The 121,599-nt window shown below is 36.8% G+C and overlaps 5 protein-coding genes and 1 long non-coding RNA gene across 7 annotated transcripts; 3 read left to right on the top strand and 3 right to left on the bottom strand.

The window, feature by feature from the left end:
• Positions 1-2,211: 2,211 nt before the first annotated feature.
• On the bottom strand, positions 2,212-29,946 carry LOC117327691 (telomerase protein component 1-like). 2 transcript variants are annotated; one of them, XM_033884800.1, is made up of 19 exons: positions 29,653-29,946; positions 28,660-28,807; positions 28,095-28,328; positions 27,446-27,630; positions 26,998-27,108; positions 21,950-22,067; positions 21,118-21,213; positions 19,983-20,100; positions 19,534-19,656; positions 18,846-18,869; positions 18,210-18,325; positions 17,901-18,006; positions 15,047-15,168; positions 14,620-14,826; positions 14,002-14,214; positions 8,650-8,841; positions 8,053-8,201; positions 6,580-6,652; positions 2,212-5,770 (listed from the first exon to the last, which is right to left on the bottom strand). In XM_033884800.1, exons 2-19 carry the CDS (start codon positions 28,723-28,725, stop codon positions 5,525-5,527), a joined length of 2,499 nt encoding a protein of 832 aa, XP_033740691.1. In that variant the 5' UTR covers positions 28,726-28,807; positions 29,653-29,946; the 3' UTR covers positions 2,212-5,524. The 2 variants fall into 2 exon arrangements, with proteins under 2 accessions (XP_033740691.1, XP_033740692.1); XM_033884801.1 differs by lacking the exon at positions 8,053-8,201 and having other exon boundaries at positions 5,576-5,770.
• Positions 29,776-35,020, top strand: LOC117328377 (proline-rich extensin-like protein EPR1). The gene is made up of 2 exons (XM_033885905.1): positions 29,776-29,784; positions 32,030-35,020. The coding sequence occupies exons 1-2, from the start codon at positions 29,776-29,778 to the stop codon at positions 35,018-35,020; spliced, it is 3,000 nt and encodes a 999-aa protein (XP_033741796.1).
• Positions 35,021-35,867: 847 nt separating this feature from the next.
• On the top strand, positions 35,868-60,845 carry LOC117327689 (proteoglycan 4-like). Its single transcript, XM_033884798.1, is given in 10 exon segments — positions 35,868-36,292; positions 40,003-40,217; positions 41,594-43,060; positions 43,428-43,564; positions 43,566-43,835; positions 43,837-43,961; positions 43,963-44,416; positions 44,419-44,593; positions 44,596-45,921; positions 59,410-60,845. Coding segments are annotated over 9 exon segments (4,341 nt in total). The 5' UTR covers positions 35,868-36,292; positions 40,003-40,024; the 3' UTR covers positions 59,604-60,845.
• A 369-nt stretch (positions 60,846-61,214) lies between these two features.
• On the bottom strand, positions 61,215-74,189 carry LOC117327690. The gene is made up of 12 exons (XM_033884799.1): positions 74,036-74,189; positions 73,502-73,620; positions 72,244-72,299; positions 71,411-71,492; positions 70,905-71,027; positions 70,403-70,461; positions 69,944-70,094; positions 69,496-69,590; positions 67,623-67,709; positions 67,125-67,190; positions 66,148-66,321; positions 61,215-65,297 (listed from the first exon to the last, which is right to left on the bottom strand). The coding sequence occupies exons 2-12, from the start codon at positions 73,550-73,552 to the stop codon at positions 64,274-64,276; spliced, it is 1,968 nt and encodes a 655-aa protein (XP_033740690.1). The 5' UTR covers positions 73,553-73,620; positions 74,036-74,189; the 3' UTR covers positions 61,215-64,273.
• A 7,526-nt stretch (positions 74,190-81,715) lies between these two features.
• LOC117328376 lies at positions 81,716-89,800 on the top strand. Its single transcript, XM_033885904.1, has 3 exons — positions 81,716-81,811; positions 85,242-85,506; positions 88,320-89,800. Exons 1-3 carry the CDS (start codon positions 81,716-81,718, stop codon positions 89,300-89,302), a joined length of 1,344 nt encoding a protein of 447 aa, XP_033741795.1. The 3' UTR covers positions 89,303-89,800.
• A 10,017-nt stretch (positions 89,801-99,817) lies between these two features.
• Positions 99,818-106,434, bottom strand: LOC117327688. Its single transcript, XR_004532709.1, has 4 exons — positions 106,310-106,434; positions 105,424-105,667; positions 101,641-105,304; positions 99,818-100,208 (listed from the first exon to the last, which is right to left on the bottom strand). It is a non-coding gene; the product is annotated as an uncharacterized LOC117327688 (long non-coding RNA).
• Between the last annotated feature and the right edge of the window lie 15,165 nt (positions 106,435-121,599).

Below are 121,599 nucleotides of genomic sequence, written 5' to 3'. Positions count from 1 at the left end.
ATCTCTACAGACGGATAAGACAGGTGGTAGTTATATCTCTACAGATGGATAAGACAGGTGGTAGTTATATCTCTACAGACGGATAAGACAGGTGGTAGTTATATCTCTACAGTCAGATAAGACAGGTGGTAGTCATATCTCTACAGTCAGATAAGACAGGTGGTAGTCATATCTCTACAGACAGATAAGACAGATGGTAGTTATATCTCTACAGACGGATAAGACAGGTGGTAGTTATATCTCCACAGATGGATAAGACAGATGGTAATTATATCTCGACAGACGGATAAGACAGGTGGTAGTTATATCTCTACAGACAGATAAGACAGGTGGTAGTTATATCTCTACAGACGGATAAGACAGGTGGTAGTTATATCTCTACAGACAGATAAGACATGGTAGTTATATCTCTACAGATGGATAAGACAGGTGGTAGTTATATCTCTACAGATGGATAAGACAGGTGGTAGTTATATCTCTACAGATGGATAAGACAGGTGGTAGTGATATCTCTACAGACAGATAAGACAGGTGGTAGTTATATCTCTACAGATGGATAAGACAGGTGGTAGTTATATCTCTACAGACGGATAAGACAGGTGGTAGTTATATCTCTACAGTCAGATAAGACAGGTGGTAGTTATATCTCTACAGTCAGATAAGACAGGTGGTAGTCATATCTCTACAGACAGATAAGACAGGTGGTAGTTATATCTCTACAGAAGGATAAGACAGATGGTAGTTATATCTCTACAGACAGATAAGACAGGTGGTAGTTATATCTCTACAGACAGATAAGACAGGTGGTAGTCATATCTCTACAGACAGATAAGACAGGTGGTAGTTATATCTCTACAGACAGATAAGACAGGTGGTAGTTATACCTCTACAGATGGATAAGACAGGTGATAGTTATATCTCTACAGACAGATAAGACATGTGGTAGTTATATCTCTACAGAAGACAGGTGGTAGTTATATCTCTACAGACAGATAAGACAGGTGGTAGTTATATCTCTACAGACAGATAAGACAGGTGGTAGTTATATCTCTACAGATGGATAAGACAGGTGGTAGTTATATCTCTACAGACAGATAAGACAGGTGGTAGTTATATCTCTACAGATGGATAAGACAGGTGGTAGTTATATCTCTACAGATGGATAAGACAGGTGGTAGTTATATCTCTACAGACAGATAAGACAGGTGGTAGTTATATCTCTACAGATGGATAAGACAGATGGTAGTTATATCTCTACAGATGGATAAGACAGATGGTAGTTATATCTCCACAGACGGATAAGACAGATGGTAGTTATATCTCAATAGACGGATAAGACATGTGGTAGTTATATCTCTACAGACGGATAAGACAGATGGTAGTTATATCTCTACAGACGGATAAGACGTGGTAATTATATCTCTACAGACAGATAAGACATGTGGTAGTTATATCTCTACAGAAGACAGGTGGTAGTTATATCTCTACAGACAGATAAGACAGGTGGTAGTTATATCTCTACAGACATATAAGACAGGTGGTAGTTATATCTCTACAGACAGATAAGACATGTGGTAGTTATATCTCAATAGACGGATAAGACATGTGGTAGTTATATCTCTACAGACAGATAAGACAGGTGGTAGTCATATCTCAACAGTGGGATAAGACAGATGGTAGTTATATCACTACAGACGGATAAGACAGGTGGTAGTTATATCTCTACAGACAGATAAGACATGGTAGTTATATCTCTACAGACAGATAAGACATGTGGTAATTATATCTCGACAGACAGATAAGACAGGTGGTAGTTATACCTCTACAGATGGATAAGACAGGTGGTAGTTATATCTCTACAGACAGATAAGACAGGTGGTAGTCATATCTCTACAGACAGATAAGACAGGTGGTAGTTATATCTCTACAGACAGATAAGACAGGTGGTAGTTATATCTCCACAGATGGATAAGACATGTGGTAATTATATCTCGACAGACGGATAAGACATGCGGTACATTGTAGTTATATTATACAGGTTGTAGTTATAGAAAGTGGTATTACAATGAAACCTGACTTTACCAACACACTGTGGGACTATGTCAAGGTGTCTGATAAGATAAATATCTGGTCATAAAAAAGCAACGTCTCTGGACATTAAATGATTTGGACCTTTTTTTGTAACTAGCAATAATAACATCACTACTCATATAAAAATCACAACTTTATTTTGATTATAAATATACATCACTGTATCACAGGCTAGAAGGTTTATTGGGCCTGTATAGCCCACTCGTTATTCAAAGCTATTGGTAAAATGTACAAACCATGTTTAAAATGCAAGATCTACCTGCTATATATTAGTCGTCTTCAAAATCTAAATTATCTTAGATTACTAGACGATATCCTGAGAACAAAATCATAAGGAACTCCTCTCAAACCCTTTGATAGACCTGCAAAATCCTTTTTAAGGCTCTCTATGTTTTTGTTTATAGATATAAAACATTATCAATTTCAACTTCATAATCCCCTATGGGTTAATCTTTATTTAATTTCTCCTCAGTTTGGTCCAATAGAACGTGAACCAACTATGCGTACACCATGTTACATCCCTAGGTGATAAACAGAAAAGCATGGGGTTGTTTATCAAATGCTGAGAAGTTTCACTGCCAATTCATGGTGGCTTTTCAGGTTTAACCTATTTTTAATTTTTGTCTTGACAGGCTCACATTGACTCTGAGAAGATAATGTTTTGACTTTACCCTATTCTTCTATTTGCCTTCACGCCAGTAACCAGTACGTCTGATTAACTTCGGTCTTCTGATGCATGGCTTTGATCGCCAGTCTACCATTCTTCAAAACAGGCCAGTTTGCTTATGCTTATAACCATATTTTCTGTGGATAATTAGAGATTCCCCGTCATCCATGGGTAGTTTCCATTTACAATTCTGAAAAACTACAGTATTAATTCTCGTGTTATATCTTCATTAGTGTATATTTTCTATCATTTAATATATTATAGTAATTTTGTCATAATTTAAATATGTTACACAAACATAGAGAGTCCAGTAATATCTCACATCATATGACCAAAACACATTACTTATCTGAGTGACCTAATGTAAAACAATTTCACTAGATGTATTTTTACATATTTTAGGCAAAAGATAACATACGCATCACTAAAGGTACTAAAATCTCGTCAGAAATAACAAATAATATTTAAACATAAATGGAAATAGCCATTGAACGGAAATAGCAAATAATATTTAAACATCAATGGAAATAGCCAGTGAACAGAAATAGCAAACAACATGTTTATCACCCATAGCAACAAGAACATTAACTGAAATAGCACGTAACATATATTTATATCACCACAGCAACTGAGAATTGAACAGAAATAGCAAATAACAGGTTATCACCATATCAACTAGGAATTTAACAGAAATAGCAAATAACATCTCACTATAGCAACTAGGAATTCATTGAACAGAAATAACAAATAACATCTCACTATAGCAACTAGGAATTCATTGAACAGAAATAGCAAATAACATATCGCTATAGCAACTAGGAATTCATTGAACAGAAATAACAAATAACATCTCACTATAGCAACTAGGAATTCATTGAACAGAAATAGCAAATAACATGTATATCATCATATCAACTAGGAATTGAACAGAAATAGCAAATAACATATCACTATAGCAACTGAATTCATTGAACAGAAATAGCAAATAACATATCACCATAGCAACTAGGAATTCATTGAACAGAAATAGCAAATACATGTACCTGGTAATGTATAATCACCAGAGGAACTTCAAATTGAACAGAAACAGCAAATAACATGTTTACCCGGTATCACCATAGGAATTTGGAAATGAAGAGAAACAGCAATTATCACCATGGCAACTAGGAATTAGAAAAAAAAATAGGAAATAACATACACTTATATCATCATCGGAACAACAATTAGAACAGAAATAGCTCTGAACATCATGGAAACTAAACCTGAACAGAAATAGCATAAAAAATGTTTGTCACAGAAATGAACCATCTAACATGAATATCGTCATGGTAACAATAAACTAGAACAGAAACAGCATAGAATACTATTAATAAGGCAGCTAAAAATTTAATACCAGATAATATATTACAGTAAACAGATAAAATATTACAGTAAACAAACATAAAATCCAGAAACGATACATAAACAACAAATCTGTTTTTTAGAAATAAAAAAAATGTTTCTGGAAAAAAAGTGTTTCTGAAACATGTATCACTTTGTTGAAATAGGGCAAAACATTTTTTAAAGATAATTAATGCAAGTTAAAAACACTTGACAAAAGTGTTGGATAACAAATTATTTTTCCAATTAAACTCTACAGTAACGATCTTAATTACTACAATCTTATTAGTAAAGGCATATGTCTTTCATCACAATACATCTCCAATATGGCAGCTTATTGATTGTTATGTTTATAACACTGATATAATTATCACAATCTAAGAATATCAATTTTTTTTTAAATTATTATCAAAATTTCTAAAAAATTGTATTTGTTACCAACCTACCAAACTATACAGCATATTGAGTATCACATGTCCCCTACCAGCCCCCTCTAGATATTATGGTCCTTTACATGTGGTTGAAGACTCAAGAGAGGTGACAATGATTTTCTAAAAATAGAAACACTGACCTTGACCTTGACCCAACCTGAAGCTTGAATCTATCCAAGATATCATTTCAGTATATTCCACCCCTAACTCCCAGGCCAACTCCGCAACAAAAAGAGGAGGTGTTGTGAACTTAAATGTCCACTTGAACTGTAGGTTTTGTTGATTGGGATAAGTTTTTGCTATATATAAATGAGGCAAGAGGTTTTCCAATGGACAACTGATTATGTACCTACTGGAGGACGGAATGGTGTAAGATTCATTCAACAACAGATGGAATCGTTACATAATCATCTAAACAAATATATATAAAAAAGAAATAAAAATGGACAATTGATTATGTACTCACTCGGAGGACGGAATGGTGTAAGATTCATTCGACAACAGATGGAATCATTACATAATCATCTTAACAAATATAAATAAAAAGATATTATATTAAAATAGATACAAAAAAAACCTGATGTATAAACAAGTATATTATAAAAAATTCTAGTATATAAATATAAGTAAAACCATCTCAAAATAACACTACTTTCTGCAATCAGAACTATGAAGTGCGTAAACATTACAATGACATAGAAAAGCAGTATAAATAATTAATTTACCAACCAACTAATCAGGCAAGATCAACTACTTTCTGCAATCAGAACTATGAAGTGCGTAAACATTACAATGACATAGAAAAGCAGTATAAATAATTAATTTACCAACCAACTAATCAGGCAAGATCATACAACACTTTTTGGCATCATTTCCAAAGCTACATCTATTACATAACTGTCCATACACCATACCAAATTTCTGTTTTCCATCTGGATCTTTTGTGACAACGTTGTTACAGACATGGCACTTTCCCCATCCTCGAGCTGTGTCCTACGGAATGGAAGCTACAATAATGGGCCCGGACAGGGTTTTTATGGAGCTGACTGCCTATCATCTGTGAACCACATACAACACAGGATGTCTTATTGTCGTAGAAACGGGGAGCAAAGGATGATTTCTTCATGGAACAGGCCATACAGATGACAGCGTCCATGGTACTCGGTAATACAGGATCAGCTAAATTCTTGCATCGCAGGTTCTGAAATAAAAGGAAAATAAATCATCCAAATAGGAAGATAGACAGGAAAGGTTCAGTCTGTCAATCTTACATCCATGTGTATAAGAAGTTAAAACTTGACAGACAGACAGAAGTAAAAAGTGGACAGACAGACAACTAACATCTATGCATTCACCATATTACATTAAACAGTAAGCCACACTTTATGCCATGTGAGCTAAAAAAAGGTATCACATTTTCAATGACTCATACTAGATAACCATATTCCACACAGTCTTTCCTAGCATGGGATACAATGTCATAATTTTGTAAGGTATGAGTGTGTCAGGTTCTAATTACTGAGGTGTGACTATCAGAGTTCTAATTACTGAGGTGTGACTGTATTCACCACAACTCAAGTTAACTGTTTTTTCCTTCAAAAAAAGAATTACGAACAATTACTTCACCTCTAATGTGAGAGAAGATTTCATTCTGACACAGACTTTGTTTACCCGTGGATATGGAATAGTAAGGGAGAATATTCTATTCCATGAGGTAGAGGTCAAATAATTGTTGGGCAGACACAAAATCATTTACCTGTGGACATTGAATATTTAGTCCATTAATTGTCACGCGGACACAACATTATATACCTGTGAATATGGAATATTTAGTCCATTAATTGTCATGCGGACACAACATTATTTACCTGTGAACATGGAATATTTAGTCCATTAATTGTCACGCAGACACAACAGTATTTACCTGGGAATATTGAATATTAAAGGAGAATGTTCTATTTCATGAGGTAGAAGTCTATTAATTGTCAAAGGGACACAAACTATAGTTACCTGTAGATACCTGGCTCTTGCAAAGTCTGGCATACTATTAGAATCAGGAGATTTGCGTAGAAAGTTGATCAGCCTGCAAGAAACATAAAACAGTCTTCTCTGATGAATTATGCTCTAATAACTCATTGCACCTGGAATGTGCAGGCATGGAAAATCACACGAAGGAGTCAAGTGAATAAGAAATACGGATTTACTTAAGTAAAATGATTGTTGAAATATCAAACCAATTGATCAGCATGAGGTCCCAAAGACATGTGGTCACTTTACACAGGCTAGGAGACACACTGGAACCAGATGTGGTACACAACACACCATATTTCTATCTTACATATATAACAAAGGAATTTCTCTGACCTAGCTTCAGTGAATCAGAAGTTCTAACCCAGATAAAGAATTTCGACCTCTATGTGATACTTAGACATATAGACCTAAAAATTAAATACAACCCACTGCCATGTCATCCTCAACACATCCATATAATCTTACTGACTATCAATGAGTAAAGTGTTAGGCTAAGACAAGAATTGGAACTAAAATGTTACCTTGTCATTGGGCATATGAACTCATGGATGGTACACAGCATACTATACTATCCTACACACATTCATTGAATTACGCAGTACGTGAGTCAGTTTTCCCAGACATGAGTCTTAGATAAGGGATGACCTTAAGACATCATTGTGACCTTGACTTTAAGCATACAAACCCAGGAGCTGTATTAAATATGACACACTATCTAACCATCCTACCTTTATATAATTTTACGGGCCTAATCTCAGTGAAAAAGAAGTTATGGCTTATAGAAAAGAATACCAGACAAACTAATGACCTTTAACCTCAATGTGACCTTGACTTTAGGTTTACAAATGCAAAAAATTATGTGACACACCGGCTTGTCATCCTACATACATTCTGTACATATATATTACAAAGTAATGATTAACATTCTATGAACCAAATGTGCCAAGTCTTACAGGCCCAATCTTACAGGCCAAGTCTTACAGGCCAAGTCTTACAGGCCCAGTCTTACAGGCCCAATCTTACAGGCCCAGTCTTACAGGCCAAGTCTTACAGGCCCAGTCTTACAGGCCAAGTCTTACAGGCCCAGTCTTACAGGCCCAGTCTTAGAGGCCCAGTCTTACAGGCCAAGTCTTACAGGCCCAGTCTTAGAGGCCCAGTCTTACAGGCCAAGTCTTACAGGCCAAGTTTTACAGGCCCAGTCTTACAGGCCCAGTCTTACAGGCAAACAGGCCCAGTCTTACAGGCCAAGTCTTACAGGCCAAGTCTTACAGGCCCAGTCTTACAGGCACAGTCTTACAGGCCAAGTCTTACAGGCCAAGTCTTACAGGCCCGGTCTTACAGGCCCAGTCTTACAGGCCCGGTCTTACAGGCCCAGTCTTACAGGCCCAGTCTTACAGGCCAAGTCTTACAGGCCCATTTTTATGACACTGACATCATCTATTGTTTTCCTACCTGTTCCTGAGGCCAGCCTGAGTACAGTGGTAGGGAACCATCTCTACATTCACATATTTGTCTGTGCTCCACGTGAGATAATATTCTGCCAATGTGCCATGATATGTCTTAATCTCTTCTCTAGAAGTCAACAGTGTGTCCTCTACAGCCTAAATATAGATAAAAAGGTCAGGGGTCAGAATGGTATCCTCTACAGCCTAAATATAGATAAAAAGGTCAGGGGTCAGAATGGTATCCCCTACAGCCTAAATATAGATAAAAAGGTCAGGGGTCAGAATGGTATCCTCTACAGCCTAAATATAGATAAAAAGGTCAGGGGTCAGAATGGTGTCTTCTACTGCCTAGGTTCATGTACATGAAGGCCAGAGGTCAGAATTACATCATCTATAGCATGAATACAGACAGCAGGTCAGAAAGAGAACTCAAGCTAAGTTCACAGTAAAAATCATGTAATACTTGTATTCAAGAAGTCATTAACAGATTACAAAAACAACAAAAAATAAAGTATACAAGTGATCTGGTATTGAAATGTACTCTAAAAACTTAGAAACAAGTAAACTGAAATGCAGTTTCCTTCGCACATAAAACAGACATTACCTTGTGTATGGCAGAGTGGCTGAATGTAAGGTATTCACGTGTACCGACTGTCCTCATGTAAGGCTTTATGTGGCGCCGTATCTTAGCCCAGTACAAAGCAGGGAGAGCCTCCTTCTGGTTTACATCCCCAAGGAGATTTGTGAGGTCATGTACAGGTACTCCGCCCCGCGAACACGCAATCACACAAAGAGCCTATCAGATATAACATTATTACATCATCTCTGAGGTCAATCAACCTAGACATAATCTATTTACATATAACTAGATAATTAACACAAAATGAATATATTTCAGAGTTAACCAGTTGTCTTCAAACCACTCTTTTACCCAGTTATAAGTTAATATTTACATTTTGGTGGCAAAGCCACAATATAAACTAAGTAAAAAGATTTGCAGTCTATGTGAGCATAATTGACACCCAAAACGTTATATCAATCCATGCAGCGCATGAATATATTCACCCACCGGAACTACTTGTAACTAACGTAAACAATCATGGCTCTATGAAAAAAAAAACCTAGGACTACGTCGGGTTTTTTTTTATGTTAATTAAAAAGTATCAAAAAAGAAATTGTATACAATATTGTTACACAAATAATAAAAAGAATTGAACAGACTGTGTTTTTTTCGTATTATTTCAATGCACTTTTTTGTTTGCCAATCTGTACGTGACAAATGAATTTTGAAAAAATAGGCTGTTCCATTTGTCGAACTCCATTGACGAAGTCGCTGAATATTGGTATTTTTTATGCTAACTCAATCTTAATTTTCAAAAATAACAAAAAAATATGTCGACAATGTAAATATAAGCATTAAACTGTCTTTTTTTGGTGTCTATGGTCGATATAGATGCTAGAGCTTTGCAAACAAACGTCATATTGTGCTAGCGCACAATATGACGTTTGTTTGCAAAGCTCTGGCATCTATATTGATCATAGAGACCAAAAAAAGACAGCTTAATCCTTAAATGTCTGATAATAAGCCCACCATATATATTAAGTTTAATGTCCTACAACAAGCCATCCTCTACGTGAGTTGACCATTATGTGTTGACCCCCTGGACTATAACAGGATCAACAGGCCATCCTCTACGTGAGTTGACCATTATGTGTTGACCCCCTGGACTATAACAGGATCAACAGGCCATCCTCTATGTGAGTTGACCATTATGTGTTGACCCCCCTGGGCTATAACAGGATCAACAAGCCATCCTCTATGTGAGTTGACCATTATGTGTTGACCCCCTGGGCTACAATAACAGGATCAACAAGCCATCCTCTATGTGAGTTGACCATTATGTGTTGACCCCCTGGGCTATAACAGGATCAACAAGCCATCCTCTATGTGAGTTTACCATTATGTGTTGACCCCCTGGGCTATTACAGGATCAACAAGCCATCCTCTATGTGAGTTGACCATTATTTGTTGACCCCCCTGGACTATAACAGGATCAACAAGCCATCCTCTATGTGAGTTGACCATTATGTGTCGACCCCCTGGACTATAACAGGATCAACAAGCCATCCTCTATGTGAGTTGACCATTATGTGCCGACCCCCTGGGCTAAAACAGGATCAACAAGCCATCCTCTATGTGAGTTGACCATTATGTGTCGACCCCCTGGGCTAAAACAGGATCAACAAGCCATCCTCTATGTGAGTTGACCATTATGTGTTGACCCCCTGGGCTATAACAGGATCAACAAGCCATCCTCTATGTGAGTTGACCATTATGTGTTGACTCCCTGGACTATAACAGGATCAACAGGCCATCCTCTATGTGAGTTGACCATTATGTGTCGACCCCCTGGACTATAACAGGATCAACAAGCCATCCTCTATGTGAGTTGACCATTATGTGTCGACCCCCTGGACTATAACAGGATCAACAAGCCATCCTCTATGTGAGTTGACCATTATGTGCCGACCCCCTGGGCTAAAACAGGATCAACAAGCCATCCTCTATGTGAGTTGACCATTATGTTTTGACCCCCTGGGCTATAACAGGATCAACAAGCCATCCTCTATGTGAGTTGACCATTATGTGTTGACCCCCTGGACTATAACAGGATCAACAGGCCATCCTCTATGTGAGTTGACCATTATGTGTCGACCCCCTGGGCTATAATAACAGGATCAACAAGCCATCCTCTATGTGAGTTGACCATTATGTGTTGACCCCCTGGGCTATAACAGAATCATAAATCCATCCCCATGTGAGTTGAGTGTTGACCCCCTGGGCTATAACAGGATCAACAAGCCATCCTCTATGTGAGTTGACCATTATGTGTTGACCCCCTGGGCTATAACAGGATCAACAAGCAATCCTTTATGTGAGTTGACTATTATGTGTTGACCCCCTGAACTATAACAGGATCAACAAGCCATCATCTATGTCAGTTGAGTGTTGACCCCCTGGGCTATAACAGGATCAACAAGCCATCCAGTATGTGAGTTGACCATTATGTGTTGACCCCCTGGGCTATAACAGGATCAACAAGCAATCCTTTATGTGAGTTGACCATTATGTGTTGACCCCCTGAACTATAACAGGATCAACAAGCCATCATCTATGTCAGTTGAGTGTTGACCCCCTGGGCTATAACAGGATCAACAAGCCATCCAGTATGTGAGTTGACCATTATGTGTTGACCCCCTGGGCTATAACAGGATCAACAATCCATCCTCTATGTGAGTTGACCATTATGTGTTGACCCCTTGGCTATAACAGAATCATAAATCCATCCTCTATGTGAGTTGAGTGTTGACCCCCTGGACTATAACAGGATCAACAAGCCATCCTCTATGTGAGTTGACCATTATGTGTTGACCCCCTGGGCTATAATAACAGGATCAACAATCCATCCTCTATGTGAGTTGACCATTATGTGTTGACCCCCTGGGCTATAACAGGATCAACAAGCCATCCTCTATGTGAGTTGACCATTATGTGTTGACTCCCTGGGCTATAACAGGATCAACAAGCCATCATCTATGTGAGTTGACTATTGAGTTGACCATTATGTGTTGACCCCCTGGACTATAACAATCCATCCTCTATGTGAGTTGAACATTATGTGTTGACCCCCTGGATTAGAACAGGATCAACAGGCCATCCTCTATGTGAGTTGACCATTATGTGTCGACCCCCTGGGCTATAATAACAGGATCAACAAGCCATCCTCTATGTGAGTTGACCATTATGTGTTGACCCCCTGGGCTATAACAGAATCATAAATCCATCCCCATGTGAGTTGAGTGTTGACCCCCTGGGCTATAACAGGATCAACAAGCCATCCTCTATGTGAGTTGACCATTATGTGTTGACCCCCTGGGCTATAACAGGATCAACAAGCAATCCTTTATGTGAGTTGACTATTATGTGTTGACCCCCTGAACTATAACAGGATCAACAAGCCATCATCTATGTCAGTTGAGTGTTGACCCCCTGGGCTATAACAGGATCAACAAGCCATCCAGTATGTGAGTTGACCATTATGTGTTGACCCCCTGGGCTATAACAGGATCAACAAGCAATCCTTTATGTGAGTTCACCATTATGTGTTGACCCCCTGAACTATAACAGGATCAACAAGCCATCATCTATGTCAGTTGAGTGTTGACCCCCTGGGCTATAACAGGATCAACAAGCCATCCAGTATGTGAGTTGACCATTATGTGTTGACCCCCTGGGCTATAACAGGATCAACAATCCATCCTCTATGTGAGTTGACCATTATGTGTTGACCCCTTGGCTATAACAGAATCATAAATCCATCCTCTATGTGAGTTGAGTGTTGACCCCCTGGACTATAACAGGATCAACAAGCCATCCTCTATGTGAGTTGACCATTATGTGTTGACCCCCTGGGCTATAATAACAGGATCAACAATCCATCCTCTATGTGAGTTGACCATTATGTGTTGACCCCTGGGCTATAACAGGATCAACAAGCCATCCTCTATGTGAGTTGACCATTATGTGTTGACTCCCTGGGCTATAACAGGATCAACAAGCCATCATCTATGTGAGTTGACCATTATGTGTTGACCTCCTGGGCTATAACAGGATCAACAGGCCATCCTCTATGTGAGTTGATCATTATGTGTTGACCTCCTGGGCTATAACAGGATCAACAAGCCATCATCTATGTGAGTTGACTATTGAGTTGACCATTATGTGTTGACCCCCTGGACTATAACAATCCATCCTCTATGTGAGTTGAACATTATGTGTTGACCCCCTGGATTAGAACAGGATCAACAGGCCATCCTCTATGTGAGTTGACCATTATGTGTTGACCTCCTGGGCTATAACAGGATCAACAAGCCATCCTCTATGTGAGTTGACCATTATGTGTTGACCTCCTGGGCTATAACAGGATCAACATTATGTGTCGATATTGGTTATCTAAGTTCTGGTCTCAGTTGATGTTGGTAATCTGAGCTCTGGCATCAGTTGATGTTGGTAATCTGAGCTCTATAAATCATCAAAACGATACAAACAAAAAGTCATAACTGTTTTATTACAATTCAGTATCAAAACTAGAGCACAGAATGCTAAATGTATGACCCTAAACTATCTAAACTGTATCTTATTTCATAATATTTACCACAACGTCAGAAATACTGCATGTTTGATAGAACGTTGTATTGCACTCTAGTGCCTGATTAACTGACATCACAGAACACTCACACAAGTATGAGATACAATGTTTCCTCAGTGTGCCAATTCAATGTTTAATGGAATAACACATCATTGGCTATGAACTAATTAGCATCTGGTACAAAACTGAAAATATATCAACAACAATAATTTTTTTGTGAGGTAGGTATCGGTATTTATTAACCTGATAACATCTCTGTTTGAAATTGTGCTAGTTTAACTATACTCAGTCTGCGAAAAGGGCACCATTATTTTCCGCTTAATATTAGAAATAAGTAGTTAAATTTACCAATTATCATATATTTCAACTCCACAAGTTCTCCTTCCAAGATCAACTTTTCTTGATAATGTCACAACAAAATATATTTTGGGTAGGAGATAAAACATTTGACCTTGACTATTGAACCAATAAAATGAAGATTATTGGATCTACACTAAATGACTGTATTTCACATCTAAATATCACAGCCTACTGTCATTTAATATATATGAAATATTAATGTACAGTGCTCTGAGCTCTCGAAAATAAAGTTTTGACAAGCAGACAAATAGAAGGATGAACATTATATAATTACATTAGAGAATCCCAATATGGGGCCCTAATCTAGGTAGTTTATATGATAAAACAGTACTTTTGAGAATGATAGTATTTTGTTTCTGTGTTCCTGTATTAGTAAATAACAATACCTTTTTCAAATATCCAGTTTCATCATCGGACATGAGCCGTGTGATGATAGATGACAGCAGACTGCTAACGGAGACCGAGACGCTCTTGATCTTCGCAGACAATGTCCGGAAATCCCCAAACATGCGTAGCTCTTCTGTAATGAGCCACACCCACAGGGGATTGTCCACACACTCCTGTGACAGGACCAGGTCTAGCTCATCTTCAGCAAGTGTCTGTCAGGAAGGACATATTTCTCTCATTATCATTCCATCCAGTAAAAAGCACAGAAAATGTTCTAACCTAGAAGTTGGATTCCAGACAGGTTCAAGATTATACAATATGTGTAATGGAAATGCATATCAATATTAATTTCAAAACTTAGGATCTGTTTTAAACAGGTTGTTCCTTTTCACAGAAATAAGTAAACTGGAGTTCTTATAAAGGATCTAGCTTATAAGGGTTAACAGATTATACATGGTCTGGTTTATACAGGTTTACAGATTACACAGGGTGTGGTTTATACAGGTTTACAGATTAAACAGGGTGTGGTTTATACAGGTTTACAAATTATACAGGGTCTGGTTTATACAGGTTTACAGATTTTACAAGGTCTGGCTTAAATCTGTTATGAAACATACCTTATTAAATCTGGCCAGTCTATGGGTAATGATGAGTCGAGCGTCAGCGGTTGTCAAGGCGGCCATGCTTGTATGGTAAAATGGATGTTCCTGGAGTCTGTGTAGGGTGGGGAAATGTGTGTCTGCTGTACTGACTATACACCGAACCTTCCCAGGCAGCATTGGGGGCAGCCATGACAGGTGATTGTAAGCATTATTGTCTACTAACTGTTGAAAAGAACCATCACAGAATATTACATATACATGTAATAGTATCATTAGATTGTGAATGGATCAATTATTAATTCAGACAATATACTGTACATACAGTAAATAAAAACTGAATTTACTAAAGATATTGAAGACTTTATAATATTTCTATAGACACAAAATGACAGGTGTTTAAACACAATAGCTTCAACTAGTAAAAGTTGTGAAGCTGGCTTACCTCATTTATTGCGTCAATGATCACTAGAATGGCCTTGCCTTCTTCTCTCAGTCTAGGAAGACAGTCACGGAACTTGTCCTTATAAAACTTCATACAATCCTGTTCCTCAGGGGGCATGTCATCTGTTACCATGGAAACCACAGTTAATGGAATGGTAAATGTGATGTATGGAAATATTCAAAATTTATATATGAAATCAAACTATTTCAAGTTTTCCATCTCAAGCCAATTGTCAGGATCAAAGAAAAGGTACAGCCATACATCTGTTGGGTACCTGTCATCAGTGTAATATGTCACGTACTGTTTTATACAGAATTGTCAAGGACGGTGAATAAGATAGGTCTGGACAAAACCATACACTGTTACACTGTAAAGAAATGGGCCATAACTCTACTTACAGTAGGGCACTCATGGCTTCAGTTCAGTATGTACCACTATGCCATCCCAAGAGGTAAGAATAAGAGAACAAGTACTGCATGGCTCATACTGGTCAATCAAATATTCTTCAATCACTTTTATTATTTCTAAGCATTTTTGAAGGTTTACCACAGAGTTTGGGTCTAGTAAGACTCACTAGATGAGATGATATACTTTACCACAGAGTTTTGGGTCTAGTAAGACTCACTAGTTAAGAGGATATACAGTCAAACTTCGATGTTTCGAAGTTCAAGGGACTAACAGAAAAACTTCGAAACAGCGGGACTTCGAATTATTCATGGTTGACAATAGATCGATGTTTTCTTGATAATGACCATATCTGTTAACGTTACATGTCCTCAGTGTCTTCGTGTTGATCGTCGCCTGTCAGGCTCACATCGAAAAGTTTAGTTAATTTATACCTCAAACACAACAAAATAAAAATTCTTTTCATTAATTATACCTAAGCATTTTATTAATTAAACAAAATATGTATCGGTTACAAAACACTTATATCGCGTTTAACAGATAAAGCAAAAGAAGTACAATGCACACTTACGTAAGTCGTTAGGCTTTTCTGCTAAAGACATGTGCGTTTACGTTGTGCATATAAAATACGGAATGCCGATCGGTTGGAGAAAGCATGATTGAATGACAAATAATCGATTTACTTGGATATTTATGTATAAGTTTGAAACGTGACACTTTGAATATGAGTGAAGCTATCGCTAATTGTTTGTGTTTAAAATTGGTCCGGTTGTTTTACAGTTCCGTAAAATTTACTCACCGGCCGCTGATTTCAATGGCGGCGGAGATTATCAGAGACGACTACCGAAATGTTTTACCGGAGTGATTAAATGTCATGGCTTCTAAATACACCTTTTATCTATCAATTTGGTCTGATTATTAATTAACCCCATGACCGGGAGTGAAAACACACGCTATCGTTATCCCTATTGTCAGTCAGGGCATTTGGGGGAGAGGTGTGAAATCTTGCCGCAGGGGTCACGACAAACACCTGTCCAGTGGTCAGTACAGGTAAATTTTTTGTTCGAATCATGAGATGTCAATTACCTATAATATCATAGCTAACGGGTCATGAAAAAAGTTCGATACATCGAAAACTTCGATTTATAAAAATTTGAATCATACATAGTTTCGTTAGTAGTGTTATATAGTGAAAAAATTCGGGACCAAGCAAAAAGTTCGATACAGCGAGAAATTCGAATCAACGAAGTTCGAATCATCGAGGTTTGACTGTACTTTACCACAGAGTTTTGGGTCTAGTAAGGCTCACTAGTTAAGAGGATATACTTTACCACAGAGTTTTGGGTCTAGTAAGACTCACTAGTTAAGAGGATATACTTTACCACAGAGTTTTAGGTCTAGTAAGACTCACTAGTTAAGAGGATATACTTTACCACAGAGTTTTAGGTCTAGTAAGACTCACTAGTTAAGAGGATATACTTTACCACATAGTTTTAGGTCTAGTAAGGCTCACTAGTTAAGAGGATATACTTTACCACAGAGTTTTAGGTCTAGTAAGACTCACTAGTTAAGAGGATATACTTTACCACACAGTTTTGGGTCTAGTAAGGCTCACTAGTTAAGATGATATACTTTACCACAGAGTTTTAGGTCTAGTAAGACTCACTAGTTAAGAGGATATACTTTACCACACAGTTTGGGTCTAGTAAGGCTCACTAGTTAAGATGATATACTTTACCACAGAGTTTTAGGTCTAGTAAGGCTCACTAGTTAAGAGGATATACTTTACCACAGAGTCTTGGGTCTAGTAAGACTCACTAGTTAAGATGATATACTTTACCACAGAGTTTTGGGTCTAGTAAGACTCACTAGTTAAGATGATATACTTTACCACAGAGTTTTGGGTCTAGTAAGGCTCACTAGTTAAGATGATATACTTTACCACAGAGTTTTAGGTCTAGTAAGGCTCACTAGTTAAGAGGATATACTTTACCACAGAGTCTTGGGTCTAGTAAGACTCACTAGTTAAGATGATATACTTTACCACAGAGTTTTGGGTCTAGTAAGACTCACTAGTTAAGAGGATATACTTTACCACAGAGTTTTGGGTCTAGTAAGACTCACTAGTTAAGAGGATATACTTTACCACAGAGTTTTGGGTCTAGTAAGGCTCACTAGTTAAGAGGATATACTTTACCACAGAGTTTTGGGTCTAGTAAGACTCACTAGTTAAGAGGATATACTTTACCACAGAGTTTTGGGTCTAGTAAGGCTCACTAGTTAAGATGATATACTTTACCACAGAGTTTTAGGTCTAGTAAGGCTCACTATTTAAGAGGATATACTTTACCACAGAGTTTTGGGTCTAGTAAGACTCACTAGTTAAGAGGATATACTTTACCACAGAGTTTTTGGTCTAGTAAGACTCACTAGTAAAGAGGACATTTACCCAGTTTCTCCCCAGTAATGGCTTTGAGGATTCGTCGGTACATCTTCTCTGTCTGCCGGCTGTCCACAGAACATCCAACAAAATGGTAGACCACAGGTATGCCAGCCTGTAGTCAAAAGTGTATATACAATATTTAACATGTGAAGTATTTCGGTTTTCCATACGCAATTCCTTTCATTATGTTCACTGTACCTACATGTATATTGTATTGTTATGTTACATACATCTATACTCTTTACTACTTAAATTGTCAAAAAACAGTGAATTTGGAGCTATTGTTATTAGTTTGAGATACTTTTTTTCTCTGACCTTCACAGCATTCCATACAAGTTTTGCCATTACTGTAGATTTGCCATATCCCACAGGTCCACTCAGACACAGGACAGGATTGTCTCCCTTCTCTAGTCCCCAGTAACCGGGATCTCCTGGTGATTACAAATCATGAGGAATTTCTTTCAATATTTCTATATATGGAACTGAAACTAGTGCCTGTAATTATATCCTTCTTTTATCCACAATATAAAGGGGTAGTTTTTAAAAACATTGTATTTTATGGAATTTCTATGATTTTAGTTACAGATAAATGGTCTCTATTGAAAAATGGTCTAAATGGTCTTAATAGACAGGTCATACTAAATATTATTAAACATATAAATGCACTGTGCACTTAAAGAAAAACACAAAAGGGATGGGCTTAACAAAACCTTGTACAGAGAAGAAAGTTGTTTTCATTTACATATCGTTAGTGATTAAAAGACTTAAGATTATATTTGCAGATTAGTGCGTCAGGAACTTTTTATATACATGTATATCAATAATTATATATTAGTGCACCCATTCTCTTTTCCCTGTAAAAAGGGTGGCGTGTGCTTACAGGAGCAGGTGCTCTTATTTGGTCAGATATGGTAAATACCTCACTGTATTACCTCCATCCCTAATACTTACTGACAAACGACTTGTCATTTCCACCTGAAACAAAAAATACCATTAATAATTTTAAATTAGAACAACTATCCTGAGAAAGTATGATATTCTCTTTTCTAATCATCAAATCATTATCAGCAAACTTTCTCATAGAAACGCCAAATCAGTTTTCAGATGACCAGAATATCTAATCCTTGTATGTTGGAGATTGATCAAGCGTTTCATGTTGTTACATACAGATAGTCCCTCTATCACCATTCGCTGACAAACTGTTGTCACTTGTGTCATTGCCAGGTGTTAAAATCCAGTCAGGTGAAGTACAGACATCAATGCCTATACCTGAACCTCTAGGCTAGCTTTGGTATCAAAGGGCCATAACTCTTTTCACTTATATTTTGAGTCATTTTAGATCAGAGTTCGCAAATTAATGTATTTGTGAATGTGTCTGAAAAGGTAAGTTGAGGAAATAAAGTATTCTTTAGAATCTTTTTACCACACTTTTGTTAATAAACCATCCACAAATGTCTTAAGACATTTGACAAAACTACATCGATAATGTTCTGAAATTATTGTCAAATAAAATATAGTTTTGATGTGTGTGATATTCTAAAGCACGTTTTACTTCTTTGCTTGAACAATTAAACAAACGTGGCTGCCAACAGCTTTCATTTTGGAAGACAATGTTTAAGAGATTGGAGGAATCATATACCTGATAGCTGTAATCCATCCATGGAGTCACCCTTTGCATAACTCAGCATTAACTTCAGTAGATCTTCTCGACCCGCAACAAATTCAGACTTTTTCTCCATGTACAGACATTGATTCTCCATTTCTACAAAACAGAGAAAAAAATGAATATATACAAAAAAATGACATCATGTAGTTCATAACAAAAGAAATTTGCCAACAAGCTTAATATAACTAACTCATCATTAACAAAGTATGATTTTATGTACATGATGTTCATTTCAATTTTCAAACATAGATATGAATACTAATGCTTTATTCAAGTATTATTTCTATTTCCTTCTCACAAATCTATAATCTCCTTTATCAACTGACTAAACAATTTGTCTCCATTTAACACAATATTTTCCCCCTAGAAAGATGATATTATTTTAATTGGGATTTATTGTGTAGATCAACGGAGCTAACTACCTTGTAGCTCTGGGTCTGGATTCTTTACAGCCTTCTGATCTGGGTAGGTTCGCATTATAGCTTTCCGTAGAAAATCTTGTACCTTTTCTGAAAAGTCCTCCAATCCTTTAAGTTTTATCTACATAATGGGAGACAAATCAGGATACAAGTAAAACACTAAAATTAACAAGTCCCTAAACTCAGTCAAAGGAGTACCTATCAGTCAATTAACAAGCCCCTAAACTCAGTCATAAGTGTAACTATCAAACCAATTAACAAGCCCCTAAACTTAGTCATAAGAGTACCTATCAGTCAATTAACAAGCCCCTAAACTCAGTCATAAGTGTAACTATCAAACCAATTAACAAGCCCCTAAACTCAGTCATAAGTGTAACTATCAGACAATTAACAAGCCCCTAAACTCAGTCATAAGTGTAACTATCTGACAATTAACAAGCCCTAAACTCAGTCATAAGTGTAACTATCTGACAATTAACAAGCCCCTAAACTCAGTCATTAGTGTAACTATCAGTCAATTAACAAGCCCCTAAGCATTGTCATAAGTGTCAATTAACAAACCCCTAGACTCAGTCATAAGAGTAAGTATGAGTCATTACAGTAATTTTGATTTAATTGTCTTTTGAAAATAGCAATATCATCATATTTTCATTTTTTTTAAACAGCTTATCTTTTAATTTTCTGAAATATGTACTGAACCTTTTTAATTTTCTGAAATTTTGTTACTACTTCATTTCTTTAAACACCTTTTTCTTCTTTTTCTTTCTGAATATTACTGTACCTTTGAATTTTCTAAAATACTGGGGGTTTTTTTCAAAACACCTCACCTTTTTGTTTTCAGAAAAAAAAACCTGTTGGTAAAATCTTTGCATATAGAAAATAACCTCATTGTAAGTGTGAAAGATTGGGTGTACTTAATTAAGATACAGGTATTCAGCCAATGTGATATCTAATCAAGCAAAGCACCTACTTAACCACTCTGCCTTCATTCTGTATATTATCTTAAATTAGCTATTCATGCAGTGGGAAAAAAGACTACTCTACACTTCAAACTAATAGATGATGGTTTGATAGCTGGCAGAGAATGATATCATGTCAATATCAGAATAGATCTATGAATTTTTGGTTTACCACATACCCTTTCCCTTCCAGATTCTGCAGTGACACCTTCCACTTCACAGGAGTAGGGAAACACCTGATCTGGAAACCTGGCTCTTAGCTTCTCTCTTAGGACCTGGTGTAATGAACAAGTGATTAAACATATTCCATCAGCACCAATATATCTTGTTTACAAACTGAAGGTGATATAAGAAATCTATAAGTTCTCTGCAAACATTTCCTCCCTGGTTTATGTTATATTGAAACAAATCTCTTCAAAATAAATCCATGTTATAAAATGAACAAATAGTCTCTCAATGTCTACACTCTTCTGAAAGTTGTCCCCCCTGTCTAGGTTTATGATAAAGACATATATTTTCTCCCTTTGTCTATATTATACTGAAGACATGCACTGTCTTTCCTTGTCTTTGTTATAATAATTAAACAGAAAGTTGTTTTCCCTTGTCTATTTGACACAAAAGATGATTTGTATCCCCTTGTCTATGTTATAATGAGACCACAAGTTGTCTCCCCTTGTCAATGTTATAATGAGGCCACAAGTTGTCTTCCCTTGTATATGTTATAATGAGACCACAAGTTGTCTTCCCGTGTCTATGTTATAATGAGGCCACAAGCTGTCTCTTTGTTGATGTTTTTTAACTTATTCATGCATTTTTCACCATTTTACAAAGGTAATTTATAAAACTAAACAATTCATGGACTTAGTTCTATGATTTTCCTGAGAGACTTTAACAAAATTTCAATTTCCTCTGAAAAAACTGAAAAAGTAAAAAAAAAAAACAACAGCTTGAACAATACAAGTCAGCTAAGAAACATTGTGACGGGTGATTTGATGAACACCTCTAACTTACCCTCAGATGTTCTTTTTTTACTGGCTCAGTGTCTATGAATCTTCTGTGGTATTCATGTGGAAGGTCCTTACAGAAATCCCCATTCCGAAGGAAAAATGCAGCATTTGGATTTTGTTTCCTAAAATTGAAATACTCAAAAAATATGAAACAATGTTCTGCATACCATAGGACAGAAACACTGCAGAATAAACCTATGTTTTTGACAGGTATTAAAGATTTGTTGCCTAACCTAAAATGTATACAATATACAGTACTAGTTATACAGTGGGATTATGGCCAGATGCTGAATCCATTAGCATGTGTAAAACAGAAATAATTGACAGTTAACTCCCAGGTTTGAATGTGTTCATTCTCAAACTATGTCTATGTAACATAATATTTCTTCTTGACAAATCTTATCATAACTACGATGAGTTCACTATAATTAAGCTCAGTGTTTGGCCTCCATGTTAAAGTTTACATGTGTGACCTGTACATGACCTCTGTGTAGGGGTTACTTGTAAGCTATGTACATGACCTCTGTGTAATGTTTACCTGTAAGCTCTGTACATGACCCCTGTGTAAGGTCTACCTGTAAGCTCTGTACATGACCCCTGTGTAAGGTTTACCTGTAAGCTCTGTACATGACCTCTGTGTAATGTGTACCTGTAAGCTCTGTACATGACCTCTGTGTAATGTTTACCTGTAAGCTCTGTGTACAGCCTCTGTATTAAGATTTACCTGTAAGCTATTTGGATGACATTTGTTTAAGGTTTTGTTTAAGTCGATGTGGAGGGCACTTCGGATCATCGGTATCACAGGGCCAGAGAGGAGACAACTTATAGGACACCTGGGCAGGGAAGCAGAGCTGGCATCTATGTGGCTGTGGAGGAAGAGAAACGACAAGTGGACAGGAAAGACTGATCAGTAAGACCAAGATAGTAAGATATATAAAGTGCATAAAGACAGTGAGGAAAGACTGTGAATGAAGACCAAGACAGCGAAGTGATTCCGGGCTGGGACTTGATCACCCCAGTCGGCGCACCTCTGGAGGTTGTAGTGGACAGCGCCGAAACGACCTAGGAAGGAGGATCCACCTGAAGACGGAATCATGAAGCATCTAATCCAGCAAGATGTGTACAGGTAATTTCCATTCCGGGCAACCGGTGACCGCCAGGAAAGTCTGGATGACGACTGTGAATAGAGCAGTGACAACCTGGATAGGCAGGAGGCAGTTTGGAGAGACAGACAACAAGGGTGTGAAGGCTTAGCAGGCTAACACACATCTTCTGTGAGGAGGAACCTTTTACACCAGCTATAGATCGATACATAGAGAGACACCCCCGGGGTCGTGCGAGAGCAGGGGAGGATGAGCGACCCAATCTGGAGGACATTATGGAAACGACACCGGACCGAACAAGGACTGAGATTTTGAACATCGGAAGCACATGCAGTTGTGGAAAGACCTTGAAGAACGAAAGGGGGCTAAAGATACACAGAGGGAAGATGGGGTGTGCACCAATTCTGCGGATGACACAACGCACAGGGCAACCTGGTGAGACGGAGGAGGAGGTGGTCCAGGACTCAAACCACAGTGACCACAGCGTCCATGTGTCAGACAACGAGGAGGGCAGCCAGAGAGAAGAAGTAACATCAGGAGAGACAGATAGTCAGCAAACAGTTGAACCCAGGGTACAGAATGCTGAAAGCACTCAGAGAAAGGCAAGGATCAAGTGGCCACCAAGTAGTAAAAAGGTAGAATGGGAGAAGTTTGACCAGGATGTAGACACAATCTTAAACACATCACTAGCAGGAGGCGTAGATAGAAAGATACAGGGCATGGCGACAATTATGTACAATGTAGGATTGGACAGGTTTGGTGCAGAGGAGGTGAAGAAGCAAGGAGAGGTGACAGCAAATAAGAACAGAAGGCAGAGAGAGATAGCCAACCTGAGGAGAGACCTTAGACAGCTGGCAAAACGATTCCGAGCAGCTGAGGAAGAAGAGAAGGCAAAGTTGTCAGAACTGAGAAACATGGCCAGGGAGAAGTTAAAGACTTTGAGAAGAGCAGAGAGAAGTAGGCGAAGGAGAAAAGATCGAGCAAGGGCACGAGCCAGATTCACCGCCAATCCATTCCAATTTACCTCACGGCTGTTAGGTAAAAGAGGCTCAGGAGTGTTAAGAGCAGGAAAGGAGGAAGTAGAACAACATCTGAGAGACATGCATAGTGATCCAAGGAGGAATGAAGATCTAGGCGTGAACGAGAAGCTGATACAACCAGAAGAACCTGAACACCTGTTTGATGATGCAGAGCCCAGGCTGAGTGAGGTCAACAATGTCATCAGGAAGGCCAGAGCATCATCATCACCTGGACCCAACGGCATCCCATACAAGGTTTATAAAAACTGCCCAAGGTTGACTATGAGGTTATGGAAACATCTACGAGTGGTGTGGAGAAGAGGAAAGTTGGCTGACAGCTGGCACCAGGCAGAGGGATGCTTTATACCAAAAGAAGAGAACTCGGAGACACTCAAGCAGTTCCGAACTATTTCCCTGTTGAACGTGGAAGGGAAGATATTTCTAGCAGTTCTAGCAAAGAGAATGACCACCTACATGCTAGACAACCAATACATCGACATAGCAGTGCAGAAAGGAGGGGTACCAGATGTCTCAGGGTGCATTGAACATACTAGCATACTTTCACAGATCATCAGAGAGGCTAAGGAATTGAAAGGAGAATTAGCAGTAGTTTGGTTAGACCTAGCAAACGCTTATGGATCTATGCCTCATAAGTTGGTTCAGATGACGTTGGAGCGGTATCATGTACCAGAGAAAATACGATTGTTACTGCAGAGGTACTTCGACAGATCAAGCTAAGGTTCACTGTCCAAGATTTTACAACATCGTGGCAACGTCTGGAAGTAGGGATTGTGACAGGATGTACCGTGTCAGTGATTCTATTCTCGGCGGCTATGAACTTGATGGTGAAGTCTGTTGAGAAGATGAGCAGATGACCTTGGATGAGGGCAGGCGTACGACAACCCCCTGTCAGGGCATTCATGGACGACATGACCATTAGCACAAAGACCATCATTGAAGCTAAATGGACCCTCAAAGAGATCGAGGAGATGGTTAACTGGGCTCGGATGAAGATCAAACCAACAAAGTCAAGGAGTCTCGTACTAAAGAATGGAAAGATGCGGGAGCATAAATTCCAGGTAGGCGAGGAGGTTATTCCAACAGTGTCCGAAAAGCCAGTGAAGTGTCTTGGGAAGTTCTTTGATGACACCTTGGGTGACACCAGGAATGTAAGAGAGACAAGCAAACAACTCGAAGGATGGATGCTCGCTGTAGACAGAAGTGCTCTACCAGGGAAATACAAGGCTTGGATTTACCAGCATGGAATACGTCCAAGAGCACTTTGGCCTCTACTTGTGTATGATGTGCCATTGACTACAGTCGAGGCGATGGAACGATCTGTGAGCAGTTACCTTAGAAGATGGCTCGCAGTCCCCAGGAGTTTCAGCAGTGTGGGATTGTATAGCTCAGGTACCAAGTTACAGTTGCCCATCACATCAGTAGTGGAGAGTACAAGGTCACGAAGGTCTGACAACTCCTATTGCTACGAGACAGCAAGGATGTCAAGGTACGGGACGCCAAAGTGAAGATCAAGTCAGGTCGGAAGTGGACGGCGAAGAAGACAGTGCAAGAGGCAGAGTCACGTCTGAGGCACGGAGACATCGTTGGCAGTGTGGCAGTGGGAAGGCAGGGACTCGGGTGTGACATCGAGGACGAGATGGGGAACATCGTCTGATAAGGAGCGGAGGCAGTTGATTCAGAAGGAGGTACGCTCAATGGAAGAGGATACAAGAATGGTCAGAGCAGTGGGAATGAAGAAGCAGGGAAGTTGGCTGAACTGGGAAGGAGTGCGCCAGAAGAAACTGTCCTGGAAGGAGATATGGAGTATGGAACCCCAAAGACTGCAATTCCAGCTGAAGTCTGTATACGATGTGTTGCCGACACCAACCAATCTTGCGACATGGGGTATAACAGACGATCCCAAACTGTAAGCTTTGCGGGAGGCCAGCAAACCTGGACCATACCTTATCTTCTTGTTCAGTTGCCTTGGCAGATGGGAGGTACACGTGGCGACACGATAAGGTCTTGTCTGTCCTTGCAGATACACTGGAGAGGAGCAGGAAGAAACCAAGGAAAAAGAAAAGGGGCCTGCGATTTGTAAACTTTGTCAAGGCCGGGGAGCAGACTACGAGAAGCACAGTGGAAGGGAGCGGATTGTTAGGAACAGCAGGAGATTGGCAGATGAGAGCAGACCTCAAGGGACGCATGCAGTTTCCACAAGAAATAGCAGTTACCAATCAGAGGCCAGACATCGTCCTGTGGTCTACATCCATCAAACAGGCTGTTCTTGTGGAGCTGACCGTGCCATGGGAGGAGAGAATCGAGGAAGCCCACGAGCGGAAGCGGAACAAATACCAAGATCTAGTAGCAGACTGTCAACAGCAAGGGTGGAAAATGTGGTGTCTTCCAGTGGAGGTGGGATGCCGAGGTTTCGTTGGGCAGTCGATGTGGAGGGCACTTCGGATCATCGGTATCACAGGGCCAGAGAGGAGACAACTTATAGGACACCTGGGCAGGGAAGCAGAGCTGGCATCTATGTGGCTGTGGAGGAAGAGAAACGACAAGTGGACAGGAAAGACTGATCATTTAGACCAAGATAGTGAGATATATATAGTGCATAAAGACAGTGAGGAAAGACTGTGAATGAAGACCAAGACAGCGAAGTGATTCCGGGCTGGGACTTGATCACCCCAGTCGGCGCACCTCTGGAGGTTGTAGTGGACAGCGCCGAAACGACCTAGGAAGGAGGATCCACCTGAAGACGGAATCATGAAGCATCTAATCCAGCAAGATGTGTACAGGTAATCTGTCAGCTCTGTACATGACCTCTGTGTAAGTTTTACCTGTAAGCTCTGTACACGACCTCTGTGTAATGTGTACCAGTAAGCTCTGTGTAAAGCCTCTGTACGTGACCTCTGTGTAAGTTTTACCTGTAAGCTCCATGCATGACCTCCATGAAGGTGATTGATGTGCCATTGATCCAGTCATACTGACTGCAGATGTCTGAAGGAACTTCTTTCACGGATGGGACCCAGCCATACCTTGTATATCATACAACAAAAACAGTCCACATCATTATTTACTTTGAAAAGATCACAATTAATTCAATTCCATTAATATTATTTTTTATAAATATTCTTATAAATTCAATGGAATAAAAAAGATAAAAATGTGTTGAAGAAAAAATATCCAGTGAGTAACTATATCTGTCTATGATGTTCAGGTTGTTTTAAAGACATCCAAAATGAAACCTACTAATAAAATTGGAAGAACATTTAAGTTTCATAGCTGACTTCAATATTTTGAAGACTTTGCATGTACATAATACAGACTTTGTGAAAACAATCAATGAAAGTATTGCCTCACTGAATACATCACCTTTCTCCTGTGAGGTTTATAAAGAAAGGTGTGCCCTCATTTTCTGAATGACATCGATCTATCTCCTCCATACAGGTGTAAATCGTGTCTGATGTGGTGGAATCCTTGGGTACACCCCAGCGAAGGTCACACTCCACCAAATATAGAGATCGCTCCTCGCACCATTCACGCAGCTCAGGAAACACCTGTGAATCAAGATTTAAGAAAAAATATGCAAAAGTTTCAGCATTCAGAAATCATTTCTGAGATACCCTTCTCATGATGACAAGATATTCCAGTCATTATATCTAAGGAAGTACCCACATTTTAGTTTGTACTTTGCTTCTATGTCCATGTCCATATTATACAATTGGCATATCATAAAAAAAAAACATAGGTGCCAGGGGATAGGAGAGGGATTTAGAATGTATATTGTGTGAGATGTGTCTCTTTGCAAATATATTGAAAGAGTGATACTGGTTTGACAATTCTTGGTGCTCTAGTCCTTTATATAGGGTCAGATCTACATATTCATCTCCAAGCAGAGCACTAAGATGGGAGCTCATCATAATGTCAGTGATATGTAAATATTTTTGTTTTTATTCTAAATATCAGTTTTGAACTGTTGATAGTAATTTCCAAAATCTACGCATCATTTGTATATATATACCTTTTTGACAAGAATTTCTCTTTCATTGAAGAAATCAGTAAATGTTGAAGAGACGAAGACACGGACTGTTTTCCATGAAGAAAGGTTTCTTGTATCTCTAGGACTCTCAGTGATAGAAACATTTCTTTCCCCAATACTCTCACAAGATTGCTCTGCTTTTTGCCAGCATTTTGTGACAGTGTGTGTCACACTATTTTCATCAGACTGTGCTACTGTCTCCTGCTTTGTATGTTGCTTTGTCATTTTGAAGAAAAAAAAACAATGATTTAACTTAATTCAATAAGGATGTATCCAGCTGAATACAGCTTTTATAATGCAGGTGGTCTCTTAATTACAGATTTTATCTTAACACAGGAACAAGACAAAAGAATCTTTATTTAACGACACATATTTGCAACAGTTGACATCAGCTCTCAGGAGCTTGTATTTCAACACATATAAACAAATAGTGAAACATGAACAAAGTAAAAACAACAAAATTTGTCACAAGAGTTAAGTCTCTTAGAGTTGAAATACTAAAGTCTGTCAAGCATGTACGTGTATGACAGTGTCTATATATACCAACCGGTTTCGATTCAGCAGGTACCTGGCTAGGGTTAGGACCATCTCCAAACAGATACCTCTTATACATACTGTCTGTGGGCACTGGCCTCAAATCTAGGTAATTCAGGTCTGCTCATGATCATCATTTATTCACCAGCAGCAGAGCAGACCTTAAAGAGACACAATGTACACGTACATACATGGTTATTTGTTATAAAGATTTTTTTTTCTGTGTATTTTCAGAAATTGCCAGAATTTCCTGATGGCAAGAAACAACATAGCTTGCTGAGATACATGTATGTGTCTTCTTTTTCCCCCCACTTTCTAATTCACATTTTTCTTTAGAGCTCAAGGTAAAAGTAAACTCCTTACGTTTTTTCATTGCACCTTTTTGATAGTCAATCAAAAAGACAAAAGGCATTTTTGTGAGAAAATATTGTAGATTCTACATATTCAAATCATTGATCATCAAACCAAATTTGCGAACTGGACTTGGCTAAATGCCTTGGTCCAGCAGCTGGTTAGTGCGTCTGTCAAGTTCAGTATCAACTGAATAAATTTCAAAGATCCTTCACAGGTTTATGTCCTCAGCCAATATTTATATAACTGTTCAGTTCTAAAGCTCAAACTCAAGGTTTTGTGCTCAAAAGTAATGTCTGCTCTTTACATTTTCCTGTCCTAGCTGTTATATTTGGTGTGTATGTGTGTCAAGGAAGAAGAAATGTAATGGGACTTTACTAGGCTGAATGCCGGTGGCCAGCTTAAGCAGGCAGCTGGAATGGTTAGAAAATAATTCTCAGATTGCGTCCCTCTCAGACTGTAACGTTAACTCATGATCAAACATTGGCCTACTGCACCGTCCAGCTAACCCTTACTGATCATCACGAGTAGAGTTCCGAGTCCACGCGTTGATTTCACAGATAGCTGCATTTCCCCTCTCCTGTTGCAAATACATGTTTTATTGTGGTTATATATCAATAAGTACTAGTTGCGTTATCGCTAAACATATACTTACAACATATATGAAAAACCGCAGGCCTTTTGCAAAGATCAGAAGATGGTCGCATGCTGAATGGAGCAGTCGTCAGCTACTACATTGTAATTAGCTAGTACTAGTAGTAGTCGTTGCTACGCCCCCATGCTCAGGGTGCACCGGTGTTAATATGAGCCAGCAAATGTATCATTCACAACGTAAAAATACTTATATGTCACTGCTCATTGAAAATTATCATAAAAACCTACAGACTGACATAGGTTTTCCAGCAAGGAAACACTTCTCAATTCATATTTTTGTTTACAACTTTTGGCAGAAACTTCCGGTTAAAATATAAAAACTAAAAAGGGCACCGAGGCGTTACAAAATTTCCGGATTTAATCACATCAAGAAAAACAATACTTATTTTTCTATCACCGAGACATCAACCGATTTTCTAGAAACAAAAAAACAAATGGTCCAGAGCCAGATTTATTGCATACTATCTTTATGGATTTTTTTCGCGGGGGTCTTTTTATTCTTGAAAACAAATCATAAATCATAACATATACTTAAACGTTAAGCATCGCATCAGAAAGTCCCCATCCCACCATAACTAAACCCCTCCTTCCGCATTCCACCATAACTAAACCGACCTTATCAAACCACACCCTCCTACTCCACACATCAAACCACATCCTCCCACTCCACACCTTAACCGGCCTTATCGAACCACATCCTCCCAATCCAAACCCCGACCGGCCTTATCAAACCACATCCTCCCACTCCACACCTCAAACGGCCTTATCAAACCACACCCTCCCACTCCACACCTCAAACGGCCTTATCAAACCACACCCTCCCACTCCACACCCTCAACCGGCCTTATCTAACCACACCCTCCCACTCCACACCTCCACCGGCCTTATCAAACCACACCCTCCCACTCCACACCTCAACCGGCCTTATCAAACCACACCATACCACTCCACACCTCAACCGGCCTTATCAAACCACACCCTCCCACTCCACACCTCAACCGGCCTTATCAAACCACACTCTCCCACTCCACACCTCAACCGGCCTTATCAAACCACACCCTCCCACTCCACACCCCCACCGGCCTTATATAACCACACCCTCCCACTCCACACCTAGACCGGCCTTATCAAACCACACCCTCCCAATCCATACCTCCACCGGCCTTATCATACCACACCCTCCCACTCCACAACTCAACCGGCCTTATCAAACCACACCCTCCCACTCCACACCCCACCGGCCCTTATCACTACCACAACCCTCGCCACTCTCCATCACCTCAACGGCCTTATCAAAATCACACCCTCCCACTCACACCTTCGACCGGCCTTATCAACAACACACGACCCCGCCACTCTCCACACCTCGACCGGCCTTAATCAAACCACAAACCTCCCACTCCACAACCTCGAACCGGCCTTATCAAACCACACCCTCCCAATCCACACCTCGACCGGCCTTATCAAACCACACCCTCCCACTCCACACCTCAACCGGCCTTATCAAACCACACCCTCCCAATCCATACCTCGACCGGCCTTATTAATCCACACCCTCCCACTCCACACCTCAATCGGCCATATCAAACCACACCCTCCCACTCCACACCTCAATCGGCCATATCAAACCACACCCTCCCACTCCACACCTCAGCCGGCCTTATCGAACCACACCCTCCCACTCCACACCTCAACCGGCCTTATCAAACCACACCCTCCCACTCCACACCTCAACCGGCCTTATCAAACCACACACCCTCCCACTCCCACACCTCAACCGGCCTTATCAAACCACACCCTCCCACTCCACACCTAGACCGACCTTATCAAACCACACCCTCCCACTCCACACCTAGACCGACCTTATCAAACCACACCGTCCCACTCCACACCTCAGCCGGCCTTATCAAACCACACCCTCCCACTCCACACCTCCACCGGCCTTATCAAACCACACCCTCCCATTCCACACCTCAACCGGCCTTATCAAACCACACCATCCCACTCCACACCTCAACCGGCCTTATCAAACCACACCCTCCCCACCCCACCCTCCACACCTCCACCTCCGGCCTTATCAAACCACACCCTCCCCTCCAACCTCCACCCTTCATCAACCACACCCTCCACTCCACACCTCAAACCGCCTATCAACCACACCTCCCACTCCACACCTCCCACCGGCCTTATCAAACTACACCCTCCAACTCCACACCTAGACCGGCCTTATCAACCACACCCTCCCAATCCTACCCCCCACCGGCCTTATCATACCACACCCTCCCACTCCACACCTCAACCGGCCTTATCAAACCACACCCTCCCACTCCATACCTCGACCGGCCTTATCAAACCACACCCTCCCACTCCACACCTAGACCGACCTTATCAAACCACACCCTCCAACTCCACACCTCGACCGGCCTTATCAAACCACACCCTCTCCCACTCCACAACTCAACCGGCCTTATCAAACCACACCCTCCCACTCCACACCCCCACCGGCCTTATCAAACCACACCCTCCCACTCCACACCTCAAACGGCCTTATCAAACCACACCCTCCCAGTCCATACCTCCGCCGGCCTTTTCAAACCACATCCTCCCACTCCACACCTCAACCGGCCTTATCAAATCACACCCTCCCACTCCACACCTCGACCGGCCTTATCAAACCACACCCTCCCACTCCACACCTCAACCGGCCCTTATCAAACCACACCCTCCCACTCCACACCTCAACCGGCCTTATCAAACCACACCCTCCCACTCCACACCTAGACCGACCTTATCAAACCACACCGTCCCACTCCACACCTCAGCCGGCCTTATCAAACCACACCCTCCCACTCCACACCTCGACCGGCCTTATCAAACCACACCCTCTCACTCCACACCTCAACCGGCCTTATCAAACCACACCATACCACTCCACACCTCAACCGGCCTTATCAAACCACACCATACCATTCCACACCTCAACCGGCCTTATCAAACCACACCCTCCCACTCCACACCTCGACCGGCCTTATCAAACCACACCCTCCCACTCCACACCTCAACCGGCCTTATCAAACCACACCCCCCAATCCATACCTCGACCGGCCTTATTAATCCACACCCTCCCACTCCACACCTCAATCGGCCATATCAAACCACAACCCCCCCACTCCACACCTCAACGGCCATATCAAACCAAAAAACCCTCCACTCCACACCTCAGCCGGCCTATCGAACCACACCCTCCACTCCACACCTCACCCGCCTTAATCAAAACCACAACCCTCCCACTCCAAACACCTCAACCGGCCTTATCAAACCACACACAACCCTCCCACTCCACACACCTAACCGGCCTTATCAAACCACAACCATCCCACTCCACCCTCAACCTGCCTTATCAAACCGCACACCCTCCCCACTCCACACCTAGACCGACCTTATCAAACCACACCGTCCCACTCCACACCTCAACCGGCCTTATCCAAACCACACCCTCCCACTCCACCACCTCAACGGCCTTATCAAACCACACACCACCACTCCACACCTCAACCGGCCTTATTAACCAACCCCTACCCCCCCCCACCCCCCCACTCCACACCTCAACCGCCTTATCAAACCACACCCTCCCATCTCCACACCTCAACCGGCCTTATCAACCACACACTCCCACTCCACACATCAACCGGCCTTATCAAAACCACACCCTCCCACTCCACACCCTTAACCGGCCTTATCAAACCACACCCTCCCACTCCACACCCCAGACCGGCCTTATCAACCACACCCTCCCATTCCACACCTCAACCGGCCTTATCAAACCACACCCTCCCACTCCACACCTCCACCGGCCTTATCAAACCACACCCTCCCACTCCACACCTCAACCGGCCTTATCAAACCACACCCTCCCACTCCACACCTCGACCGGCCTTATCAAACCACACCCTCCCACTCCACACCTCAACCGGCCTTATCAAACCACACCCTCCCACTCCACACCTCAACCGGCCTTATCAAACCACACACACCCACTCCACAACTCAACCGGCCTTATCAAACCACACCCTCCCACTCCACACCTCAACCGGCCTTATCAAACCACACCCTCCCACTCCACACCTCGACCGGCCTTATCAAACCACACCCTCCCACTCCACACCTCGACCGGCCTTATCAAACCACACCCTCCCACTCCACACCTCAACCGGCCTTATCAAACCACATCCTCCCACTCCACACCTAGACCGGCCTTATCAAACCACACACCCCCACTCCACACCTCAACCGGCCTTATCAAACCACACACCCCCACTCCACACCTCAACCGGCCTTATCAAACCACACGCTTCCACTCCACACCCTCAACCGGCCTTATCAAACCACACCCTCCCACTCCACACCTCAACCGGCCTTATCAAACCAAACCCTCTCACTCAACACCTCAATCGGCCTTATCAAACCACACCCTCCCACTCCACACATCAAACCACGCCCTCCCACTCCACACCTCCACCGGCCTTATCAAACCACACCCTCCCACTCCACACCTCAACCGGCCTTATCAAACCACACCCTCCCACTCCACACCTCAACCGGCCTTATCAAACCACACCCTCATACTCCACACCTCAACCGGCCTTATCAAACCACACCCTCCCACTCCACACCTCAACCGGCCTTATCAAACCACACCCTCCCACTCCACACCTCAACCGGCCTTATCAAACCACACCCTCCCACTCCACACCTCAACCGGCCTTATCAAACCACACCCCCCCGCTCCACACCTCAACCGGCCTTATCAAACCACGCCCTCCCACTCCACACCTCAACCGGCCTTATCAAACCACGCCCTCCCACTCCACACCTCAAACGGCCTTATCAAACCACACCCTCCCACTCCACACCTCAACCGGCTGTATCAAACCACACCCTCCCACTCCACACCTCAACCGGCCTTATCAAACCACACCCTCCCACTCCACACCTCAACCGGCCTTATCAAACCACACCCTCCCACTCCACACCTCCACCGGCCTTATCAAACCACACCCTCCCACTCCACACCTCAACCGGCCTTATCAAAACACACCCTCCCACTCCACACCTCAACCGGCCTTATCAAACCACACCCTCCCACTCCACACCTCAACCGGCCTTATCAAACCACACCCTCCCACTCCACACCTCGACCGGCCTTATCAAACCACACCCTCCCACTCCACACCTCGACCGGCCTTATCAAACCACACCCTCTCACTCCACACCTCAACCGGCCTTATCAAACCACACCATACCACTCCACACCTCAACCGGCCTTATCAAACCACACCATACCATTCCACTTCACCCCCGAACTTTAAAAAAAAAAAAATCTTAACTTGCGTTTTGATTGGAAGTATGATGTTATCCCATAACCGGGATAGGTTAGCAAGTAGGTTAAGGGTAGGTAAATGGGGTATAGTTCCGTGATAATAGTTCCCTTTTTCATATTTACATATATCTGAAAATCTCGGTGAAAGTTATAATTATGTTATGACATTGATATAGTTTAAATAATACTGGAGTGCCATTACTTTATATTTACATTTACACTGCAGCCCCACTTTATAACTTTACCAAGCTCACTTCATTAAATTTGCCTTTGTCCAGCTGGCATTCATCAGCCCATAACTTCCAACTGAAAGCAGTTCAATGCTTAAATGAATGACTTACAACTTGGTTTGCCATGTTATATATATATATATATGGAAAAATTAAAAAAATGACTCAGACAACATCTAACGTTTTCGTCCCGTCTAGGGGACTCTTCAGACTCACTGAAGAGTCCCCTAGACGGGACGAAAACGTTAGATGTTGTCTGAGTCATTTTTTTAATTTTTCCATATATTTTCTTCCACAAGGACTACTATTATTTTTTCTATATATATATATATTAGGACTTTGATAAAAGGCAAAACATTTCTTTATAATTGTTTTGAAATACATTAAGATTACATCCAGTTCTGCGCCATTGTCAATTTGTCATAAACGACACCAATATAGTATATACGTGTACAATATGACGGACATTTCTCCTGATGTAAGATTTCACGATAATGCCCAGAGCCAACTTTCATTAACAAGAAAATTATCCGCCACGTCCAGTTGTACTCTGCAGTAAGGTACATTAGTAAGACAGACATATACTGATCTCACGAGCTGATAGACTTTGTATACGTCATAAACCAGGACTACGCGGTATATATTGTCCACGTCACATTGCACGAGACATCACCATGATTTTATAGTTGTTTATACAAACTTTGATCTACTTTACATTAAAAATATTCAATATTCATTGATTTGGAAACATCAGCTTTACTTCGAAATCGATATAACATCATTTGCTAGTGACTGTGACTACAAAATCGGAGACACAAGCGTAAGAGGACAGGGCCAGCTGTTGCACCGACAAAACCTAAGGAAGTTGGTTGATTTATTGGCAGACGACTCGGGAACGGATGGCGCGAGAGAGGCACACGACTTCTGCACGCTCTTAATATGAATGACTAGGAGTTAAACATGATTGAAGATGTCTTCACAGAAGTTCTAAAACAGATCAGAAGTAACTCAAACTTACAGAAGACGTGAAGGTATGTAAGATAGACATAAATGTAAAACATAGACGTAAAACGAGACTTGTCATGCCGATCAATATATCATCAAAATATGCATTTTTACGTTTTTATATACGGTGTGTCATGTTACGTTAAAATTCTGAATTAAGATATAGATATATAACAATTTCACTTCTTCTCAGACAAAATATTGTCTGTGAAATCGTAGTAGGTTCAAAGATGCGAATACAGAAAGATTAGTGTTAGAGAATTACCTGCCCCTTCCCCCCTCCCCCAAACCCTCATATATTCCACAACAATATTGTAATTATAATGCCGATATGTACTACATTGTATGTACTATGTAATCATACAATCAATAAGTGACGTGTTGTTGAAGTATGATAAAAGAGTCTCTCTGTATGTTATTAATGTATACAGTGACACACCGTTCATTGTACGGGATGAATAAATCTATAAGCATATACTTATTATACATTTGATTTTCTTAGTCTGTATCTAAAATATGCTTGTTGAATGACTTATACGAAACTGACTTTTACACCGCACATAAATGTATTAAATCGCAAGTAAAAGATAATTGAACATATATATTTATTTGTCGATAATTAGATATAGGATTTCAGATTAAACTGAACTTTTATATGTGCAGTTTTCCCTTTTTCATCTCCTGTGACCGTTTTCTTGCCCCTTCTCATTGCCGCTCCCACTAACCTCATGTCTGTACATACCTGAACAAGAACGAACCAAAAGGCTTACAAGTATTAAACATTGGCCATTTAGAATCGAGGTCAGTCTCGATTCGGGGACGTGGTTGGGAGGGTAAGAGGCCTAGTTTGGTGTTGGGTGTTGTGGGGTAGAAGACATTGAAATATACTTACATGTATTTAATAAACATGGTTGAGATTACTAATCATATGAAGAGGTGTGTTTTATTTTTGAATTCATTAACGATCAAAACCACAACATTTTCGTAAAACGAGGACCGATTTCCATTTTATATTGTCCCCAAAATACAAAATACAAGATTTTTTTTAATTTAGAGTTATGATTGTAACAATATAACTTTAGCTCAGTCGAGCTATTCTTACGGCTTTACATATATATTCCCCAGAATAATTCTATTGACTGCAGAGCTAAACAGTGGTGTTATGAAATATCAATTTGATGTACTGTCACGTGAATAATTCGTTAAGTTGTCATGTGTCATTGTAAAATGAGCTGTTACGTAACAAGACCTTGAGGCATTTTAGATTGAAGTTATAATTAATAAAAGGAAAATTAACTTAGGATTGGCTAATATTGGTACCTAGGATATAATTGTATTCAGTCAAAAGGTTTAAAGGTCAATTACATCAATATACACGTAATGCAATATTTATGATTACTTATAGTTTATGTGTATAAGTTCTCCTTAGGACTATGGTTAAGTATTTATTTTATCATACCTATGCTAAAATCCGGATTGGATATGCTTTGTGATCTAGTATGAACGTTTTCTAGTCTCTCCTCGAAAACCTCTCGTATCATCCTGACAAAGTACAAACAAAGCTGTTTATTGTTGAATTTTTTTATCTATTTTTTCCCTTTTGTGATTAACTTGAACAATTAAACATTGATATAGCATTTCAAGATTAATTTGGTCACGTGACGTGTAAACTTTCGCAAACTTGGAATGAACTTAGCCGTCGGCATATTTTTATTCATTATATCGTAATCAATTATGGGCGGCACTTAGCAACAGCGCCATGCACTTTTGTGAAATAGAAATTGAAATCAATTTATATATAAGAATGTCGGAAATAGCGTTGATGACATGTCCGTCTGTAAGTACAGGTATCTGATAGATACACCCGCGGTGATTTTATTTTACACAAGATAAGATTCATAAACACAAATCTACACTGACATATTCTTGTATCACTTTGTCCAGACTATAAATAGGTATTTGATAACATTGTGCTAAACATGCATGTTATCGAACGATATTTACCGAACATCTGCGTCACATTAAATATCTATCTTTTATACTAAAATGCACGTTTATATAATAATATCTGTATATATATATATACGGATTACTTTGGAGATGGATTTGAAAATAACTTAGATTATTCTCTTGTAATAAACGAAATCTCATCTTGTGAACATGTTAATTTGTACATTGATTGTATGTAATATTACTGATGGAGATATTGAGATATCTCTACTAATAAATAAGACATTTTGTAAATATGAAATCTCATTTGAATCTGATTATATGTATATCAAAGATATGTTGCATTTGAACTGTATTATGTAATATGTGTACGTTATATCTATGTAGTATTACTAAGAAGATATTGAGATACTCAATTTTGATTAAAACATTTTTTGTCAACTGTACACATCAGAAAGTCAGAGTTGTCTGATAACATATTTTACTGACACGGTGTAAATGTGATGTGTAAATGTGATATAGAACATGATTCTATGGCTCAGTTGGTAGAGCCATGGAATATCAAACTGGATAACTAGATTCGATTCCTTTCGGGGCGCTCGGCAAGGATGTGTTTTTGTAAAATAAAAAAAAATGATAATATTAATAATACAGAACGACGCCAAGATCTACCACAGAATATTACGGACCGCCTGGCTCTTTTGTATTAGATTTCTTAATTCTACCATGTTTGCTATGCAACGCCAGTTTTGATTGGTTTAAAACCATGTATTATTTTCCAATAATACACGCTCGTGCCAATAATACACGCTCGTGAGTCACAGCTGTTACAATTTTATATGTCTAAAATTCACCCGTTTCATAAAAGGTTACTATAGCCGAGTGGGCTAATGGGTTAGTCTTTCCATATATTTTTATGACGACGCGAGTTCGAATCCTACGGAGGCCCGCCTCTTTTTTTATTTTTATTTTTTTTTTAATTTTCAAAATCAATGCCATATGATAGATGTTTTTGATCGTAGTATTGTATTGCCTGTATATTTCATCAACAAATAATGCAATACTCAAGAAATAAATTACAAGGTTTACTCGGGGTTTCTTTGCTTTTTTTCTATTAGAAAGAGGTCGATCTCAGAACTAAACAGTACATGGTAGAATAGAAATAATCAACTTTGACTCGTGTATTGTTGCAGGATATACAACTCTGACTCGGATATTTTGCAATTTTAATTAATAACTCAGGCCTGCGGCCTTCGTTATTAATTTAATTGCAAAATATCCTCGTCCTCGTTGTATATCCTGCAACAATACACGAATCATCGTTAATTATTTCTTAAATAAAAGGTCAAATGCATGTATGTATCATTATGCACAATCATCACTGAAATATATAATGCACCAAGGTCACTTAATGCTGTCTTATATACACGTACATATATATTTATAACTGATGCGTAAAAAGGTTTTATATACTTTAATTGTATGTGTCATAATTATTTTGATTTAGTATCAAACTACGGTCGTCTTCTAGCTTCATAATAGAGGTGCATTCCCTTCAGCTTGAGGACTGGCGAACTGGGGGCCTTGGGTGCGATCCCCTTTGGAGACACTTCACTTTCTTGTCATATTTGGTGTATTTGATTGTTAGATCCAAGTACAAGCTATATGACATTGAGAGTTTTCGTTAGACGTATACTCTGGGTTGATACATAGGTGATAAGAAGTTGAATACATCTTTTTACATGCTGAAGTAGAAGCATCTAAAGTTTAATATTTACATTTCCAGACGGTATTTCCAAAACAGCACAATGATAATTTTCACATTACTTGGGATTCTGTGCCTGACCAGAATGACTACCGGTAACCATTGTACAGTCACTGGGACAAAGAAAAACAGAATGGTGGACTTAGATAACGCTGGAGACGGCGTCGTGGTGGCGTCATTAGGAAGTCGGACATCGATGACGTCATCAGATTGTGTTAACACGTGTTGCCATACAGGTAAACAAATCAGGGTCGTTATACTTCCACCGTCTGTTTAGCCAAATATTGGCGTTATAAACTGGCGAGGTCTCAATATATCATTACATAAGTAGATATTCTTTGTAACAGGTTCAGAAGGTAACTTCAGGATTGATATAACACAACAAACCGAAGTGTAGTCTAAATAAACCGCGAAATTTCTTGTGTAATAGCTCTATAATATAAACATATAATCAAATGAATACTTATAATATAATTTACCATACACAATCCCTGTGGAAATCAACTTTTATTGACGAGCTCTTTTCTCTGATTAATTATCAATTATTAAATTATTACGCCCCTGTATCGGCCAATGTAAAGCGACGTTACAAAAGGCGACGTCATTTTGCTACGCTAAGAACTGATAACATTAATCTAAAAGCCAATGGAAATGTTACTAACAAGATTAAAATATACATACTTAACGTTCTCGTAAACGGATCTTTTGCACCTCCCCGTCCAGATTATGAAATTGATTTTGACATATTACGATTTTGTTTTGTCGTGTCCCAGGCCCTAAGTATCACTAACGAGTCTTAAAAAAGACGTAACATCTGTATGATGTCCCTTACATCAATGACAAGTCTTAGAAGGACGACATATCTGTATAATGTCCCTGACATCACTAACAAGTCCTAGAAGGACGAAATATCTGTATGATGTCCTTAATATCGATCACTAACAAGTCCTAGAAGGACGAAATATCTGTATGATGTCCTTAATATCACTAACTAGTCTTAGAAAGGAAGAATCATCTGTATAGTGTCCCTTACATCACTAACAAGTCCTAGAAGAACGAAACATCTCTATGATGTCCTTAATATCACCGACAAGTCCTAGAAGGACGAAACAGTTGTATGATGTCTATAACATCACTGACAAGTCCTAGAAGGATAAAACAGCTGTATGATGTCCTTAACATCACTGACGAGTCCTAGAAGGACAAAACAGCTGTATGATATCCCTAATATCACTGACGAGTCCTAGAAGGACAAAACAGCTGTATGATATCCCTAACATCACTGACGAGTACTAGAAGGACAAACAGCTGTATGATATCCCTAACATCACTGACGAGTCCTAGAAGGACAAAACAGCTGTATGATATCCCTAACATCACTGACGAGTACTAGAAGGACAAACAGTTGTATGATGCAGTTTAATTCATTTTGGTTCTAATGTATCTTACTCCCAATTTGTTTTGAATTTGGCTAATATCCTGTGTGTTTTATTCAATCCTGTATCGACAACAGCAATGCAATGCGTGCTTCAGGACACTATAACTAATTTAACCATACGTGAGGCCAACGTGACGGCGAATACCTTATACCTATGTCTGTGTTCTGTTTCAGCTGAGTGCGATGTTGCTGTGTTCGACAGCAGAAATGACAGTAATACAGATACGAACTGCCATATGTATACGTGTGAAGGGTGCGAGCTAAAGAAGAAAAGTAGTTTCACCTCATATTTCATCAGCAACGAGAATGACGTCAAAACCACCACAAAAGGATCTATAAATAGTGATGCTTCTAGCACGCGGACATCATCCACATCATCACCAATGACGACCTCTGAAAAAAATAATTCGCCAGAATTTGAAAAGATTGTGCTAAATAAACCCACGGATACAATAAATGTGACAGACACCGTTCCAGAGGCGGAAAACTCCGTGAAAGGAAATTTACAGGAATCGGAAATAGATATTCCATTGGTGATTCCCGATTTTGCATCTAAATTAGACGATTCCGAGATAATACAGCCGGGTTCGGCCGGAACTGACAGGCCGACGAAAACTGCTTCACCAAACGTTAATTCGGATAGCAATATTTCTCCGGTAGTACCTGGGTCGAAAACGGGCGGTGTTACATCCGACACATCTGGGGCACAGACTAGCGATAGTGAGTCAAACCCTTCAACGAAAACAAGTGACGATTCCCCGTCTGGTCAAACAAACACGGATACCAGTCCCACTTCAGATAACACACCATCAGAAAAAACACCAACAGGATCAAATGGTGATACTTCAGGTTCTCCTATTGACAAAAGTTCATCAGATACATCTCCATCTTCAGACTCAACTCAGATAGACTCTTCTAGTGGAAAGCCATCAACAGTTCCTAACGGGGATTCCCCAATATCAAATATTGATTCAAGTACAGATACAGCAGCAACCTCGGATACAGTGCAGACAGAATCATCTAATGATAAGTCAACAACGGACACAGATACTGCGGTATCAAGCACTGCATCAAAAGTACCGCTACCTTCGGATGCAACACAGATTGATTCATCACAAGACAACCCGACGACAGACACATCAGCCGATTCCGCAGTGTCAGACACTGCTCCGAGCTCAGATACATCGCCACCTGCTGATGCTACACAGTTAGACATACCTCCCGGAAATCCAACAGACGGAATATCATCCGATTCAAATCCGCCAAGTTCCGACTCCGGTAGTCGGACGCCATCACCGAAGTCTACATCCGAAAATGTACCTAATAAAGAAGACATTCCTACCACTCAAACAAAAGTTACTTCATCATCAGATAACTCAAAAGCAGCACCAGTCGACTCCGTGACATCAGGCAATGATGCTGGGAGTATCAATCCACCAACATCGCAAACAGATAATTCCGAGACACCGAAAGCTACGTCAAATTCTGCAACCACTGCAGATCAACCATCCGTTGCTGACGTGCCTGAAGGACTGCCCACTGATGACGTGACAGGGAGTACAGCAAAACAAACAGGTCTGACAGACAATCAGGCGTCGACAGACAGTGGTTCAAAGGCAGAAGAGGCAGACACACAACAAGGTAAACAGTTATTTCACAATCAATTATCCCAGATATGTTTAAAAAGAGAAAAAACTTGTAGCTAATGAATTTGGGATCGGGTGGATAGAGAATACAGTAAAAATGAACCTTACGAATATAACATTCAGCATCATCCAAATCTTAAGAGAGCTACTCCAACTATTCTTCTGTTTTTTATGTGAATTTCTTTTTATGATATTTGATATGTGTTGTGATTTATATTGGATACACCCATAAACTCAACCTAGATTCTGCTTTTTTTGTTTACTTATTTATTTATTTCATTTACTTATTTTTTGTTTTTTTGTTTGTTTTTATTTTTTTATTTACATATACGTTTTATTTTATTATTTTCATATGAATGTAGCCATCAAAACAACACCAAAACCTACAACACTGAAACCGACAACTCCAAAACCAACAACACAGAAACCGACCACTCTCAAACCAACAACACAGAAACCAACTACTCCAAAACAAACAACACAGAAACAAACCACTCCCAAAACCAACCACTCCCAAACCAACAACACAGAAACCAACCACTCCAAAACAAACAACACAGAAACCAACAACTCCCAAACCAACCACTCCAAAACCAACAACTAAGAAACCAACCACTCCCAATCAAACAACACAGAAACCAACCATTCCCAAACCAACAACAAAGAAACCAACCACTCCAAAACCAACAACACGGAAACCAACAACTCCCAAACCAACAACACTGAAACCAACAACTCCCAAACCAGCCACTCCAAAACCAACAACTAAGAAAACCAACCACTCCCAATCAAACAACACAGAAACCAACCATTCCCAAACCAACAACAAAGAAACCAACAACTCCCAAACCAACAACACTGAAACCAACCACTCCCAAACCAACAACTCAGAAAACCAACCACTCCCAAACCAACAACACAGGAACCAACCACTCCCAAACCAACAACTCAGAAACCAACAACTCCCCATCAGACAACACAGAAACCGACCACTCCAAAACCAACAACTCCAAAACCAACAACTCCCAATCAGACAACACAGAAACCAACCACTCCAAAACCAACAACACACAAACCAACAACACACAAACCAAAAACTACCAAACCAACAACTCAGAAACCAACCACTCCCAAACCAACAACACAGAAACCAACAACACAGGAACCAACCACTCCCAAACCAACAACAGAGAAACCAACCACTCCTAAACAAACAACACACAAACCATCCACTCCCAAACCAACAACAGAGAAACCAACCACTCCCAAACCAACAACATTCAAACCAACAACTCCAAAACCTACAACAATGAAACCGACAACACAGAAACCTACAACACCAAAACCAACAACAAAGGCACCAACAACACCAAACCAACAACACAGAAACCTACAACACAGAAACCAACAACACAGAAACCAACAACACCAAAACCAACAACACAGAAACCTACAACACAGAAACCTACAACACAGAAACCAACAACACAGAAACCAACAACACCAAAACCAACAACACAGAAACCTACAACTCCAAACCAACAACACCCAAACCAACAACACAGAAACCTACAACACAGAAACCAACAACACAGAAACCAACAACACCCAAACCGACAATACAAAAAACTACAACAACCAAACCAACAACACCCAAACCTACAACACAGAAACCAATAACTCTAAAATCAACAACACCCAAACCAACAACACCTAAACCAACAACACCCAAACCAACAACACCTAAACCAACAACACCCAAACCTACAACACAGAAACCAACAACTCTAAAACCAACAACACTGAAACCGACAACACAGAAGCCTGCAACGCCCAAACCAACAACACCGAAACCAACCACTCCCAAACTAACAACACAGAAACCAACCACTCCCAAACCAACAACACAGAAACAAACTACTCCCAAAACAACAACACAGAAACCGACAACCCCAAAGCCAACAACTCCGAAGCCTACATCTCCCAAACCTACATCACCAAAACAAACAACACCCAAATCAACAACCGCAAAACCGGCAACACATAAACCAACAACGCAGACACCAACAACTCCCATACCTACAACACAAAAACCAACGTCAGATAAACCAACAACTCCAAAACTAACATCACTTAAACATAAAGTTACCACAGCACAACCAACGACACAACAATCAGCATCAACAGAAACAACACAAAAGCCGCCTAAGCAAAAACCACAAACAACAACAAAACCAAAGCAAACAACATCAAAGCGAATTACAGCTAAACCAAGCACAGCTAAGCCAGCTACAGGAGAGCCAACTGAAAAGCCAATCATAACAAGACCAAATGCTGTAACACCAACAGGAAAGTCAACAACACCAATTGAAATCACCAGTACACAGAAATCTAAAACTCCAAAACCAGAGACACCAATGCCAACAACTGCACCAAAAACTACACCAAAACATACCACTCCAACACAAGCAACAGCAAAGTCAACACCAATAATTGAAATCACCAGTACACAGAAATCTAAAACTCCAAGACCAGAGACACCGAAACCATCAACTGCACAACAAACTACATCACAATATACCATACCAACACATACGATGGCAAAGTCAGCTGCACAAAAGCTGACAACACCGAAGCCAACAGCACCAAAACCAACAGCAAAAACACCAACAACATCAAAGCCAATCAGTCCAAAGACAGTGACAACCGAGCGAACAACAAAAATACATACACTTTTCCCCGAAACAACTCCTAGAATTACAAACGAGCCAACCACAGAATTACATATACATTTCTCCGAAACATCAACAATCCATATTAATCCAACCACAATACAACAGATCGACATGGAACAAGGTAACGTGTTATACATATTATTTCAAATTATCTACATTAGTGATTCATTCATACATATGATATTGGATTTGTACTTTTATTGAATCATTTTGGATGCAATATTTGAATTCTGATGCACAAATATTTCTTTCTATGAATGTTCTTTCTGATTTAGTATATTCAAATAATATGGGACTATTGATATGTTTATCACATACATGGGAAATGTTATAGGGTTCCTTGTTGAATAATTTTGGTTCCGTTAGCATGGGGCCATATTAATTATATATATATATATATATATAGTCCAATAATCCAATATGTATTTAGAAATAGCCACATTAACGTATAGTAATACATCATTGCGTCAATGACTATCTGGCAATTTTGTCTCAAAAAAGTAATTTAATGACATATATCAAATGGTTTGGCTTCACGTGCTTTGGATATAAGATACTTAAGCACATGGTGTTCGGTATCATTTTTACGGGATGGATTTGGTTATAATAAACTATGAATTAAAATATTGCATACATCCTAAATGATTTATATATAATACAATTTGCATTCCAATATGTAATAACGTGCACACACATATCTAAAATGCATGCCACACATACTGTACGTACTAACACATTCCAAACTAGGTAGGGTCATCCGGCTCTGAACTAATAATGTCCAACCCATAATCTAATAATTTATTTTTATTAAGTTTCAAATATTTTACAGACATGCAATCAGACAAACATAGACATGAAAATATACTTGTACCTTATACTTATACAACTTAACATGATTGTTGTTATATAATGTCGACAGAAATATTTACTATAACGTATACCTTGTAGGTATATTGAGAACCTAATCCACGTATGAATTATGCATATTTTGTACACTGATATGCGTATCAACACTAATGAAAAAAAATCAAGATAAATATTAAAGCATATTTCATGAACAAAAAAAACAAACAAAAGAAAACACAGAAACATAACACAAAAACATAAAGCAAGACAAAAACAAACAAACCTACTCGGTTGAAAACATGGACCATGTAGCCGTAGGTCAGTAAGATTTTGATTTAATGTATTGAGTTGTTGGAGAAATTAAATTTTTCAACGTGGAAGCGAAAAAACAATCATATATGAAAGAAGAATAAAAAAAAGTAATGTACGAAGGGGAGTAGATAAATTTAAAGTACTTGCGTGTAGATAATGTTTGAATTATTACCATTCTAGTATCTGAGTGTTTAGCTATTCTTTATCTTTATCTTCACTTTTCAAAATAAGGATTTTATGCACTTTTAATCCTAATTTGATATGCATTTTCATACTTTTTAGTGTTAGTTCCAATCCTTTTGTATATATGTATTGTTAATATCAAACCATCTCAGTTAAATTTTGAGTACTTATTGATATATTTACCATGAAAAAAAAATCTTCTTTACCAAATCTTAATCTGAGGTTTTTAGCTGTAATATCCATTCTTAGGTTTTCTAACAGATCAGATACATTATCACATTTTTTAATTTCTCACTAGATAGGGAAAAACAGAATACATGCACATGCTTTTTTTCATATCATCATGCATTAAATATTCAAGTCATACCCATGGAAGTATCTGTTTACAGATTCACAATGATGTCGTCCACAAGTAGTATTTCCTCTATGATAATGATAGCATTATGGTGAACGTAATGTTTGTTCTGTTTGGTTACCTAAATCACTGACTGAGATATAAGCGAACGAAGACGTGTATCATTTTCTTTGCATTAATTCTGTTCATAGATCTAGATAAGACTTCTCTTTGAATCATTAATAACACAATTAATATATTGTGATTGTCAGAGAGCAAAGACACGCACCTGTACAAAAATGCACCCATATATATGTTACAACTCACAACGTTTGTTAGCCAGCCAAGTTAAGATTCATTAAGGAATTATATACACAAAACATCTTACCACGAGGTAAAATGAATTGATGAAAACATAACCTATTACCTAGAATGATTACCATGTGTGGGTTACGAAATAACCGAAAGGCAGAAATAGGGTGAAACCTCCCACAATTAAATGTAATATCAAAACAAAAAATGTATATATAACATATTATCATGAGGAACTTTGAATTTACTTTTGACTGTAGAAGTCCATAATTTTATATTTTTCTCGGATTAAATTATATAAGTTTAGCTCTGATGGATTAACTCTAGCTCTGATACAGAATGATAAATGTTTATATAAAAAACCCATACAGAATGATAAATGTTTATATAAAAAACCCATACAGAATGATAAATGTTTATATAAAAAACCCAGACAGAATAATAAATGTTTATTTAAAAAACACCATACAGAATAATAAATGTTTATATAAAAAACACCAGACAGAATAATAAATGTTAATATAAAACCATACAGAATAATAAATGTTTGTATAAAAACACCATACAGAATAATAAATGTTTGTATAAAAACACCATACAGAATAATAAATGTTTGTATAAAAACACCATACAGAATAATAAATGTTAATATAAAAACGCCACACAGAATAATAAATGTTAATATAAAAAAGCCATACAGAATAATAAATGTTTGTATAAAAACACCATACAGAATAATAAATGTTAATATAAAAACTCAATACAGAATAATATATGTTTGTATAAAAACACCATACAGAATAATATATGTTAATATAAAACCATACAGAATATTAAATGTTTGTATAAAAACATCATACAGAATAATAAATGTTTGTATAAAAACACCATACAGAATAATAAATGTTTATTTAAAAAACACCAGACAGAATAATAAATGTTTGTATAAAAATATCATACAGAATAATAAATGTTTATATAAAAAACACCATACCGAATATTAAATGTTTGTATAAAAACACCATACAGAATAATAAATGTTTGTATAAAAACACCATACAGAATAATAAATGTTTGTATAAAAACACCATACAGAATAATAAATGTTTGTATAAAAACACCATACAGAATAATAAATGTTTGTATAAAAACGCCACACAGAATAATAAATGTTTATATAAAACCATACAGAATAATAAATGTTTGTATAAAAACATCATACAGAATAATAAATGTTTGTATAAAAACACCATACAGAATAATAAATGTTTGTATAAAAACACCATACAGAATAATAAATGTTTGTATAAAAACACCATACAGAATAATAAATGTTTGTATAAAAACACCATACAGAATAATAAATGTTTATATAAAAACGCCATACAGAATAATAAATGTTGGTATAAAAACGCCACACAGAATAATAAATGTTTGTATAAAAACACCATACAGAATAATAAATGTTTGTATAAAAACACCATACATAATAATAAATGTTTGTATAAAAACACCATACAGAATAATAAATGTTTGTATCAAAACACCATACAGAATAATAAATGTTTATATAAAACCATACAGAATAATAAATGTTGGTATAAAAACGCCACACAGAATAATAAATGTTTGTATAAAAACACCATACAGAATAATAAATGTTTGTATAAAAACACCATACAGAATAATAATTGTTTGTATAAAAACACCATACAGAATAATAAATGTTTATTTAAAAAACACCAGACAGAATAATAAATGTTTGTATAAAAATATCATACAGAATAATAAATGTTTATATAAAAAACACCATACCGAATATTAAATGTTTGTATAAAAACACCATACAGAATAATAAATGTTTGTATAAAAACACCATACAGAATAATAAATGTTTGTATAAAAACACCATACAGAATAATACATGTTTGTATAAAAGTACCATACAGAATAATAAATGTTTATATAAAAACGCCACACAGAATAATAAATGTTAATATAAAACCATACAGAATAATAAATGTTTGTATAAAAACATCATAAAGAATAATAAATGTTTGTATAAAAACACCATACAGAATAATAAATGTTTGTATAAAAACACCATACAGAATAATAAATGTTTGTATCAAAACACCATACAGAATAATAAATGTTTATATAAAAACGCCATACAGAATAATAAATGTTGGTATAAAAACGCCACACAGAATAATAAATGTTTGTATAAAAACACCATACAGAATAATAAATGTTTGTATAAAAACACCATACATAATAATAAATGTTTGTATAAAAACACCATACAGAATAATAAATGTTTGTATCAAAACACCATACAGAATAATAAATGTTTATATAAAACCATACAGAATAATAAATGTTGGTATAAAAACGCCACACAGAATAATAAATGTTTGTATAAAAACACCATACAGAATAATAAATGTTTGTATAAAAACACCATACAGAATAATAAATGTTTGTATAAAAACACCATACATAATAATAAATGTTTGTATAAAAACACCATACAGAATAATAAATGTTGGTATAAAAACGCCACACAGAATAATAAATGTTTGTATAAAAAAAGACCATACAGAATAATAAATGTTTGTATAAAAACACCATACAGAATAATAAATGTTTGTATAAAAACACCATACATAATAATAAATGTTTGTATAAAAACACAATACAGAATAATAAATGTTTATATAAAACCATACAGAATAATAAATATTGGTATAAAAACGGCACACAGAATAATAAATGTTAATACAAAACCATACAGAATAATAAATGTTAATACAAAACCATACAGAATAATAAATGTTAATATAAAACCATACAGAATAATAAATGTTTATATAAAAACGCCACACAGAATAATAAATGTTAATATAAAACCATACAGAATAATAAATGTTTGTATAAAAACACCATACAGAATAATAAATGTTTGTATAAAAACATCATACAGAATAATAAATGTTTGTATAAAAACACCATACAGAATAATAAATGTTGATATAAAAAAGCCATACAGAATAATAAATGTTAATATAAAAACACCATACAGAATAATAAATGTTAAAATAAAAACACCATACATAATAATTAATGTTTTTGTTTTTTGAATTCAATGTGGAAAAGGTGTTAAGTTATGCACAAAGACCATTTCCCTAAATTTATCAGAAAGGTTCTAAATATAGAACGGTTATGAATATAGAAGTATATACCATTTACAAAGGGTTTTCAAGTTTTCTAAATATAGTTCCGATATGTAACATTCAAAACTCATTGCATGAATAGACAACGTGTTATTATCTAATCATAAAACTACATAATTTACTACATAATTCAATTATGAATATGTGTACAAATCAACAGACACATTTCCATTGATTTAAAATAACGGACATGCGTTATTTGTAAAATAAATAAGAAAACATAACGCTATTTAATTAATGTAGCATTGCCAAGTGATATATTGTTATATATTTTCGGTACTAGGCTATCATACAATAATTCTCTCTTACATTGGGAACATAATTTTAAGTAAAATAATTACTTTAACTTCACAAATTATTTTAATCATCAATTGCATAATTATTTTGATACTGTCATTATGTTTTTATAATGTTTGTCAACTGAAAGCATAATGTATTTTGAGATTTGTTTTATTGTATTCACTATTCATTTCATTTTATTATATTTGAGTAAGTACTCAACTACGTAAAAAGATCCGAAAATGAGTATCAATAACTAAAATAACAAGTATGTTCATCCATGACACCGTTTCAACCTTCGTCTTCATACTACATATTGGTATGTTGGTATGAATGCATTTCTTCTTCATTTTATCCGATACCTGAGATGTATGGAAGCATGTTATAGTTGTTGGAGAAAAACACTTGAATTGCCATCAGTTTTAAAATAGAAAGAAGTTCACATCTCAAAATACATTATACGAATCAGGAAATGTGGAAAATGGAATATATCAGGTGGCTGTTTCAATATTCCAGAAACAAAAGCTGTGGCAAGTGATTCCTCTGATGAACTTCCAACACATAAACCAACTACGCTAAAACTCGCAATAGTAAATACAACAGATGGCAAACCTTCAAAACTCAAATCTGAACCGCACGAACATACAGCAACTAGACCCAAGGTGTCTATATCATCAAACAATACAAATGTCAGACCTACAACAGCCAAACCTACTACGCCTAAACCTACAATAGTCAGACCTACTACACCTAAAGCTACAACAGTCAAACCTACTACGCATAAACCTTCAACAGTCAAACCTACTACACCAAAACCTACAACAGTCAAACCTACTACACCTAAAGCTACAACAGTCAAACCTACTACGCCTAAAGCTACAACAGTCAAACCTACTACACCAAAACCTACAACAGTCATACCTATTACACATAAACCTTCAACAGTCAAACCACCTACTACACCTAAAGCTACAACAGTCAATCCTACTACACCTAAAGCTACAACAGTCAAACATACTTCGGCTAAACCTACAACAGTCAAACCTACTACACCTAAAGCTACAACAGTCAAACCTACTACACCAAAACCTACAACAGTCAAACCTACTACACCTAAACCTACAACAGTCAAACCTACTACACCTAAACCTACAACAGTCAAACCTACTACACCTAAAGCTACCACAGTCAATCCTACTACACCAAAATCTACAACAGTCAAACCTACTACGCCTAAACCTACAATAGTCAGACCTACTACACCTAAAGCTACAACAGTCAATCCTACTACACCTAAAGCTACAACAGTCAAACGTACTTCGGCTAAACCTACAACCGTCAAACCTACTACACCTAAAACTACAACAGTCAAACATACTACTCCTAAACCTTCAACAGTCAAACCTATTACACATAAACCTTCAACAGTCAAACCACCTACTACACCTAAAGCTACAACAGTCAATCCTACTACACCTAAAGCTACAACAGTCAAACCTACTACACCTAAACCTACAACAGTCAAACCTGCTACACCTAAACCTACAACAGTCAAACATACTACACCTAAAGCTACATCAGTCAAACCTACTACGCCTAAACCTACAACAGTCAAACCTATTACGCCTAACCATACAAAGGTTAAACCTGCTACGCCCAAAGAAACATCAACTCATACAACGCCTAAACCTGAAACATTTGAAGATAAAGGGACAAACTATACAAAAGTTCAACCTACCTCTCATCAACCTGCAGCAAGCAATCCTCCAACAGCTCAGCATACAAACTCTAAAACATTAAAACCTTCCCTGTCTCCACCTAGAAATCCTGAACTTATAGATGGCAAAACTGCACCTCAACATACAACGGCCAAACTTACAACAGTAAAACCTATAACAAAACCTAGAAAAAATATGCCTTCACCAGTCAATCAGACGACTTACCCTACAACAGATAAACATGCAATTTCAGCAGCCAGGACAGCTATGCCAAAGACTGAATCATTACAACCTGCAACAAGAATTATCACCACGTCTCCGCCTCATCGTACAACACCTACGCCTATAAAAGCCAACATCACAACACCCAAACTCATATCGCATAAATCAACAATACATAAAGTAACAAAAGTAAACCCCACGACACATAAAATTATATCACATAATTCTACAATACCAAAAGTGACAGCAATAGACCTCATGACACAAAAACGTATATCAAATAACGCTATAATATCTAAAGTCGCAACAGTAAACCCCACGACACAAAAACCTATATCAGACAACTCTACATTACCAAAAGTGACAACAATAAACCTCACGACACAAAAACCTTTATCAAATAACGCTATAATATCTAAAGTCACAACAGTAAACCCCACGACACAAAAACCTATATCAGACAACTCTACAATACCAAAAGTGACAACAATAAACCTCCCGACACAAAAACCTTTATCAAATAACGCTACAATATCTAAAGTCACAACAGTAAACCAAGAAACAAATAAAGCTATATCACAAAACGCTACAACACCCAAACTCACTACAAGAAACCCCACGACATATAAACCCATATCAGATAATTCTGCAATACCTAAAGGCCAAACAATAAACACCACGACACATCAACCTATATTAGATAATTCTGCAATACCTAAAGGCCAAACAATAAACACCACGACATATAAACCCATATCAGATAATTCTGCAATACCTAAAGGCCGAACAATAAACACCACGACACATAAACCTATATTAGATCATTCTACGATACCAAAAGTCACAACAATAAACCCAACGACACATAAACCTATATCAAATAATTCTACAATACCTAAAGTCACGACAGCAAAACCCATGACACATAAACCTATATCAGATGATGCTACAATACCTAAAGCCACGACAGCAAAACCCCCGACACATAAACCTATATCAGATAATTCTACTAAAACTAAAATAACAACAGTTAACCTCTCTCCACAAAAACCTATATCAGATAATTCTACAATACCCAAACATACAACAATGAACCCCACGACACATAAACCTATATTAGATCATTCTACAATACCAAAAGTCACAACAATAAGCCCAACGACACATGAACCTATATCAAATAATTCTACAGTACCTAAAGCAAAAACAATAAACCCCACGACACATAAACCTATATCAGATAGTTTTACAATATCTAAACCCACAACAATAAACCCAACGACACATAAACCTCTGTCAGATAATTTTACAATACTTAAATTCACGACAGCAAAACCCACCACACATAAACCTATATCAGATAATGCTACTATATCTAAAGTCAAAACAGTAAACCCCACGACACATGAACCTATATCAAATAACGCTACAACACCCAAACTCACAACAATAAACCCAACGACACATAAACCTCTGTCAGATAATTCTACAATACTTAAATTCACGACAGCAAAACCCACCACACATAAACCTATATCAGATAATGCTACAATATCTAAAGTCACAACAGTAAACCTAGAAACAAATAAAGCTATATCACAAAACGCTACAACACCCAAACTCACTACAAGAAATCCCACGACACATAAACCTATATCAGATAATGCTACAATACATAAAGTCACGACAGCAAAACCCACGACACATAAACCTATATCAAATAATTCTACTGTACCTAAAGTCACAACTATAAACTCTACGACACATAAACCTCTGTCAGGTAATTCTACAATACCAAAAGTCACAACAATACACCCCACGACACAAAAACCTTCATCAAATATTTCTACAGTACCTATAGTCACAACAGTAAACCCTAGGACACAAAAACCTTTATCAAATATTTCTAAAATACCTAAAGTCACAACAATAAACCCTACGACACAAACACCTATGTCAGATAAGTCTACAATACCAAAAGTAACAGCAGTAAACCCCACGACACATAAACCTATATCAGATAATTCTACAATACGCAAACTTACAACAATGAACTCTACGACACATAAACCTATATCAGATAGTTCTACAATACCTAAAGTCATAACAGTAAACCCCACGACACATACCCCTCTGTCAGGTAATTCTACAATACCAAAAGTAACAGCAGTAAACCCCACGACACATAAACCTATATCAGATAATTCTACAATACGCAAACTTACAACAATGAACTCTACGACACATAAACCTATATCAGATAGTTCTACAATACCTAAAGTCATAACAGTAAACCCCTCGACACATACCCCTCTGTCAGGTAATTCTACAATACCTGAAGTAACCACAATACACCCCACGACACAAAAACCTTTATCAAATATTTCTACAGTACCTATAGTCACAACAGTAAACCCTAGGACACAAAAGCCTATGTCAGATAATTCTACAATACCTAAAGTCACAACAATAAACCCTACGACACAAACACCTATGTCAGATAATTCTACAATACCAAAAGTAACAGCAGTTATCCCCACGACACATAAACCTATATCAGATAATTCTACAATATTTAAAGTCACAACAGCAAAACCCACGACACATAAACCTATATTAGATAATTCTACAATATTTAAAGTCACAACAGTAAAATCCACGACACATAAACCTATATTAGACAATTCTACTATAACTAAAATAACAACACTTAACCCCACGACACATAAAGCTATATCAGATAATTCTACTATAACTAAAGTCACAACAGTAAAACCAACGACACATAAACCTATATCGGATAATTCTACTATAACGACAATAACAACACTTAACCCCACGACACATAAAACTATATCAGATAATTCTACAATACCAAAAGTAACAACAGTAAAACCAACGACACATAAACCTATATCAGATAATTCTACTATAACTAAAATAACAACACTTAACCCCACGACACATAAACCTATATCAGATAATTCTACAATACCAAAAGTAACAACAATATACCCAACGACACATAAACCTATATCAGTGAACTTAACTATGTCTGGAAGCACAGCAGTAAACCCCTCAACCCATAACCCTTCACCGGTAAACGACACGACACTTACAGTAAAACTTGTTAATCCAACCTCTCGGCCTACACCAGGAAACAAGACAATAAGTGGATCCCCCAAAATCAATCAATCTACTTTTGCACCAACAACGCCTAAGCACACCGCAGTCGAATCATCGTCCATTATATCACAACATTCTACTCCTAAGCATTACACATCTAGCCAGACGACACCTGCATCAGGTTTGCATAAGAACAGTACACTTTCATTAGCGATACCGAGAAACACGACATCTGCGTCTGATACATTTAATACGACACATGGATCAGCAATACATAGAGACACTACAATTGAATCTGCAACAGCTGAATACACGACAATTGGATTAGCCGTACCTAGAAACACATCAGAATCTGAAACACTTAAACTCACTACATTTCGGATCAAAAATACCCATGAACACGAGTTCTAAATCTGAAACACTTAAACAGACAACAATTGAATCAACTATAACTATAAACACGACTTCTGAATCTGCAACAACTAAACACACAAGTGATTCAATAAAATCGATGAACACGACATTTAAATCTACAAGACCTAAAGCTACGACACATGGATCAGTTACACGTAAGCACATGACCTTTGCAACTTCTCTGCCGACAGAGAATTCGACAACTTTACCATTCACACTTCAGACAGATCAGACGACGACTAAGGTCACTAAAGCTCCAGTGGTTAAAACATCGACTCCTGCAGAGAAGTCAACAACGGTACAATTCACACTTGAAACAGATCAAACCGAAGAACCTTCAACGAAAATTCCGGAGTCCACAACATCGCCTCCGGGCGAGAAATCGACAACAGTACAGTTCACATTAGAAACAGATCGAACCGAAGCACCTTCAACGAAAGTTTCGGCGTCTAAAACATCGCCCCCGGCCGAGAAGGCGACAACGGTTCAGTTCACATTAGAAACAGATCGAACCGAAGCACCTTCAACGAAAATTCCGGTGTCCACAACATTGGCACCAGCCGAGAAGGAGACAACGGTAAAGTTCACATTGGAAACAGATCGAACCGAAGCACCTTCAACAAAAGTGTCGGCGTCCACAACATTGGCTCCAACCGAGAAGGCGACAACGGTACAGTTCACATTGGAAACAGATCGAACCGAAGCACCTCACACGAAAGTTCCGACGTCCACAACATCGCCTCCAGGCGAGAAATCGACAACGGTACAGTTCACATTAGAAACAGATCGAACAGAAGAACCTTCAACGAAAATTCCGGTGCCCACAACATTGGCTCCAGCCGAGAAGGCGACAACGGTACAGTTCACATTGGAAACAGATCTAACCGAAACAACACACACGAAAGTTCCGACGTCGACAACATCGCCTCCGGCCGAGAAGTCGACAACGGTACAGTTCACATTGGAAACAGATCGAACCGAACCACCTTCAACGAAAATTCCGATGTCCACAACGTTGGCTCCAAGCGAGAAGGCGACAACGGTACAGTTCATATTGGAAACAGATAGAACAGAGAAGCCTGTGACGAAACGACCAATGATTCCAACCTCCCAATCAGCAGGGAAGCCATCAACGGTACATTTCACACTTCCTACAGATCAAACAGAACCGCATACCTCTAAAACAATGACGATTTCGACTAAACCAATGCTTCCACAATCTAAACCGACAGAAAGCGATTCAAAAGAGAAGTTGACAACGCCACACTTCACATTTCAAACAGACCGAATAGGACCACTTTCAACTAAAGCAGACACTTCCATAGACCGGGCAAGTACCCCGATATCTTCCACACCACTAAACCTTATAACGAACGCACTTATCCGTACAACGGCTGCGCAAGTGACTACAACAAGGCTGAAAGCAACGAGCAAGGATATTAGTACACCACAGCCTACTACTACTGGAAAGCACCATACACTGTCACACCAACATACTACTTCACCACAACCACAAACAACTACAGAACACCACCCCACAACTCCACCGCACCAGCATACAACTACACAACACCAACACACATCTCCACCTACACCAACAACTTCAACGCAACGTCACACAACAAAAAAACACTCATCAACAGCAACTAACCCAAAAGATAATGACCGCACAACTAAACCACAATCTACGTCACTAACCAGCACGATATTGCATGATCACACTACTAAACCTACAAGAGAAACATTAGCGCAACTGATACCTTCTACTACTATTCCGTATGACGAAATTGATCTTAAAGAAGGTAATCTAAGTCAATGTATGGTACTCCTTTTTAGATAATCCAAAATACATATGCTTTCATTTGCACTCAAACAATCGTGCGGATACTAACAATATATTTCGTATCGTTAATCGAAATCATGAATGATTTAGTCATTTTAGATCATTCTTATCATTTAATGCAGGATCAATTAAATTACTTTTTACGTTACATTTATATGCTTTATATAACGTTTTTACTCTATTGAACAAAATACAGTAAAGCCGAATGTTCGAGTTAGTTATATAGCCCCTAACGTAAAAATGATATCCATTAATTTGACTTTTTGCTGCTTTTTCTTGCATTTAACTTTTTTTTCCTGAAAAATTACTACGCGGTTCTTCTAGCCAATCAAGCCGACACCTCGAACAGCGACGTCAGATAACGAAAAAAAAATTAAAAATAAAAAAAAAATAAAAATGCCTGTTGCACACAAAACATTTTAACTATCAGATACAAAGGCAATTGTCATAGTATAGAAGCATATGAATAGAAATGTATTCTATGGACTGATTTTAAAAAACAAAATTCTAATTATTAGATTGATTACAAACAAAATTAATATACAATAGGCATGTCATTAAAACATAAGTACACTGAAGCAACTGGTATCATTAACATCTAAATTACTTTAACTCGAATATCCGTATGTTGCTCCTATTGGTGCTTATAATCAGTAGCTAAGTGACATTTAAACACGAACTGTCATCTAACAACAGTTCTGATTGGTCAGTTATGTGGTATCAGACCCAACGATAGATCACTGTTACATGATTTTTAAATAATTCATACAACTTTTCCTTTCAGATCTACCCGACAACTACAACGCTCCATTTGTCAATCATCCTACCATGGTGGCCACAGCATTAATAGCCGCACTGTCCTTCGGAGTCATCTTCTTCTTTGCTGTTACAGCGATAGTGGGGAAGAGGTGTTACGATGGATGGCAGAGGCGCCATTACTCTAGAGTTGACTATCTAATCAATGGAATATATAATTAGGACGCCTTAGTCTGTGTATTGATAATATTATTCATTTGAAAGTATTATTTAGACCGTCTCAGTATGTGTGTATCCAGTAATAGGTTCGTCCAATTATTCTGATGCCAGTTTCGACCTTCTCAGATGACAGATACTGATAGTTCATGTATACTTCGTATCATGAAGCGAAATGAACACCGACGAAAAGGAATAGTGTATGTCAAGGTTGAAAAGAACTACGGACCAATGTTAACATCAACGTAAACTCAATGTTTCGCTTGAACATTTATCATATGGTGTTTGGTAAATATTTGACTCTGTAGAGATATCACATGTTTGTATAGAAATCTGATTCACTTATGTTAAAACATAAGACAAGCTATACTGTATGAACGTAAAAGTTACGCATACTTATTTGTTGTATTTATTCGGCATTCACGGTTTTGCTTTATTCTTAATCGAAATCCCTTAACATGGTTCAAAGAGATTAGATAACAAGTTCAGTGTTCATATACGAACAAAAAAGGAGGTTAACTAAGTTCGCGACTAGAACTCGTTTTAAATATTTGTACCTTCTTTGATTTGTATAAATTTGTGTAAATCAATCGCTGTGTTACTGTAGATGAAGCTATATTGGGGAGTAACGCATATGCTAGAACATTTTTCAGAATATAAAGTATATATCCATTTCAAGGAAATATCCTATCGTCTCCGCCCATTTGCGTCACATATTGCAGTAGGAAGAATTGAGCTATTCCTTAATGACGTTCACATTTATTTATATACCCTATTTATGTGTGTGATGATAATGCATTTAGTTATAATTCAGACCTAATTTACGTCTACGGTATAGTTCCATTCTGAGAGATGTTCTCGTCTGATTCATGTTCACTTATTTTGTTAAAGTCTCACTCATTTAGTTTATTTTATCCCATTACATTAAATGTAGTTTATGTCTAATTTAATTTAACATATATTGGTCCATGTCTGTCTCAAATCTAATTTATCTTTCTCATATTCGCCTTCGAAAATTTAATTTTAATATAATTGTGTGTTATGTGATATTCGCACATACAGAGGTGTAATGGTCATATATGTAGTTCAGAAATTTGTCATTTCCTCGTTTGAAGATATCATGACTGTTATTTGGTGATTTCAATGTATTTTCGACAATCAAATAAATGAAGTCACTATCAACATACTGTTTTTAAATTTCATTCCATTGTATTAATATAAACATTAAATGGTTTATGTAAAATTAAACTTGTCTATTTTTATTTTAGATATATTTATAACTAGACTATCAACGACCGATTTTTCTTAGTATTTTAAAGTAATTGAAATTGATGAATTTGCTTAACCTTAAAATTTTAGCATAGTAAAAATGTCTTTTACCCCATTCAGAAACAAAACAAAGAGAGAAACAGACAGACAGACAGATCTGGTTATTCCCTTCGTTTTAAGAGTTTTATTATATGGAGATGTTATCCGTTATAGAGAAGTTTAACCAATATGATTTTAACTAATATAAATTATTTGCAGTATGTCAAGTCACCATTCAAAGACGAGAATAAAACATTTGTGTATATAATTGCATGTTACGAAATACGAAGTGATAAGAAATAACAGCGGTTCAAAAATTCAGGATAATTTTTATTCGTTTCAATTTCTATAGTTTGGCACATGTAGAACAATTTTCTTGATTTATTCACAAGTATAATTCTTATACCACTTGCGAGAAAGTGATTCTGATTACAAATGACAAATAAATTGTCAGTAAACATCGCTTATATACAGGTATATAAAATGATAATATAAACAGGCTAGCAACAAAAACACCATTGAATACTCTATTTAGCCAAACAATCTGCCAGATTTTGGATACTTTAAACTTACTTTATCTTCTAAATCATTTGACCCCAGTTGAAATAACAGCAATACTTAATTTTATCTCGCTTGAAAAATAACAATGTGTATCTATCTGTTATATCTGAAATGACGATATATCAGACAAGTGCTAATTAACACGTTATTTAATTAAAATCGATGAGTGCTTAAAACATATTCAAATTGATTTATTTTTAGTAGTGTAGTCCTAAGTAAGCGTCATATGTATACATGGCGTCACTAAGACATGTATATGTATGCTGCTTGTATGGATAGCAACGAAGAAATAAATATCCACATAATACTACACGATTCCGTAGCAGCATGATGTGTTGGAAATCTGGTCCTAATATTGCTGAAGCTTTATGTCATTTCCAACTTCCTCAGACATATCTCCTATTTTTATATAGTTATTACTATGATCAAATGGAGGATATACCATAATAAGCTACTACATGTTTCACGAAATTCAGTCCAAATGGCGTCAAATAATGGACGTAGTTACCTAAGGTATCCCGTTTATACCGATGACAATGATCGTTTTACCGTCTTACACTCAAACTTCATCCCAGTTCTTTGAATTTATTTTAGATTATATTTCAGCAAACTGCAAAAATAACATATATTAAACCCACTATAAAACACACAAAAACATCCCGAGAACAGTTAAGGTCATTAATAAAAACTTATTTTTATAGAAATTAAGTCAGCTGTAAAATAGGTACTATCGTATATCTGGATAGAATTTACACATATAGCATTGTTATGCACACAATCATATTGTAAAATAAACACATTATTTAAAAATAAATCAAATAATTCAAACTGTTAAAACAAACCATTTATCAAAACACATAAAGTAACACCTAAATATACCTACACTTGAATTAGACTGATTGGAAATATATTAATCTAAGAACCTTTGAATATTGTGTGAGTACTACTTAGGTAGGGGTATAATAAGCTCGTTCATCCCTCCTTAACCAGCCTATTCGTCCGTAGACAGGGTTATATCCCGGCAAGGAATTTCACTGTTTTACACTTTGGGGATAGTACCCCAATATAACGAAGTGATGCTCATAAACAGGAAGGAATTATATGGAATAGGATTTATGCATTACCAAGTGGCATTTATTTATTATTTTTTCGGCAATCTTTTGAAAATTATAAAGTATACTGGATTTTGTATGGTTAATACTTACTTAATATAATGCTACGGCGGAGGAGTAGATATGAGGTGGTAGTGACACTGCCATTTAACATAAGATAACACCTGTATACATCTATATTCATTCACGACAAGCTGTTAGTGTGACTATAATAACATAACCAGCCTGACAACATCTACATTTACACTTAGGTAACTCATTTGGTGATATGGCTAACCTTATCCATAACTACTTTATCGACCATCCACTGTCTCCTAAATTGTTAAGGAGCAATGATAAAAAATCCCGCTTTCTATTAAGACATATTTATATCTAATGTCTGAAACACTTGCCATGAAAACATTTGGGCGAATAATACACTTTGGCTTTCAGTCATCTTCGCTTCCAGAGACTGTATAGTTGTTGTTTTTTTATATAAAACTGGACAAAACGTGTCCACAAAATACTAATAAGAAAATTTGTAGTTATATGTTAGCTTATCAGATTTTATTAGGCGTAAAACCATTTAAGTCATGGTCCTTTATGTTAAACAACGTCATAAACACTTCAATCCGAACATAACGCTATGTCTATATTCGAAGAAATTATTATCTTAAACGATTTATGTTTATATTTTAAATACTAACAAGATATCCTAGCTATAAACTGCATATATTCTAGTCCAGTTTCTATATTTCTGCCAATTCTCTTATTATCTTTATGGTAAAAGGGAGATGGACATTTATTTTTGTACGGGAAAACCAATCATAGTTTTAATGGAATTTTAGGCAAATTTAAAGAAAAAAGTTGCAACAGAAGCGTCCAAACTTTATATGAAATTTATTTGAACTTGATCTTAATTAGATAAATGATGTCTGTGTCATACAGCATCACATGTGCAATATGACGGTTAATGAAGTTTACGATTTGCTGGAAAAGTACAAAGGTTCAGTTATAACAGAAAGAAGAAACTTGCTATTATTTAATGTCTACGCAGAATGATATATGAATAAAAAATAATTAAAAACATAGTTCAATACTAGTTCATCATTTCGGAAATCTTGAAAAAAGTAGTCTGACGTCACAAGTCTATGATGAGATTCCGTCACATTTATCTTTAAAGATTAGTTCATTAATATGACAACAACGTCGTCAAATCTTTTACAATTGTATATATATTCCATAGCGCCATTGAAGTTTAAGATATACATGTAGATTATATTTCGAAGTAAAGTTCATATTTCTTAGATATGTTAATAGAAGGTATATACATGTGTTCATTGATTCAGGAAAACATTCTTTGCATATGAAATTCAAAGGGAGGAATATTTATAAGGGTACAGTCCTTGTATACACACACGTTTAAACACATACACATGTAAAGCATATATTTTAACACACACACATTCCTTCTTGGTTAAAAATATTTCAAATTTATATTGATATTTTAAGTGGTAATCTGACAGCATGTTGTCTTATAAATTTCAAAAAGAATATTTCTTTATTCGTTTAAACCATTTCTTGATGTTTTTAACACATTTGTAAACCAACGGATTTTCGTTTAAAGTCAAGTAACCCAATATTTCACATAAATACAAGTCTAAATCACATGTTTGTCAATAAAAGTGTAAACATGTAACTTTGAAAGCATGTAATTTACAAAGATGTGATTTCTTCTTCACCAAATACGAAAGTTCCTGTATCCTCCGCCGTCTCCGCATTGCTATCGTCGCTCTTGAGAAAGTCTACGGGCGAGTTTATTTCCTCGTCCATTCGGATCGACGTGTCGGCGTTATCAACCGAAAAGTCAGCCTCGTTATCATATTCGTTGTTGGAGTCTGCGTTAATCAGAAACGCTTTGTCGTCATCAGTATCGTCATTGTCAACGTCATCATCTTTAGAAGGGATTTTTTTGTCTGTTTCTTTCACTATTTCAGACTGATCTGGTTTGAGTTCCTCTGCCACATTTGTGTCAGCATTAACGACCCTGTTGGCGAATCGCACCTGTTTCAGATGATAGTCAACATCCGGTTCATCCTCGGGAATAGAGTCATTTTCTTGGGCCATGTTTGCACTACCTGTGTCGTCGTCATTTCCTATGAAAATATCCTCTTCGTGTCCCTCCCCAGTACTCGTGATCATTTTGCCGTCAATTTTTAATCCGGCAAAACCACTCGTACTCGGGAAGTCGTCATCAAAATCAATATTTTCATATGGATTAGTGTTGGTGTTTTTAACAGTTTCCACAGAGTCATATGCATTTAAATCGTCATTAACAAGTTTATCGGACAAATCACTGGCTTCATTTTGATCCAAACTGGATACATCCTGTGGTTCACTCTGTCCAGTTATCTCGTACTCCGGTTTGGGCGCCAAAGGGTCTTCTTCTTCAAGCCGGTTTGACAGATCTTTTAGACTCAACAGGGCTTCATTGATAGCTTGGGCCTTCACTTTGGTCTCGTCTGTATCATCTCCATTGTAAACGGGATTCTGAAAAGCAATCAGGTCCCCCACAGGGCGATGTCCATTTTCGTATGTCTCCAGGTCCTGCGTATTTAGCGATCCGTTATAATCTGACGTCTCGTCATCCATTCGCACTTTGATTTCTTGTGATTCATACAAAGAACTGCGACGAGTCAAAGTTTCATTCAGTCTATGAACCTTCTCGTGAGCCTTGAATCTGTAAAAATAAACAAATCTTTATTTAGTCAGACACATCTAAGGTAGATTGTCCCTTCAACAAAAAATCAAACAATTTACGCACCATGGTTACATTTTTAATTCTAAAGTTCCATTTTATTTCAGTAAATATTTTTTGTAATGCATATTGTAATATATGTTATTTATTGCAATTTTTCTTATTGCGAAGAAATTGTTTTCTTTGTTGTGTAAGAAAATAGCTTTGGAAACATATACAAAACGAGTTTGTTATTAAACAGTTAATGTTGATTATTATTTTGCCCTAGTTTTGACTTCTATTTAATATTGTCTTGTCATAACAAATATAAAAACAGGTAATCAGAAATAGCAAATATTATACTTCAAAAGCTTTGACAAACGGGATTGGACAACAGACTTAGCCTATATTATTTCTTTCCTAGCTTCAAGGATTTTGAGCTCGAATTTCGGATTTGTTTGCGCTTCAGGAATTGTTTGATGTCTATTCTTCAAACATTTTGTCTTTTTCGTTGTGAAAATATTTAAAGGAAAGTATGAAATAACTATTCTGTTTAAAATCCCTCGTGATTCTGGTGCAGTCAGCTATATTCATCAAGTAAATGTGTTGGATGGAAGTTTGTTCGCGTTGTTTGTAGCAATATACTGGTATTGAGAATATGTGTGGCTTCTTGGTGTTGAAGCTATACTGTAGTTTTGGGACATGCAAGACATTCGAAAATATTGCAGCTTTTCTGTTTCAACGTGACGGGTACGGAGATGACGCTGTGGAAATGTTTGATATTTACAGTGTAATTGGATGCGTGACTGACTATGAGGTGCTTGTGGTGTGGAGAGAAGAAGAGTTGACATACTGTCTCCATTTGATGGATAGAACAATCACAGCTATTAAGGTTCCAAGTAGCATCACACCAGCAACGACGATCAGTGCTATCTGGCTCACGTTGGAGTCATCAGTACTGGGATTCTTCAAGTTTGTGTCCTGTGTCCAGAGTGCCTCTATCTCGGACAGGTGAATCAGCACCTCTCTGATAAAAAATAAAGAAGTCAAGAAGGTGTATATACTCTCAGTAAAACTCGACTATAGCATGAATCTAAATAGTTCAAGCAAAACCCGTTGTTTAATGAATGAATTACAAATACCGGTATATTCGAAAACATGCATACATGTATTTTGAACATAAAATAATGATTTGTAGAATAGAAGATATTGTCTAAACAACAACCAAAAAATTTAAAGACGGAGACAAGTCTATATGATTGTACGATCTCAATGTAAACAGGCATACTGTCTGGTATCATAGATTTAAAAAAAATGTATAAAAAAGTATTCAAGCATTGACACTTCTGATGAATTTTGCATATATCTATGTTAGTTGTTTTGGCTTACAATATCATCCTCGAACAGAAGTCTGCAATTAAAGCTTTAACCTATCTAAACATATTCATATTAGTGAATTATTAATATATAAATTTTGCGAAAGATATTTGAAAAAGAAAAACGGTATGTGGGTTTATTCCGCTAGGTTAATACGTCCAATTTATACAATTCTACATCGTTTTATTTTCACTCTTATTATCGTTATTAAAGGAATATTGGCGACTTTCCCCTAATTCATTGTTATAGCCTAAATAAATACCAAACGAATTTCCACATACAAAAATTGCGTTTCCCCCAGAATATTTAAAGTTAGAAAATATTTCAAACGTTTTTTTATCACTAAACATTACATAGTTATATTAATTAAAATGGACGATGATTTTGTGAGAACATATCTTAAATCCAATGAGTTTCAATTCATTATGAGGAATACTATCGTATGCCACATACCTTTGAAGATCTTTGGCTGGTACTCTTGTCCCATTCCTGTACGTAGCCGATATCTCTAATACCGCTCTTAAATAGAAAAAGTGAATGATGATGTTTATGATAGCCTGGTAGAAACATTACAGAAAACCTGTATTAAAAGGTCACCTGTATACATGTATATCATGAAGCATGTATTAAAAGGTCATAGGTAACATGGGTAGGTCGCTTTGTTTTTGTTTTTAATTTCGCACAATTTATAGTGAATTATTAATCTATATCAGGGTTACCTGCCAATAACGGCCATTGTTATCCGCTCCCTTGAATGGAATTTTTGACAGTTCTGACAGAAATTATTTTGTTTATGTACCATAACTTGAAATCTACACAGAAAATGTTTCAAATCATTTTCAATTGTCTACAAGTTGTAGTGTCGCTTTAAATAAAATATCGTGTTAACATATTTGATATAAAACATGTAAAACAGAAAATAGATAGTATTGCTGTTTATTTTAAACCTACCTTGGTTCCTGCGTGGTTGTTGCCCTTTTGTTGATAGCTGTTTGCACCTGCGCATTTACTGTTAGATTAAGAATATTACTTATTTCTCTGAAAAACAAATATTTTGTGTGTATTACATCTGTCATGAGATAAATTGTATATTTCTGTTCAAATCTACATATTACAATAACATGTGCCAGGGAAATAGGTCGGGGTTTAACAACATTTACAACTGTGCAAATTATTAAATGTTTTCGTGGATAAACAATATCTTATAACTATGAACAAATTGATATAATGCATAATACTATCGATCAGCTGAACAACAACTCCGATGTTGGAACCAGAAAAATCTTCTTTTTAAGTTCTTTACGATTAAATTCTTGGCTTCTAACTAGGGAAGCTGCGTTTTACATAGAATAATTTCGTCTGACGTATAATTATTCTTCAACTTTTCGGATTGAGGACGGGTTGATATTCCCCATGTTTTTGATAATTGATTGAGGACAGGTTGATTTTCCCATGATTTTTGATAATTGATTGAGGACAGGTTGATATTCCCATGATTTTTGTTAATTGATTGAGGACAGGTTGACGTTCCCATGGTTTTTGATAATTGATTGAGGACAAGTTGACGTTCCCCTGGTTTTTGATAATTGATTGAGGACAGGTTGACGTTCCCATGGTTTTTGATAATTGATTGAGGACAGGTTGACGTTCCCATGGTTTTTGATAATTGATTGAGGATAGGTTGATGTTCCCATGGTTTTTGATAATTGATTGAGGACAAGTTGACGTTCCCATGGTTTTTGATAATTGATTGAGGACAGGTTGATATTCCCATGATTTTTGATAATTGATTGAGGGCAAGTTGACGTTCCCATGATTTTTGATAATTGATTGAGGACAGGTTGACGTTCCCATGGTTTTTGATAAATGATTGAGGACAGGTTGACGTTCCCCTGGTTTTTGATAATTGATTGAGGACAGGTTGACGTTCCCATGGTTTTTGATAAATGATTGAGGACAGGTTGACGTTCCCCTGGTTTTTGATAATTGATTGAGGACAGGTTGACGTTCCCATGGTTTTTGATAATTGATTGAGGATAGGTTGATGTTCCCATGGTTTTTGATAATTGATTGAGGACAGGTTGACGTTCCCATGGTTTTTGATAATTGATTGAGGACAGGTTGACGTTCCCATGGTTTTTGATAATAGATTGAGGACAGGTTGATGTTCCCCTGGTTTTTGATAATTGATTGAGGACAGGTTGACGTTCCCATGGTTTTTGATAATTGATTGAGGACAGGTTGACGTTCCCCTGGTTTTTGATAATTGATTGAGGATAGGTTGACGTTCCCATGGTTTTTGATAATTGATTGAGGACAGGTTGACGTTCCCATGGTTTTTGATAATTGATTGAGGACAGGTTGACGTTCCCATGGTTTTTGATAATTGATTGAGGACAGGTTGATGTTCCCATGGTTTTTGATAATTGATTGAGGACAGGTTGAGGTTTTTGATAATTGTCTGAGGACAAGTTGACGTTCCCATGGTTTTTGATAATTGATTGAGGACAGGTTGACGTTCCCATGGTTTTTGATAATTGATTGAGGACAAGTTGACGTTCCCCTGGTTTTTGATAATTGATTGAGGACAGGTTGACGTTCCCACGGTTTTTGATAATTGATTGAGGACAGGTTGACGTTCCCATGGTTTTTGATAATTGATTGAGGACAGGTTGATGTTCCCATGGTTTTTTTTTTATAATTGATTGAGGTCAGGTTCAGTTGCTTTTGTGTTCCCATTTACTGTTCTTTTTGTATCGTAATTGAGTTTTGGGTTCCCCCTATTTCTTGATTTGTTTAGTTTAATATTTGATTTAAAAGTTACCTTTCCAAATCTTTTAACATATTTCTTAGTTTTTCTTCTTTTAATGGAGTTTCAATGGTAACAGTGTAATTTCCCTTCAAAGTAATCCGTGAAATCTGTCAAATAAAACATAAAATTAACATTGTTTGTAACGTGGCTCTTTACTGGCTACAATAACTACATATTAATTTGCAGAGGAAAGCGTCCATCAAGGATGATAAAAATCATGAGGTATATACATATATATTAAGTAATAATACTTATTTGTTAATATTTCAAATATATAGTAGAGCAATTTATTGTACCATTAAAATTACAAATTCAGATATATAGTTTCTACAATGGAGAAACTAGCAATTTGTTTTGTAATGTATATAATTTTTATCTGAGCTGATTTACCGGTCGTAACAATCAATGTTCAATAGATAAAGATGATGTGCAATGGATATTATGTTTTAAACTGTCTTACGTAAAGTGAACAAAACGACTTCATTTGAGGAACACCGTTGTCAGATGCCAGAACGCCCAGTTGGAACGAAGATTGATATGATGGAATTTCGACGCCAGAACGAGTGATTTCCCCTGATCGGGAGTCGATGGTGAAGTATTTGTTTGCGGTACTATAAAGCAAATAAAACTATCGTCATTACTATATTATTTTGCTGATTTTTACATATTTAATCAGTGTTATTGAGCTAATCAGGTAGATTAAGCAATCAAACCGTGACCAGCGAAGGTTAGGGCCTGGGTATCCTGATATAGAAATACATAAACTGTATGACAGAAAAAATAGTAATCTTATAATATTACAAAACAAACTAGGCCAGCCTGACAATTGTATGTTGAAGTTATTTCTAATACAAAGTAACGCTTCCAACTAGTATACTGATGTATACATTATAACAATGGACATACGTTGTATACTTACAATGAAGGCTGGAAGCTGTATGACACGTTTCCGTTCTCGTCTAAGTCTGCGTCTGTCGCCTGTAAAAAAGATTTAAAAAAAAGAAATTTTGTAACTAACTCTTAACAGAACATTCATAGGGTAATACACGACTGAATTCCGAATGAAGATACTTTTTTTATACAAATCAAAATGTAGATAAAATATTCCTGACATACTAACTGGTTTTGAATTTGATAACGACCATTGCCTTCATTTTGAAAGCTTAAACCTAATTGCACAATGACGTACATATAGTTATGATGATATATGTGGAAACAAATAAGTAGTAAATGTCGTACAAATTTGATATGATGATTTTCCATTTCTTTACATGTGATTTTGAATTTAAAAAATAAGCTAGAGATGATTCTAACTGAAAACAATAAAATAAAATTGTCTAACTTTTCAAAACCTAACCTTGACAGCAGTGGTTGTAACGATGTAACGCCGATTTCATGTATAATTAATTTTCAGGACTTACCTGTATATTTCCCAGTGGAGAGCTCCCTGACGGTAAACCAAATACGTAGTCAGCTTGGATAAAAACTGGCGGGTTGTCGTTCACATCCAAAACGGCTACATTGACTGTTATGTTACTGATGATCTGGACATGAGAGGTGGTATACATCTTAATTATATTGCAATGTTTAGTGTCAATTTCTACAAATATCAAGTTTAATAATGCGCGGGGACAACTTAATATATTTCTCTGATTTTTAGTAATAAAAATTCCTCTATCTTATAACTTTTGATTTTCATCATGATTGAGTAACGTTTAAGTGATAAACCAACTATAAATGACAAGAAACTTTCATATCATACATTTAATTGTAATAGGTATGTATACTCAAATTGGCATTCAATACTCTGTTATATAGTTTACGTTATATATTAGCTGCACCATCAGACGAAACACAACCCAACAAACAACAATAACTAAAGATGGGAAGACGATCTATGAACTTGTAGCTTTGTAATAATATCTACCTTTCCTGTGACCGTCACTGTGAATGTGTACGTGGACGTGTTTTCTCTGTCTAATATTCCAGTCGTTCTGACCAGATAGTCACTGGAAAAAACAAACATTTCGATAATTTATTTACATTAAAAACTTCAACAAATACATAATTCAAAGCTATTTATACTACGCCTAACATCAGATAATAACCTCTTATTCCGACTCATATTTCGTGAGAGAAAACAGTTGTGTCCTTGTACGCTGTTATTCTGTATAAATGTCGGAACAGATATGACATATACTCAGTTCTCTGCTTTACTTTCTTTGATATTGTTTTTACATCCATTTTAGTTTTTCTATCCCTCATCCTAAAAAATGTAAACTTTATTTATTTCAGAACAATTGCGAAACAAGTTAGATAAACTTATATAAATCACGCTTGTTGGCCCAGAGGGAAGCGCGCGAGGGGTCTTACTGTGGGAGGAAACCGGAGTACCCGAGGAAACCCCTCGTGGTCGGGCAGGTGACCCATTACCTTTTCACTTCCGCTCGGGGAATCAAACCCCGGCCGCTCAGGTGAAAGGCAAGTGCGTTACCACTGTGCTACCTGACCACTTTCATCCTAGATTGATGTTGTCCGCTAAAATCCCTAATGAGTCAAAGGGCAAAATAGCTGTATGAAGTTTGATATTCACCGCTCGGCTACCTTAAATTTGTGTTCTTCTATATAGTTCCACTGGTAACAACTGTAAATTTTAGTGACTAAACTGTTACATTAATTGATATATCTGACAGAGATATCCAAATATTGTATCTGTACCCTTACCCTATTTATATTTACTATGCATTGTGTCATACTTACGCTCTTATAATAAATGGTACATCTTGTTCCATAATGCTCAACGTTGCACCGTGAATCTGGCAATTAATAATAAATATACTTTGACGATATACAATTTTCAACGGTTAAACATGTTTACAACGAATCTCATGGGAAAGTTTTCCTCAGTAATACCTGGTTACAACAGACCACTACTGACTGTTGCAGTTACATTTGCTCCACATTCCCCCATTGACACAATGCTAAGAGGCACTTGCCACCATACGCCTATAACACCCAGTGCCTCAGGCTATAACACCCAGTTGGTCATGTCACAATAAAACAGGCGGGCTATTTTTGTGTTGGTTTATTTATTTTTTTCAAAATTGACGAAAATGGTAAGACAATATATATATACAAGTATTGAACAGTGGTTTAAATGTTGTTATAATCGATATGGCAGCAAGATGTATGGTGGGCAAATGTAGCATGGAAACCCTAACGGGTTCCAATGTCATTTGCCCACCATTACAGTGCGTCTGTGACAGAAAAAAACCTATGATTATATGCAACATTTTTAGCGTTGATTATTTCTTACATCCAAAAATACATCACCTATGAGACAGCTGATTAAAACGTTAGGCTCCGACAATGTATACATTGCAGTATCAGTACTCATCATGCTGTATGACAAACTAAGACATCCAGGTAAGTTTACTGCTGATTAGTGATTTGTTGTGTGAGGTTTTAATGAAAAGAAAGTGAGTTGTACAATTATTTTACAACTGGTTATATTACTAATATTGTATAGTGTTTCAGTCGGGGATTTGTATTTATTTCGTTATACATAAATATTCGTCCAGACCGAGTTTCTTGTGTTCGTGTTTTACTGTATATTGGTACAAATGTATGTAAGTTTGGATGTAATTAGTAATGTCGCTACATACAAATAAACTTACTCTAAAGCACTCTTAATGACCAAATTGTAAGGGAAATCTGAAATCCAATTGAACACACACTAGTATAACTTAGACAGGAAAGGCATATACCGACAACATCACTTTCGACATTCAAACATTGGTTACAAAATATAACCTCTCACAAATAGAGGTGTCACGCAAGGGCGAGAGTTAAGTGAGATACATTTGGGACCCATATTTTTTTTTTTATCTCCCATCACTTCAAGAAATAGCTGATAACAATATAATCCTTAATTTAAATAAATAACTTAATTTACTTAAATCGAAATGTTCACAGGATATCGCATTGACTTTATTTAAGATGTTAGTATCTAGCTTACATCTATACTTCCGACGACTGTGTCCACTGGAGAGTTCTCGGCGACAGACATGTTCTTGGTCACAGCTCCTGAGATAGTGACCGTTGAGAAAGGCTTCAACACGAGCAAACGAACATCGCCTATACACGAGAAACAAATTAAAGAACCAAACAAAAAAATTAGGCGAGTGACAATCTTATGACATTTACATAACTTAATACCATATATGAAATATATATCTTATCCACATAATTGTACCGTTATATCTGAACTTTTTGAATTAAAAATCAAAAGGTATTTAAATAAGTCTATTCACTGACGATATCCGACTATCGTCATTTTTGATCACACATTCTCGTGTGATGGGAAACATCAGATAATGTCATTTCCAATCAACATCAGATAATGTTATTTCCAATCAACATCAAATAATGTTATTTCCAATCAACATCAGATAATGTTATTTCCAATCAACATCAGATAATGTTATTTCTAATCAACATCAGATAAGCATCATCCTTTCATACAAATGGTATTTTTATGTACAATACATACTGGCTGTTACTAATATCAGGGTTGTCGCAAGCGGTGACGTAGAATGTTAACTCATCCACCTGGATATTAGTAAAAGATAATGTTCCATTGTTTTTGTTGATATTCACGCCAGTATTTGGTGTCACCAAAGCATATGTCACTCGTCCATTTCCACCAATATCGTCGTCTTTTGCAAATACCTATGGGTCATAAAATCACAAATAATCGGTTGCTATTTATTGCAACAGTTAAAATGATAAGGTTATATTGATAACCTATTGATAACCTAAACATAATCAACACCTGACATGTAATCTAAGTCAAGTAAGACACCTGTCACGTTTTCGAATATGCTAATGAGCATAATGAAAAAGTTTATTTTCATAATTGTCTAAAAGTTATAGACAGGTTCTGAAAAATATTATACGATTTATTCATAAACTGTAATGGTGTGTTAAAAGTACTACATGATTTTTATGAAATACTTTATTTACACCTACATTTACAGTATCGGAACTCCTGATGTGGAATGTGTAATTCTGTGTAAACGCCGGCGTGTGATCATTGATGTCATTTAGGTCAATGTCAACAGAAGTGGTGCCACCCGTCTCATTTGCTTCAACATCTATGGCTTGTACCTGTAACAGGATAGAACGTATACTGTATCTGAACGTCTGAACATGCTTCTTTGCGTACATTTGTATATGGGAAACAAAAAACTATATGCATGATATCAAGCTATCAATTATTGCCGACATACAAATGTAGAACAAAAGATATTGTGTTTATAGTTAAATCCATATGCAATAGATATTATCCACGTGTTAAGGGACATTTCAACGATATATTCATACGGTAAGTTGAAACGTGGACAATTAATTTTTCATATTTGATAAAATCTACTTTAGGACTTATTGCTCCTATTATTTTGTTTATATCTGTATTGTTTTATCCACAGGAGTCAATAAAGTTTAATGTAGGTTTAAAATTTAAAACTAAGGAATGAATACCACGTGTCTAAACACTCAAAAATGGACAACGATTTCTTTTTGTAGGGATATGGTATAAGTGTATATTTATATTTAAATGCCCGATAGAAGCATTCCAAAGTGTTAAAGTGTTCGTGTACTAAAGTACACAATAAAATTAAAAGATAATAATCTGATTTGGGATACAGCACTTGAAACACAACATACCTCTAACGTGATATTAGGAAACGTCTCTCTGTCCAAACCGGTAGAGTTCTCTACACTTATAACACCCGTTTGGTTGTCTATCGTAAAAAGTCCATTGGAATTGGTCAATTTATAAAGAATTTCACCAAACTTTCCCTGAAAATATAAAGATACAAATCAAAGCAGGGTCATTTTGATATTTTTTCTATTATCCTACATATACATGATATTGAGGTGCCTGATATGATTAGTTCATTATGTATATCCAATTACCGTATTAGCAAATTTTCCTTAAATGACACCGCCAAAGTAAGACTTCGCTCAATTATCCAATATATCAATGACTGAAAAACATTTAACAGTTTGCTCGATTAAGTGATCACATTTATCACAACAAACCTCATCACCATCCTCAGCATGGACCTGAGTAACGTATGATCCAGTACGTGCATGCTCATCAATGACAGCGTGGTATGGCATGCTGAATTTTGGTCTGTGGTTGTTGGTATCGATGACGTACACAGTTACACCGGAAGTCGCATACCTATCCGGGTCATTATCTTGTTCTGCCTGCATGCATGATTAGATTTTAAGAATATGAAAAATGATATTGCATTTAAAGTTACGATTATTTTCAATCATCATTTAGCTGTTTTCAGTTTAAATGCAAAAAATAGACGATTTTATTACATGTTCGTGGTATGATTACCTTTATAGATAGGTGGTACATATTTAGATGATTCTTTTCCCAAGATAGCAATCTGGTAACAAATATACATCCAGTTTTGTTCTCGATGATAAAAACACCTGTGTGAACAAACAAAAAAGGGGAAAACATGCAAAAAACATTTTGAGTAGTTAACTCACACAAATGCCCAACCAACAGCCCTAATGTATTTATCGTGATATCATGAACAAATATGATATGACGTAAAACGAGGGTTGGGGATATTACTTAGATATTCTACTAAGAGAACATTACTCTTGACTCACATATGTATCATACAAATTTTGTAACCTTTTCATTTTAGACTAGAATTTCTCAAATAGATATCAATATTTTATAACTTATGTGTATAATATATTTTATAAACAATAATGTACTATTTATTTTGTCTTGTTAATAAAGAGCTATATCTCACTTGTTGCATAGGTGGTTTTTCTTATATTATGTTGTTAAGGCGTTTGAAATAGATATACACCTCCTAGATATATTTTTTGCTCATGTGTACATATAGTTCTAAGAAAACATAACCATAAAATAAACCGTGACACACAGTTGAGATTGGCTTATATATAGTATCATTATTAACAACAAAGTTGAGATAACCTGTGCTATTTAAGTGATAAAGATATGTTCCAGAATACATAGAGTACCGTTTGATCCCGACGTTATGGAGTAAGTTAGATTCTGTCGACCTTGACCTTTGTCTCTATCTTCCGCTTGGATCACAGGGGTAGTCGAAAGACAGGTGTTAAGACTGCTAGTTTCCTGTAAGAATAGTAAGAATAAAGATGACCTCATGGTTGAAATTTTAGTTTCCAGATCCAATACTATAAACCAAAAATCCAGATACCAATGGAAACCTAGCTAGGAAGTTTAAAGAAAATCCTCCCAGTAAGGTCAGGCAATATCGAAAACAAATGTCCAAAATGATGGCAGTCTACTGGCTAAATTGTTTTCTGGATCAGACACAAAATCAAATGGAAAAAAACTAGGGACCAAGGGGAACCAACACATGAGGCTTGAGAAACAACCTTCTAGTCGTCATTGCCTTACGTTTTCTGTGATCCTCAGACTGTAAGGACCGTTGAGGAACTCAGGATCCATGTCATCAACATCTTCAACTATTACTGTGAACTCCGTCGTGGTTTTCTGATCATACAGCTGAAAAGATTCGTCACTTAATTAATTGGTGCTTTAGCAATCGGTGTTATAGTTATATTGCACACTATTTATGACAAAATTAAACAAGACCACATGCTTGTGAAGTTCATGGCACAGTAGTCACCGTTGTAACAATGAGATAAGCGACGTCGTTATATTATTTGCATTTACTTAATTTTGTTTTAAAACAGAAGAAAAGAAAGGTTAAGTAAATACTATACATGTTTACTTACAATAGCTGCTACAGTGATGTTATATTCCTTGGTTTTCTCGTAATCGAGCTTCGATTTAAGATGTAATCCTGGTGGGATGGTGCCTTTTACTTCAAACGTGTCATTATGTGTCTGAATTGAAATAAAAATTCACATTGGAATTTCATTTTATATACACATGATAAAATTCTTAGCAATCTAAACCTGGCTTGACTATGGATTATAATATATTAAGATGTGCAAACTTTACAGAAATCAACTGAAGATAACATGACCAACAAAATATTGAATTTTCCTAGGTCAGATAATGATATAATCTTTTTATTGGAATTGCTGGTAGGCGACAATATTTTTTCTGCAGTATTTAATATCTGCTGTATTTCAATATACAAATAACATCAGTTGTATTTCTACAATCTAATATCAAGAATAATGAAAACACGATAATTTCTTTTTAGAATTTTTGACGAAACTTATTTTATAAAAATGAGTCACAAAAACGGTTGTTTTATTTTCACCATATCAATGCTTCATAATTATGAAGAAAGATTCCAAAAATATCATTATGTTTCACCAAAACTGAGTCAAAAGGGAAATCGACCCCCCGCCCCCAACACACAAACTTTATCTCCTCTTAACTCGAAATGGCCTCTGACCTTATCTTAAATATATTTCATGTCATGACCACCTAAGTGCAAGGTATTTATATGAAAAAAAGAAACGTTTTGGTGATAGTCACCAAAGGGTCCAAATTGGCACCCCTGCTTTTCTTTTGTAAAGACTATTACTTTGATTGACGGAGAAATTGTGAGAAACTAATATCTTTATAATGTGAACAGGATTAATCTTTAACAAAACGATAACTGTTCAAATACGGCAGTTTTTTTATCCGTAACATAATATAAAAGAACATATAGCACGAATGCCATTGAAACGTGAAATGTATTAGTATTTCATTCGGTTGATAGCAAATCTAACATATTGTTTATAACAAAATCATATACAATGTAATTAACGAGTGTCGATTACTTCTGCTTACTTAAAACTTTACAGAATTACTCTTGTTCACATTTTTGAGATAACAGATTCTCAGGTTTTCCTTGGCCGACTTGAATACAATACTAAGTCATTACCTGGACAGCAAAAATCGCCTTATTTTTACTATAATAGCAATCTGTTCTGGTAAGCATATCCTGTTTAAATTCATACAGGGCGACACCGGTACCTGTTGACTGTAAGAAAATAACAGATAACAGACATGGCGACAAAGACTCAAGATGGAGAAACCATGCATCGAGTTTAAACATGCAGTCTACGTTCATGCGTTAGCGGTGATTTCCGCACTGAAAACACACCGCTTGATAAACTTAGTTAGCACCAATAAAGTGTTGTTATGTGATATTTTGTATTACCATGAACATATTTCCGCGTTATATTGTGGAATCGCCGATTCATCAATGTGCAAATCCGATAAAAAATCGGTATGAGCTAATACATGTGACTTTACAAATTTATAAGGTATACATTTTCATCATCCCGAAAGCATGCAACAATATTCCGACTATAAACACACATGATATTGAGGCAATATATTCATGTGGTGTATTACAAATTACTTTCAAATAAGAGTACAAGACTGCACTACTGTTACCTACCTCAGGAACTTTAACTGTGTACGAGCTCTTTTTGAATTGTATCGGATGAACATTTCCAGCTATTCTTATGAAAAAATATGAAAATGTTTCCCCTGTCTGTAAAAAAGTAATACCATTAGCAAACATTTCACGTTAAAGTTAACAGTGCAAGTTAAAAAGCTTCCAATCGAGATATCAAAAATAACAAATGTTTAGAACCCTTTACATACATAATAGAGGGAGAAATAAATGTCATGTATGTTAAGTGCTAAAATATGACATTTAGCTAATAATTGTTTGTTATATTGACCGACGACCGGGAAGATTGAACATCACAGAAAAACTGCAAAATTATATAACATATTAATGGACATAATGTTGTCTTATCTGACATATTCTCATTAAAATTAATTCAGTATTACCTGAATTATTGACGAAAAACTAAACCGAACAAGGGCCCCAAATCTTTATGATCTGCGCCTACGATACTTTCAGGCCACTTGACTTCCCAAGCTTGCCTCACCGGGTCTTAGAAATATTTTCTAAATACTGAAACTTCGTTTATTTACCTTTTTAAAATCTCGATTGGAAGCTTTTACTTGCAGCTTCAATCTCTCATCAATATTGTTAAAGTTGATGCTGATAAACTAGTATTTCCAATACAGTGTGTATGTATTCTCTTTTTTCTTTTTCTTTTTTTGAAGGAATCACACTGATACGTATAAATCAATATCTACTGCCACATATACTACTTATTAAGATAGGCTTAATGCTAATATTGAAATCGCATACATCTTCGCAAACCTAGTAAGTTTTTTTTAATTGATAGCATGCTTTGGTTTGTTTTTGTTTAACGTCCTATTAAGAGCCAGTGTCATTTAAGGACGTGCCAGGTTTTGGAGGAGGAGGAAAGCTGGAGGACCCGGAGAAAAACCACCGGCCTACGGTCAATACCTGGCAACTGCCCCACGAACTCGTAACCTAGTGGCGGAGGGCTAGTGATAAAGTGTCGGTACACCTTAACCAATCGGCCACCGCGGCCCCTCAAAAAATAGCATACATGGCTTAAGAAATTTGTGAATGTACTGAAGCATCGCGTAGTGGGGAAATATCAGACCTCACTGCTGATAAAGAAAAAATTAATATAGAAGGAAGAGAAAAAAAAACAGGATTTCTCTCCAAAAACAGCATTTTCTGTGCAAAACAGAACGTCATCAATTTTCCTTCAATTATGATGTTACTGTCCTGTCACCACATGTGGCACCACGAGATCCCCTTCATCGCCCGTAAGAATGTTCCAATCAGTAGTATCGCATCCGTGAGATGCAACGGTCACCACGTGTGACATCCGTACAGGATGTACCATGTCACTACGTTTTCCTACGTATCGAAATGTGTCCAGTCAACACATGTGGCACAAGTGAATGATGTTAACCGATTCGTACGATTTTCCAATGAACAACCACTTGCAGGGCTAATAAATAGTAAATATGGCCTAAGTTGTAGCTTTGAAAGATTGATAAATTCGATATAGAATAATGAACAGTATGCTTACCTTACATTCAAAATTACAGAATGTCGCTTCAAATTCCTATAAAACAAAACAATGGTCATGTTTTAGTGATAAAAAATGCAATTGAAAGTAATGGTTACAATGTTTAAGAAGTTATGGTTAAGTATCATTGAAAATGATAAAGACGTACAATTACTTTCCAGAGCAAACTTTCATGACCGAAATAATGTTACAAAAGTGATTCATCGACAGAATTACAATTTCATCACTGATTTGATAAATGACCTGAACTAGAAGGCACAAATAGTCTCTTACACAGTCTGAAAACAGATCTATCTTCATATACAGATCCGTTTGGGTTTGGTTCAAATCTGTCTGGTTGAAGTACATAAAGAAGTCACACTCAGCAGAAACGCGCTGGAGAGAGCAGTTCACGGTAAAGAACACGTCATCTGTACCAAGGAAGTTTCAGGTTAGTTTTGAATATACGTACAAAATATCAACACAACGAGACAAAAAAGCAACATATATTTGTTCTACCATATAAACGAAACAGTGATTTTGAAGTGGTGTTCTAACAATACGAACTTGAATTAATGAAAACAATTATCTTTTTAAGAATAATTTGCAGAATAAATTTCAAATTCAGGTAACCATTTTTTTTGCTGATATATACTAGTCAATCAAAGTTCTACGTTCTAGACATTATTTAACGGAGTTTGGCATAGAATGTTCCTTTAAGTCGTAAGAACTTACCTTTCTTTACATCGTGATCTTTTATTTCTATATGCGGGGATGAACCTGGAACATAATATATGCAATGGTGACATATTGTACTGTTGTTTATATAATAACGGTGACACATTGTCCTGTTGTTTATATAATAACGATGACGCATTGTCCTGTTGTTTATAAAATAACGGTGACATGTTGTCCTTTTGTTTATATGATAACGGTGACATATTGCTTGTTGTTTATATATGTATTAAGGGTAAAGCATTGTCGTGTTGTTTAAATGATAACAGTGACACATTGTACTGTTGTTATCTGACTCACTATATAAATGAATATTAACCAAATTTGACTGTTTTCCCGAAAGATGAATGCTAAAACATGCTACCCATGAACTGTTGCCCCGTCACGTGATTTACCGTGAATGCTACCCATGAACTGTTGCCCGATCACGCGCTGCCCAATCGAACGCGCCTAATTCCAAACGTACAGATGACAGTGACTACACTACTTGTCGTCTGTTTGTAAACATCGGTTGACTGTAAACATGACTTCTAGGTTTGAAAACATAAACGATGACGGGCTTTTGAATCTCATAGAGAACAGAGACCCAGCTAATACCAAGAATATCATCAAGGGTTCTGTGAGTGATACAATTTTGAATTTCAGACTGGACAAGTGGTTTTTTTTCGTAATTCATTCACCTCAATGGTCAGATAACAAAACAGTTGTTTCATGCCTCATCAGTCAACAGTCAAAACAGTTTTCACTCGGTGTTGGTTTTGACTGTTGACTGATGAGGCATGAAACAACTGTAAATTGTTTAACTAATGGTGACACATTATACTGTTGTTTATATTATAACGGTGACAAATTGAGGCACATTGTCGTATTGTTTATATATCAACGGTGACAAATGGTCATGTTGAGATTAACATGCTTTTATAGGTTTAGAGAACATTGTTGTTTGATATGTTGTGACCTTGTACTGTACTGTAAAATCGATCTATTTTACAACAATTGCGAAACAAGTTATATTAACTTGTACCAATCACGCTTGTTGGCCCGGATGGAGGCGCACGAGGGGCCTTACTGTGGGAGGAAACCGGGGTACCCTTGAAAAACCTACGTGGTCGGGCAGTACTGTACTGTTTTGTATAGGGGAGGATTTATATCCACTGAGAAATGAAAAGAAACAAATTCTATAGGAATGGTCCAGTGTACAGCAGTAATAAACTAAATGGTCGTGTCAATACTTATTTCTTTGGAAGAAATCGGTTCCGTCATAATAATATTAGTTTATAAAAGAAGACCAATGACGGAAATGTCACAAAAAGACATTTGCTATATATATGTATTTTTGTTTCGGGAAGGTACAGTGTAGAAAGGATCATATGTACGACAGGACACCAAACCCAGTTATTTTCCCCATGAGTAGCAACTATCATTTGATAGACTCAGGTAAGTCTCGGCGGCAAGGGGACAGAACCAAAAGCTTCCCACACACGGATGAACGGCCAATCAAGTGACAAAAGTGGAGCAGTGTCAAGGGAGACACTATAGGAAGACATGTCGCCTCTTACGATCATACAAAAGGGGCAGCAGGTACAATTCTTACGTCACATATACAGGAAAGGTATTCGATTTTGTTTGTCTAGACATTAAAATTTTGTAGATAAAACAATACTATGGTATGTATGCTTTATTTAAACCACAATTTTATGTAACATTGACTTACATAAAACAAAAACAAAACAAAAACAAAAACGAAAGAAACACATAAACGTACATAAAATCAAAGAATTCATCTACAGCAATAATGATTCAAATAGCGTCAATTGGTAGCTGTGATATAATTTGAATACATTTTTCAATTTGCCGCTTGATTGTTATTGTCAACATAGGTGATGGATTTTGAAAGCAAACGCGCATGGTGCTTATACACACCATTTCGTCAATATAAATTATTATATAAACAACGAAAGACTAATAATTATTAGACCTTCAATTAATGACAGGAATAATGGTTTAACACCGTCAATATAATAATTGATGTATACTTTCTCCTCCAGCTAGAAGATCACTCAGCGATACTTTATTGTTCATATCAATTAAATCCGTTTATTGTCGTGGACATGTCATACATGTATCATTGTCGAAAGTATAACCAAAACTTTTAATAACAAAACCAAAGCGAAAACAAGTTTTACATAAATGTTGGGACAAGGCTATGTGAAACAAAGCAAGCAAAACAGAATATTACCTTGACCGGAACAAAGTTGTAGTAAAATCAGGAATCCAAATAATCCGGAAAGAAATCTTGGAATCTTCATGTTATTTTCTTCTACAAAAGAACATTTGAAACGTTACTCTTCACATTCCATGCTACATGTACATGTATCAATAGGGCCCTTAGGCACTCAGATAACATATTTATATGATGATCAAGTTTAAATATAGAACACAATTGATACGAACGTAAACAATAGATGTTATCCTTTTCAGATAAGCAAACAATAACACAATTATACATTCATCCGTTATGAACAGATGACTTATTTATTACCTGTTACACGATGTAACCAATAATGAACAAATATGGCAAGATATGACGTTTTCATAACAGCCAGATATAGAGGGAAGATTAGTTGATAGATCAATTCCTATAAATAAATTAGAAATAAACAAAGGTTATGTCACGGTTTTGCTACACAAACAAGTCCTAACATACATGTATGATTGTGGTTTTCCCATAACATGATGGAAAAGAGCAATGTCTCGTTAATCCGGACATCGCACTTCGAATATAAAATTGTTATACAACATGTACTTGTTAAAATACACACAAGATATTTGCACCATTCAATACAAATTAGAGGTCAGATACACTAGAGCTGAAATCATTACAGTATATTACTGTTTCTACCTTCTAGGACACATCGGTGATGCTAAGGGTCTTAAAGGTACACTAAGGAGGCCACCGAAAAATAAAAATGGGTCGGCAGAGATTTTATACTCTGGATAGGGAGGAACGAAATAAAAATAGGTCGACAGAGATTTTATACTCTGGATAGGGAGGAGCGAAATAAAAATAGGTCGACAGAGATTTTATACTCTGGATAGGGAGGAGCGAAATAAAAATGGGTCGGCAGAGATTTTATACTCTGGATAGGGAGGAGCGAAATAAATATAGGTCGACAGAGATTTCATACTCTGGATAGGGAGGAGCGAAATAAAAATAGGTCGACAGAGATTTTATACTCTGGATAGGGAGGAGCGAAATCCCAATACTTTAATAAAACTATTTCTAATATTGGATCCCTAAGGAACGTCCAGTACATGTACATAAAGACATACAATATTGGTATGAATTGGAAGGTCATGTCTGGAAAATACTTGAATGGTCATGTTGATAGTAAAATTTTAATGTAAAATGGCTAATTGTTTTCCCGTTTGCCTGGGCCTGTGAGGGGTGTGTCCCTGTGGGTCCAATGATTGGTCAGTGAAGTAAGCTGGTACTCACGGCCTCCGTCCAATCCCCGATTTACCCAGGGTCCCCTAGGTCCCGGTTTAGGTTTGAATCACAGAAGTTTTATTCATTCGAGATACTTTGGCTTGCGTGTCAACTTTGTTTTCGGTCACGTCAAGTCGGAAGTTCGGAGCATAAGTCGGGCACATACGACCGAACTTTCATTACGATGGTATCAATCACGAGCATATTCGAGTAACAGAAGATCAGGAGAATCAATTCTTCGACACGAAACCTGATTAAGCTGTATAATTACGAACTCTCGATTTATTTCCCATTGTGTTGGGAACTCCGAGCTACGAGTCCAACGATCCGATTTGTGTTGGGAACATCGATTTACGCACTTGTTAATATGGCCGGTGAATGGTGAATGAACTTGATTGGGTCATGCAGAGAAATCGTAGAACCAAATCCCGAATTGATTATCGATCCTTACACGAAGGGAATTGGAACAGTAGTGTGTCCGATATATCTGAAACGAACCCTCAAGAACTGTCTATAAACATTGCAAATCAAGAGGACCTATTTTTCGCTTCGTGTGCAGGAATGGCTGAAGGGGGGTAAATCTGTCACGCCCCGGGCTAATCGCAGTCTAGAGAACGTTTGCATCGAGTCTCCTTTGGTTAGTGATGTGGACAAGCGCCTTGAGGAGGCAGACCGGGAGATCGCGCTGTTAGAGAAAAAACTGGAGTCGGCCAGATTGAACAGTGCATTAAAGGACAGAAGGAAGAAGCGGGATGATCTTCAGAGGCAGTTAGATGACATCCAGCAGGATCAGCCTCAATCAGCAGCGACTGGCCTTGGTTCAGGTATGCCTAACGACATAGACTTGATTAAACTGAGAAAAATGGACCAGCTGGTCAGCAGATCGAGCAAGAAGATGTCCAGGGTGTTGCCGGAATTTTCCGGTAGTGATACTGACTCTGACACTCTATCAGTCGCCTCATCGGCTTCCTACAATAGCTTTAAACGAGCACGTAAGGGTGAAAAACTCAGATCTGGTTTGAAAGCTAAAGCTGGAGACGTCGTGAAATTCCCTCAAGCTTATCCCCACCACTTTCTTCAATACGAATATGTAAGTAAGAATCCCCAGTTTCAAGATCTCACCTTTAAATTATTTGTGGCGGGAGAGCTTGAGATAATTTCCAAGACGAGCTCTGCTTCAGAGAAGGAAGGAAGGACAGTATTCCTTCAGAAAATTGTGTATTATAGCAATATTTATGAATGGAAAGCCTTGCTTGCATGGTATGCGGCATGGCTTCGCAAGATAGAGTTGGGTGAGAGATCATGGTCAGATGATCCCTCAAGTATTGAAGTCCCAATTTTGGCGAAACATGTGTTGATGCAAAAAAATGAGAAACCCAGAAATAGTGGTCCGATTCAGTCGGACTCTGGGAGAGTTTGGTTTTGTGTAATGTTTCAGAAAAATCGTTGTAGCGAAAGAGGGGATCATGATGGCGACATACGGGGTGTCAAAAGGCATTTGCTACATATCTGTGCCACATGTTGGAAAAAAGATGGGGTAAAAAGACAACATCCTGAATCAGCAGAGACATGTCCAAATGCCTTGTGACTAACCGTCCCGTCTGTAGGTATTGAGATAGATCCAGACACCTCAATTATAGAACCCGAGTATGTGCCTTTTGAATTTGGAGGTAATTTGTTTGTATCGGGTGGCCAAGATATTGATTATAGACATATACCTATAGACGCTGTAGATGATATAGTTTCTGAGGTACCCGAAGAAACTGTTAGAAATTTACAGGTTCAATCCTGCTTTAATTTTAATACCCAAAGGACCCCTGTTAAGTCAAATTTTAACATCAGATATATGAAAGACAGGTTAGAGTTGTACTCGGATCTAGAGGTTTTAAAATTTTTAGAGTTTGGTTTTCCCATAGGGTTAGACAACCACCTCTTAATTCATCGCCAGGAGGCTACTTCAGAGGTAAGTTCTTCTATCAAGTACAGAAATCACAAAGGAGCTACAGACTTTCCTCAGGAAATAAGTGAGTATTTACGTATTGAGTTGGCAAATGAGTCGGTGTTAGGTCCATTTGAGGAAAATCCGTTTTCCTTACCCATGGTGATTTCCCCCTTAAACTCAGTTCCAAAGAGGGATTCTGAGGAAAGACGCATAATTTTGGATTTGAGCTTTCCGGACTCTAAGTCAGTAAATAGTTGTATCCCCAAGACTTCATATTTAGGGGACCCCATCTCATTGTCATACCCCAGGGTAGATGACCTGGTAGAGATTATCAAGGAGAAAGGGAGGGGTTGTTGTCTTTTCAAGAGAGACCTTAGGAAGGCTTACAGACAAATTCCCATCGACCCGGGAGATATTCGTTTGTTAGGTTTCTCTTGGGAAGGTAAGATGTATTTTGATCGGGTCTTATCTATGGGTTTGCGTTCGGCAGCGTACATTTGTCAAAGAGTCACAAGTCTGATTTCGTTCTTAATGCTGCAGGACGGTTTTCTGGTCCTCAATTATCTAGATGATTTTGCAGGGGCTGAGTGCCCGGACATGGCAGATTTGGCTTTCTGGAGACTTGGTTCCCTTCTCTCTGATTGTGGCTTTATCGAATCGGAGAAGAAGGCAGAGCCTCCTGCCACTCGTATGGTTTTTTTGGGTGTCTTGTTTGACACAGTCAGGATGGTCTTAGAGGTCCCTGATTTTAGGTTGCAGGAAATAGGAATCTTAACCTGCGAATGGTTGAAAAAGGAAAGGGCTTCCTTAAAGGAGATTCAATCCCTGCTGGGAAAATTACAGTTTGTCGCTGCCTGTGTTCGTCCAGGTCGACTTTTTGTTAGCCGTATATTGAACTGGCTCCGGTCGATTGGTCAGGACAGTCATCGTTCCTGGAGTATTTCAGAAGAGGTGAGAAAGGACATATTGTGGTGGCACATTTTTCTGGCACAGTATAACGGTGTGTCCATTATGTTTCTGGAACAATGGTCCACTCCAGACACTGAGTTTGCCTCAGATGCTTGTCTCACAGGCGGGGGAGGCTACTTCATGGGTAGATACTTTCATACAGAGTTCCCAGACACCATCCTTCAACTGTCCCCATGTATAAACATCCTAGAGTTGTTAACAGTTATGGTGAGTATAAAACTCTGGGCCAGTGCCTTTAAAGGTAAGAGAATTGTCATACTATGTGACAACGAAGCCACGGTATCGGTCCTCAACTCAGGTAGGTCCAGAATTCAATTTATGCAGAGCTGTCTCAGAGAGATATGTTACTTTGCTGCTAGTTTTGAATTTGAGATCAGGGCGCAACACATCTCTGGAATTCAAAATCGACTACCAGACCATTTATCCAGGTGGCATTTAGATGTTATACACCAGCAGGAGTTCATCCGTTTGACCAAGGAAGTTGACCTGGTAGAGGAGGTAGTACCCTCTAGCATGTTCTCCTTCTCCCACTCTTGGTAGATTATCTATACATAGTAGTTGAGACAGGGTATATATATAGTGATGTATCCCTCTCTTGGTGGTTTACCTTTTTCTTCAGTTTTGTACATATGTTGACACTATATACATAGCAGTGTATCTTTTCCTAGTTTATAAGGTAAATTTTAGCGATATCAGGCTTTTATGACTCCTGTTTCATCCTTCCAGACACTGCCTGGTCACAGCTTAGGAAAGATCTCAAGGTGTCCGCTAGAGCAGCCTTCGCTGAGGGTACTTATAGAAATTTCCGTACACAATGGAAAGCTTATTTTCTGTTTTGCGAAGCGTTCCGGAAACAGCCGTTGCCGGTAAGCACGGAGATTATATGCCTTTACGCTCAGTTTTTAAGTCGGACTTTCATCAGTGTCGATTCTATTCGCAACTATATAGCGGGAGTCAAAACTCTTCACATGTTGCTAAACTTAAAGTATGACATTAGACAATATGAACTGAACTTAGTTTTGAAAGGTTTGTCGAGGTTGAACCCACATTGTCCCTCTCAAGCGAAACCTATCACCCCTCAGATTCTCGGTAAGATACATCAGCGACTAGATCATGATGATCCAGAGGACACCACTCTGTGGTGTATGTTTTTATTCAGTTTCTATCTCATGCTGCGGAAGTCTAATTTAATGCCTAATAGTAGTCACAAATTTGACCCTAGTAAACATCTTTTACGACAGGATATTTTAGTAGAGGATGGGGTCCTCTTGGTTGTCGTAAAGTGGTCTAAGACCAATCAATTCGGACATCGGATCGTGCGTTCCCCTCTGGTGGCCATTCCTGGGTCCCCACTTTGTCCTTTACATGCCTTTGTTCGCATGACTGATCTAAACCCTGCACGTCCCAGGGCCCCAGCCTTCCTTAAGACTACAGGAAAGAAAATTGTCCCCTTTTGTTACCCACAATTTCAGCAGAGGCTACGGGAACTTATTCATAGTGTAGGCCTAGATGCTGCCTCGTTCTCTTCGCATAGTTTTCGCAGGGGAGGGGCCACTTGGGCCTTTTCTTTGGGGATTCCAGGGGAGTTAATTCAGGTGCAGGGGGATTGGGCCAGCGACGCCTACAAAACGTATATCAGTTTTTCCTTAGAGGATAGGCTTCAGGTTTGCAGAAACATGAGAGATGCAATTTTAGCATTGCATCATTAACCAAGTTATCAGCCTCCCGCAGTTTTTTCGGGCTTGGTGGCCGGAGGCTTGGCGGCCCCTCAAACTGCTTGTATTTGTGTTTAATATGTTTGCTTATTAACATGCTTATTCATAAGTATTATTAATTTGCTTAATTTGAGCTTTGTTTGATTTGAGCTATGTTTAATTTGAGCTATGTTTAATTTGAGCTATGTTTAATTTGAGTTTTGTTTAATTGAGCTTTGTTTAAATTGATCTTCATTTATTTGAGTTTGATCATGTAGATGCTTAAAGCTGTGTGTTCGATAACAAGCTTGCATGTAGTGCTAGAGGTGTATTTCCTTTTGGGGTTGCCTTGCTTATGCCATTTGCATACCAGAGACATTTAAGTAAAGTGGAGCATGGCACCCTAACTGGCTGACGCCTTCTAATGTGTTATACAATAAATTGTTACGGGCATACAGTTGTTATGTTGTAAATATCGTTGACCAGGCAGGGGAGAGAATTGTAAAATTTTAATGTAAAATGGCTAATTGTTTTCCCGTTTGCCTGGGCCTGTGAGGGGTGTGTCCCTGTGGGTCCAATGATTGGTCAGTGAAGTAAGCTGGTACTCACGGCCTCCGTCCAATCCCCGATTTACCCAGGGTCCCCTAGGTCCCGGTTTAGGTTTGAATCACAGAAGTTTTATTCATTCGAGATACTTTGGCTTGCGTGTCAACTTTGTTTTCCCTCCCTCCCTCCCTGGTCATAGATAGGACCCCATGCGGCCCCTCAAACTGCTTGTATTTGTGTTTAATATGTTTGCTTATTAACATGCTTATTCATAAGTATTATTAATTTGCTTAATTTGAGCTTTGTTTGATTTGAGCTATGTTTAATTTGAGCTATGTTTAATTTGAGTTTTGTTTAATTGAGCTTTGTTTAAATTGATCTTCATTTATTTGAGTTTGATCATGTAGATGCTTAAAGCTGTGTGTTCGATAACAAGCTTGCATGTAGTGCTAGAGGTGTATTTCCTTTTGGGGTTGCCTTGCTTATGCCATTTGCATACCAGAGACATTTAAGTAAAGTGGAGCATGGCACCCTAACTGGCTGACGCCTTCTAATGTGTTATACAATAAATTGTTACGGGCATACAGTTGTTATGTTGTAAATATCGTTGACCAGGCAGGGGAGAGAATTTTAGTGTTTCACATTAAAAGCAAATGTTTTTGAGAACAGAAAGGGAAAGTAACAAAGCTAGAAGAAAACAGTTAAGGAAAAACGACCTAGACACCTGTTGTATTTATGGGTACAGAGTGACGTAATTGGTTACATCACTACCCTGAATGTAAGTGATCCGCCCTGAATGTTTTGTTACGGCATTTTAACCCCTACAACAACACGCCGACAAAGACACCGTAAACCCAGGTATGGCAGCATGACTATTATATTTCTGTAAATTATGACTCACTAACATAAATCGGAGCATGCATTATTCCACCTTTCAACATGAAGATATACATGTTAGGATCAAACCCCTGAGCTATCAATTCCGATATACATTAATTGCGACCTTTCGGTATCTGTAGTGCCAGTGGCGTTAACAATAGATTCACTCGGCTGATTTTCCTTTGTATATACTATATAAAGTATGCACATACAAACACTTAACCAATTGTTGTATCATTTGGGGAAATGACTAGCTCAATGCATCTTTTAGGCTTTAACTAAATATGTTTATATATAAATTAACCAATGTAATAATTATATAAATGAAAGAAAAATCAAATATCAATTATGTTTATTTGTAATGTAAAAATAATCTAAATGGCTTTGAAATTAAAATGTGTAATTATTTCTATGATGATAGGCATTTACAAAGATGAAACAAAAGTCATTCTTAAAACGAAAAATGACAAAATGCAGCTTCATACGAATCTAAATGATCTTAGACATACAGACAACAAGAGGTGTGAAGAGGAAGGACATACTGCCTGACTACTTTATCTCCCAAATCCTAAAGTGTTCACGCCATATAACCTACAATGGTCGGTAGATGGATGGTAGACGCGATAACAATGTTGTTATATTACTGAAGAGTACAGCCTTGTTACTGACCAGAGGTCTATGTTACTGACCAGAGGTTTATATTTACATTTGCTGCGCATTTTCCCCATTGACACAATGCTTAGAGGCAGTTACCACCATATACGCCTATAACACCCAGTGCCTCAGGCTATAACACCCAGTGGGTCATGTGACATTAAAAAAGGCGGGGTTCCCATGCCATTTGCCCACCATACATCTTGTTGCCATATCGACAATAAAAACATTAAAATCGCTGTTCATTGCTTAAATGTTACTGACCAGGGGTCTATGTTACTGACCAGAGGTCTATGTTGCTGAACAGGGGTCTATGTTACTGACCAGAGGTCTATGTTACTGACCAGGGGTCTATGTTACTGAACAGATGTCTATGTTACTGAACAGATGTCTATGTTACTGACCAGAGGTCTACGTTACTGACCAGAGGTCTATGTTACTGACCAGAGGTCTACGTTACTGACCAGAGGTCTACGTTACTGGCAAACGGTATAGGTTACTGACCAGATGTCTATGCTACTGACCAGTGATCCATGTTACTGACCAGGGGTCTATGTTACTGACCAGGGGTCTATGTTACTGACCAGGGTTCTATGTTACTGACCAGATGTCTATGTTAATGACCATAGGTCTATGTTAATGACCAGAGGCCTATGTTGCTGAACAGGGGTCTATGTTATTGACCAAGGGTCTATGTTACTGACCAGAGGTCTATGTTACTGATCAGGGGCCTATGTTACTGACCAGGGTTCTATGTTACTGACCAGTGGTCTATGTTAATGACGAGAGGTCTATGTTAATGACATAATGTCTATGTTACTGGCCGGGGTCTATGTTACTGACCAGGGGTCTATGTTACTGACCATAGGTCTATGTTAATGACCAGAGGTCTATGTTACTGACCAGGGGTCTATGTCACTGATAAAGGGTCCATGTCAATGACCTAATGTCTATGTTACTGACCAGGGGTCTATGTTATTGACCAAGGGTCTATGTTACTGACCAGAGGTCTATGTTACTGACCAGAGGTTTATGTTACTGACCAGGGGTCTATGTTACTGACCAGAGGTTTCTGTTACTGACCAGAGGTTTATGTTACTGACCAGATGTCTATGTTACTGACCAGGGGTTTATGTTACTGACCAGGGGTCTATGTTACTTACCAGGGGTCTATGTTACTGACCAGAGGTTTATGTTACTGACCAGGGGTCTATGTAACTGACCAGAGGTCTATGTTACTGACCAGGGGTCCATGTTACTGGCCAGAGTTATGTATATCAGTAGTAGCAGGGAGAGACATATCCAGGTTAATGTATCATAATGGTAACATTATATTGAGTTATTATCACTCCGATAGTATAATACTTCTGTATACCATAGGTATTTGAAGGGTAAGTTATTTCTCACTTTTTTCCGGAGCTGAGATATGTACATATTAAAAAAAAAACAAGCGGTGTTCTTCAGACACAATTTTCAAATAAACAGATTCTTTCATTTGGAAAACCTTCTAAATAAGTTTTTTGAAAACAATTTTAGAAAACAATTATACCCAATATATGATTTATTATCCTAATGTGAAATACGAATTAGTTATTTTGGCACATCCAGGTGATTTGTTTTGGTACCCCATCCTAAAAATGTATCTTGAATTTACAACACACCTTATGGCTGATTCATACCTGCTTTATTTGTACGCGGCGGAAATATATTATAGATAAGGTAGGTTTTGTTATTTACTTTTAATTTTGATGGTTGTGTCGTACCGGGCTACATAGCAATAAAAGAACGGTAACGACACGGTAGTCATAACAATAAATGTCGACGTGTCCATGTTATTTAACTGTAGAAATTTATTGGTACTTGATTGTTGTAGACAAATACATTTCACCACCAGGTATCACACGGACTTTTAATAATAACTTTTTAACTATTTTTACATTTATATTACTTACAAATGAATTTTAATGTGTTTTACCCAAAATACATGATATGTTAAAATCGCACTCAAATGATGAAGTGTCACAGTAAGTCTGTACAGTTGTGATGACCACTACAATGACGGAGTAAGGGTCACAGTAAGTTTGTACAGGTGTGATAGCCACTATAATAACGAAGTAAGGGTCACAGTAAGTCTGTACAGGTGTGATGACCACTAAAATGATGGAGTGTCACAGTAAGTCTGTACAGGTGTGATGACCACTAAAATGACGGAGTAAGTGTCACAGTAAGTCTGTACAGGTGTGATAGCCACTAAAATAACGAAGTAAGGGTTACAGTAAGTCTGTACAGGTGTGATGAGCACTAAAATGACGGAGTAAGTGTCACAGTAAGCCTGTACAGGTGTGATAGCAACTAAAATAACGAAGTAAGTGTCACAGTAAGTCTATACAGGTGTGATAGCCATTAAAATAACGAAGTAAGGGTTACAGTAAGTCTGTACAGGTGTGATGACCACTAAAATGACGGAGTAAGGGTCACAGTAAGTCTGTACAGGTGTGATAACCACTAAAATGACGAAGTAAGGGTCACAGTAAGTCTGTACAGGTGTGATAACCACTAAAATGACGGAGTAAGGGTCACAGTAAGTCTGTACAGGTGTGATACCCACTAAAATAACGAAGTAAGGGTCACAGTAAGTCTGTACAGGTGTGATGACCACTAAACTAACGAAGTAAGGGTCACAGTAAGTCTATACAGGTGTAATGACCTCTGAAATGACGGAGTAAGGGTCACAGTAAGTCTGCATAGGTGTGATGACCACTAAAATGACGGAGTAAGGGTCACAGTAAGTCTATACAAGGACGTAAAGCACAGTATTGACTATGACATATTATACCATAAGCGTCAACACGTTAAAACAGAATTAACTCAACAACAACAACACGTCAAAACAAAATAAACACAGCGTCAACACGTCAGAACAAATGGTCACAGCGTCAACACGTCAGAACAAAATAATCACAGCGTCAACACGTCAGAACCAAAGTGAACACAGCGTCAACGCATCAGAACAAAATAAACACAGCGTCAACGCATCAGAACAAAATAAACACAGTGTCAAACACGTCAGAACAAAATTGACAAAGCGTCAAAACGTCAGAACTATGTGAACACAGCGTCAACACATCAGAACTATGTGAACACAGCGTCAACACGTCAAAACAAAATTGAAACAGCGTCAACACATCAGAACAAAATAAACACAGCGTCAACACGTCATAACAAAATCGACAAAGCGTCAAAACGTCAGAACAAAGTGAACACAGCGTCAACACGTCAGAACAAAATCGACAAAGCGTCAAAACGTCAGAACAAAATAAACACAGCGTCAACACGTCAGAACAAAATTAAAACAGCGTCAACACGTCAGAACAAAATGAAGACAGAGTCAACTTGACAGAACAATATTAACACAGAGTCAACACGATGACAAAATACTACATAGTTAAGCAGACAATAGTAATAGTCCCATCACCTAGGTATATCACAGCGTCCACCAATAAGGACACAACAAAGATTAATGGCAACATACAGGGACTAAATCGTAAAAGAGACATTCAGACTCTACTTTAAATGCAAAATTATTAAGTTTTTGGTTAAGAAGTCCTTTAGTTTACAGGAGTCGTAAATATCTCGGATGTGTTACGACATACCCATAGACTGTCGAGTGGATACAGCTGTACGTCACGGTTACCCCGGAATTTAAAACACAATGACACCCATTCTATGTCGGCGAAAGTCACGATAACACTTATTTATATTAGAAAGGTGGCCAAATATTCAAACAAATGGGCTTGGTTCCTACACATCCCCCAACAGGACTAATTCCATGTGCTGTGTGGTTTACTATAATATTCCTTGCTTAGTGATGGAATTGTAGAGAATGGTGTAACCGCGCCCATTACACACCATAGCTTGTTTGATTAGGTCATGATTTAGGCGATAATAATCATGCACGGAGAATTAATCTACACGATAAGGACGCGATATAAATTCTTACCGTGAAATGTATCTTTCTTTCTGAAAGCCTTGCAATGTGTATCCTGACAATCATATCTGTTGTCAATATGAAATTTCTGAATAGAAAGGTAGTCTCGTCGGAGAGGCCGTCTTTATGGACAACTTTGTTTTAAAAGAATAATATTTAAAATGCGGTTATTGGTTGTATGGTTCATGCTTTAAAGTGCATGTATGATTGGTTGATGGGTGTATCGCCCCGTTAACAGTCTGGGTCAGTTTAAGGCGGGGTCTCCTTGTAGTAGTTGGTGACTTCCTCACTGAACAACATACGGGAGCCGGTCGTATGCCATTCCCATCAATAAGGGTAAAGTGTCTCGATCAAAGATACGACAGCACAGACCGGTCGGTTCTCAACTTCCGAGAAACACAAACATGACACGGGTAAGGAGCGTCGAACCACGCACCTCGGATCATCACCTGATGCTACGTGACCGGCGCTCTAACCAACTGAGCTATCGCGGTCCCTTTATGAAGTTTATGTACAGCTATCTCTAGGAGAAGTAAGTAAGATCTGATATAGTCTAAAGGATATAAACTGGTATTAAGGTCTAGCTATAGATCTTATTTTATCAACGGACATCAGACAAAGCATGGTACGGATACTTTAAAATACCAAACTTTAGTAAAACCTTTAACTATATTATCTAAATGTTCTTGAAATATAAAAAGAACATCATAGCTGCACAAATATTTTGCTACAAAATATCTTCAGTTGAATAAAGGAATATAACCAAAAACACATTAACACCGTTCAATTAAGAATCGAGAATGAGCTCCAATAGAGTCAAAAACTGTGTCTTAGAGTTGATTCGTGACTCTAGGACTCCTTAGTGATGAGAATAAAGTGTTTATATCTAGGACGGGATATTAAGATCTACATGGAGAGGTACAAAAACCACATAATTAGATTCAATATTGAGATTATGAAATGTATTGATGACAAAAACTGAAGTAGAAGTCGTTTGCACCTCAAAATTCAGATTTTCTCAGGCCTTTTCCCTGACGAATCCTAGAAGGACAAACATCTGTATGATGTACCCAACATTACTGACGAGTCTTAGAAGGACAAACATCTGTATGATGTACCCAACATTACTGACGAGTCTAAGAAGGACAAACAGCTGTATGGTGTACCCAACATTACTGACGAGTCTTAGAAGGACCAAACAGCTGTATGATGTACCCAACATTACTGACGAGTCTTAGAAGGACAAACATCTGTATGATGTACCCACCGTTTCTGACGAGTCTTAGAAGGACAAAACATCTGTATGGCAAAGTTTAATTATTTTTGTCTCTGCTGTATCTAACTCACAATTCGTGCCTATATCTTTTTTTGTCTTCAGTACAATCGTCTTAATATTGGATTTCAAAAGAACGTCAGGTACATGTGAAATCAAGTACGTAGAACTTCTAAAAAATAAACCATCGAGGAAAGCTTTACAAGAATACCAACCTGTAAACGAAACCGAAATTTTAACTCGAATTCGATAAAACGATAGGGAAACATGACAAGTATTTAAAAACAAGCACGGATGATAACATCACATTCCGAAAGGGTACATCGCTTCATCAAAGACACTCTTCGGGTCGCCAATTCAAATCTAGCTAATGTCACGTTCCAAAATAGAAACGGGTCGATGTCATCAAAACGACGAAGCATCGAACAGTTTCACATATCACACAAGGGAAAGGAATACCCCCTAATGACGACCTGAACTTGACCTTCAAACTTTCCTAGTTGTCCCTTTTTAAAGATGGATTGTTTGTATACACTTGGCTAGAATACAATTGTTACAGTACAGTTTGTATAATGAAGTTTCAAAATAGTATCTACAGAGTTCATGTTACATATCAAATCAATAGCTGGACCTGATAAGCGCTCCTGGTCTAGCTGATTTAAGACATGTAAAACTTCCATATAAATCCTAAATGACCTTGACATTTCCTTAAACGAAACACATGTTATTAATGAATAAAAATCGTTCAAACTTTGCACCAACTGTACGACTCGTGTCTTATCTCGATTCAGCTTCTGTCTAATCGATTTTTTAGATAAATTCACGGCATGGTGCCCTGTCTACTTCCCAATTGTATCCCTTATCACAAGTGTAAAACCAGTCATTAAAGTGGTGTGTTTCACACCTGCCTCAGAAAACAAATACTGCATAAACCAGCTTTATGTTTTCTTTGTTTCTGTTGAGTAATCAATTATGTTGTGAATTAGTATCGTTCGAAAAAAGAATAAGATTTTTTTTGTGTTCTACCTTTTTTAGTTCCCCGAAACCGTTTTTTTTTTTTTTTATCGTGGATGTATCTGCATATATAAACATATTTTATGGAACCGTTACCACAACACTTATCACTTTCCTATGAGTGTCGGTTAACCTTTCTTTTGATAATTATTTCTTTTCGTTAACTCTATCGCTCTTGGTATTTTTTTTCACCCTTAGCTTGCCACCACCAACCTTCTTCAAAATAACCTTTACCGTTCATAGCTAGCTATCTGTACCACCAACCTTCTGTAAAATTAACTCCTACCTTTCTAAGCTAGCTATCTGTACCACCAACCTTCAGTAAAATGAACCACTACCATTCTAAGCTAGCTATCTGTACCACCATCTTTCTGTAAACTGAACCACTACCATTCTTTAGTATTCTTAAATCGGGTCGACAATGTTAAACAACGGTTGATTGATTATTTACCAAGAAATAGGTATTAACGGAATGTAGATTTTGAAAACGTCATGACAGATTTTGATCAATCGCGAGCTTTTACCCTTGAAAAGTGTCTCCTCTATGTATTTCCCACTCTTTAACCTCACTTTCTAAAGTTAAGAGATGCGTGTAGGTCCTTGTGATGACCGGGTTTATCTTACCAAAACAAGAGAACGTCGATATACGTGTATGTATAAGTGAATTTTGTCGTGAATTTTTAAAACACCAGCAAGGTGTACATTCTGAGAAAGGAATCATGATAATGATTAATAATATGATTGCCATGACCTATGTTTAGAATTTGAGGTAAAGTGCTTTAACCGGGTATTGGCATACCAATGGTAACAGGTAACACATTTACACTTTAAGATATACATTGAAAAATCATTCTGTTCAAGTAGCAACTATATCAACTTTAACAATATATCAACTTACAACAAAACCAATATGGAAAGCATATCACTAAACGCAGAAGCGTGATTATTTCATTTCCTTATTATTATTAATATATAGCTAGATGTCAACCATTGGGAAAAAATATAACCCTACCATTTCAAAAAAAAAAAAAAAAGAAAGAAAGAAAGAAAAAAAAGCTGTTTGACCACACTCATGATGATTACATTGAGAAATATTAATATATATTCACTGTTGATATAAGTAATCGTGTTGAATCGTAACAGTACCTGACATTTTAACCAGATTATATCGATGAAGTAAAAGGCTACCATTCACTGCTCTTTGTTTTAATTTTGGTTGATATTTTGCTTTCGTGGTATCGATTTTTCTGTCAGTATTTGTTCATGTGTTTTTACTCCCTTGTTTTAAACACAGTCTGTGACTAACTCTGTGTCTAATACGGATATTTATGGTATACATGCTCAGACACAATGTTAATCGTTTCTTTATCTTAAGGCACATAGATAACACCTTGTAATACTATTCTGTTACTGGTGATATGTTTCATGTAGCCGCATACAAATCCATTTAATATTATTTTACAAGATAATTAGGGAGACACAGAAGGAAGCACGTCTATGAAATTTCGTAATGTTTTGAATTATTTTGTAATTGGATTGTTAGGCGAAAAAAATCAAAATATTTAACATACATTCGGTAAAAACTTAAACGTTATGGTAATAAAACATTTTATTTAATTCAATTTTTGAAAATGAATTTGATGATATAAACAAAAACGACACAGGCGCATTTATAGATCATTTATCAAATAACTAATAATAAAAAAAATAAGTAAAAAAAAAATCTATAATTATAGATCGAAGGGTAACAGCGTCATTAAACGATATAATTTATTATATGGTCATGTTTTGATTACATTATAGTTTATTGATGTTGACTTACAAAATGATCTAATCTGAAATCATTAAACAACAAACGTATTAACAAAACCACACCTCTCTGTACTCTTTACAAATTAAAGAGAAAACCAATAGCAATCCACTTATCCTTATTATTTGCATTATAAACAAGCAGAGGTAGTTGATTTGTGATATTGACACGCTTTGACTATTTTCAGCAACAAAATTTTATATTTTCTTCATGGCGTCACTTCAACAGTAATTTGTTAAATTTCAAAATGAGTCTGTTTTCCTGTTTGATTTTTTTGACGTTAAAATGATCATAAATAACATTTTGATATCAGTAAATATTTGGTTGTAGGACATGAACATGTCTCGGTTCATAGTGTTTTCTCGTGTTCACATAACCTCATATTCACATCAATAGAAGTCTATAACTGATAATTGAATATAACATAAAATAACAGTGCAATCATGTAATATTGATTTTCAAAATCGATCCGTCAAGACAAGACACGTTGTGATGGTATTAGTAAAGGTACGTACACAGTTCTGATACAAATTAAATTTAAGTGATATTGATTTGTTTTCATTGCTATTTATTATTTAACACCACTAAGCAATATAGAGTAAACATTGTACATTTATACTGTTCAGTTCCATAACTAGAAAGTATCAGATAACTGATATAACGTAAATAATTAACGGTACACACGTGTAACATTCGGAGCTATGAGGACAGGTAAAGTCTGTAATTATGATATTTTCCACCAGGTGATTGATGTTTTCTATAAACATATAAATAAACAAGTGCTATTCTACTACCACAATGTCAAAGAAATAGAAAGATAAATCTTTGAAATAATAAAAAGTCTATGTTAATAATTCCTTAACTATAAGTATTTTTTCAAATTATAGTTAGAAAGGGTCACTGTACGGCAATATCTAAAAATAGTAACGTTCCTTTTTTGACAAAATATTTTTTCATAAATTCATATATTTCTTGGTTACGTTGACTCTACCTGTTGATAATATAACCCAAATTCCACCGATAGAATGTCCATATATAGTCATTATAATCTTAATACCACCAATATAATGTCCATATATAGTCATTATAATCTTAATCCCACCAATATAATGCCCATATATAGTCATTATAACCTTAATCCCACCAATAGAATGTCCATATATAGTCATAATAACCTTAATCCCACCAATAAAATGTCCATATATAGTCATTATAACCTTAATCTCACCAATAGAATGTCCATATATAGTCATTATAACCTTAATCCCACCAATAGAATGTCCATATATAGTCATTATAACCTTAATCTCACCAATAGAATGTCCATATATAGTCATTATAACCTTAATCCCACCAATAGAATGTCCATATATAGTCATAACTTTAATACCACCAATAGAATGTCCATATATAGTCATTATAACCTTAATCCCACCAATAGAATGTCCATATATAGTCATAACTTTAATACCACCAATAGAATGTCCATATATAGTCATTATAACCTTAATCCCACCAATAGAATGTCCATATATAGTCATTATAACCTTAATCCCACCAATAGAATGTCCATATAAGTCATAATTTAATACACCAATAGAAGTCATATATAGGTCATTATAACTTAATCCACCAATAGAATGTCCATATATAGTATTATTAACCTTAATCCCACAATAGAATGTCCATATATAGTCATTATAACCTAATCCCACCAATAGAATGTCCATATATAGTCATAACTTTAATCCCACCAATAGAATGTCCATATATAGTCATTATAACCTTAATCCCACCAATAGAATGTCCATATATAGTCATTATAACCTTAATCCCACCAATAGAATGTCCATATATAGTCATAACTTTAATCCCACCAATAGAATGTCCATATATAGTCATTATAACCTTAATACCACCAATAGAATGTCCATATATAGTCATTATAACCTTAATCCCACCAATAGAATGGCCATATATAGTCATTATAACCTTAATCCCACCAATAGAATGTCCATGCATAGTCATTTTAAGACAATCAATATATCTACAATAAGGAGCGTGGCTTTAGCATTGTTTATCTTTTTCTGTATAAAATGTTGCCATGATTATTCAATTCATTGTCATATTATTTGTCACTTCGAGCACACTTCGAATAAAGAAGCTTGTAAACATTTAAACAAACTTACCTTTCCTTAATAAATTACGTCCGGTATAACATCCAATAAAATCTAGTTTTAAACGTCCTATTCAACTTTCCCACATCCTTTACTGTACCGAATTCTCAAGGCTCCATTTGTGAACACCGGAGGTACCGATAGCATTAAACTCCTACGTGTATTTGTTTGTACGTTAAAAGTCTTGTTATAGACCGGATTCCTGTGGCACTACTTGCATGCGCAAAGGTAGGTATACTTGGTAAACTAGTGTCCCCTCTACCACAGTGACCTGATGGCTGGACCCCAACCAGAATCAATAGAAACCCTAGGGAGAAAGAAAAGGAAGTCCCTTGTGCCGTCCTGTCGTTCCTACGTTGATAATAATATCAATACATACACTGTGGGGCTTATCGGCGTGTTATCCATTAGCCATACAGACAAGGACAGATAAAGACTGGGGAACTACAGGTAAAAATCCTTATGGTACAGGTATGCAAACCGAACTTGTGTCATAAAATAAATATAACAAACAACGTAGATAACACTTTGAGGAGAAGAAATAGGGCTTAAATGTCTGAACAATTGGCCAATAAACATGCTTGTGTGGGCCTATTGATATGGCCGTTGTTTTATTTGATAGATATGACATGGTGTAGAGATATTTGGTTTTCTTTTCTGTATGTTTGCTCAAACACTGATGTTCTGTATTTATTGGGTACATCAATGTGGCGCTGAGGTTCACAGCAATACGGATTCTAAAATTGAATTTGTAGATGTAGCAAAATATTTGATCTTATGTCAGTTTCGATTCCATGGGGCATCAGGAAGCCAGTTTGAAAATGATCATTTTAACGGGGATCTATTCAGTCTAAATAAGTCTCACAATGAACGTTTTTAACATCATAAAATATAATTTTCCAAACATTCAGAAAGATTGTCTCAAACTGATATGAAATCCAAAATGACGATATTTTGACTCCAAACTTCATCCTATCTGACATCAAAATTAGTGTAATACTATGATGTTGTGACGTCATAATTAATGCAGAAATCTGTTTTTGTCCGATGTGTTTAATAACGGTATATAGTTAATACCTTAACATTATGATAGTATGACAATGACAACATAGTCGCTATGTATGATAAGATAGACTAAACAAAAACGTAGGATATACAAAATGTACATATCGGAATAGCAAATATAGAATTCAAAATAACAAATTATGTTTTTCAAAGAAAGATGACAAACATTTACTCTTCAGATTTAAACATATATATGAATCATAAAAGGAAATTATCTGTAGGTTACACGTTATTTCCGGTAGTGGGGTTTATTTTATTTGGTAAGTTTGGTTATTACGAAATACAATGAATTTTCCTTAAAATTTAAGATTTAAGAAGTATATACATGTACAAATATTAATGTATATACCCGTATTATATGAGTATAATTCTGAAGTAATTGCCGATCCTAAAACATATATTTCTGATTTTGTGGATAGATTATTGTAACACGTCATTTTAAACAACCACAGAGTAAGTTGTCTTTTTATGATAATATCAATAGGTTGCCCTAGTTGTAAGGAAATTCGATTCATTGTTTCCCTTGTTTTCAAGGAAATATGACAATTTGGTTCCTAGTCGTGATGTAGTCCACACATATACCATGCCATACATAACAGGTGTAATGAACTGTGTAGGTTCAAACATTTCTCACTGATGAAAAATGATGACATATAGACACATGTCTTAATATTGTTTCCATTCTTTTGTTTATGTATCCAAGTGGTCTTCCTCGAACTTAGTAAGTCACTGTGAAGTATTGTTCGGAGCGTTTGTCTTTCTCTCATTGTCTGTTTGTTTGGGTAGGAATCTAAAAGTTGTCATTATGTCATGTTATTTTTTCTGAAAGTCTATACGTTCTTAACCACTGCCATTCTGGCTAAAAGCCTCACACTGAAAGAATTAAGTTGCAAAAGTAAGGATTTTACACGTTTTTTTCGCGGCCAGGTATGGAAGCCATGCCATTTCACCTGAAAGAGAATTTTCGCGATACTTTTAAGTATGTTTCGGTCAGATACGATATTCGAATTGATGAAAACTAAACTGACATTCCAAATCTCGTTATTTTTCTATATTGATATCGTTGATAATATACAAACATAAGTTTATATTGATGTCAAAATAGTTAATTTATCAAACCAAATAAGATGCAGTTTGCTTTTGTTTCTGAAGGCTTTCCTGTATAACTTAGTTTAATACCGTATTATAGAATACACGTATACCCTATGTTTCTGTAATTTAAAGTGGTGATTCATCAACAAATCGAAATTAAAGGTAAAATTGTCCAGAGGCACAATATATCTCTCTTCGGCATTGTAACGGTGTATCCATGTCCTTAGGGGCAAATAACTTCGATACAATAGAAATGTAAATGTACAAGATATCAGTTAAATCAAATAGTCTACTGATGATTGTGTGTCCAATTCTCTTCGATACATTTCATTCATTTGATACGTCAATATGTCAATTATCATGTTATATAACTTAAATATCAATAACAAATCAAAATTAAAGGTAAACAATGTCGTCACTATTTGTGTGTAACATCGGGCCACAGATTTGTGAAGAATACTGATTTGAAGAATCGAAGGTTTTAACATCCGAGCCATTTCGAAGAATCAGATATTGTTTTTTTAAACATGTCTTGTTTTCAACGGTGCGCCCTGCATTTGCCGACTTTATTAGATCAACAGTCGTGTCGTTTAATGTTTTAAGTCTTTGACCTCCTGATAGAGAGAACTGAAGTAGAAATATACTTCCTGAACGTTATCTACGTTACAATGCGCAGACACTAAACTGACCTGCAATGTGCAAGGGTTATCACAAAATCACGTCACCTCCACTGGTGTTCTTAAATTCCTACCTATGAGTAATACCAAACTTGTGTTGTTTGTATAAACAACAGATAGGTTCAAAACTATGTTTATATCTTATGTAATATTACATCGTCATATGTTTTATCAAATATATTGAGATCAATAAAGAATTATGCAAGACAAAATTTTATTATCTTTGATTTATATATACTCGTCATCAGGGTGAGTACACCACTAACACAAATCCGGGTGTATTATTTGTGGTTCACCGTCCTGTTTTATGGTTAAGGAATAGAGAAATAAATGTCTTTCATTCCATGGTAGGGGATACGATTTATCAGTATTAATGACAGGTCAACATATTCATCTTCTACTATAGTTTGCGAGCTTTCGAAAACTTCTTCTTCTGTTGTCAACAATGATTTTTAACTACTGATCCTTCATGAAGGTATATTTTCTTCAGATTCAGACGATTATCAAAGTATAAGTTGAACAGTCAGGTAAGGTTCAATGTATTCAAATGCTCATATTAGTGGTTGGCATACAACCTTCATTAAACAAAGCTGATCAATAGAGAATAGAAAAAAGTTTACATATCAGTATCACTAACTGATCACCTGGGTACATATATAAATATAAAGTCAAGGTCACTTCTACCACAACTGATCGTAAATAAGACGTGAAAGTCAACAAATCCAGATGCCACTAACATGACCCCCAATATGGCCACCAATATGGCGTTATCACACAAATCGATGACATCAGTCACTCTTCTTCCATCATAGGCATTCTTCGCTTCGACTAGTGTAACGTATCTGCAATGCAAAGTATTCTCATTTTTAACAACATAAATATCTAATTTATTCCAAAGTACATAAAATTCATTATTGATTCTATAAAAGAATTCGTTTATGATGTAGTGTGCTGTACACACCTAGTAAGACACTGGGTACCAATCGTTGATTTGACGCTGACACCGCACCATGTGGTCCTCTTCAACATTCTCACGGAACTGCATGTCCCGGGGCAGCTGTTTGGTCACACCTACGGACAATTCCAGTCCATGCCTGAACAACCCCGTAACATTGGAGTGCATCTCTGAATAGACATCGGTCTCGAGATCCGGAAGGCTTTCAAAATGCTCGCTTGACCCGATATCGGGAAGACAGAGGGGGAAACTACAAAACACGATAAATGATTTATTTTAACAATGTCACTCAACAAATAAATTCCACTCACGGGTAATTACGACCACGGCCTTGTTACCTTCTTCAGCCGTAACTGTGGTCAGTCAGGGGCTACAGAGACTAATCTGGTTTGGGATTTGGTCACGTGACCCGAGGATTAATCTTAAGTCATGTGACTGAATGTACCATACATAATGTATGAGACAGCACATCCTTAAAACACAACAGCTTCACTTTATGTAAGTCATCTCCTCGGACAAAAGCCAAAATTTCCAAGTTATCCGTTCATTTCGGACATCGAAATTGACCTAATTATAACTCTCAATGCATATAAAACCGAATTTTTTCGAAGATGATCACAGAACAAAACAGTAAAGATGACAGACACACTACCGCACTTATCACTTTAACTTAGAATATCAGCATACGTTTGAGATCATAGGCATGTAGGATATTGAGTCAGTTTCCAAATCAAACATCTCTGTTTCATATGAAGTGACGCGTTATGATGAAGTTAAAAACTTATTGTATATAGACATATTTCAATATGTCCTTGCCAAACAGAACTAATGGTTATCGCCGTATGGACAAAATTAACCTGGACACGAATGTCTAATTATAAATATTACTTACGAGTTCTCTGTTCCTGAAACATGGACACCTTGGCTGATCATCAGTCTTTGGTTTGGTTTCCAATTCAGTGTGCATACGCGAACCCGGTACCAGTGTTGATTTTAGAAAAAAATAATTAAAATAGATTAAATAGCATTTATCCATCGGAATTGACAATTGTCCTCGATTCACAATTGGTTAAATTCCCTCTAGATATCTCATCAGGATTATCATCATTTATAATGTATATTATAACATTTGTTTAGGCCGATATTGATTTCTTGATTACAGGATAACAGCCGTCCGATACAATTGTACGTGTAACAATTTCTGAATTAATATTTACATGTTTTCCATTAGTGTGTGATTTGTACAATACTGTAAGGATTACACACCAATTAGAATTGTCACAGACCGATCGCCTAATACAGATTTCCAAAAAATCACGATACATATTCTAATATACAAATTCGATATTTCAGAGTCTTCCATGCCCAAAGATGGTTCATTACTCGACTAATCCTGACAGGAACCGTTTGTGGGGAAGAAACATAATTAACTACGAAACACGTGATATGTCTAGTATGACCAGTCTCACTTGAAATGCCGTTCTCTTTATTCTCGGATTTTATTTCTCATATTCAATTAATATCCATTTCTGACTTTTCGGTCACATCATTATGGCGATTGATATTCCACTTTCACAATTTAACCCTGTACATGTAGCTGTTTTCACTCCACATGTGTATATTTAGATGTGTACTAAGAAAGGTATAAACAAAATAAGTTTATTTTGAATGAAATAGAATATAGCAATATGTACTTACGTATCTGGGTATGGGGGTTGAAACAGGCATTACGGTCACAATAAACTGTGTCGTAGAGTTTTGTTCATACAGCTGTACGATAAAAAACAGTTATTAATTAACATAAATATTTATTTTATATTACCTGTATCTACAGGTAATGCCGTTCATTGACAATACAAACTGAAATGGACGACGTAACAACGGGGTCTTCCCCGAACACCAACTCTGGTTAGGGTGGGGTGTTTACACAGGGTTTAAGGTGTGTTGATAGGGAGTTATAGTCTGTTACAGAAATATCATCAATGTAAGAACACAGGTAAATCAGCTCAGGTAAATCAACTCGCCTGTTAGGTGATCAGAAAATCATTAGCTGTTAATGATTGCCAAACTGTTTCAGAAGTAGTGTATAAAACTGAAGAACACTTTGGAAAATCATCATATTTTGCTGATCATCATCTTGACATATATATTTATATGTACTTATATTTTTTCAACAAATTCAGCCTTGTATCATTTTTCATTTATAGTGTAAATATATATCTGATAATCAACATTTAAATTTGAATAATTACGGAATCGTAAATCCATACTTTTTCACTGTAAATCAATTGTATATTAATTAGACTTTGTATTTTTTATATTGATTAACTACGTTTTTCAGATTTGTAAAGATAATTCAATTATTGTAGAATTGTAATAATTAACAAAAGTTGTATCTGTTCCAGTTTTAGTTAGTAGTAAGAGTTTTTGTTTATATTTCATCTTACTTAGAAAAGCTATGCATTATATCGCATTGGATTTTTTTTTATAATTGTTATTATACAACACTATATAGATACGTTACTGCAGAACTATTGTAATATTCTTATGAAATTGTACATTGTATCTAGCGAACGCACATGTCAACGTTAAGTTCATCAGCAACAGATATTGTCATTATTAATAGTAATATCTATAATCAGTGCTTTGAATTTAGAAAACAATATCTAATTTTATTTACTTTTTATCTATTTATTTTAATCTGATATTGCCATTATTTATAGTAAAATATAAAGTTAGATATATTGCTTTGAAAATAAGATATTTTATTTATTTTATATAGATATTTATTGATATGATATTGTCATTTCATTATTACTACTAAAGAAAACTAAATGATAGTGCTTTGAAGTTAGAAAACTTCGTACCTGAGTTGACCCTATTTTTTTTACCTGAGTTGGTATTCCATATTGAAACAGACTATAACTAAACTTCAAAGAACTTCCTACATAAACATTTTCCTTTGTCTTTACCAGAGTTGGTGTTCGGGGAATGAGCCGTAACAACAACGGTCACGCGATTAAATGGTATATATAGTCGAACAACACATAATTCATCATCTGTGTATTACAACATATAAGATATTAATAAGCAAATTTAAAATGGATGATTATATCAGCGATATACATTGTATGTAAAGAGAAACTTCTGGTAGATACATAAAGTTTCTATTTAAAAAAAAGTTACAAATACAAGATAACTGGTAATGAATGTAATCGAAAGGTCTTTATTTTCTTAATTTTGTTTTATATTGAAAGTAGAAAGTTAAATTAACGAAATAAATACTTACAAAAGCCATTACAGTGATATTATATTCCTGGGTTTTGTCGTAATCGAGCCACGATTTGAGATATAATGTTGATCCTTTAACTTCGAATGTGTCATTATGTGTCTGAATCGAAATAAAAAAAAATGTATTTTATAGGGACCAACCAACCAATTGTTTTTCCATAGACTTCAGTGTCAACGTTTTGGAGTATGTCATTAAAATTATTGAATTCAATATGGCAATTATGGTTCGTAACAAAAGATTAGGGTCTCATATAACACGTAATCAAAAAAAAAGTTGGGTCCTTCAGCTAAAATTTTTTCCAGGTTAGCCATTTTGAAAATGGATGAATTTCGCAAAAAAAAAATCTCAAAAATCTGAAATGTTTACCTGTTTATTATTATTATTGGGGAAAAATTCAATCGAAATTTATATCAACATTTATTATGGATAGGTACCTATCAGGCTATATATCTATTTTGTTACTTCATAACATACTGGCCAATCAGTGGCTGCCAGACATTTTATCCCTAGCTCAACTTTCTATACACAGGGGATGTTTCAAAAGTCTATTTTTTCAAATGGTTGGTTGTTCCCTTATACACACGTTTTAAAATATTGTGATGGAAACCTCGCCTGAATGTGGATTGGGATAAGATCAAGATCAAGATTTGAATGATATTTGATATTAAAACAAGAATTTTCAGAATACAACATAACTCGTTGAGTTTGGAAATCCCTAAGAGAATAACGATAAAACAATCTCAGAAGGTCAGTTTAAGTCTTTTAAAAGTAGGTCAAAGGCCACGATCAAGGTCCGCAGGTTCGAAAATGTACTAATGGAAAGGTATACTAACAAGAAACACACACCTCAAACGTGGAAGCCCTATCTGGTATAATTAACATACTGTCGCCTAGCTGTAGGTTAAAGTTTCCTAAAAATAGGTCAAAGGTCACGTTTAAGACCATCAAATCTGCAGCTGTAGTACCAAGAGAAAGGTCTTGTCACAAGAATCACACCCGTAAAATATCCTAAATGCATCCTCGTTGGTATTGATATAACACTGTTCTTTATGCATAAAACATATTGTTATCTGACTCACTATATAAATGGATATTAACCAAATTTGACTGTTTTCCTATAAAACATGCTACCCATAAACTGTTGCCCGGTCACATGATTTACCGTGAATGCTACCCATGAACTGTTGCCCGATCACGCGCTGCCAAATCGAACACGCCTAATTACAAGCGCACAGATGACAGTGACTACACTAGTTGTCGTCGACAGGTTTGTAAACATCGGTCGACTGTAAACATGACTTCTAGGTTTGAAGATAAACGATGACGAGCTTTTAAATCTCATAGAGAACAGAGACTCAGCTAATATGAATGAAGGCAAAGCCTTAGAAGAGCGCAGCTATAATCACCTGACTTACCGTTAATCAAGAAGGAAACACGGGGACCTGAGAATAACAGTCTAAGAACATGTACCACATTTTCAGATATATATATATATATATATAGTCCTAAACCAATACATATAGACTGTTGATTATACATCCCCGATTTAAAAAAATAGATAAATAAATAAACAACAACAAAAATATATCGTATTACTATGTACACTAATTTACAATTAAAACCTGCCCCGAACACACATTAACCGAGGTTTTATCCCCAACGAAGCCTCTCATTTTCCTATAGCTTCAGTAACAGAAAAGCAAGTAGTGTCTTTCCACCGGGATCGAACCCGCGACCCCCGGTTTTGCTGGTCAGCCGCTTTACAGACTGAGCAAAAGGGCTAGAAGGCAATCGTATCAATATATAAACTATTTACAATTAAAACTTGCAACTTATATGTTATGGGTTTGGGTTTTGTTTTTGTTTTGTTTTTGAAGCACGGACATATGTTAGTATGTATATCTAAGTCCGTGGTAGAAGTAACAAGAAGCAAAATCACTCACTTAGCCTATAATATAATGGAATGAGCGCAGCAATCCCGGTGCCCATGGAATTCGAGAAACAAGCACACATAATCTAGTCTACTAGAATAGTAAATCCCACGTGATTTGTTTCATCTATGCGGAACGTAGTGCAGTTTCCGATGGTGTGAAATGTAAAACAGACTGGTCGTATCACTGCCTCAAATATCATGTGAATTTAAATACATGCTTTATTTAGCGTAAGATATATATATATAAGATATATATAATATTGTAATGTAACTCGAGGATCAAGACCGTGATTTCGATGCTAATCTATCTGCGGTGGTCACGTGACTCCTCGAATACCGCGACTTCCTGTTTCCGGTTACTGAGAAAGTTTTTGAACTCTAAGTATATTGGGGGGGGGGGGGGGGGGGGGGGGGGGTGGTGGTGGTTCCGAGCCATCTCTACCATTAAGTTCGCTACGCGAACGGGCTTGGCCCGTTCGAGCTGCGCTCTCTATTATTTGAGATATGTTATAAACATACATCGAGGTTTTTAATCTGAAGTGAGTGCTTACTGGACAAGTTGTGAAAAAAAGGCTTCATTTTCCACACAAAGAAACAAATTACTAAGTCTGTTTTCTCCTGGGAATTTTGGTATACTTAACGTCCTCACTGTATGCTAAGACAATGAGAACTATAACGTGGAAGTTTGTAATAGAACATCACATAGATTTTGGAAAGTTAGACTAATACATGTACAAACAGAATGGAATTTCCTCATTCAAAGATGTGTTTATACACACTGCACAATGATAACTTGTACTTTATTTTTCACTGGGCGATACCTTGTTAATCATAATACATATATAACGTTTCTAGTAATTTAAGGTCAGGGTGTAAAGAGGTCGACACAGTAAGTTTTTTTTCTTAATTATGAAGTTTTATTGATAAAATACAAGTTTTTATTTTTTTTTAGGATAAGTAAAATGGAACAGTTACTGCAGTTAATACAGTCTATGTCCACTTAAAAAATACAGAAGATATTGAATTGTTTGCCTTAAATTATCACATATGTCAGACATCTGGAAGACGAAACTCTTAAAATATATGCGCTGAGAAAGCGCGGGAATCAGTGGCAAAATCTTTGACGTTAAATTTTTATGACGTCACGCTTGACGACAATACAGTACCATTCTGAATGGGGTGTTCAAGTCAGTAATATTTCAGGGTTTTCGGTTGTAACATGGAAAGTTGTGCTAACAATGCTGTATCTAAAGATAATGCAATTAAAAACTTTTCTATGTAACGTACATATGCAGCAAAATAACCTCTTATTCTACTCTCGCATCCAATTTGATCAGCACCGAAACAGGGAGGGTTCCGATTTAGGTAACCAACGGAATATCTCAAGCCAATCAAATTCGCAAAATACATTGGTAATTTTTAAATGAATCAGACCTTTGACCTGGGTTGTGTAGATATTTCAAGAATTAAGTAATTTGAACTAACTTTCAGTTATTTGTTTCGACGAGAGAGAAATTAGTCAGATCTCGTCGTGTAGGGAATGAGATTTCAAACATGGTTGCCTCTACTGGAGGCGTGCGACTTTTCCCGCGGGACACGATTTCAAAGTTGAAGGGGTATAGATTTGATTGGAAATATAGCTTATACACGTGTTGTCTTAAGAGAGCTTCGCTCTCGCGCCCTTCGGGCACGATGAGCTGCGCTCTTAATACCAGGAATATCATCAAGGATTCAGTGAGGTATTAAATTTTGAATTTCAGACTTTTTTTTTTAGTTTGTTGTTGTTGTAGTTATTCACTTCAATGGTCAGATAACAAAACAGTTGTTTCATGCCTCATCAGTTGGCCTTCGGTCTCTGGGAAACAGTTCATCGGGTCAGTACCAACACCTCGTGAAAACAGTTTTGACTGATGAGGCATGAAACAACTGTATACTGTAGCCTAACTGTTTACGACCGACGCCGACGCCGACGCCAGGTGTATAGCAATAGGGAAATTTACGGAAATCGTAAATAAACTTTGATTTTAATGTGAACAATTCTTGTATAAAAGGGAACTGTTTATTCAGAATATATAAGAAACGTTGTATTAAAGACAAGAGGCTTGTGGGTATTAACGCTCACCTGAGTTTTGAAGTAATTCAGTGAATTTGACCCTTTTTGACCCCACCTATCAACCACTTGGACAGTCAGGGCCAACATGTGTATACTATCAAACTGTCATCCAATGCTGATAATGTTAAGAAAGCTAAAATGAATTTCAATCTAAATCAAACTAATGATAATCAAAGATATTATTTTCTTATTTAAACTATTGTAAAGTATACCTCCTCCCCAGGGGCAAACACAAGACCCCTGTAACGAAATTCACAGTTTTGATAAAACATCTTACGACTCTTCAAACTATGAAGAGTATTTGATTCCATCTTATTTGGGTCTTGAGAAGATTTTTGAAATTTCAGTCAATTTGACCCTTTTGGCCCCGCCCCTCACCCCCTTGGGGGTGGGGACCATATAATTCACAATTTTGATTGACCTTTGGCCAAGGAAATTGTCGGCAAAGATTTACTGAAATTGGTTCAGAGGATTTTGAGAAGTCGAAAATTAAATTGTTTACGACTGGACGACGCACGACGACAAAGGGCGATTAGAATAGGTCACTTGGTTCTTTGTCTCAGGTGACCTAAACAAAACTTATACATTTTGTATAACGAAGTAAACTGAATTATGAAATATAGTATCGAAATTAGGTGAATACAATTATAACATATTTTTTAATAGAATCATATACAGTGTAAGTATGAAGTTTTGATTACTTGTGTAGATAATACTTTACCTCGACAACAAATATCGCGTTAGTGTTACTGTAATAGCAATCTGTTCTGCTAAGCATATCCTGTGTAAATTCATACAGGGCGACATCGGTACATGTTAACTGCAATAAAATAACAGACATCAGTCATGGAAACAATCATGTAGATATCATACATACAATTTTCTCACGTGTCTTCCAGTCTCGCCAACTTTAGTGATTTTAAGGGAAAAACGGGTATAGAAAAAGGTTGGCAAGATTGGAATAGGTGTCATTTAGGTTGAGAGCCTCCGTCACTTATTGCAATTGAGAAGTTATTGTTGTTTTTTATCGTAATGCGATTTTGATGACGACCTTCTCCAGCCTGTTAGAGTTGATTTTGATAAGTACGTTGACCTAAGCAGAATGTCCAGTTCCAATCTACCCAATTGATATGTAGCAGATGTATTTCCACCAAATTATTTAGTTAAGCAACAAGGCGGAGGAAAAAAAGTAACTTTTCTTAGATTATAAATCATGAAACATAAAATGTAAACTTATTTATATCACAATAATTGTGCATATTAATCACGCTTGTTCGCCCTGATAGAAGCGCGCCTAGTGTAAGGAATGTGCCATCCGACCAAAACAATGTATCATAATGTGGCTACTTACCACTTTTAACAACAGGGAATACATATTTATATAAGTATCTTGACACTTGTTTCTGATTCTTTTTTGTATCATGTATATGTTTTATATATTGTTAATTGAAAAATTACAAATAAAATACAGCTTAGACTAATAACAGGGAACGTAGTACCTTTAACCTGTAGTGTACATATTTTGGTACTTCAGTCTTGATAAATCAAATTTGCTGAACATACCTTACTTTTACGAATAAATGTTACTGTACACTGTATTTCATGTGTTTTAAGATGTTTGACATTTAAATAAACATCTGGAATTTTCCCGGTGGTCACTCAGGTAGGACCGGGTCTATGGAAATTGAAAATTTGGCTAGACTGGAATGAGCTGGGTAGCCTAGACTGGAATGAGCTGGGTTGCCTAGACTGGAAAGAACCTTTTCTCAATCTGTAAACGTACATATTTTCGAGGCAATAGTATTTTAGCAATGTTCGTACTTAAAACACAATGCTTGATTATGTTGTTTTGTTCGATACCATTTTATATTAACATTAACAAACATACATTATATTGACTCCCTACTTTCATTATGTTCTAGAATTTGCGTGTTTTCAATATAAACAGTAAGTAATGTTTTCTTTGTAACGAAAATCACGTGATACTTAAAATGATACCGACTATAAACAAACATAACTACTGTTGAATGCTAATGATCAAACAGTGCATAATCATGAAAAGTTGTATCCCCTGTAGTCTATTATAGATAACCTGCATAAAGGAATACAAAGCTGTACTATTGTTACCTACATGTACCTCAGGAATTCTGTGTACGAGCTCTCACGGAATACAAAACTGTACTGTTATTACAATGTACCTACCTCAGGAACTCTAACTGTGTACGAGCTCTCACGGAATTTTATCGGATGGATGTTTTCAGCTATTCTTCGGAAAACAAATGTAATATTTTCCCCTGACTGAGAGAAACAACAAAAAATAAACACATAAATGATATGAATAGCATTAGCAAAATTGTCATTTTTATATAATTAGCAAAATTGTCATTTATATATACACATACATATACGTATAGTTGTACCGAGAGAAATATATATAATATATGTACAATTCGTATCCATGTATGTAAATACATTGCGATCCAGATATTCATATCATCTTATAGACGACTTCCACAATGATCATGTCAGGGTATCGGGCCGACCATCACTGCGCCATTGAAACGTTTTTATTTAAGAACGCCGAGGTGGCGCAGCGGTATAGGCTGCGGGTATTTCTGGCTAGGCGATTGGGTGCCGTAGACCGTGAGTTCGAGGCCTGGTCAGGGCACGAGTCAAAAAGTTGTCTTCCTTCGTCATTTGTGTTGCTAAGTTATATATAAATATATACATATATATATATATTTCTACTACCTATTCTATGGGCTGTATATTTTGTAAAAACGAATTGTATTGATACAACCTCCGCACATATCATATGCTGGAATATTGTCGTAATCATAGCTCGTACGAGCTAAGGTTCTTTGTTATTATGTATGTGTATGTAAATAAAGTATCTTTTATTCTGGAATATATAACGATAGAAGTGTTTGGTAACACTGGAGTGACTAAGTGAAGGCGAATCATATAAATCTTCCAGTGTTAACCACCAAACCTGTACAGGTTTTCAAATTAATTGTGGGCATGACTGTAGTTACCTGATGATTATGTACAGTGTATATTGATATAGGCGAAATGGACTGAAGCATCAACACAGTAGGTGAACATCGGTTCTTGCAATAAAATGGATAACTCTCATCATTACGTGTGACACCCTTTCTCACCTTTGACACAAGTCAGAATATCTCTCCTCATTACGTGTGACGTACGAATAGTAAAGATGTTTCATTAAGTTGCTGCCAGAAAGTTTAATGGAAACGATAGAATTTGGTATGTCATACTCACCTGGCAATAAAAATTGCACAGTTTTGCTGTAAAACCCTACAAAAGAATATAACAGTCGTGTAAAAGTGATTAAATTCGGTCCATGACACGAACAGGTACAAAGGCGATATAACAATTGTCGTTTCAAATTTATACGGAATACGGTTGTTTTCTGGAACAAACTAACATACCTGAATGTGCATGTATATTCTCTGTTGTTTTTGTTACATTCATGTAATGACAAAATCGAGAGAAAAATATCTGCATGTGTACATTGAAATGTTTAAAAAAAAGTAAAAGGAGAAAAAAAAATCAGGTGTCTCGGGAGGGAGAGTCACATTCTCAGAATGAGAACTTCTTTTGTGACAACGAATAACTAAGCATTCTAAACAGCAACAAACATGTCTGACGTCACATCGTAAAAGGAAATAGAATATTTCTATATGAGATAATGGAGTCGATTATAGAACTTTCCCATCCTCTTCACCATCATGCATTTCTCAAAACCTTGCGTTGATAATTTTTTTCCGTCGGTAGCGGACACCTTTCAAGGATGTTGTGGTAATGACAGTGAGCCATTGATTGTCGAATCAACAGGTACATATTAATACTGTAGTAAGGGATCGATGCTACTCATCACGCTTACCATGTTGTCTAGCTGTACGCTTCCATGGCTGATTACGTTGTAAGACTGAGGTAAGCGGCTAAATAGAGGTTCCCCATCGAGTGGAGATTGTTTATCATTTTTATCCAACTCTCGTTAGTTATTTTTTTAATTTTGGGAAGACACGAGCTTTGGCGATTTAGAAAATTAACTAACGAGAGTTGGATAAAAATTAAAAAATAATCGTCACGGGTAGGGGAACTTGGTTATCCCATAACTTCTTTACTTACATATGTAAGCTTGTAAAGTTCAAATTCTCCCAACGTAGCAACTAAATTCCGTGAACCAAATCACTTTGTTACCATGGCTATGACTACAGTCTGCTAAAAGGTATGATCAACAGGTACTGATCTGGTATTCTATTGACCCTAATAGAAATACGGTCCCGTATAGTTTACAAAATATACTCAAAATACCATTCGCATTTCTTTGAATACAAATCATCATAAGACATCAAAGGCGTTACTTAGTTTTGAATAGAGATCACGCAAGCCTATTTGCACTACTGTTTACAGAACGAATATGAAGACAAAATCATGGGCAGAAATTCAATTCTATCAATTATTCGATTATACCTTGATAACATTAACGGGAAGGCATAAAGTAAAAAATAGTCTCTTACACAGTGTGAAAGCAGATCTATCTTCATATACAGATCCGTTTGGTACAAATCTGTCTGGTTGAAGTACAGAAAGACGTCGCATTCCGGAGAAATCTCCAGCAGAGAGCAGTTCAAGGTAAAGAACATATCATCTGTACGAAAACAAAGAGTTCCATGTTAATTTAGGAATTAATTCCGAAATATCTACACACTGAGACAAAAATTCGAATGCGATAGAAAAATACATTTTATAAAAACTAATTCACTGTAGATGAGTTTGAATCGGTTTGAGTTGGTGTTTATTGTTTATTGATAACATTTGGAATAAAATAAAAATGCAATAGAGGATTTTGTGGTTGATATAAAAAATGAAGCTGCGATCCATGATAAAAATCTACATGTTGATTTAACACTATATACAACGTATTAAGACAAGTCTCCTAATCTGTACAATCAATTAAACAAAGATATGTTTCATTACTTTGAATTAACACCGAATCCACCACATCTGGATTCATGAGAACTTACCTTTCTTTACATCACGATCTGATATGTCTACTGTCGTGAGAACTGAAACATAATATATAATAATGATGACGCATTATCCTGTTGTTGATATAATAATGGTCGTATATTGTCATGTTGTTTATAAAATAACGGTGACACATTGTCCTGTTGTTTACATAATAACGGTGTCACATCGTCCTGTTGTTTACAAAATAACGGTGACACATGTACATTGTCCTGTTGTTTACATAATAACGGCGACACATTGTCCTGTCTTTTATATAATAAAGGTGATACATTGTCCTGTTGTTCATATAATAACGGTGTCACATCGTCCTGTTGTTTACAAAATAACGGTGACGCATGTGCATTGTCCTGTTGTTTACATAATAACGGCGACACATTGTCCTGTCTTTTATATAATAAAGGTGATACATCGTCCTGTTGTTTATATAATAACGATGACACATTGTCCTGTTGTTTATATAATAACGATGACACATTGTCCTGTTGTTTATATAATAACGGTGACACATTGTCCTGTTGTTTATATAATAACGGTGACACATTGTCCTGTCGTTTATATAATAACGGTGACACGTTGTCATTTTGTTTATATAATAACGATAACGCATTGTACTGTCGTTTATATAACGGTGAAACATTGAACGGTTGTTTATATAATGGTGACACGTTGCCCTGTCGTTTATATAATAACGGTGACACATTGTCCTGGTGTTTAACATGATCAGATAGGTTTTAGGGTATTGTTATGATTATGAAAAGTGTTTAAAAAAGTAACATACCGTTTTATCTATGAAGAATGATCTATTTTTGACAGGGAAAGAAATATTCTTAGGAATGGTACAGTGTAAAGTAGTAAACTGTTTGAAAGAACAAGTCCCGTCATCATAATATTGGGGTATAATTGTACGTGTATAGTTATAAAAGTTTGATTTTGAAAGATAGATATAATCCCAAACACGTGTGGTGAACAAACGAACATACAATATCCAATAGTTTACAGACACCATATATATGTACATGAAATAATATTTCTAATTCTAATAAGTAGTTGTTTCTTAGTTATGATGTCATTCAAAGTCAAATTGACGATTCTTTTCCCTGGGCCAAACAATTTTTTTGGTTTGTTTTTGTTTAACGTCCTATTAACAGCCAGGGTCATTTAAGGTCGTGCCAGGTTTGGAGGTGGAGGAAAGCCGGAGTACCCGGAGAAAAACCACCGGCCTACGGTCAGTACCTGGCAACTGCCCCACGTAGGTTTCGAACTCGCAACCCAGAGGTGGAAGGCTAGTGTTAAAGTGTCGGGACACCTTAACCACTCGGCCACCGCGGCCCCGACGGGCAGAACAACACCATGATTATGTTTGACTCAATCAATACAGTTGAAGCGATGTTCTGTCAGTATCATAGTGTTGTTAAAGAAAAAAAATAATACAATAACCAAGATGAAGTCCTTTGTACTAGATGGAAGGAACTAATGTCTGTATTGTAGAAGTATACACAGTTTGAAACGAGATTTACGAAACAGAACAAGCACAACATATTACCTTGTCCATAACATATCGGTAGTGAAAGCAGGAATCCAAACAGACCGAAAAGAAATTTCTGGAACCTCATTCTGATTCTTCTGCAAAACAACGTTTGGAATATTTAACAGACGAACATTTTCCTTTATTTTGGGGCGTATGTACATTAACAAGTTGGTTTATCATGAACTACCATTGCCAATAGACAATCCTAGAGAAGGCAAATGTTACAAATGTAATAACTTGTTTCTCTCATTTACAAGACAGTTTATGTCCATGGGTAGAGATATTAGAATAAGGGGAGAACTTATGAAGTTTCTATACCTGGCTGAACGGTGTAATGAGATTATCATCATTAGGATTCCGAAGAAAATAATTGTGAGAAATAAATAAAATGTACGTATTAGAACGTTAGAAATATGTATTACACGATAACTTTGACAGGTACAAATTGTACCTGTGGTATGTACGCAGGTTGCCTGGAGAAGCCTGAGAGGACAGAAAGGCCTTGCGGCAAAGTCTTGGATTTTTTGTTTAATTTTTATACATTCACCTTCGCAAGGACAGATTTTTTTTCTTATATGCTATATATATATTTATAAAACCTTATCTTCGAATCCGTCGACTTTAACACACAAGTGGCAGAAATATATTGCAGTAGGGGTAGATTTCTTTATTTGCTTTTAGATAACGACATAAAAGAATTAATCAAATCACCCCCCAGTGTTAGCAGATTTATATTTATAGCGGCTCTTATATGCATTTACACAATCGAAGACTTTCAACATTTATATTAAATACAGAGGGATCTGGATTTCTTTGTTCAAGAATAATAAATGTGATTTATGAAACGAGTGACGAAGAATTTCTTATTCTATATAGTTATCTGCGAGTTAAATCGAAAAACAAGGGGGAAAATACAAGTGTGTATCAAGTGACTTATATACACTGCCCTCCAAAGTCCTGTTACACTTGGAACGATTTAATCGACTGGCTAGCCAACAAAATCTGAGAAAAGGTGTTGTAATAATTAAAAGATAGTCCATTTGTAAGTGACGATTGCAAATTATTTGAAAAATACCTCACTTCCTTGAAGTTGCAGGGAGCGGAAATGGAGGGGCCTTTTTTCCATATTGTTCCAAAATGAATAAAAATAAGTTTTTTACTGGCACCAATAAAAGTAATTGTTTAACTGATTAACAGTAAAAAAAATGTTAGAAATGCATTTTTGAAATTTATATTAAACAAAGAGGGAAATTTCCAGAATGTTGCATTTTGAGGATTTCCATTATAACAAAACATATGCACTGTTGAAAAATGAACATGAACATTTGAAATCATGAACAAAAACAGTTATGATTCTAACAACTTGTAATAAAGACTTCGAGATCGACTACGCTGTATTTTACGTAATAATTGTAACAGGACTTTTGGAGGGCAGTGTATGTCTTCTATTTTTTTTTATTGCTTTATCAAATGAGTGTTTAAAAAAAGCTTCAAAGTACAGCTTATGATATTTTGTGTTTTAAAAGTGCATGTTCAGATAAAACGATATTGTCTTTTTACACTGAAGTAGTTCTGAAATTATTTCAATATTAAGTTTTGATACATATATATGTCGTTTTGAGCATATCTTCGTTTTTGTAGTATATAAACCTTGGAGACAATAAAATATATATTCGGGGGAAAATACAGTAAATTTTTACAATGTTTTCATATTTTATTTAAGTTTTAATAGGTAAGTGTGGTTTAGCACTATGTATACATTTTGTATAATCAGTAAAGCTATAAACGTAATACTTACCTTTACTGTCAAAATTCGGATATCTTCATAGATACCATGCAGACCAATCTGGATTAAATCGTCCTCTGAAGTACACGAGTGCCCCCAGTGAGGTCGTATCCAGCTTGCGAGCTGTAGTGGGCGAGTAATGAGCGAAGTCTAGCGGAGATAAATGGTATTAAAGTGTGCAGGTAATGCTGTTTAAATGACAATCTTGCTACGGAATCTATGAAGCCCCAATCACACACAGACCATAGAGAAATGAGCGGGGACGAGTTCACGTTCATATGGCGTCATCATTACGTCCTTGCCAGGTTCTCACCGCGTCCAATACCTTTCCATTAAAACCTTACCACGCGCTCGATCACGCTTGCACCCCGCCCAATTTGTTCTTATTACGACCAGAAAGATATTTCTAAGCGTACATACCTACCACGTCCTCACTGTCTTCTCACGAGTGCATACCTACCACGTCCTC

The sequence above is a fragment of the Pecten maximus genome, chromosome 5 (genome assembly GCF_902652985.1).
Source record: "Pecten maximus chromosome 5, xPecMax1.1, whole genome shotgun sequence".
NCBI lineage: Eukaryota > Metazoa > Mollusca > Bivalvia > Pectinida > Pectinidae > Pecten > Pecten maximus.
Note: the sequence above shows the minus strand (reverse complement) of the source record. Positions and strands in the feature narration are given on the sequence as shown.

Coding starts and splice junctions, on each gene's coding strand:
- LOC117328376 (XM_033885904.1), top strand. CDS start 81,716: ATGACTTCTAGGTTTGAAAACATAAACGATGACGGGCTTTTGAATCTC. Junction 81,812..85,241: donor AGAATATCATCAAGGGTTCT/GTGAGTGATACA, acceptor CTTCGTGTGCAG/GAATGGCTGAAGGGGGGTAA. Junction 85,507..88,319: donor AGCGACTGGCCTTGGTTCAG/GTATGCCTAACG, acceptor TCATCCTTCCAG/ACACTGCCTGGTCACAGCTT.
- LOC117327690 (XM_033884799.1), bottom strand. CDS start 73,552: ATGTCTGTCGCCGAGAACTCTCCAGTGGACACAGTCGTCGGAAGTATA. Junction 67,710..69,495: donor ATGTTAAAAGATTTGGAAAG/GTAACTTTTAAA, acceptor TTTGTTTTTCAG/AGAAATAAGTAATATTCTTA. Junction 67,191..67,622: donor ACAACCACGCAGGAACCAAG/GTAGGTTTAAAA, acceptor TTTCTATTTAAG/AGCGGTATTAGAGATATCGG.
- LOC117327691 (XM_033884800.1), bottom strand. CDS start 28,725: ATGTATAAGAGGTATCTGTTTGGAGATGGTCCTAACCCTAGCCAGGTA. Junction 14,827..15,046: donor TCATTGACGCAATAAATGAG/GTAAGCCAGCTT, acceptor TCTTTTCAACAG/TTAGTAGACAATAATGCTTA. Junction 5,771..6,579: donor CAAGAGCCAGGTATCTACAG/GTAACTATAGTT, acceptor CTTTTATTTCAG/AACCTGCGATGCAAGAATTT.